The sequence below is a fragment of the Haematobia irritans genome, chromosome 4, assembly GCF_050003625.1.
Source record: "Haematobia irritans isolate KBUSLIRL chromosome 4, ASM5000362v1, whole genome shotgun sequence".
Lineage (NCBI taxonomy): Eukaryota > Metazoa > Arthropoda > Insecta > Diptera > Muscidae > Haematobia > Haematobia irritans.
Window position 1 is genome coordinate 210,623,569 of NC_134400.1, and position 121,373 is coordinate 210,744,941.

Genomic DNA, 121,373 nt, shown 5'->3' on the forward strand with positions numbered 1-121,373 from the left:
GAAATATTGCTCTAAGACCCCATAAAGTATATATATTCTGGGTCGTGGTGAAATTCTGTGTCGATCTGAGCATGTCCGTCCGTCTGTTGAAATCACGCTAACTTCCGAACGAAATAAGCTATCGACTTGTAACTTGGCACAAGTAGTTGTCTCTAACAACCATGCGAAAATTGGTTCATATCGGTCCATAATTATATATAGCCCCCATATAAACCGATCCCCCGATTTGGCTTTCGGAGCCTCTAAGAGAAGCAAAAGTCATCCGAACCCGTTGAAATTTGGAACATGGTGTTAGAATGTGGTCTCTAACAAACACCCAAGAATTTGTCTACATCGGTCCATAATTATATATAGCCCCCATATAAACCGTTCCCCATATTTGATCTCCGGAGCCTCTTGGAAGAGCAAAAGTCATCCAAACCCGTTGAAATTTGGAACATGGTGTTAGAATGTGGCCTCTAAGAAACACGCAAGAATTTGTCTATATCGGTCCATAATTATATATAGCCCCCATATAAATCGATCCCCAGATTTGTTCTCCGGAGCCTCTTGGAGGAGCAAAAGTCATCCGAACCCGTTGAAATTTGGAACATGGTGTTAGAATGTGGTCTCTAACAAACACCCAAGAATTTGTCTTCATCGGTCCATAATTATATATAGCCCCCATATAAATCGATCCCCAGATTTGTTCTCCGGAGCCTTTTGGAGGAGCAAAAGTCATCCGAACCCGTTGAAATTTGGAACATGGTGTTAGAATGTGGTCTCTAACAAACACCCAAGAATTTGTCTACATCGGTCCATAATTATATACAGCCCCCATATAAACCGTTCCCCATATTTGATCTCCGGAGCCTCTTGGAGGAGCAAAAGTCATCCAAACCCGTTGAAATTTGGAACATGGTGTTAGAATGTGGCCTCTAAGAAACACGCAAGAATTTGTCTATATCGGTCCATAATTATATATAGCCCCCATAGAAACCGTTCCCCATATTTGATCTCCGGAGCCTCTTGGAGGAGTAAAAGTCATCCGAACCCGTTGAAATTTGGAACATGGTGTTAGAATGTGGTCTCTAACAAACACGCACGAATTTGTCTATATCGGTCCATAATTATATATAGCCCCCATATAAACCGTTCCCCATATTTGATCTCCGGAGCCTCTTGGAGGAGTAAAATTCATCCGATCCGGTTGAAATGTTAGTATAAGGCCGCTAATAACCATGCCAAAATTGGTCCATATGGGTCTATAGTTATATATAGCTGATCCCATATCGGTTCATAATCATGGTTGCCACTCGAGCCAAAAATAAACTACCAAAATTTTATGTTTATAGAAAACATTATCAAAATGTTATTTCTTTAGAAATTTTTTTCCAAATTTTATTTCTGTAGAAAATTTTTTCCAAATTTTACTTCTATAGAAAATGTTGTCAAAATTTTATTTCTATACAAACTTTAAACTTAATTATATACGTATTTATCGGCCTTTTTATACCCACCACCATAGAATGGTGACGGGGGTATAATAAGTTTGTCATTCCGTTTGTAACACATCGAAATATCGATTTCCGACTATATAAAGTATATATATTCTTGATCAGGTAGAAATTCTAAGACGATATAACGATGTCCGTCTGTCCGTCTGTCTGTCTGTTGTAATCACGCTACAGTCTTCAATAATGAAGCAATCGTGCTGAAATTTTGCACAAGCTCGTCTTTTGTCTGCAGGCAGGTCAAGTTCAAAGATGGGCTATATCGGTCCAGGTTTTGATATAGTCCCCATATAAACCGACCTCCCGATTTGGGGTCTTGGGCTTATAGAAATCGTAGTTTTTATCCAATTTGCCTGAAATTTGAAATCTGGAGGTATTTTATGACCATAAAGAGGTGTGCTAAAAATGGTGAGTATCGGTCCACGTTTTGGTATAACCCCCATATAGACCGATCTCCCGATTTTACTTCTTGGGCTTATAGAAACCGCAGTTTTTATTCAATTTACCTGAAATTGGAAATCTAGAGGTATTGTAGGACAACTAATATGTGTGCCAAAAATTGTGAGTATCGGTCCATATTTTGGTATAGCCCCCATATAGACCGATCTCCCGATTTTACTTCTTGGGCTTATAGAAATCGCAGTTTTTATTCAATTTACCTGAAATTGGAAATCTAGAGGTATTGTAGGACAACTAATATGTGTGCCAAAAATTGTGAGTATCGGTCCATATTTTGGTATAGCCCCCATATAGACCGATCTCCCGATTTTACTTCTTGGGCTTATAGAAATCGCAGTTTTTATTCAATTTACCTGAAATTGGAAATATAGAGGTATTGCAGGACAACAAATACGTGTGCCAAAAATTGTGATTATCGGTCCATATTTTGGTATAGCCCCCATATAGACCGATCTCCCGATTTGGGGTCTTGGGCTTATAGAAACCGTCGTTTTTATCCAATTTGTCTGAAATTGGAAATCTAGAGGTATTTTAGGACCATAAAGAGGTGTGCCGAAAATGGTGAGTATCGGTCCATATTTTGGTATAGCCCCCAAATAGATCGATTTCCCAATTTTACTTCTTGGGCTTCTAGAATCCGAAGTTTTTATCCTATTTGCCTGAAATTGTAAATATTCTGGTATTTTAGGCTCACAAAAACGTGTATCGGATTAAGTTTTTATCGGTCCATTTGGTAATGCCTCCATATAGACCGACTTCACTTCTTGAGGGTGTAGAAGGCGCACTGATAATGAAAATTGCTTGAAACTCAATGTAAAATTTCCAGATTTTACTTCTACAGATTTAAGATTTCAAATCAAGACGTTATTTTATTTTCTTGCACACTTACAAGAGATGTTAATGATTCCTCTAAACCTCAAACAAAAATGGTTCTTATAAATCCAGAATCTAATATAGTCCTCATAGGTGAAATCTTTAAATTTATCTTCGGGAGGTGTCCTCAAGTCCTCAAGCCCTCCTGCAATTTCAAAGGAAACCCTAATATTTGGTTCATGGTGGTGGGTATTTAAGATTCGGCCTGGCCGAACTTACTGCTGTATATACTTGTTTTGTTTAATATATACCACGTATGGACTATGTGGTATATATTACGGTGTTAGGAAGTTTTAAGATACCTTGCCATCGGCAAGTGTTACCGAAACTCAAGTAATTCGATTGTGGATGACAGTCTTCATTAGAAGTTTCTACGCAATCCATGGTGGGGGTACATAAGCTTCGGCCTGGCCGAACTTACGGCCGTTTATACTTGTTTTAAATTAAAAACATCACTGATGGTGAAATAGATTGTTCTTTTTTTTGCTTTCCTCATTGTTATCATATACCCATCATGGTTTACGTCATTATAGTCTTGGGTGGCAACTAACCTGCATACAGTATGGCTAAATTTTGCATTAAAAAGTACAATGACTCTTGTCTAGATGAAAAGCACAAAGTTAATTTTCGGAGTAAGCTGTTAACCTCATTTAATTTTCTATAAATTTGGGAAAGATAAACACCCTACTTTGATATCCTATCATTTTAGTGTAAAACCACCAACTAACATCATTTTGCACAGAAAAAAATTCTGTAATGAAACTAATTCTAAATTTAACATATTGTCAATACAAAAAAAAACACTAGTCATTGACGGATCTTCATCTCCGAAAATTAAATTAAGTTCATTGTTGAGTTAATTTACGTCGAAAGTTGGAAAAAAATAATCGCACAAAAATGTTCAAGATTTAATTGCATTTTTGTGCGAGATGAATCTTTGTGTGTCAAAACGTTCTGATTACGTACAACCTCTAAAATGTCTAGCTTTATAATGGAGTTGTCAGATTGCAAATTTTGGTAGCTATTGCACAGTATAAATGAAGCGAGGAACCTCCTTTTTAAGTCATTCTTAACGTGTTCTTAGTACGATGGTGCTGAGTCCTGTTGGTGTGGCCTGCTGCCGAAATTTTTTATCTGACTTTTAACACATTTCCCGATAATAACATATTTGTAATTTATTTCGAACCTACGGTCGATGAATACAAGCGATAATTTTAACATGGGCCTGTCATAGGACACTTTAACAGACGTTGCATTGAATTTGCATCATTTCTTAAGGTGTGATGCGAATCCAGTGTTTTGGATGTGAATAAATAATTTTTAAAAATTTTTATGATTTGATAATGCATTATAACGCTTGTCTGGAACATTTGACATCAAATATTTTCAAAAATTCGCAATTTTTCTAGAAATGATTTAGCATTTGTTTTCGGCAAAATTTAAATAATTTGCACTATTTATTAATTTTTAATCTGTTTTTAACCCATTTGAAACAATAAAATTTTAAAAATATGAAAAAAGCGAGTTATAAAAAATTGACTCAAATGAACTTCCTGCACGGAAAAAAAGTAATTATTTCCTCCCAAACAAAATTTTATTTGCTTTTCGCTGTAAGGAAGTTTCTTTGGGAGAAAAGTATATACATTTTGTGATAAACGTTTATTCTTTTCAAGGATGTAAAGACCATTTCATAAAGACTAACTCAAAAAACAACGTTTTCTGGTTAATTGCATTTCCCTCACATTTTTCTCACTTCCACGAAGTTTTTTAGTTCTTAGCACCTTTTTCTGTAATACAAACAATGTAGAAGAAATTATTCGATTTTATAAATTTTTTAAATTTTAACTTTCGCCTGGACGGAGAATCGAACCGCGGACCATGCATTGCGACCAGCAAACATTTTATTTGTTATTATGCCTCAATTAAATAAATGTTCAGATTGTTTGGGAACATACAAGACACATTATTTATATATTGTTTATATTGGGTTACGACCAATAGACCAAATTAAAACCTGGTTCAATTTACTCGAGCAGACAATGTCTGCTATTTCAGCAAACAGTGATTGCTTTCCCTTTTTCAGCAGATTTTTTGCTGTTTTAGCGGACTTTGCTGCTGTGCCCACTAAAAAATGTGATTGAACTTCGCAAACACCCAATGAGTTTCCCCATTTATTTTCCTATCTAGAGCGGGTTCTATAGCATTTATTCCACACAACAACTGGATTTGCAAATGCCCATTTCATAAAAACGAAACACAAAGTGATTTGGATTTCCAATTAATTTTTTTTAATTTATTTAGTTTTTTATTTCTATATATTTTTTCAGTTTTTTCTTTATCACTATACGGTTGAATTGTTCACATTTTTTTAAAATTATTTTATGTTTTTCAACTTAAGAGTTTATATTACAAATTGGTAGATTTGTTTTGATGCCTTTTTCTAGGAAGACTTTTAAGATTTTATTGTTTAAGCATTCAGGTCATTTAAAGCCATTTGTTTACACAAAAAAAAAAAAATGTAAAAATATAGCAAAAAAAAATTAAAAACATATAAAATATCAATAATACCACCATGTGGTTATTGTTGTTGTTTTTTATTTCTATAATACTTGATTTCAATTAACATCTTCAAGTTGTTTGTTGTTTTTTGTGTTTCATATGAGGTAGTTGAGTTTCATGATTGACAATTCGCATGCGTGACAGCTCTATAATTTCCTTAAGCATGGTTGAGCTTCTCTCCTTCCCCGTTAAAGGTTGTAAAGGGAGGGAGGTGTTAATGACTCTGTTTTAGCAATATACCTTCATAGAGGGGGTATAGTAAAGAGGCATCTGAGTTTCTACAAAAAGATAATGCAGCTCATTTGCCATTTGATGACGATGACGATAGTTTAGCTTTTTTTATTAGCGAAGTTTCAATGGACATACACCTTTATCACATTTCCCTTTTTCTTTTAATTGGGAAAACATTGAAGTGTATAGTTTACGTAGATATGAGTAGAACAAGCGAGTGAATATGGGGTGAATTTGATTTACATTTCCCTAGGCTGGCCTTAAGAGGCTATGCCTCATGTAAATTGGGCCTTGGGCCTCTTGATTTGGGTTGATTATTTTTGCTGTGTTTTATTATGTTAACCCTCTTATGTGAGTTGTGATTACTCTGTGTGCTTTTTTGGTTTCAGTTCCTTTCCCAGTCGTAGCCCTGCTAGATAGGTTAACCTTTGCAAAGGCATTGGGATTTCCCTTTGTCTCAAACCGAAATGATGAGTGGCAGTTAGTTTACTTGGCTGGCTTGACTTTCATCATATGAGCTATAGTGTGCCTTCCTATGACGGTGTCGAATCACAAGGACACTTCAGTTTCGATTTCGAACGGTTCATTCCGTTACATTGCCCGGCCTTAATTCACTTCACCAGGGACGCCAGACGGGCTCTTCTTCTTTGATTTGTTTTTTGGTGACCAATGATAAGGGCTGTTGCATTTGATGGGCCGCTGGAGCGTGGTGTATTACCGAAGGTTTACAATCCATGGCTTCATGGGAATTGGCTGGACTAGGTGGGGCGAAATGCATCATAGCAGCAGCAGCTGCGGCTACAGCGGCAGCATTGGCGTTGCTATAAGCCAAATTCTCATAGGTAGATTGAGAGCTATGCGATGAAGCTGATCCAGTGGATGCTGTACGTGATGGAATGGGTACCAACATGGGAGGATGACCATTATTCATAACAACTTGTTGCTGTAATTGGGCTTGTTGATGTTGCTGCTGGGGCAAGACCAAAGCAATACTGCCATTGGGTAATTTGGTGGGTATCACCTGCATACCATTGGGCAGAAAGTAACCATGGGGCGTCTGTTGAATTTGGGAGCTCATTATATATTGATGTTGTTGCTGTTGCATGTGATGTTGATGATCTTGTTCTGGCGAGGAGGGGGGTGAAGGCAAGATTTGTCCATGTAGTTGTTGTACACTAGTTGTTGTGCTGGCAGCGGCAGCAGCATGACGTTGATGTTGATGCAATTCAGTTTTAACGCCGTTAATACAATTTTGCAAATGTTGTAAAAGGCGACGTTTAACTGAAGGTTCCAAACCGGGAAAACGACTAACCTCATTGGCACAATCGGTAAAACCAGCCTTGAATTTATTGATAATTTTTGGATCAGCTGCTTGTTGCATGGCAGCCTGTTGACGTTGTAATTCTTGTAAATGTTTTACAGTTTTCTCCAATATATCGGCTTTTTCCAATTTAGAATGACGAGCAGGCTAAAATGAAGAGAGAAAAAGAAAATTTGGAAATTAGTATGGTATATGACATGGGATGGTTTTAATAAAACTAAATAAAGCAAAAAGAAATTTAAAACTCAATATTTTAGAAATAGAAAACCAAGAATTTTCCTATTTTTAAGTTTTGTAAAAAAAAAATTCTTATTTATTATATTTAACTGAATTTAAATTACTATAATTATAAAAATTAAATTAAATTTACAATGCGATTTTAAATTTGAGGAATATTATGTTTTGTTATTAAGATTTTGTTTTTAATTGAATTTAGAAAATGTTGGAGATTAAAAAATGATTATAATAAAAATAAGTAAAAATTCATTTGCTTTTCAATATATTTATTTAACAATAACACCCAAATAGATTAATAAAACCGATAATTAATGAACAATATTTAATAATAAAATATCAAATTTAAGATATAACTTAAACAAAAAAAGGCTTTTTAGTTTAACAATTTTTGTCATTGTAATAAATTCTTTAAATTACAAAAGCATAACAAAATTTCAAATTATAATATAGCTAAAAAGATATATTACTGCGAATTTTCTAAATTTTTTTAGGAATTTCTCTATTTGTAATATGCTATACTATTTCCCTAAAACTTCTCTTTTGCTTCTTAATTTTCGTTTAATGTTTCGTTAAGAAAAAAATATCAATACTTACGTCTTTCTTGGTGGCATCCAATATCAGGGTTTTGAGTTCATTGAGACAATTATTGATACGGGCACGTCTTCTCTTTTCCATAATAGGTTTATTAGACTGTAAAGAAACCAAACAAAAAAGAAATAAAAAATAGTATTTTTAAAATTTTTATAATTTTTTTTTAAATATAAATTAAATTATTTAGAAAACTGGCACAGTCATAGCTTTGGTATTGTCTTCATTTTTCCCCTCTTTTATTACCATTTAAAAATTTTTAATTTTAGTTCTTTATTTATTTTTTTTTTGCGCTTATATTTTTCTTTATAACTAAATTAAGCATTGCAAATACCCAAATACCAATAAAAATATATACTAGGTGTTAAAAATAAACCAAAGGTGATGTTGGCGGCGGCAGTTGCCTAGATGCTTGGATGATTTTTTCCTATAGCCACATGAACAATATTTTTTGGGGGGCGGGAAGAATGAAAAGGCGGTTTGAGGGGAAGGTCTCATGTTGGCCAAGATGTACGTATTTTTTTCTGTCTTTTGCACGGCACACGCTATCACCACAATCGCTCTTTAATTGGTAAGCAAAACAATTATGGCAATGGGCCAATAAGCAAAATTTTCTTGATCGCGTGCGATATTTTTGGTACATTGTTGTACACGGTAAGAAATGAAACTACAAAAAGATACATCACACAAATCACAAGACAAAATTAAAAACAAAAAATCCCCAAAATACGCACAACAGCGCCTGTTTCTAATTTTAGGTAGACGGCGTGAGTTTACACCACCACCTCTAGCAGTAGCAGCAGCACTATTATGGGTATTCAAAATACTACCTTGCGCATTGAGGGCGTTGTATTTAGTGCAAGAAATGGGGATAGGGGTAATGTGGAAGGGGGGAGGGTTGATGGGGTTTAAAAATACCTTTGCATTTTTATTCTATTTTTAATCACCCACAGTCATTATTGGCATGTGACTTTTTCTAATTTGTTTGATTCTTACGCGGACACTGTAGTCTTTTCGCCTCTGCCACCTCGTCTATCTTTGCTTATGTTGTTCTCGTTTAAAGGTCTTTTTCCGTCTTGTGAGTGTGTGTGTGTGTCTTTTTTCTCATATAAATATACTACATGAAAAATCCCCACAAGGTCGTATGCCCCAACTGAGAACGTCGCCTTTGTTGTTTTGGCAAAAGTCTAAGGCAACCATATAGGGAGATTTTTGTGGATATCCCCTTAGACCACCACCGCAATGTAGCGACAACATACCACACATTTCTCTAGAGGTACAAGTGGAATGAGTAGGTTCCCATACTGTGTTTTTTTTTTTTTTTGCCAACAACCCAAAATGAAATGCACATGTGTGTAGTGCTTTTGACATGGGCGAATGGCCGTTTAGATGCTTGGACGGACAAACGGATGGACATGCATGGGGACGCATTGGCGTACTATGTAGCGTCGGCGTTACGCGAATCTATAGTGAAGTCATCATTAAAATGTTGGCGTATGTCATGCCACACATAAATGGTGTGCTGAGTGCTAGTGACTGACGGAATGACTGAGTGATATGGCCAAAAACGACATGCCAATTAACAATTACATTATTATAGCAACAAAAACAAAAAACAACAAACGGAATGCGTTGGCCATCGCCACCGACGACAATATCGACCACAATATGTGAAAGAGATAATTTATGGACAGTCAAGAAATCAGCTCCTCTACTCTAGTCTATTTTTTATGAATGAAACTTGGAATGAATGATTCAACCATTTCGATTGGATGGTTAAGGGAGGGTGATGGAGATTTGAATTTTATTCATTATGGAAGTGCGCCCCCCCACACACTTTGAGCGATCAATTCGCCAAACCATAATAAAAACAGATGTGACGCCAAAATTAGACCTAACTGGAGTGTGAGTGATTTGCTACAATTTCCCAATATGCACAGAACCCCAAAGACGGTATTGGCAAAGTGCGTTGGCTGGCTCACTGGCTTGCCGTTGTCTTTATCCGCCGCCTTTCATTCGAATACGATGGAAGCCAAGTTTGGGATCAACCACTTACAAAATAAAAAGCCCGCGCGTATTTTAAATGTGCTACACAGCAGTCATTAATGGTGTAAGATAAATAGAAAAGCTGTGGGAAAATGTAGGCAGCAGATAGTCATGCCAAAATCGGTCATACATCCGCAAAAATAAAAGGAAAACACCAATCGGAGCTATTAATTTCGTGGGAGCTTCCCTTGGATTATGTGAGGGGCAAAAGGTGTCAACTGAAAATACTTACACGACGATCACTTTTGGCTGGAGTTTCTTTGGTGGCATGGGGCACTGGAGCTCCAATAACATTGGCTGTCATGGTGGGTCCACAAACACCGGTAACCATTTTTGTAAAATTAAAAATGTATTTCTTTTGTTTTTTAAATCACTTGTTTAGTTATTGAAAAAAGTCTTTATACAACTTTTTTCTGAATTTTCAATTATATTTTTGTTTTCACTTTGTATTTTCTTCAAATCACTTTAGATTTTCTTGGATTTATCACAATTTTTGTTTTAGTTTTTCAATATAACAGTTAGTTTATAATTTTCTTTTGAAATTTCCGTTAAAATTTTTTTTCACAATTTCCGTTAATGGGCAAGCGACGGCAACGTTCCGCGTTGAGCTGTTGCTTCTTTGACGATCAACGAACGTATGAAACAAGTGTTCGGTTAGCAGTCTGATAAAAACCGTCTGGCTTTAAGTGTCTTGTTGACTAGGTTAGTTGGCCGAGCACAATCAGTGAGAGTAAAACCACAAACACATTAAGAGTAACTGAGTGTATACAACAAAAGTCTCAGAGAGCGTATGTGATGAGAGAGTATGGCGCATGTAAACAACCGTTGTTAAACACGACGTGTGATATTTTATCGGTTTTTCAATTTCCGTTCCTTTTTCTACTGATTATGTAGTGACTGATTTTGCAAGAGCAAATACTGTTCTTTATCGTTTGGCTTGTAGCAGACGACTGACGATTGATCGACAGGTTCCTCGGGTAAATCGTTTTAACGAGACGCGCTGCAAAAAAAGCCACACGACCATATAAAAATACCACACACAAAATGAATGCCGACATACATGTATGTATGTAGGTTTGTATGGTTTTGCATGCATGCTGGTTGGATGGTTAGTTAGTTGCGGTCCGTCTGTTATCGTTTCCGTCGCTGTTGCCTGTTGTTGGTGCTGCTGTTTTGTATGGCTGGCTACCTGGTTACCCCCACAAGGTACTTATGAGTCTACCACTACACCACCACATGTAAACAGCAGTTAAGCAAAAATACCAACAAATCTTACTGATAAAACAATTATGCATTCTTGTATCGTTGATGGCTGGCTTACACTTCAATGTCTGTTAAGGTTGTTGGACCAGGCAAACATTTGGTCTGCTCTTGTATGTAACGGTGCTAATTTGTCCTTAAACATTAGTATAACCGAAACACAGTGGGGACACTGGTTTATTTTCTTCCGCTTTCTTGTGGCCATACCTAAAGGAAGATAAATAAACTCCAACTTGTAAACTATGAAATCAGATTTATACACTTATAGACTTATGTTTCACAAATTGTTTATTAAAATTAAGCCAATGAGCCACTTAAAGAAATTGGCTCACTTAGGTTCAAAGAATTTGCTTAATGATTAAAAAATCGAAATTATGAACCAGATCGATGGAAACCAGCATACCCCACATCTATCATTTTAAAAATTAATAAAAAAAAAAACACTAGGACGATTGGTCTAAATCTGAATCTATTTGACCAAAATTTGGCATACTTAGCAAAAGTGTTTATCCCTCTTTCCTAAAAAATGTCAAGTAAATCTAAATGAATATGTAAACTTTGGGCGAACATCGGGCGAAACATATTATGGGAGTTTTATCTAAAATATATATGGATCGATCCTGACACTTGTCCCAAATATCAAATTGTTTAGAATAAAATTTCAATCTAGGCTTCAATTTTAAAATACAGACTGATCTCAAATATTTGCAGTTGTCCTGTCGACTTCATTCAGTACCCAGCAAAAAATCAATGCAAATGTTCCTTTTAGATCCGGAAGGGGTACAAAATTGGCTCGGAAGCAATGAATTTCACAAGGATTTGTCAGAGGACGAAAATAATCTTTATAAAGATCCCCAGCATTGAATTCGTATCAATTCTTCAGTTGGATGCTATTTCAGTATTTCGGATTTCTTTTTGAAAAACTAGGAAAAAAATTATTTTTTTTTTCTTAACTTGCTCGACATTCGTCTCTAAGTAAAGACGTCTTGATTAATATTAGCATTTACTTTATCGCAAATACCTGGTCTGCCGTGAAATGCATGCGTGCATTTTTCAAATATTTTCCATTATTTTATTTGTCCTTATTGCTTTATACACAAAATATTAATGATCTGTTTCTGCATATCGAAAGAAAGTTTTCTTTTGTATTTTAAACGAAAAAAATTTGATTTTGGTTCCTTTATGCCGAAAATCACTTCATATTTTGTGAAGTGAAAATTAAGTAATGTAAAATTAAATATACATAAAAAGTAATACCTGAGGAAGATGTTCTAAAATATTTTTTCGGGGAAGTTAATGCTACCAGAATATAATGACATTTTCTAATGTATTTAAGACACAATACTTTAACTAACAAGGTTTAGAAGTTACATCCCATTCATTATTTATTATCTCTTCGACATCTCTATAAAATCATTTCGAAGGGCGATTGCGAAAAACCCTTTCTTTTCGCATAATTTGCCCATCTGTTAAAAACTGCATTTTACATGTGTGGCTTCATTACTTAACATAGCTGTCAACAGAGCTTAAGAGGCGGTTGTTAGGGACCATTAACATGCCACTGTTACTTTCACCCGCTCCTCTTTGTAATTCATTCTACATTCGCACATGTTTTCGATACATAGCACAACCATATATCCCCACGCATACAGCCACCCATGCAGAGTATGCACTCATTTGGGTACTCACTCCACCGACACTAAATGTTACAGTTAAGAACAACAGCGCAGTCGACAGTACAATCAGAGGGACGGGTGTCTTAAAGCGCTGCTGCTGATGTGTCGTGTGTGATTCATGTCTCAAGAGACGGCGGGCGAACGTGACTATATGTGTACAAAACTTGTGCCCCCCCTTAGTCACTTAGTAATATACTTTGTGATGGCTGGCTGGCTGACTGGGTTCGTTAATCACACATACACATTCTCAATAGCACAAAACAAACAAACGCGCGATAAGGCAGACGACACACAAATAATGTGGAAACACGATCACGAAGCTACGACAACGGCATGGCACGCTCGCCTTTTCGTAAAAATGACAATCGTTCGAACAAATCAACATACGTATCACACAGTAAACAACGGGGTATGTCAAAAGACACCACTCTGTGCAAAGACGCAATAATAGAGATCGATTTATAAACAGACAAAATTATCACTTATATTTTTTCAATTAAAAAGAATATTCAATTTATTAATTAATATCCCTACGGTAAATTAGAGCAAATTGCCACTGACGGATATATCACAGGACTGGTACCGGTGATCCAGTTTGTCGCAGTTTTAAAATAGTCATAATTTAATGATTTCCATACTCGCTTGATATAAAATGATATAAAATTCTTATTGGATCTACACATTTAGTGAAGTAGAATTACCAGAATAACCTATTGTTCAACATATTTCAAAAGTTTTTCATTTCTGGTGCGATTCGGATAACCAAAATGAAACAGATTCCTAAGAGTTTGTTCGAGACTGGTTCATGAGGAACGAGTCCAAGATGTGTCCTAAAGTGCACATTTACCCCGTTAATGACAAGCCCATGTTAAATCGACCGGTCCCTTCCATACGTCTTGACCAGAACTAGAATTGGCCTATACACACCAGGGACTAGTCCTGTAACGGTCCTGTGGTTAATCCATTGGATCAATTTAAGTTTTAGCTGGGCCAATTAATTTTTTAATAGACGCTGGCGACTGATACTAATGATTCGAGCAGTTTCAAATAAAAATTATGTAATTTCCCGATTACATCCAAAAATATTTTGTTTTTGTGTTGTTTGGTTATCACCATCGGAGGATGAGTGTATTGACGTAGAATGTAATGAAACCGACCCATTTATGTCAGTGACTTAATTTGAGGACAATTTTTTTTCAATAAAGATAAAATTTTGTCATTTGATGTATCTATTATTGTTTTTATTTGTTTATTTACATTTTTTGTTTATTTCGAAGAAGGCGCATATTTGGGTCGGAATCAATACCATAATTCTCTTGTATAATAATTTGAATTATGGATAGATATATACAAATTTTCCTCATATCTAAGAATACATACGGATACAATAAGGTCTTAACTCTCAACCAGGACTCGTAAATGATATCTTGATAAATATTAATAAAAAATATAATTTATAATAGAAGATAACTTTTGCCTCACCTTGTATGTAGAAATCACTAAGATCTATTTTCCCCACCCTCTCAACAAAAACAAAACGAAGTCAATCTACGTGTGCTTAGTTGTGCGTGTTGTCTAATAATTTCATAATATTCTTAGTTATGATCACAAGATTGTTATTAATATTATTCGGGCTACTGTGGAATGTTTTGACAGTGGCTGGCTAGCTTTTTTACAGAGATAACAAAACACCTGTTAAGTAGAGAGACTTAAACCTCCAATGACATTTGACGTGAGAGAATCCCTAAAAATGTTTCGCCAAATGCACAATCGATAATTGATTCTTGTAGGTGTGTGCATAACTCATACAACACCGAGAACCAATCAATCAATGGTAGTTTACGTTTCGGGGAAAAACCAGACTAATTAATTCAGTCGAAATGTATCGGTGCAATCTGACAAATGTTAACCGATTTTAAATTCTATTTCCAAGAAAACTTGAAAAAAAGATAACACATTTTTATGATACGGATTGCAAACTTTTGAACTTTGGAAATGAAATTAGTGACGTTTTAATATTGAAATAAAGATATATAAAAAAGTTTTACCCCCTTTTAACATACAAAAAATTAAAGAAGCCTATTGAAATTCCTTCGATAAACTGTCAAAAAATTGTTTTGCATATGGGCAATAATATTTACGGAACTCAATTCAATTTAGGTTAAATTACAGTCTTTTTAAACTACCGATGAATATCAGTTCTAATGAAGAGAACTACCATAATCTACACTGACAAATAAAATATTATGGAAATTAAATTTTATTACATACAGTTTAAACAATGTTAAGGAAAAATTTCACTACAGTAAAGAAACTTTTGTTAAAAGACGTCCAAGATCTTAGTTTTAAAAATTTATTAATTAAATTTAGGACATTAATATTTGAAATTTGCCTTTTCCCATTTAACTTAACTATATTTGAAGTAAGACAAAATTTCCTTAACGCCAAGAAACCTATTTGGTTTAAAGAAATAACAATAAACAATAAACATAAAAGAGATTCAAAACTAGGCTAAAAATTATTTTGAAGATTTTGCTTTTTTTTGTCGATATTGATATCGACACTAAATTTAAACAGGATCGAATGAAATTGTTCATCTAGGAAGACCAAAACGTCAAATCTGTGGATCGTTTTATATTTAGACTAGAAAGAGGGTAGCAGATATATTCTGCAAACATTTTCAGGTTGTAATAAATTCGACTGATAGCTGAATCGATTTATACCAGTGACAGGTGTTGCTTCGCACAGAAATGGCCACACTGAAAAAAATATTGTCGTGAGGTCAAAGATTTCATGTCTTTAAAATACGAATGCAAATTTTGCTTAGCATAAAAGACGCATTTCTCTAATATAAAACTTTTTTCCTTGTCCAAAAGTCGATAAATTTTTCAATGAAGTCGTATTGTCTTTATAATTAAGTGATTTGACTTAAAAATGGGTATCATAACATGAAAGATAAAATTTTTGGACTAAGGTCAACTTGACTTTAATAATTCAGAAACATTCTTTAAAACAAGTAAGTAAAGTCTAAAGTCGGGTGGGGCCGACTATATTTTACCCTTCACCACTATGTACACCAAAATTTGTTTTACCATCTAAACTTCTTCAAATTAGTTTGGAGTTATTATGAAGGTTTATATTCCCATATTCAAATAGCTTATCTTAACCGATTTGAAGATATGTGTGTTCTATTGTGGGTTATTATATATTATTTGGCCAAGTCGGGCGATATTTCCACTAGCCGGAGCCTTATTTAAAATTTAAAACATTCTGTGGAAAGTTTGGCATTACAGTGTGTTGGATATGATTACGATATTGGGAAATCATCACAGAATTTTGTGTAAAATGTGGGTATTTTGGCCATATTTGTATAAACCGGAAGAACAACTATATTGAAGATTTATTTAAATCTGAACCAAAGTAGATCACACTTGACACACTTAAATAGCGAATTAAATATATTCTCTGTAGAAACTATCAAGTCAATTGGAGGAAAATGTCATTAAAAATGGTATTAAAATATGAAACATTCTACCATATTTCCCCAACTCTGGCGTACACATACATGGGAACTGTATCTAAATCTGAACCGATTTTGACCAAATTTGACATGCATAGTTAGAATAATAATTCTGCAATCTCTGCACAATTTCACGTAATTGGGAGTATAACTTTGGCCTCCGTGGTCATGTGCTATATCTAAATCTGAACCGATTTCAACCAAAGTTGGCACAATTAACGACACTATAAAACGTACTTCTTGTGCAAAATTTAAAGCATATCAGGGCAATACTCTGGCTTTTGAGGCCATATAAGTGCAAATCGGACGAAAGATATATATGGGAGCTATATCTAAATCTGAACCGATTTCAACCAAGTTTGGCACAATTAACGATACTATTAAACGTACTCCTTGTGCAAAATTTGAAGCATGTCAGGGCAATACTCTAGCTTTTGAGGTCATATAAGTTCAAATCAGACGAAAGATATATATGGGAGCTATATCTAAATCTGAACCGATTTCAACCAAATTTGGCACACATAACGATACCATCAAACGTACCTCTCGTGCAAAATTTGAAGCAAATCACGGCAAAACTCTGGCTTTTGAGGCCATATAAGTGCAAATCTGGCGAAATATATATATGAGAGCTATATCTAATTCTTAACCGATTTCAACCAAATTTAGTACACTTACCGATACTATTAAACATACTCTTGGTGCAAAATTTGAAGCAAGTCAGGGCAAAACTGTGGTTTTTGAGGCCATATAAGTGCAAATCGGACAAAGATATATATGGGAGCTATATCTAAATCTGAACCGATTTCAACCAAATTTGGCACAATTAACGATACTATTAAACATACTCATTGTGCAAAATTTGAAGCATGTTAGGGCAAAACTCTGGCTTTTGAGGTCATATAAGTTCAAATCGGACGAAAGATATATATGGGAGCTATATCTAAATCTGAACCGATTTCAACCAAATTTGGTGTACTTACCGATACTATTAAACGTACTCCTTGTGCAAAATTTAAAGCAAATCAGGGAAAAGCTCTGGCTTTTGATGCCATATAAGTGCAATCAGACGAAAGATATATATGGGAGCTATATCTAAATCTGAACCGACTTAAATCAAATTTACCAAGCGTTGGTAGAATATCAATACGGCTCTCTATGCAAAATTTCACGAAAATCGAAAGTAAACTTTGGCCTCTGTGGTCATATGAGTCTAAATCGGACGAAAGATATATATGGAAGCTATATCTAAATCTGAACCGATTTGTCTGATATTTTGAAGGTTTTTCGAGACTCATAAAATATTCGAATGTATGGAATTTGAAGAAAATCGGTTGATAAACACGCCAACTATGACCAGATCGGGGATAAATATATATGGCAGCTACATCTAAATCTGAACCGATTTTCCCCAAAATCAATAGCGATTGTCTCTGTTCCAAAAAACCACACTATGCCAAATTAGAGGACGATCGGACTTAAACTTCCATCTGTACTTTGCACACAAAAATACATTAACAGACAGACGGACGGACAGACAGACGGACATCGATAAATTGACTCGAATTTAATTCTAAGACCATCGGTATACTAAACGATAGGTCTCAGACTTTTCCTTCTTGGCGTTACATACAAATTCACAAACTTATTATACCCTGTACCACAGTAGTGGTGCACCGAAAAAAGTGAACTGTTTTATAGGAAGAATGAACTACCTCCCACGAAAATTGAACTAAATTTTATTCCACATTTTGAGATTTCAACAAAGCGTAGTTAAAACCAGGAAATTTTAATGCCCTGTTGTACTTTTTAACTGCAGTTCACGAAATTACATCATCTCATAGAAGAAAAAATTAACTAAAAGTAAAGGAGAAAATCATTGGCGCGAAATCATTTTAACCATTCATTCTTACTATTTTTGGGAATCGTACGAAAATCTTCTTTTGCTTTAGTTCATATTGAACTTATGTGTACGGTCATTGAACTTTATACTCACGTTTAGTTCATAAAATTTTTGAGACATAGTTAAAAAAAGTAAGATTTCATTAAGCTTTGGAAAATTTCGATAAAAATAATAAAATTTAACTACAAGCAAACAAATTTTTTCCAATAAAAATAAGTTAAATTTAGGTTAATTTAACTACGGAAATTTTTTTCTGTGTGAAGGGTATAATTAATGAAATTGTCTTTAAACTTGTTGTCTTTTTGCATCTTGACTACAAAGCAAAAATCGTTCAAATATAGGACATGTTTTTCAACACTTTATTTTAAAGAGGTTTTTTTACTTCAAACATAGCATAATTTCTACTAGAAGCGAGTCTGAATTTGGGAAATAAAGTTGTCGTTAACTCGTTTTTAAAGGACTTTAATAACATATGAAGAAAAAAAGCTGAAAAAAAAAAAACGAAAAAATAAAATTTGCTTCCTAGAAGCAAGTACACAAAACCAAAATTTAAAAGAGAATTGTGTCTTAAAAGTATCCTTATTTGTATTCTCCGCTTCTTTGGCTCGGAATCAATACGAAAATTTTTAAAGTAAAGACAAAATCTTTGGAACCGGGCATGCTTTTTTTCAGTGCAGTTACTGAAATTGGCTTTCTTCGATGAGAATCCATTCCAAATGGGGAAGTTTGTGCTCTCCGCTCGTATTCTTCGACCATGGGGTGAAAATAAATGCCAAATACTATCTGGAAAATGTCCTTGCTTCATTTCTACAGCACAATGGCCACCATAATCTCTGGATCTCAATCCTTTGGACTTTTGATCCTTGGGAATTTTGGAGAGTAAGGTTGGCAGTAAAAAATACCTAACTGCCGATCATCTCAAACCGGCGCTTACCCAGGAATGGGCAAAACTACCGTAGAGTCACTTTCGTGCAGCGTGTGATGGTTTTGTCAGACGTTTGAAGGGCAAACTTCGTGCCATAGGTTGCCAGTTCGGACAAATATAAATTGATTCTAAAATTTGATTTTATATCCAACATTTCTTGCGTTTACAATAAAATAATATAGGACTTTATAGGACTTTACTTTGTTTTATACAGAAAAAAAAAAGAAAAATATCAGCTCCACCGATATGGACAAAATTTTCCATGGTTATAAGAGGGCATATATACTGCCATCACATCGGGTGAAAATTGCGACCTCAAGAGGCTCAATAGGGAGATCGCTTTATATGGGTGCTATACTTTAAAATGGGTTCGATATGTCATATTTTCAATATCGCCAGACTTACATTCATCACAATTACTTGTGCCAAGTTTAAAGCCGATACCTTGTTTCGTTCGAAAGTTAGCGTCATCAGCTGAATGATAAGACATTGGTCCCCAGATCCCCAGAGAATTTCACCACGTCGAAGACTTTATATACATACCAGGGATGGAAAATACAATTTTTACGAAAGTACTAAAAAGGTATTTTTTTGAGCGAAAAAGTTCTTTTCACTAAATTTCAACAAAAATTCCATTGGAAGATTATTGTCAAGAGCTCCCTTGGACTGATTTTTAAATATAAATAAAATTTTGTTTGTCACTCCTCAATTTTAAATATTTTTGTAGTTTTATATCCGCTTACAAAGACTACTGTAGTATTGTAATCACGGTTGCCACAGTTAATAGAATTCTACTGTTTGGGTGATTAGTAGAAATCATGGTGCTTCATAAATTTTCTGTAAATATATAAATAAAAGAAAATCTATTGAAATAAAAATTTGACGAAATTTTCTATAGAAATAAAATTTTGACAAAATTTTACATTGAAATAAAATTTTGACAAAATATTCTATGGAAATAAAATTTTGACAATTTTTTCTATAGAAATAAACTATTGACAAAATTTTCTATAGAAATAAAATTTTGACAAAATTTTCCATAGAAATAAACTTTTGACAAAATATTCTATGGAAATAAACTTTTGACAATTTTTTCTATAGAAATAACATTTTGACAAAATATTCTATGGAAATGAAATTTTGACAAATTTTTCTATAGAATAAAATTTTCATCAGAAATAAAATGTGGACTAAATTTTCTATAGATATAAAATTTTTTACCAAATTTTCCATACAAATTAAATTTTGACCAAATTTCTCATAAAAATCAAATTTTGACCAAATTTTCCATAAAAATAAAATTTTGACCAAATTTTCTATAAAAATAAAATTTTGACAAAATTTTCTATAGAAATCAAATTTTGACAAAATATTCTATAGAAATAAAATTTTGATTAAGTTTTTGTCAGAAATAAAATTTTGAAAACATTTTTTATAAAAATAAAATTTGACAAAATTTTCTATGGAAATAAAATTTTGATAAAAATTTCTATACAAATAAAATTTTTCTGAAGAAAAAAAATTTTTGCATAATAATATTTTTTCGTAGTTTTTGGTAAGATTTGCTCCAAATGTTGGTAGATTTTTTTTGTCTCAAATTTCGACCGTGACTGTAATGGTTCGCATTATTTTAGTACGCGATCGATGACTTCTTATCTAGAAAGTGTTCGTGTAGAAGCGTAATATAGAATCACATGCTTTTTAAACTAAAACATTCTTTAAATTCAATAAAATCGTGTTTTTGACTATGGCTTTTACAAAATCGAAATTTTGTTTCCGCATGAACTTGTCTGTTTTGCCAAATTTGTAAAAGACTATTAGGAAATTTTGTTAAAGACCTTCTCAAAATATTAAAATATTTTGTCAAAACTATTGTACCATAAATCTGATATCGGCTAAAAAATGTCTAACAAAAGGTACTAAATCATTCGCGGGGATATTACGGTACTGACTAGGATGAAAAAGTATTGAAAAAAGTACTATAGTACTGCATTTTCCATCCCTGATACATACTGCGGTCTATTTTGATAAGTTACACATGCGATGACTAAGTTAATAAACCCATAAGCGTAGGAAGGCACCTGGGGAGGGGGCTTAGACCCCCCCAGAAAAATTTTAGCCCCCCCAGAAATTGAAAACCTATTTACGATTTTCCATTTTTATAAAAAATAAACAAGCCCAGCCAAAAAGTAATGAAAATGATCTTTTTCGAACCAGAAGTGGTGCAAAATTGGCGAAGAAGCGATGAATTTAACATGGGCTTGTCATAGGACGGAAGTCCTCCATTTCAACAGCCGTTGCACTGAATTTGCATCACTTCTTTAGGTGTGATCCGAATTCAATGTTTTGAATGTAAATTAAAAAATTCTGTTATATTTTGTTAAATAAATAATTTGTATAATTTTTAATGGATTCTAATACTTGTCTACTTTTACTTGCTTTATTATAAATTAATTTTCGAGTTATTTTGTCTAATTTTTTTATTCATTTTTATGAAATAAAACATTAATTGAAATATAAATAAATGAAATATAAATTTTTAGCTAGGGGGGCTATAGCCCCCCCTAGGAAAATTGTCTAGCTACGCTAATGAATAAACTCCCATTCATAATGAAGGTATTTTAAAAGTTCATGCTGAAAGAACATTTTTTCGCCATGTGGGGTCAGCATCGAATTGGTCCAAAATTTTTCGTATAGTTCACATATCAAAATCTATGAATGTTATGTGAACATGTCTATTAAAAAAAATTCAATAATTCGAGGAAATTAGAACCACATCTTTGGGACATTCCCAGAATTATATGAATTTCACATTTTCATGGAAACTCAAATTCCCAAAGCTATACTAACAGATGTTCAAAATCTATACGGAAATGGTCTCCAAAAATATCATTCGTCACCAAGAAGGTGATACAACACATTCCTTTATCAATGAAATTTCTTAATTGTGTGTAGAAATTTCATCAGCCAGCCGACAATTTGAAAATCATCAATAAAAGGATTTCTTCTTCCCCCTCCCTAGAGTTTATGACTTACCATAGTGGTTTGTCGAGTGCTTTCCATGACTACCTTAATCTCAATAGATATCATTTGAGTATTTAACAAAGTCTAAATAATAAAACAAAAGAAAAACAAATAATATTTATGAATTATTTATTATCGCAATATATAGCACACGTCATACACCCCAATGACCCTCATTGGGCATAGAGCACATATTAGTCATCCAACACCTGATTAGTGTTTTGCGGTGGTCTACAATATTCTCGGAATCCATAGACCTAAAGAAATCTGTTGCTAGTTTAGTATAATGTAGGCGAGGGCCTAGAACATGGGGGAGGGGGGACAGACTAGAGGACAAACGACCACATTTGCAATGGAGTGACATGATGTCGTATAAGCACTCGATTGTCTTCTATGGCAACAGATATCGCACGCGTGGAATTGATAAAAATTAAAACCAATATGAAATCAAGAAGGACAGATTGGGTTGTGAGGTTTTTTTTTCGATGCCTGGCTGTTCGCTTGTCATTGTGCTCCCTTAAAGCACACGGTAGTTACTAGCCTGACTATCTGCATGAATGTTTGGCTGGTTGACGTTCCATATGTTCTCTGAATTGTTAATGTTTCGTTGACAATTTTAAATTGTCGTCAAGTTCCAAAGAAAATGTGCGAAGGTCGTGTGACGTTAGAATGTCAACCGCCATATTAACTCGATGGGAGCGTGTGTGTTTTTGAGAAGTGATAACGGCGATAAGTTAATGAAATTTTGATCAATGCTAACATGTGAGGCTTTCATCACTTCTAGGGTTCTACAATATAGAAATGGAAGTAACTTTGAATTTTATAAATAAATGTCTATATTCCAAAGACACAATAATGCTGCTCTCGTTTTAAGTTTAAGTGACGGGCATACTAATTTTGAGTGACAGCATACTAAAGCCATGAGCATGGGATTACTATAAGGGCGGTGAGTATTCTTTTTTTGTTATCATAGGCTTTGTGAAGTAACAGGGTACGATACCAGGGTAATCTACCAACATTGTACAAAAAATCTACCAACTTTATTTATTTTGAAGATTTTAATAAATGTTTGGTGATTAGTTCCCATTCCCATTTTTTTCTGAAGAAATATTTTATAATTCTATTTCAATAATTTTAAAATTTATTTATAGGAGAAAACGATCACTTCGTAATAACGACTGATTTTTGCGTTTATAAATACCCCTTAAATTGTAAATGGCTCGAAATTAAAAAAAATGACGTTTTGAGCTTGCACCAACAACACTGAAAAAAAGCATACTCGGTTTCAACGATTTTGTCTTTACTTTAAAAAATTTGGTATTGATTCCGAGCCAAAGAAGCGGAGAATACAAGTAAGGATACTTTTAAGACACAATTCTCTTTTAAATTTAGGTTTTGTGTACTTGCTTCTAGGAAGCAAATTTAAATTTTTCGCTTTCTCAGCTTTTTTTTCTTCATATGCTATCAAAGTCCTTTAAAAACGAGTTAACGGCAACTTTGTTTTCCAAATTAGGACTCGACTTCCAGTAGAAATTAGGCTATGTTTCAAGTAAGAAACCCCTTTAAAATAAAGTTTTGAAAAACATGTCCTATATTTGAACGATTTTTTGCTTTGTAGTTAAGATGCAAAAAGACAACAAATTTAAAGGCAATTTTATTAAATTTAAAGAATTTTTCTGAATTATTAAAGTCAAGTTGACCTTAGCCTATACATTTTTTCTTTCATGTTAAGATACCCATTTTTAAGGACAATACGACTTCATTGAAAAGTTTATCGACTTTTGGACAAGGAAAATAACTTTTTTTTAGAGAAATTCGTCTTCTATGCTAAGCAAAATTTGTATTCGTATTTTAAAGACATGAAATCTTTGACCTAACGACAATATTTTTTTCAGTGAAGGGAAAGTTTCTAAAGGGTGATACGGTCAAAATTTGGTCAAGGGAAAACGCGTGTAAATCGGTGAAATCGTTTATTTAAAAAATCAAATTAAATTTCTTTTTCAAGTTCAATTAGTTTAAAATTCAGGAAAAATATTCAGTTGGGCTTTCGATTTTCCAAATCCGAATTACCGGGCCTCACGCTTGACACCTGCCATCAGATTTTGTACAGCCACCTTGTCCACCTTCTTCGCCGCAGAAAGCCAGTTTGCCTTGAACTGCTGCTCGTCCTTAGCAGTTTTTTTGGTCTTCTTTAGGTTCCGCTTGACAATAGCCCAGTATTTCTCAATTGGGCGGAGCACTGGCGTGTTGGGAGGGTTCTTGTCCTTGGGAACCACCTGCACGTTGTTGGCGGCGTACCACTCCATGGCCTTTTTACCGTAATGGCAAGATGCCAAATCCGGCCAAAACAGTACGGAACAACCGTGTTTCTTCAGGAAAGACAGCGGACGTTTATTCAAACACTCTTTCACGTAAATTTCTTGGTTGACAGTCCCGGAAGCTATGAAAATGCTGCTTTTCAAGCCACAGGTACAGATGGCTTGCCAAACCAGATATTTCTTTGCGAACTTTGACAGTTTTATGTGCTTGAAAATATCTGCTACCTTTCCCCTTCCTTTTGCCGTATAAAACTCCTGTCCCGGAAGCTGCTTGTGGTCGGCTTTGACGTAGGTTTCGTCGTCCATTACCACGCAGTCAAACTTCGTCAGCACCGGGGATCGCGCTTTGGCCGTCGTATTTTGTTTATCATTGCGATTTGGAGTCACTACCTTCTTGTAAGTCGATAGTCCAGCTCGTTTTTTGGCTCGATGCACGGATGTAGACGATACACCCAGCTTATTTGCGGCATCTCGGAGAGAGAGGTAAGGGTTTCGCTTGAAACTACCGGCAACTCTCTTTGTCGTCTCAGCGGCTTCCGGTTTTCGATTTCCCCCCGATCCAGACTTCCTGGCTGTCGACAAACGTTCCCCAAACACTTTAATTGCATTTGTAACGGTTGATTGGGCAACTTTTAGCGATTTTGCCAGCTTTGCGTGCGAGTAGCTCGGATTTCCGCGATGCGCGAGCAAAATTTTGATACGCTGCTCTTCTTGCTTGGACAGGCATTTTGACAACTGAAGAGTGAATTCCAAAATCAAAATAGGAGCAACATTCTACACACACACCTTCAAAATGAGGGGTGTTCAGGTTTTTAAATGCAAAATTGAAAGAAATACGTCAAGTTTATATTGACCAAATTTTGACCGTATCACCCTTTATTTCAACAAAAAGGAAGAACTTACGATGCGGTATCACAGTGGAAATTAATACGAGTGTTGCCTTTTATATTTCGGGATTACAGAAAGAAAAAAAAACAAATATAAATCATCGAAAATTGCTTTATTGTTATTCAAAATATTCCCCATTAAGATCTACAGGTTGGCTGATAAATCCCCGGTCTAACAAAGAAAAACACATTTTTTTTTGTCAAAATTCGTTTTTATTATTCAACATAGCTCCCTTCAAGAGCGATACAACGATTATAACGACCTTCCAATTTTTTGATACCATTTTGGTAGTACTCCTTCGGTTTTGCCTCAAAATAGGCCTCAGTTTCGGCGATCACCTCTTCATTGCAGCAAAATTTTTTCCCTGCGAGGTCTGAGAACAAGAAAAAGTTGCTGGGGGCCAGATCTGGAGAATACGGTGGGTGGGGGAAGCAATTCGAAACCCAATTCATGAATTTTTGCCATCGTTCTCAATGACTTGTGGCGCGGTGCGTTGTCTTGGTGGAACAACACGCGGCCGTTTTGCCGCGATTTCGAACGCTCCAATAACGCCATATAATAATCACTGCTGATGGTTTTTCCCTTCTCAAGATAATCGATAAAAATTATTCCATGCGCATCCCAAAAAAAAACAGAGGCCATTACTTTGCCAGCGGAATTTTGAGTCTTTCCACGCTTCGGTGACGGTTCACCGGTCGCTGTCCACTCAGCTGACTGTCGATTGGACTCAGGAGTGTAGTGATGGAGCCATGTTTCATCCATTGTCACATATCGACGGAAAAACTCGGGTGTATTACGAGTTAACAGCTGCAAACACCGCTCAGTATCATCAACACGTTATTGTTTTTGGTCAAATGTGAGCTCGCGCGGCACCCATTTTGCACAGAGCTTCCGCATATCAAAATATTGATGAATGATATGACCAACACGTTCCTTTGATATCTTTAAGGCCTCTACTATCAACTTCATTTTACGGTCATTCAAAATCATTTTGTAGATTTTTTCGATGTTTTCGTCGGTAACCACCTCTTTCGGGCGTCCACTGCGTTCACCGTCCTCCGTGCTCATTTCACCACGCTTGAATTTTGCATACCAATCAATTATTGTTAATTTCCCTGGGGCAGAGTTCGGAAGGTTAAGTTAGGTGGCAGCCCGATGTACCAGGCTCACTTAGACTATTCAGTCCATTGTGATACCACATTGGTGAACTTCTCTCTTATCACTGAGTGCTGCCCGATTCCATGTTAAGCTCAATGACAAGGGACCTCCTTTTTATAGCCGAGTCCGAACGGCGTTCCACATTGCAGTGAAACCACTTAGAAGAATCCTCAGAAATATCACCAGCATTACTGAGGTGGGATAATCCACCGCTGAACAACTTTTTGGTGTTCGGTCGAAGCAGGAATCGAACACACGACCTTGTGTATGCAAGGCAGGCATACTAACCATTGCACCACGGTGGCTCCCCCAGAGTCCGGAAACTCATTATCAAGCCAAGTTTTTGCTTCCACCGTATTTTTCCCTTCAGAAAACAGTATTTTTTCAAAACACGAAATTCCTTTTTTCCATTTTTTTTCCACAATAACAAAAGTTGCTTCACAAAAGACGCTCTATCTCACAAACTAATTGACTTACAGACGTCAAGTTTTGACACGAATCATTTGAAGGTTGGTACTATATAAAAATAATATGCATGCGGCGCCATCTATCTGTGTGAGACCGGGGACTTATCAGCCAACCTAATATACACTTTTGCATGCGTTTAAACCAATTGTTTAAACGCATGTCACTCTTATAAAGGTATCGCCAAAACATGCATTCTGAACGCATCAAGTACACGCTTGTCACTCGTACCAAAAATAATCTACCAAAATTTGAAAAAAAATATCACCATAAATCTACCAAAAACAAAAATATTATTTCTATAGAAAATATTGTCCAAATTTTATTTCTATAAAAAATTTTTGCATTAATTTATTTCTGTAGAAAATTTTTGCAAAATTTTATTTCAATAGAAAATTGAAGTACCTCTTAGTTGGAGAGGAATGTTTTACAATTCTATCAATAGTAAAAAAATCTACCATTTTTGGTAGATTTTGTTGTTAAGCTCAATGACAAGGGACCTCCTTTTTATAGCCGAGTCCGAACGGCGTTCCACATTGCAGTGAAACCACTTAGAGAAGCTTTGAAACCCTCAGAAATGTCACCAGCATTACTGAGGTGGGATAATACACCGCTGAAAAACTTTTTGGTGTTCGGTCGAAGCAGGAATCGAACCCACGACCTTGTGTATGCAAGGCGGGCATGCTAACCATTGCACCACGGTGGCAAAATACTTACTCCGAACATACCACTATTAGCTTATTGGACATAAAAATTAAGGAATTAATCCGAAAAAAATTCGATTTCTTGACGTTTTTTGATAGTGTATTTGATTTTGATGATTTTTGGTCAAAAGCATTTGGCAACACTGTACTCACTCCCCCGAAATCCTTGTAAATATCAAAATCTGGCTAATGGCCAAAGACTTTTTGACTTTCCGTCGCCTTCGTGTTTTGGATTTACTTGGCTTGTGAAATTAAGTCAGTCTTGGAAAGTCAAAGGCTTAAAAAGTCTTTACTATTTGTAAACATTTTCAAAATCCAGCAGGCGTGTTACTCTTAAAGCGATATTCTCACATGGACTAACCCTTTAACTTTTTGACTTTCCATCTGTTTAATATAATCCCAGGCATGTCTAATAGTTCCAATGAAATTAACAATGCTAAAGGAAGTGCCAGGATGCAGGATATAGTATGTTTTTCGCTAACCCTTTCAACAAGTAGCTGAAACAGTTAAGCTGCTCATACGCCCCCATTTGGATTAGACTTAAAGGGAGATTGATTCTAATCTCTTAACTCTTTCACTGTTAGTCGGTGGCTTAAGATCTATGTACATTCAATCATAAGATTCCTGATGCATTCATTTCGACATGCTTTCTAGCTAGCCCACATACCAGCAAAGTAATATCCGTGATAGTGGTGATGAGTGTCATATCAATGGCATCATTATCCAGAGGTTGTTTTTTTCATTGGTTAAGGAACAACACGAGACAACAAAGCCAAAGCCCATATTCCACCAATACTTATTGCAAAACCAAGAAACTACAACAACTATGTATGGTGGTGTTAAGAAGGGTTTTTCTTTTATTATCCTCCTAATCATCGGACATCAAAGGGCTAAACCACACACCCATAAAAAATCTCAACTCGTTCATGCCCGATTACACAGAAAACACAAACGGAACCCATGGCGTGACTACCCTTTACCATGCTCACGCCACAAGACTTAACGGTGGACGTTCGTTTTATTATCCCTTGAGAAAATCCTTTCTCTTGTCAACTCCTTGCTTTAACTCAATTTTCATTTCGTATAACTTAAACCCGTTCTTTACCTCTTTTTGTGTGAGGTGACTGTGTGACCGTCAGGCCATGCTCTTTGCTCTTACTTTCCTTTGGTTGAGTTGTCGTTTTTTGTTTTTGTTTAATGCAACTTTTAAAACCGAAATTTTAAGGCATCAGGTAAAAAATTATAGATCTTTTGTTTGTAAAAGTTTTGAGAAATTTCCAGAATGTTTTTTTTTTATAAAAATGAATTTTCCGTCATTCTATCAATAATAGAAAAATTCAAACCATGCAATAGATTTAAATTTTCAAATTACAACATTAATTGAATTTTGAAAAATTTGCAATAAAAAATTGAATTGTTTCAACTATGTTCATACACAAAAAAAAAATATAACCAAAACTGAGTTTTAATCAAAATATTAAATCAAACATCTAGTTGATTCAAATATTATTTTATTAACGACGGTTATTGATAATATAATTTCTATGATTGAAGAATTGTTGATTAACATTTTTCAATCATTTCGTTATTGAAAACAAAAATATTTTTGTTATACGTGCAAATTTCTTGATAAATTTCCAAAAAAATAAAAATAAAATTTCCATCGTTCTATTGTTTTTGATAAAAATCATCAATCGTAATATTTAATCCATACAATTGTTTTAAATCACAGAAAAATATAAGCACAATTTTCAAATTATAATTTGAATTTGGAAGAAAAAAAATTAATTTTATTCAACTAAGTTCTTACACAGAAAACAATATAACCAAAATTGAATTTTAATAAAAATAGTCAATTAAAAATTTAATTCATTAAAATATTATTTAATTAACACTGGTGATTGAAAATATCATTTTTAGGATTGAAGAATTTCAATTAAAAATTAATATCTTTATTGAAGGCAAAAATATTTTTTAATGGCAATTACAATAAAAAAACAAGTATATACGGCCGTAAGTTCGGCCAGGCTTATGTACCCTCCACCATGGATTGCGTAGAAACTTCTTCTAAACACTGCCATCCACAATCCAATTACTTGGGTTGCGGTAACGCTTGTCCACGGCAAGGTATCTTAAAACCTCCTAACACCGTCTTCTAAATTGTAAGTAAGTCCATACGTATTATATATTAAATTAAAAAAGTATATAAATCAGTTTGACAAAATTTTCCATAGAAATAAAATTTTGACAAAATTTTCTATAGAAACAAAATTTTGGTATATTATGTTTGACTCGAGTGGCAACCATGACTATGAACCGATATGGACCAATTTTTGTATGATAGGGGATTGGCTATATATAACTATAGACCGATATCGACCAATTTTGGTATGGTTGTTAGCGGCCATATACTAACACCACGTTGAGGCTCCGCAAGCCAAATCTGGGGATCGGTTTATATGGGGTCTATATATAATTATGGACCGATGTAGACCAATTTTTGCATGGTTGTTAGAGACCATATACCAAAACCGTGTACCCAATTTCAGCCGGATCGGATGAAATTTGCTTCTTTTTGAGGCTCCGCAAGCGAAATCTGGGGATCGGTTTATATGGGGCCTATTATAATTATATACCGATGTGGACCAATTTTGGCATGGTTGTTAGAGACTATATACCAACACCATGTACCAAATTTCAGCCGGATCGGATGGAATTTGCTTCTCTTTGAGGCTTCGCAAGCCAAATCTGGGGATCGGTTTATATGGGGGCTATATAAATTATGGACCGATGTGGACCAATTTTTGCATGGTTGTTAGAGACCATATACCAACACCGTGTACCAAATTTCAGCAGGATCGGATGAAATTTGCTTCTCTTTGAGGGTCCGCAAGCAAAATCTGACGATCGGTTTATATGGGGGCTATATATAATTATGGGCCGATGTGGACCAATTTTTGCATGATTGTTAGAGCCCATATACCAACACCATGTACCAAGTTTCAGCCGAATCGGATGAAATATGCTTCTCGTAGAGGCACCGCAAGTCAAATCTGGGTATCGGTTTATATGGGGGCTATATATAATTATGGACCGATGTGAACCAATTTTTTCATGGTTGTTAGAGACCATATACTAACATCATGTACCAAATTTCAGCCGGATCGGATAAAATTTGCTTTTCTTTGAGGCTCCGCAAGCCAAATCGAGCGATCGGTTTATATGGGGGCTATATATAATTATGGACCGATGTGGACCAATTTTTGCATGGTTGTTAGAGACCATATACCAACACCATGTACCAAATTTCAGCAAGATCGGGTGAAATTTGCTTTCTTTGAGGCTTCGCAAGACAAATCTGGGGATCGGTTTATAATTGGGGCTATATATAATTATGGACTGATGTGGACCAATTTTTGCATGGTTGTTAGAGACCATATACCGAGACCATGTACCAAATTTCATCCGAATCGGATAAAATATGCTTCTCGTAGAGGCTCCGCAAGCCAAATCTGAGGGTCCGTTTATATGGGGGCTATACGTAAAAGTGGACCGATATGGCCCATTTGCAATACCATCCGACCTACATTAATAACAACTACATGTGCCAAGTTTCAAGTCGATAGCATGCTAGCGTGATTTCAACAGACGGGCGGACGGACGGACGGACATTCCTAGATCGACTCAAGACGCAGAATATATATACTTTATGGGGTCTTAGAGCAATATTACGATGCTCTAACGGATTGACAAAGTTAATATATGACAAAGTTAATTAATTGACATTTACGACTGATACCATCTATTCTGTGATTGAAGAAACTTAAATTAAAAAATAATGGGATCAATTAATTTTGTGATTGAAGACAAAAAATATTTTGTTTTTCTACAATAGCATTGAATTGAGCTTGATTTAATTAAATTTTGTCGATTCGTTTGGATCGCATTAAATTAAATTGATATTAAAAATTCGAAATCGAATTTTCGACTAATAGGCCAAAAAAGTCGAAGTCGAATTTTTACAATATTCAAATTCTAATAATCGACTTTTGATTTTTTCAGAAATCGAACTTAGTTAATATTGGATCGACTTTTAACAACATAATTGAAAAGGAATTGTGATGTAGAAAAGTCAAAAGTCGACTTGTACAATACGTAAAAGTAGACAAAAAATGGAAATAGTTGACTTTAACAAATCCCGAATAGCCTAAGATAAGTTGGTAAAAGGAATGATTGTCGGCCTTTTTAAACTGAAAATCATCCACAAGTCGAAAGTCGCGAAATCAAATATCGACTTTTTACTAATCGCAAAAGTTGAAAGTTGCCTTCTTCATTATTTTATAACGTCAAAAAATCGACTTTTCCAATATTGGAAATATTCAATTTTTTTGTATTTTGAAATAGTAAGAAAACACGATATTTGAACGAATTAATCGAAAAGTGGAAAAGGAAACGGTTATCGGTCCTTTTATGCTGAAAATTTAAGTAAAAAAATCGAAAGTCGACTTTTTCAAAATATTGTAACGTAAATAAATCGACTGTCTTTTTAAGATGAAAATTCATCAACAAGTCGAAAGTTTTGCCGTCAAATGTCGACTTTTGTACTAATCGAAAGTTGACTTTTTTAAATCTATATTTCCAATGTTGGAAGAAGTCGAATTCTTTCACCCATGTTCCGATATCCACTTCAATTCCACTTCCACTATTCACGTCAAATCCACGAACGTGAAAATTTGGTGTTCTTAATTCCACGCTCTTTTTTGAACTTTTCTGTAACCAGCTGGGCTGCACAAATCACCCAAAAATTCACTAAGGCGGAAATCAAAATAAGTCGAATCAATAGACTTGCTATAATTAATTATTTTTTAATTAAAAATGACGCAGTTTTAATAAAACTCATGTATTAAATATAAAACATTTAAAATTTTTTAAGCGAGTACTTTTTTTAACCGGAAATACACCCACCTTGGACATAATTCAACTTTCACCAAGACTTTTGCAAGTGCATTGATTTCACGAAATTTCCGGTGAAAGTGGATTGTAGGACACGAAAATCGTGGAATTGATTCACATTCACCTGGAAGTGGATTTGAGAACATGGGCATTTATATTTTGAGATAGTAAACAAAACGAATTTTTGATAAGTTGCCGAGTCAACATAAAAGAATATATCAAATTTCCCTTTCAACTCAATATCGAGTTTTTAATGTTGTCGTTAAAATTCGATTAGCATATTTTGGCCAACATGCAATTAGTATTGGCCATTGGCCAATACCAAAAGTCGATTTTTATCAACATCAAACATTTTTTTTAAATTTCCTGAGTTAAGATATCCATTGACCAGTTTTAAAAAATCAAGAGGTCCAAATCAAATTTGAAAATGACAACAAATTTGTTTTCGATCTCAGTTTTATTTACTTTTTATAGAGTCAGAATAACCGTAATCCCATATTCCTTTCTACAATAGCAATAGTATACACCGAAAGAAATCTCTTCGTTAATTTTACGAAGAATTCGTTATTTACTATTCTTCGTGAATTCTTCATTAAAACAACGAAATTTTCATTCATTTTCGTAAATTTTAACTTTTCTTTGTAAAAAGTTCGTACTTTTAATAAAACTTTTTTCAAATTGTATGACGTTTGTGAAGAAGTTTTTACGAATTTATGAATATTTTACGAAATATTCTGCGTTAAAATTTCTTCATACAAATTACGAAACATTTTCGTTGAAACAACGAAGAAGTTTCATTGAAGTTGTAAAATTTCCGTTCGCGACATAAAATTTTCCTTGATATTGTGCTTGAGTGTATTCCTTTATTCAATTTCTGTCTATGCATGTCTATGCTACGTAACATACTTCTCATTTGTATGACAGCCTCCTATGCATAAAAGTGAAGCAATCAAACTAAAAGTTATTCAAAAAATTAGGATGTAAAGTAGTGATGACATTTTTCAAACTTGTTACTACAACCAAATGCAGTTTCGACTATAATTTTTTTTTAATAAAAGTTTGAACATTTTACACAAAACAAGAAGTTTTTCATAAAATGTACGAAATTGTTTCATTAGAAGTACGTAGGTTAGGTTAGGTCAGGTGGCAGCCCGATATATCAGGCTCACTTAGACTATTCAGTCCATTGTGATACCACATTGGTGAACTTCTCTCTTATCACTGAGTGCTGCCCGATTCCATGTTAAGCTCAATGACAAGGGAACTCCTTTTTATAGCCGAGTCCGAACGGCGTTCCACATTGCAGTGAAACCACTTAGAGAAGTTTTGAAATGTCACCAGCATTACTGAGGTGAGAAGTACGTAACAATTTCATAAAAATTACACTCATAGAAAAAAGTTTGCTAAAAATAGCAGTCGATGTCTGCTGTTATATTTTTGTATTTCAGGGCCTAATGAACAACAATTTATAAGATTTTTAGGTAATAAATTTTCCCCCAAAGCATATTTAAGAACCAAAAGTAGTTTTTGGTATATTTTTGCACTGTAATATACTTACAAGCTCCTAAATACGATCAGCAAACATTTTGTTTGCTGTTATGCCTCAATTCGATAAATATTCAGATTTTTGGTCAAATACTATAGATATTCATAAAATATTGTTTTAATTATGTTAGGATAGCTCCTAAGTTGACATTTTTATTTGTTTTAGCCAAAATATTTAAAACGTGTTTTAGAGTAATCGAGCTTCAAAAATAGCAGAAAATGTTTGCTATTTCAGCAAACAGTGACTGCTGTCCCTTTTTCAGAAGACTTTCTGCTGTTTTAGCAGACTTTTCTGCTGTCCCTACTAACAAATTTCTTTGGGTGTATGAAAAATTTTCGAAAATTTGAAGTTTGGAAGAACTTTTCTTCGTAAAAAGAACGAAATATTTCGTACTTTTAATGAAAAGTCTCTTTGATTGTGAAACAATGACGAATTTCGTACTTTTAACGAAATGGTTCGTTCTTTTTACGAAGAAAATTCTTTCGGTGTAGTTTTGAACTTCAAAGTCTAATTTAGATATTGAAAATCGATTTGGGTCAATATCAAAAGTCGCTTCGGCGAGTTTGAAAATTACAATAGCATACCTTTTCCTTTTTTTTTTTGTCAAAAACGACGAACTAAACAAATTTTCATATTAACCCTAAGGCTCGACAGCTATAGGCAAACATTCAGCGGGCGTTAAGAATTCATGGAATTTTGTTGCATAAAAAACAGCATGCTCCTTGACCGATTCCTACTAAAACATTAAAAAGTTGCGTAAAAATTAGCTAATGTCCTTCTAATGCTAGGAAAAACACCGCGTGCTGCACAATTTTGACGTAAAAAAATTGCCAACGATTGCATAAAAAACGTACGGCAGCAAACAAAATAAATATGTCCTTTTACAATTTCTTTGAATCCTTTGAAACGACATAAAAAAATAACATAACAAAAAAAAAACACTTTCACAACAAATATCCTTTAGTCATTGTTTATAAAAAAAAAACAACAACATTGACAAGAATACAAACAACAACTATGCAATACTGATTATGTCCTTTGTCGTATGTCAACGTAAAAATTGAAAGGTTTGCAAATGATCATTTATTATTTTTCCATTCTTGTGTACTTCTCTCTCACTTCGACTCTTTTACTCTTTCTTCTTTGGGCTAGACAACGTCGACCCTTAGCGAATCCTTTGCAAAAATAAAGGGGATTTTTATTGCTTTATGTAGGGTTATTTTCAATGCTGTTAATTTTTGCTACAGGTAGGCTGGTAGGCGATATATCCACCATACGTCCTTTACAAGGATTTTATGAGACATTACAAAGAAAGAGTTTCTCCTTTAACGTTAAAGATGACGAATGTCTCCTATGTTTACCCTTGACAAACAAACGTGTGCGCTGCCAAGGTTTTCTAGCTTGCAGCAACAACACCAACAACAATCACGCTGTATAAGTCCAGGGTTATTTACGAAGGATTTACAAGATGATTTTATGACTTGAGCCTATGACACAGTCAAAATGATCGCTAGAAAGTCAGCGACAAACAGCAGCAGCAACGAAGCGTGTTCAAAAGAGTTTGGCATTTCCCGGAAACTGAGATGAGTCGAGTAAACATAGAGTTAACGATTGAGTGGGAAAAAGGAAAGAGTTGTCATCACTATCCAACACTAGATGTCGTTAGTGAGAACTCAACGGATTAATTGGTAGCGAGAAGAGAAATAGATTTCCACGCAGAGTTGCCATCTCATTTCTTTGAACAGGAAATTATGACTTTGTTGACATAGACTACTATGTCTCTGCGTAAATGAAAATGAGAGTGACCATTGATGGCAATTAGGCCAATGTCACATAGTGATATTAAACTAGATTTAATTGACATTCAATGTTTAGCTCAGTGTGAAACCTCTTGGAAGAAAATGAGAGTGTCCATTGATCTCAATAAGGCCAATATCACATAGTGAAATTAAACTAGATTTAAATGACATTCAATGTTTTGCTCTGTGTGAAACCTCTAGATGGAATCGTATAAAATTTCTACCTCCAGGAGGGTCCAGGAATCAAATATGGTGGTCGGTTTATATGGGGGCTATATATATTTATGGGCCGATAACGACCAATTTTTGCATGGTTGTTTTAAGACATATACTAATATCACGTAGCAAATTTCAAACGGATCGGATGAAATTTTCCTCTGCAGAATTCAAATCGGGGGACCGGTTTATATGGGACCTATACCATATATGGTTCATTAGTAATACTTCCCGTCCTTCATCAATAACGATTTTTCCTTGACCCAGAATATAGTGGCTTATTGTAGGTCTTCAGGTTGCTATTATTTCTAAACCGTTCAACAGATAGCTGACAGATTTATTCCAGTGAAAGTTAATTCTTTAAAAGTTTATCAAATTAAGTTGGTCAATTGCATTCATAAATAAAGTTATCCGCGATGGAATTCAAGCTAACAACACCAGAATTGATCCGAAAACTGAAGGCCAAATTTGATCGAAATTCACGCCGCAGTGGTACAGAACTGTTATAACTGTGGTATATGGAGGGTATAAGAACGGACTGTCACTACACTCAAAGAAAAAAAACGTTTGGAAAACGTGTACTGAAAACGTTTTTCTTTTGTTAGTTTTTTGAATTTCTTCGAAAATTTTAAACTTTTATCACCAAAAAAATTCGTTTCTTACAAAATTTGTATTTTTTTTTTGAACCAACAACGCAGTTCATTTCGTTTATATCAAGCACTGTTATAACTTTAAGTCTTTAATAGGAGACATTTTACAGTTCATAGTAAAAATTTGATATAGTAGTATGTGAAGTTCGGATTTTTCCGAACATATCTGGAATATATGTAAAACAAAAGTTCGGTCGAAGCAGGGCTCGAACCCACGACCCTTGGCATGCAAGGTGGACGTAGCAACTACTGCTCCACGGTGCCCAACTAAATGTTTGTTTCTGTAAAATAAAGTTTGTTTAATCGGCTCGTGGGCGCCGCAAGCAATGCTATATAACAGCTACGTAGCTCTGTGGATAGTGTGTTGGCTTACAAACTGCATGGTCCGCGGTTCGATTCTCCGTCCAGGCGAAAGTTAAAATTAAAAAAATTATAAAATTGAATAATTTCTTCTACAATGTTTGTATTACAGAAAAAGGCGCCGTCTGTCCGTGAACACACAAATTTGGCACAAGTATGTGTTTTGGCTCAGAATATCGTTTGCCTGATTTACACTCATATGACCACAGAGGCCAAATTTTTTGCTCCGATTTAGTTGAAATTTTGCACAGGGAGTAGAATTAGGATTGTAGCTATGCGTGCCAAATTTGGTTGAAATCGGTTCAGATTTAGATATATCTCACATATATAGCTTTCGCCCGATTTACACTCATATGACCACAGAGGCCAATTTTTAACTCCGATTTAGTTGAAATTTTGCACAGGGAGTAGCATTAGCATTGTAGCTATGCGTGCCAAATTTGGTTCGGAAATCGGTTCAGATTTAGATATAGCTTCCATATCTCAAGCTTGACAAAATAAAGCATTTTTATTAAAACAGAAAAAGATCGAATAAGAAACAAAATAAATCAAATTCCATATATATGTTTTTCTGATTTCGACAAAAATGGTCAAAATACCAACATTTTCCTTGTTAAATCGCCACTGCTTAGTCGAAAAGTTGTAAAAATGACTCTAATTTTCCTAAACTTCTAATACATATATATCGAGCGATAAATCATAAATAAACTTTTGCGAAGTTTCCTTAAAATTGCTTCAGATTTAAATGTTTCCCATATTTTTTATACCCTGCGCCACACTGTGGAACAGGGTATTATAAGTTAGTGCATATGTTTGTAACACCCAGAAGGAGACGAGATAGACACATGGTGTCTTTGGCAATAATGCTCAGGGTGGGTCCCTTAGTCGATATAACCATGTCCGTCCGTCTGTCTGTGAAAACATTTTTGTGATCAAAGTCTAGGTCGCAATTTAATCCAATCGCCTTCAAATTTGGCACATGTTCCTAATTTGGGTCAGAGTAGAACCCTATTGATTTTGGAAGAAATCGGTTCAGATTTAGATATAGCTCCCATATATATCTTTCGCCCGATATGCACTAATATGGACCCAGCAGCCAGAGTTTTACACCGATTGGCTTGAAAATTTGTACAAACATAACACTTAGTCCTATAGTCAAGTTTGCAAAATTTGATTGAAATCGGTTCAGATTTAGATATAGCTCCCATATATATCTTTCGCCCGATATGGACTAATATAGTCCTAAAAGCCAGAGTTTTGGGCCAATTTGGTTGAAATTTTGCACAGTGAATAGATTTAGCATTGTTGCTATGCGTGCCAAATTGGGTTGAAATCGATCTAGATTTAGATATAGCTCCCATATATATCTTTCGCCCGATATACACTTATATGGACCCAGAAGCCAGAGTTTTATCCCGATTAGCTTGCAAAAGGAGTACAATTGGTAGTATAGTCATGTGTGCCAAATTTGATTGAAATCGGTTCAGATTTAGATATAGCTTCCATATATATTTTTCGCCCGATATGAACTTATATGGCCCCAGAAGCCAGAGTTTTGGCCCAATTTGGTTGAAATTTTGCACTAGGAGTACAATTAGTAATATAGTCATGTGTGCCAAATTTGGTAGAAATCGGTTCAAATTTAGATATAGCTCCCATATATATGTTTTTCTGATTTCGACAAAAATGGTCAAAATACCAACATTTTCCTTGTAAAATCGCCACTGCTTAGTCGAAAAGTTGTAAAAATGACTCTAATTTTCCTAAACTTGTAACACATATATATCGAGCGATAAATCATAAATAAACTTTTGCGAAGTTTCCTTAAAATTGCTTCAGATTTAAATGTTTCCCACATTTTTTTACTAACATTGTGTTCCACACTAGTACATTAGCCGACTTAAATTTTAAGTCTATAGATTTTGTAGAAGTCTATCAAATTCTGTCTAGATCGAGTGATATTTAAATGTATGTATTTGGGACAAACCTTAATATATAGCCCCCAACACATTTGACGGATGTGATATGGTATCGACAATTTAGATCTACAAAGTGGTGCAGGGTATAATATAGTCGGCCCCGCCCGACTTTAGACGTTCCTTACTTGTTTGAGTTAGTCTTTATGAAATTCTTTTTGCATCCTGGAAAAGAATAAACGTGTATCACAAAAAGTGTATACCTTAGGTTAGGTTAGGTTAGGTTATGTGGCAGCCTGATATCAGGCTCACTTAGACTATTCAGTCCATTGTGATACCACAGTGGTGAACTTCTCAAGGGACCTCCTTTTTATAGCCGAGTCCGAACGGCGTTTCACATTCCAGTGAAACCACTTAGAGAAGCTTCAAAACCCTCAGAAATGTCACCAGCATTACTGACGTGGGATAATCCGCCGCTGAAAAACTTTTTGGTGTTCGGTCGTAGCAGGAATCGAACCCACGACCTTGTGTATGCAAGGCGGGCATGCTAACCATTGCACCACGGTGCCTCTCTAAGTGTATACCTTTCTCCCACAGCGAAAAGCAAATGAAAACGAACTTTGTTTGCCTAAAGGAAAGAATTATTTTTTTGTGTGTATACCTTACATAACTTATCTTAGTCAAAGAAATTGTCTATAGCCGAGTTAACCTCATTTAACCTTTTTGAGAACATTTTATTTAAAATTTTAAAAATTTTTGACTCGCATTTTTTTTAATATACACTTTTTGTAAACGACAGAAAAAAATTATAATTTAAAAAAATTCTTAAATTTGACAAAAAGAAGTATCTTATTTGTATCATGTAATTAGTGAAATATTTTAGTTAGTTTTCTTTTAATAAACCTTAATTTCTTTCTCACCACGAAGTTTTGGGTGTAAAACCACCTTATTAAATATGCGATGATTTCTTTCCCCAGCCTCTCTCTCTCTCTCTCTCTCTCTCTTAGAGTTTGTAATTATTCGAAAGAAAATAATGAAACAACAATTCAATAAGCAGACCTTTATTCTTCTCATATTACCCAAAACTAGAGAAAATCATCTATTTTTCAATTTCGTAGAAACATTATGAACAATTTCTCGAATATTAAAAGGCCTTGGCCCTAAAACCAATTTAACTTTCTATTAACACTCACGAATTACAGGAAATTTGACATTTGTATATAACTTCTACGTCAGAGTAACTTTTCGTAAATTGTCAACTGACAGTAATTACTGGTTGGCATAGATTTTACAACAACAAAGCCTATAGACAAGTAATTCAAAGAAAATTGTTTCTCTCTCTCACACACACACTCTCTACCTCCCAATAAATATGAGTGGGTTACAGTTAATCCTTTCTGCTTAAGCCCTTCATTTTTACCCTTCTAATCCTTTTAAGCCATTGGAAGGAAGAACAAAAGTGGGCGTACTGTTGAAATTTCAAATCAAAATATTTACAAATATTACTTCAATATGTCTTCCGTTTATTAATAGAGAGGGAGAGAGACATTTTTTCTTCGAACTACTAAGTAACCTTGTGTAAATCTTTGCTCTCTTAGGCATTGCTAATCTTACACACCACCATTGCTATTGCGTTACCTTTGTTTATTTATTGAAAGGATTGTTTTTTTTTTTTTTTTTTTTTTTCAAACACTCAACCCTATGCAATCCTTTTTCTTTGTTAAGTTTTTACTTGCATCGTAAAGAGTTTTTTATGACACGTGTCCTTGCTGAGTATTTTTTTGTGGTAATGTTAAAAAAGGGTATAACCATGGCTTATGAGTAGTGTGTTTTTTAGTCATTCATCTTTTGAAATGATCTGAACTGCTTCGTATATTTGGAAGAAATTCAGTTTTAAGGATCAAAAAGGATTGATGTGAGTATTTATGGCTGAGTAACATCTAAGCCTTTTTTTAGGGTACATCATAAAAAATCTCTTTTTAGTTAGTAGGACGTCTTTTTATGGTTTTCTAGGAAATGGTTGGCAATTTTCATCGACTTTCTTGGAACTAAGGAAGGAGTTAAAAAAAATATTGATTTTAAAAAGAGTTAATTTGTTTTCGTTTTTTGTGATATTCCCAGAAGGGTTATTTGCCATTTACGATCGTTTGGCTGGAAGTTAACTGCTGTTGGTGACTTTTAGCCACATTATAATAGAATCGAATAATTAGAAACCCTGCTGATTTTTGGTCATTTTTAAAATGCTATGGATTTGTAAATTCCTTGAATTTTGTAAAAAAAGCAAAACTTATAAAGAAAAATGTTTATTTGAATTTTTCCTCAAAATATAAAAAACTCTTTAAATCTTATTTCAAGAAAGTTAAGTTAGCTATTTATTTCCAACTAAAAAGTATCAATTAGGATTTTAATTAAATTAAAATATATTTTTAATTTTCAATTGTTTGTTCAAATCCAAAAAAAAAAGAAAATAACGAACTATAATTATAATCAGAAAATTCATAAAAAAGTGTGAAATTGGTAAACTAATTATTAATAAATATATAATAATACAAAAAACAATTGACTAAATCATTTAAAATATTACTTGACAAATAATATTTTACGACAAAAACTAAAATTTATTTAAAAAATATAATACAAACATTATTTTTTAATCAAGAATATATTTAATATACAATTAATTATGATATTTTCATTTTAGTGATTAAAGCAATTTCAATAAAAATTTTTTATTAATAATTAGTTTAATTTTTTCTGTGTACTTAGTACCCTTTCTAGAGAGCCCTCTAATAAGTTATTTAATTAATGTAGGAGTTTTTTTATTCAATTTATTTAACATAAAATCAAGTTAATTGAATTTTAAATGTCTGGGATATTCGCCATGCTCCACTAAATATTTCATATTTTAAGTTTTAGAATCATTCGCAATAAAAAACAAGTAAGTAAAGTAGAAAGTCGGGCGGGGCCGACTATATCATACCCTAAACCACCCTAACTGAATTAGTAATCATAAGCATTTGTGGGGTAACATTGATATAGGTATGGGAGATAAACCGCAGTTGCATATTTAAGAAAATTAAGGGGTACATGTTTATGGGTGCGTTGTGTCAATCTGACTATAGCTCATAGTCAATGTTGCCAGGGAAAATGTTCGGTTTACCCTACAAGGACAAAAAAAAAGTTCCCTACTTTCCCATACATTCCCGAACAATTTTCCCTACTATATTTTGCGTTAAATTTAAAAAAATTTACAAAACAAAAATTGTACTTTATTATCTTAAAACATGAATATGCAACGTATATAACTTAGAATATAAATTTGTATTACCACTACGATTGCCACAGTTGGTAGAATTTTGAGAAAATTTTTTATAGAAATAATATTTTGAAAAAAATGTCTAAAGAAGTACAATTTTGACAAAATGTTCTATAGAACTAAAATGTTGACAAAATTCTCTACAGGAATAAAGTTTACCACACATTGTTAAAGATCAAGCCTTGCCGGCTTCTACTTTCCTCCTCTAGAGCCACCAAAATGTAAAAATTATTACAAATTGTGTTGAGTGAAAATGTCCTACATTATGGCCCTACGTCCCTACAAGACGCTAAATATTAGAAAAACCATACATATAGGGAATTTCCCCTACTTCTAGCAACACTGGCTGTGTTGATATTGCACCTACGGAGTTAGTATGCCACTAATATTGAGCCCATTATTAAAAAAGAGAAAATCGTTAAATTAGTGTGAGTAATAATACAAATTAATAAATACAAATTTGTAAAAATCGAGCAATATTCTTATGTAAGAGCTACAAGTACGTATAAGTACGATCGGCTAGTACATCAAAATTTGAAATTTGAGTAACATTGGTTAATAAATAAGAGTACTATGGCCAAATTTGGGAAAATCGAACGATGCATATATATGAAAGCTATACCTAAATCTCAACCAATTTGCATAATATTTTGCGGGTTTGATTAATACCACAAAAGGTTACCTTGTGCAAGATTTGAGTAAGATCAGTTAAGAAATGAGGTCTGTATGGTCAAACATAAGGTTATTAGGGGCGAATTTTTCAAAATCGAGTGATACATATATGGGAGCTATATCGATGAAATTTTGCACATATAGTTAGTACTATAGAGGACTGGATCTAGCCAACTTTGAGTAAGATCGGTTAATAAATAAGGGTTCTATGGCCAAATTTGGGAAAATCGGGCTATACATATATATGGGAGCTATACCTAAATCTGAACCGATTTCGATGATTTTTTGCACATATAGTTAGTGCTATAGAAGATTATATTTAGCCAAATTTGAGTAAGATCGGTAGATAAATAAGTGTTTTGTGGCCAAATTGTGGAAAATCGGGCTATACATATATATGGGAGCTATATCTAAATCTGAACCGATTTCGATGATTTTTTGCACATATAGTTAATGCTATAGAAGACTACATTTAGCCAAATTTGAGTAAGATCGGTTGATAAATAAGGGTTTTATGGCCAAATTTAGAAAAATCGGGCGATACATATATATGGGAGCTATAGCTAAATCTGAACCGATTTCGATGATTTTTTGCACATATAGTAAGTGCTATAGAAGATTATATTTAGCCAAATTTGAGTAAGATCGCTTGATAAATAAAGGTATTGTGGCCAAATTTGGGAAAATCGGACAATACATATATATAAGAGCTATATCTAAATCTGAACCGATTTGGATGAAATTTTGCAGACTTGAAGGGCGATAGAAAAGATTACCTTTTGCCAAATTTGGTGACGATCCGTTTGAAAAAAAGCGCAACATGACCCCATTTGTCGAAATCGGGCGATACATATATATGGGAGCTATATCTAAATTTGATCCGATTTCTTCCAAATTCAATAGCGTTTGTCCTGTGCCCAAAAAACTCCCTGTACCAAATTTCATCAAAATCGGTTAATAATTGCGACCGGAATCCTGTGATCAACAAATACATGGACAGACGGACGGACGGACGGACGGACGGACACCAAGCGCTAGATCGACTCAGGAGGTGATTCTGAGTCGATCGGTATATATTTTATGGGGTCTAAAATCAATATTTCTGGTAGGCACATTTTTTGGCCGATCAAACTTATTATACCCTGACCACTATGTGGTATAGGGTATAATGACACATACATTTCAGAAGACTGAAACATTTTTTTCATGGGGAAAATATTATCGTTGTTTGAATCTTATTTGTTTGTTTTTGAAATGTTTATTTTTGAAATGTTATTTTAATGAATCTGCCAATTATTTTTTTATTGTCATTTTATCAAGGAGTTATAACTCCTTGAAATTGGTAGATCAGCAGAGCAACACATTTAGAAGATTTTCTTTGCGTTATTTTAGGCGGGACTTGGTTATAATTTGGAATTCATTTTTAGAAATAATATTGCAGTATATAAGAAATGTATTAAGTAGTGGCATAATATTATAAAAAAAGAAGCACAAATATGAAAAATGTATGTATTCGCTTGAAATAAGTAGCAAAGTTGCGCAACGGTAACACTGGCAGGTTCTTAAAAATAAATTCTTCACTTATATGGACTTTCTTATGAACGACCAATTTAAATTAATTTACGAATTAAGCTTAAGTTCTCCATTTGCTTCCAATTTGGCTCTGTTTCAACTAAAAACCAATGGGATACCTATTTTTTAGTTTTAAGAACCATAAAGCAGAAAAATCCTTGCCATTAAAACACTCCTAAACATTTTTTTGCATTCCGGGAATTAACAGAAAAGACACTAAGTTAGTAAAAAAGCAAATTTCTTCAAAAGACAATATAATCCTTTTCCAAACTCTTTCTTTGACTACAAAATGCTTCAGAGAATTTATTTTTCCATAGAAACCTTAAAAAATAACAATATTAAAAAAAAAAAACTATCATAAAAAACTAGTCCTTCATTTTAGAAGAACAAAATATAATCCTTTTTGGCCTCTAAAACTGATTCGCTTCTAAAAAAAAGAACAAGAGAAGCAGTTCAACAGCAGCAAGTAATAAATATGAAACTACACACCAGCTTAAATAAGACAACCCTTGTACTCATAGACGTGAAAGGATTGTTGAAGGTCATCGTACATCATAAAAATGAACTAAAAAGTGAGTGAAACATTAGTGAGCATGTTCAGAAAATTCAAAAACACAACAAGGTCATTGGTGTAAATGATTTACTCCGATGGAAGAATCAAGCATTAAGCCTGGCTTACCATGGGGTCTAGAGATAAAACAGCAAAAATCATTTTTGCAAGAGAAATGGAAGTCGACATTTCGGTTAAAAAGTCTTTGGAACCGGGAATGCTTTTTTCGATTTATACAGATTTCAAAAGTTGATGTTCGAACTTTGCGATTATTGAAAAGTCGGCTCAGATTCAAATCTGATTCGTAGCAGTTGTACCAAATATTTTTTCAAAGATTGTTTGTTTTTTATTTTATACAAAAAAACTTATTTTGTTATTTTCACAATAGAGTTTTTTTATATATAGTTTTTCCATCAGTACTCAAAAATGACAATTTTCTCAAAAGAACTTCCATGGAATTGAAAAAGCCATACGACACAGGTTCATATCCCCGCCGGAGGAAAAATTTAATTTTATTTTCTTTGTTCTGTTTTTATACCCTCCACCATAGGATGGGGGTATATTAACTTTGTCATTCCGTTTGTAACACATCGAAATATTGCTCTAAGACCCCATAAAGTATATATATTCTAGGTCGTGGTGAAATTTTGAGTCAATCTGAGCATGTCCGTCCGTCCGTTTGTTGATATCACGCTAACTTCCGAAGAAACAAGCTATCGACTTGAAACTTGGCACAAGTAGTTGTTATTGATGTAGGTCGGATGGTATTGAAAATGGGTCATATCGCTCCACTTTTACGTATAGTCCCCATATAAACGGACCCCCAAATTTGGCTTGCGATTGCTCTAAGAGAAGCAAATTTCATCCGATCCGGCTGAAATTTGGTACATGGTGTAAGTATATGGTCTCTAACAGGGAGCCACCGTGGTGCAATGGTTAGCATGCCCGCCTTGCATACACAAGGTCGTGGGTTCGATTCCTGCTTCGACCGCACACCAAAAAGTTTTTTCAGCGGTGGATTATCCCACCTCAGTAATGCTGGTGACATTTCTGAGGGTTTCAAAGCTTCTCTAAGTGGTTTCACTGCAATGTGGAACGCCGTTCGGACTCGGCTATAAAAAGGAGGTCCCTTGTCATTGAGCTTAACATGGAATCGGGCAGCACTCAGTGATAAGAGAGAAGTTCACCAATGTGGTATCACAATGGACTGAATAGTCTAAGTGAGCCTGATACACCGGGCTGCCACCTAACCTAACCTAACCTAATGGTCTCTAACAACCATGCAAAAATTGGTCCACATCGGTCAATACTTATATATAGCCCCCATATAAACGACCCCCAAAATTGGCTTGCGAGGCCTCTAAGAGAAGCAAATTTCATCCGATCCGGCTGAAAATTGGTACGTGGTGTAAGTATATGGTATCCAACAACCATGCAAAAATTGGTCCACATCGGTCCATAATTATATATAGCCCCCATATAAACCGATCCCCCGATTTGGCTTGCAGAGCCTCTAAAAGAAACAATTTTCATCCGATCTGGCTGAAATTTGGTACATGGTGTTAGTATATGGTCTTTACCAGCCATGCAAAAATTGGTCCATATCGGTCCATAATTATATATAGCCCCCATATAAACCGATCCCCCCGATTTGGCTTGCGGAGCCTCTAAGAGAAGCACATTTCATCCGATCCGGCAGAAATTTGGTACATGGTGTTAGTATATGATCTCTAACAACCATGCAAAAATTGGTTCACATCGGTCCATAATTATATATAGCCCCCATATAAACCGATCCGCAGATGTGGCTTGCAGAGCCTCTAAAAGAAACAATTTTCATCCGATCCGGCTGAAATTTGGTACATGGTGTTAGTATATGGTCTCTAACAACTATGCAAAAATTGGTCCATATCGGTCCATAATTATATAGAGCCCCCATATAAACCGATCCGCAGATTTGACCTCCGGATCACCTTGGAAGACCAAAATTCATCTGATTCAGTTGAAATTTGGTACGTGATGTTAGTATATGGTATCCAACAACCATGCAAAAATTGGTCGATATCGGTCCATAATTATATATAGGCGCCATATAAACCGATCCGCAGATTTGACCTCCGGAGCACCTTGGAAGAGCAAAATTCTTCCCATTCGGTTGAAATTTGGTACGTGATGTTAGTATAGGGTATCCAACAACCATGCAGGAATTGGTTCCTATCAGTCCATAATAATATATAGCTCCCATATAAACCGATCCACAGATTTGACCTCCGGTGCCTTTTGGAGAAGCAAAATTCACCCGATCTGGTTGAAATTTGGTACGTGGTGGTAGTATATTATATTTGACAACCATGTGAGTTGAAATTTGTGGATGACAGTCTTTCGAAGAAGTTTCTACGCAATCCATGGTGGAGGGTACATAAGATTCAGCCTGGCCGAACTTACGGCCGTATATACTTGTTTTTATATATATAGTTTTTCCATTTTTTTATATATATAGTTTTTCCATCAGTATTCAAAAATGATAATTTTCTCAAAAGAACTTCCATGGAATTTAAAAAGCCATACGACACAGGTTCAAATCCCCGCCGGGGGGAAAAAATTAATTTTATTTTCTTTGTTCTGTTTTTGTACTTCTTATTGGTGACATTTATTTGTACAAAATTTAATTGTTAACTTAAACGTCCAATTAGCGTATTTTCTAAGGCTAAATCAAAAGAACTTCATTGGAAGTGGAAACAATGGATTTAGGATTTCGTGAAGCACTAAAAAGAAATTATTGTGAAATAATTTCCAATTGTTTTGCTGTGTTAATTTAAGAATTTAAGAAATTTTTCGTTGAGATCCTAATTTTTTCGTAATGATCATTTCATTGAGCTTTATGTTCATTGGTTAAACATAATGTGGTATGTGATATGCTCGACATAATTCTCATCGGCATGTAGGAATATTTGTATTTATTGGTTTTATCAAAAAATGTCCACAAGCAATTTTAAAATAAATACATTTTGCTACAAATAACCGAATGACTCATTCATAAGAAATTTGGTTGTAATGTTTCCCCTTGGACACATTTAGATTAGTCAACCCAGTATAGAACAAAACACCTTTTGAAAGTGTTTTCCTAAAATATTTATTTTGCATTGACCAACATTTAATGGTACCATGGACCGTCATTATCATAATCACTATAAAAATTTGTAGTTTTTTTTTGAGAAAATTTCATATTTTTAGAAATATTTTCACCTTAAGTTTTAAAAATAAATATTACAGACAAAACTGCCGAAAAAAACTACAACATACATAGCACACATACAACCTGCTCACAATTTATACGCATCAGTCACAGCCGCCATAAGTTTAATTTCTTGGCCAGTATTGAAGACTATTTTGAGAAATACCCACGGGGCAAATGGCTCGCCAAAAACAAAAAAACACCAAACAAATTTTTAAGCTTCCCAGAGCTATAACGGTAGCAAAAGCCAAAAAAAAATCCGCACAAACAAACATTTCTCATTGACGTCACGGAAGAGTGTTGTTTAGTTAAGACAGGCGAAATATTTTTGCCCACGTTCCAAAAAATAATTATAAAAATAAACCAAAAATATCTGTGTATGCGCGGTTTTCATTGGCCGTTGTTTTTTTTTTTTGTGTTCCAAAAAACAATCATTTCTCTCACCCACCCATCGCCCATTCGCATATCTAGCCTGTCAGTAGTCTGGATCGTCGATATTCTATGATTATGAATGGAATAATATTTTTTGGTATAACGTCATTAAATCTATGAAAGTGTTATGAATCTCCATATGTATACCCTACATTAAGAAATATTTCAAAAATGTTTTACTTTGGAATATATAGATGGTATGGCAACACTGGATAAATATTTCTCAGAAATCAAAAACTACTGTGACGAGAATCAAACCAACAAATTATTCTAACTGATATTGCATATAAAACAAGTATATACGGCCGTAAGTTCGGCCAGGCCGAAGCTTATGTACCCTCCACCATGGATTGCGTAGAAACTTCTTCTAAACGTAGCAAGCGGCTCCAAAACCAAATCTCGGGATCAGTTTATATGGGGGCTATATATGATTATGGACTGATATGGACCACCACGTACCAAATTTCAACCAGATCGGATGAAGTTTACTTCTCCAAAAGGCACCGGAGGTCAAATCTGGGGATCGGTTTATATGGGGGTTATATATAATTATGGACTGATATGAACCAATTCCTGCATGGTTGTTGGATACCATATACTAACATCACGTACCAAATTTCAACCGAATGGGATGAATTTTGCTCTTCCAAGGGGCTCCAGAGGTCAAATCTGGGGATCGGTTTATATGGGGGCTATATATAATTATAGACCGATGTGGACCAATTTTTGCATGGTTGTTAAATACCATATACTAACACGATGTACCAAATTTCAGCCGGATCGGATGAAATTTGCTTCTCTTAGAGGCTCCGCAAGTCAAATCTGGGGATCGGTTTATATGGGGGCTATATATAATTATGGACCGATGTGGACCAATTTTTGCATGGTCATTAGAGACCATATACTAACACCATGTACCAAATTTCACCCGGATCGGATGAAATTTGTCTCTCTTAGAGGCTCCGCAAGCCAAAAATGGGGATCGGTTTATATGGGGGCTATATATAATTATGGACCGATTTCGACCAATTTTTGCATGGGTGTTTGAGGCCATATATTAACACCACGTACCAAATAACAACTGAATCAGATGAATTTTTGACTTCCAAGAGGCTCCGGATGTCAAATCTGGTGATCGGTTTATATGGGGGCTATATATAATTATAGACCGATGTGGACCAATTTTCGCATGGTTGTTAAAGACCATATACTAACACCATGCACCAAATTTCAGCCGGATCGGATGAAATTTGGTTCTCTTAGAGGCTCCGCAAGCCAAATCGGGGGATCGGTTTATATGGGGGCTATATGTAATAATGGACCGATATGGACCAATTTTTGCATGGTTGTTAGAGTTCATATACTAACACCATGTACCAAATTTCAGCCGGATCGGATGAAATTTGCTTCTCTTAGAGCAATCGCAAGCCAAATTTGGGGGTCCGTTTATATGGGGGCTATACGTAAAAGTGGACCGATATGGCCCATTTGCAATACCATCCGACCTACATCAATAAAAACTACTTGTGCCAAGTTTCAAGTCGATAGCTTGTTTCGTTCGGAAGTTAGCGTGATTTCAACAGACGGACATGCTCACATCGACTCAGAATTTCACCAAGACCCAGAATATATATACTTTATGGGGCCTTAGAGCGATATTTCGATGTGTTACAAACGGAAAGGCAAAGTTAATATACCCCCATCCTATGGTGGAGGGTATAAAAATCATGCTAGAAGTATGGACGAGCTGTACAAGCAGTTTGGGGAAAAATATTGGATCGTTCAAAAATTTTAGAAGCTCCAATTTGTATGTTCTTCCGATGGCGTAGTTTCTTCGGGTCCGGAATCTTCGAAGATATCTAAAGCCCTAGCGATGTTAGGTTAGGTATACAGGCAGCCATTTCTTAGGCCTACTAGACAATTTAGTCCATTTTGGTACCTCAAATGGTGAACTTATCTTGTTGAAGTTCAGACTTCTTTCTATAGCCGAGTCCGCGTGGCGTGTCACCGCTTAGAGAAGCTTTAAAATGTCAGCAGCAGGGGTTAATCCGTTACTGAACAATATGTTGGTGTTCGATCGGAACTGGGATTGAACTCATGATTCTTCGTATACAAAACGGCAAATGTCCGTTTTTCCAAATAACTAGATTTGATTTTGTCTGCTTGCTGGTCATTTTCCAATGGTCCCTTTGTTTTCAATACAATTCGAGTAGGAGTTAGTGGATGCTAATAACTTGCTTAAGATGTAAGCATATATAAAAAAAAAAAAAAAAACTTAATATAGAATTGTTGTTGATTTCTTCTCAGATTCTCTTGGAATGTTGCTGTTATCAAACCAGTTTTTTTTTAATACCGATTATACTTCATTGAAACCAATCAGCTTCTTAAAATCGAGAACTTGAGTCTGGAATATTTTTCAGACGTTCTCCGTCTAACCTAAAGTCCAGACGGCAACCGAGTATAATATATTCGTACAATATTTTATTTCTCTTAGGTCTTGTAATTTCATACGGAAATTGTCCTTGCTAAAACTTCAATAAGATGCCCTATTTGATCAGCAAAATCCTTGACGATAGATCCTATATTGAGAATATTTAAAGTCTTTCGGCCATACTCAAACCTCTTCCTCGAGGTTTAGGTTGACTCTTATAGGATAACTCTAGGTGTCGCCTGTTCCACAAAGTGTATGGCGTCGTACTTCTATGATATAACGAAGTTGGTTCTTAATTATCTATATCATCAGTAAAAACTCATTCCTGAGCACAAAAACGAATTGATAATGAAAAACTACGTAAACACTTTTGTTTGTGTTTTAAGGATTTAATTTTCCAAAAAATAATAGTCTCTATGTGTGCACTCACTTTGTATCTATTACAATATTTTTTTTTTAGATTTTATTTTATTGTTAATGGCCTAAATAACAATCTAGAATATGCATAATAAATTATATCTGCAGGTGATGAGTAATTCAAAAGGGCATATGGATGGTCACTTCAAGTATTTTTATGGTGGTATAATTTCAAAAGCAAAAATTGGTCCATATTGGTACATAATTAACTATAGCATTACTACAGAGTTCATTCCTGGGCAATATAGCGAATTGATAATGAAAAACTATGTAAACGCTTTAGGTTGCGCTTAGATTTAGTTTTCCACAAATTTTATACACTTCATGTGTGCATCCACTCATTAAAAATATACAGCTATTCCTACTTGCATAACTACATTCCAGCCTATAAGAATTCCATGGGCAAGCACACGTTTTTATCAATGGCATAAAGAGCAATCCAGAATCTGCGTATTCACTGCGTAATAAATGCTATCTGAAGGTGATGAGCTCAGCAATACAGACGGACATATGGTCAAATGGATAGTCATTGCAAGTATTTTTGCGGTGGTGGTGTCATAATTTTAAATATTTTCGCCTGGATTTCAATGAGGGAATGCATAAACAATTTTGGATACTGCTATATAAACAAAGAGCCCACACACTTACTTTTCTCCTTCTCTGCATCAATACGGTGGAAAAGTGATGGCGTAAATCTCTCCTCTGCTGGAGCAAAACAACAAACAAATAAGTCATCAGTATCATGATCAATAACATCACCATCATCGTCGGACATTGCTGAGGTCATCATAAAAACCATGATGATGGGAATATGGAACGTGTGTTATAAATATTGACGTGATCCCTCGGTTTCCTGGAGAAAGCAGAACACATAGATACTGAATAATTATGGTGGCCACAAAAATAAAATTGGCTCAATAATTTAGTTTTTCGGGAAACAATACAAAAAATTTGCATAAAACTCCAGCTAAGTTTGTGGGTAATAAGGTTGGCCAGCTAGCAAGGTGAGAGTATTGAAACTATCTAAGGAAATTCAAACAAACAAAAAAAAAACACAAAAGCATTTTACCAAAAATTCTTAATAATCTTCCAATTCCAAGAATTAGTTCATATTGACTAATATTGTTGCGTAAAAATAGTCCTAAAACGACATGAAGGACATGAAAAATAAATGTCCTTGTTTTTTGCCAGGAATTTAAGTAACATTTATGAAGCATACATCAGCGATTTTCCATGATGCAATGCCAATGTTATGTTCTTCCAATGACCATAAATTTGTCGTTATTTTTTTTTTTTTTTGGGAACAATGAGACCATATTCCCAACCATTGACCTGGTTGTCCTGAATGTCCTGAATTTTTTAACTGCCTGTCATAAAATTAATCTCTTAATTGTGTCGTAAGTTCTATGCTAATCCCCTATGCCGTTTATTTAGGTAGTCTTCGTAGAGCCATAAAAATGTTGCATAACATTGCGTTACATTATTCTTCGGCAATGTGACCTAAATGTCGTTGCAAATGCGTGCATAATATTGCGTTTTAGGTAATATTCTGTCATGATCTTATATTCAATCTATCTATGCCGGACATGCCTTATAATTCAAGGAACTTACGTCACTTGGTATATCAGTGAAAACAACAATCACAAGGGGATTATAATCGCGGTGGTCGCACTTATTGCATAACTATGAATTACTGTCCGCAGGATACTCTATTTGACCTTGCGTCATATTTTTCGCAAGACTATAATAAATCGGTCGTTCTTTGCCTCGTTTTACTTTCATTGTGTTTATAGGTCAGATATTTTTTGGAAGATAATAAATTTTGAAAAATTTCGTTACAAGCCATTTAAAGAAGTTACCCAAAGTAATGTCGGACATAATTCTACGCAAAAGGTGGTTTGCCTTTTTACACACCCAAAAAATTCTTTCATCCCAAACGAAATTTTAGACCGATGAACATCGTTTGGGATTTTTATTTTCGCGATTAAAAAGTTTATTTGAAAGAAAAGTATATTATTTTTGTGATAGACGGTTATGTAAAAACAATTTGATAAAGACTAGCTCAATATATTTTTTTAATTTTCAAAATGCGCATTGAAAAAAATATTGACCTAATACACTGAAAAAACTGTGAAGAAAACTTTTGGTTAATTTTAGAAAATTTTGAATAATTTTAGAAAATTTTAACTAAACAATATTACAAACGCTGGCAACACGCCGATATCACAAAAAAATAAGTAAATATTTTTCGACAGATTCAAGAAAATTTATTAGGCATAATTAATTTTTATACCCACCACCATAGAATGGTGACGGGGGTATAATAAGTTTGTCATTCCGTTTGTAACGCATCGAAATATCGATTTCCGACTATATAAAGTATATATATTCTTGATCAAGGAGAAATTCTAAAATGATATAGCCATGTCCGTCTGTCCGTCTGTTTGTCTGTCTGGCTGTCTGTTGTAATCACGCTACAGTCTTCAATAATAAAGCAATCGTGCTGAAATTTCGCACAAACTCGTCTTTTGTCTGCAGGCAGGTTAAGTTCGAAGATGGGCTATATCGGTCCAAGTTTTGATATAGTCCCCATATAAACCGACCTCCCGATTTGGGGTCTTGGGCTTGTAAAAACCTTAGTTTCTATCCAATTTGCCTGAAATTGTAAATCTAGTGGTATTTTAGGACCACAAAAAGGTGTGCCAAAAATGGTGAGTATCGGTCCATGTTTTGGTATAGCCCCCATATAGACCGATTTGCCGATTATATTTTTAGGGCTTCTAGAATCGGTAGATCCAATTCGCCTGAAATTGGAAATCTAGAGGTATTTTAACACCATAAAGAGGTGTGCCAAAAATGGTGACTATCGGTTGATGTTTAGGTATAGTCATATAGACCCATATATACCGATTTCCCGATTTTACTTCTTGGGCTTCTAGAATCCGTAGTTATTATCCAATTTGGTTGAAATTTTAAATCTAGAGGTATTTTAGGACCATAAAGAGGTGTGTTAAAAATGGTGAGTATCGGCCCAAGTTTTGGTATATCCCCCATATAGGCCGATCTCCCGATATGGGGTCTTGGGCTTATAGAATCCGTAGTTTTTAGCCAATTTACCTTAAATTTGAAATCTAGAGGTATTTTTGAACAATAAAGAGGTGTGCCGAAAATGGTGAGTATTAGTCCGTGTATTGGTATAGCCCCCATATAGACCGATCTCCAGATTTTATTCTTGGGCTTATAGAAACCGTAGTTTTTATCCAACTTGCCTCAAATTGGAAATCTAGAGGTATTTTAGGACCATAAAAAGGTATGCCGAAAATGGTGAGTATAGGTCCATGTTTTGATATAGCCATCAAATAGACCGATCTCCCGATATTACTTTTTGGGCTTCTAGAAACCGTAATTGTTGTCCACTTTACCTGAAATCGAAAATCTGGAGGTTTTTATGAATATAAATAGGTGTGCAAGGAATGATTTTATTTTTTAGGCTTCTAGAATCCGTACACGCAAAGAAAAAAAACGTTTGGAAAACGTGTACCGAAAACGTTTTTCTTTTGTTAGAGTTTTTTGAATTGCTTCGAAAATTTTAAACTTTTATCACCAAAAAAATTCGTTTGTTACAAAATTTTTATTATTTCAATAAAAAAAGTTATTTTTGAAGCAACAACACAGTCCATTTCGTTTATATCAAACACTGTTCTTTTCCGACTTTAGGTCTTTAATAAGACACAGTTTACAGTTCAAAATTTAATATACTACAATGTAATGTTGAACATTTTTTCGGAATCTTCCGAACATATCTGGAATATATGTAAAAAAAAACTTTGGTCGAAGCGGGGATCGAACCCACGACCCTTGGCATGCAAGTCGGACGTAGCAACCACTGCTCCACGGTGCCAAACTAAATGTTTGTTTCTGTTAAATAAACTTTGTTTATTCGGTTCGTGGGCGCCGCAAGCTATGCTATATAAATATAACTTATATGGATATTTATCTATTGATGACAATAACAGGTACATAGCTCAGTGGTTAGTGTGTTGGCTTACAAAGTGCATGGTCCGCGGTTCGATTCTCCGTCCAGGCGAAAGGTAAAAAAATTTTAAAAATTTATAAAATCGTATAATTTCTTCTACATTGTTGGTATTACAGAAAAAGGTGCTAAGAACTAAAAAACTTCGTGGAAGTGAGAAAGATGTGAGGGAAAATGCAATTAGCCAGAAAAAAAATTTTTTGAGTTAGTCTTTATGAAATTGTTTTTACATCCTGGAAAAGAATAAACGTTTATCACAAAAAGTATATACTTTTCTTCCAAATGTACTTCCTTTCAACGAAAAGCAAATGAGAAACGAACTTTGTTTGTCTAAAATTTCGTTTGGGAGGAAAGAATTATTTTTTTGCGTGTAGTTTTTATCTAATTTGCCAGAAATCTAGAGGTATTTTAGGACCTTAAATATGAGAGCCGAAAATGGTCTATTTGTCCAAAACATGGTTTATCTCCCAAATAGACCGATCTCCCGATTTTACTTCTTGGGCTTTTAGAAACCATAGTTTTTTTTTATCAAATTTACATGAAATTTTAAATCTAGAAGTATTTTAGGAACATAAAGAGGTGTGCCGAAAATGGTGAATATCGGTCCATGTGCACTGATAATGAAACTTGCTTGAAACTGAATTATAGTTTCCAGATTTTACTTCTGGTATTCATTTAAATAATGGGGGTAAAAATCTACAGATGTTAGATTTTAAATCAAGGCGTTATTTCAGCGTTTTCTTGCACACTTGCACACGAAGTTTATGATTCCTCTAAAACTCAAACAAATATGGTTCTTATAAATCTAGAATCTGATCTAGTCTTCATAGGTAAAACCTTTGAACTTATCTTCGGGATGTGTACTGGTTGAACTGATCTGCTTGTCATCAAATGCCCCTGAAATTTTCACAGGAAACTATAATATTTGATTCATGGTGGTGGGTATTTAAGATTCGGCCAGGCCGAACTTACTGCTTTATATACTTGTTTTTTTTTTCACTTGTTAAAGAAAATTTTGTAGTTTGAAGGAAAAAATTTGAGTTCAAAATTGCAAGAATGTCTTTAGTGACATACGAAGTTCAAGGTGGGCCCATTTATAGTAAAATTTACAAATTTAAAGACATAATGAACTATTTTGTGATAAGTACGAATTTAGTAAATCTTTATGCTTCATTTGTGTATAATTTGTTCACCATTTTTAGTTAATTTAACTAATGTACGCAAACAATTATTAGAGCAATGGAAACTTTCTCCATACATAATAATTCCATGAACTAAAATAAAGTTAAATTGGCTTTAGTGACATAGAGGGTTCACTTTTTTGTATGAACAATTATGCAACCCAAATAATAGAATATGTATTTTACACAAAATTAACGACACATTTCTTTAAAATAAAGAAACAATAAATAAACGAATAATCGTTGCTTTAAACATTGTTTCCATTTGATAGAAGATACGACATTTTAAAATGTGCGAATTTATTATACACAGAAAAAAGTCCGTAGTCCGCAGTAACGGGGCTATACCAAAACGTAGACCGATATGCACCATATTCGACGTACTTATGTGTGGACCCAAAATACCTCCAGATTTTGAAGTTCAACAAATCAGTAAAAAATTGCGGTGTCTAGAAGCCAAAGAAGTGAAATCAGGAGATCGGACTATATGGTGGCTATATCAACATGTTAACTAAAACACACCATATTCGGCGCACTTATTTATGCACCTTCAAATTTTCAAATTCAGACAAAACGGATAAAAATTAGGGTCTTGAGGGTCTAAAGACCCGAAATCGGGGGTTGGTTAGTATCGGGGCTATATCGAAATATATACCTTAATATAACCCATTATCGAACTTGATCTGCCTGCAGGCAAAAGACGAGTTTATGCAAAATTTCAGAATGATAGTTTCATTATTGAAGACTGTAGCGTAATTACAACATACAGACAATATATTTCTTCCTGATCAAAAATATGTACTTTATGTAGTAGGAAATCAATATTTCGATGTGTTGCAAACGGAATGACAAACTTATTATACCCCCATTTCCATTCTATGGTGGTGGGTATAAAAAGGCGATATGGGTGGTCCAAGAGTTTAAGCCAAATCGTTTTTTTTAACATCTCTATTTTCAAGAGGAGGCATCTCTTTATCGGATTTAATACCAAGTAAACTTTTTCCATCTTCTCTAAAGCTGAGTACTATGTTCAGTTTTCAAACTGAATACCAGCTTGTTTTCACTGCTACTTTTTATACCCTCCACCATAGGATGGGGGTATATTAACTTTGTCATTCCGTTTGTAACACATCGTGGTGAAATTCTGAGTCGATCTGAGCATGTTCGTCCGTCCGTCTGTTAAAATCACGCTAACTTCCGAACGAAACAAGCTATCGACTTGAAACTTGACACAAGTAGTTGTTATTGATGTAGGTCGGACGGTATTGCAAATGGGTCATATCGGTCCAGTTTTACGTATAGCCCCCATATAAACGGACCCCCAAATTTAGCTTGCGGGTCCTCTAAGAGAAGCAAATTTCATCCCATCTGGCTGAAATTTAGTACATGGTGTTAGTATATGGTCTCTAACAACCATGCAAAAATTGGTCCACATCGATCCATAATTATATATAGCCCCCATATAAACCGATCCCCAGATTTGGCTTGCGGAGCCTCTAAGAGAAGCGAATTTCATCCGGTCCGGCTGAAATTTGGTACATGGTGTTAGTATATGGTCTCTAATGACCATGCAAAAATTGGTCCACATCGGTCCATAATTATATATAACCCCAATATAAACCGATCACCAAATTTGATCCCCAGATTTGGCTTGCGGAGCCTCTAAGAGAAGCAAATTTCATCCGATACGGCTGAAAATTGGTACATGGTGTCAGCATATGATCTTTAACAACCATGCAAAAATTGGTCTACATCGGTCAATAATTATATATAGCCCCTATATAAACCGATCACCAGATTTGGCTTGCGGAGCCTCTAAGAGAGACAAATTTCATCCGATCCAGCTGAAATTTGGTACATGGTGTTAGTATATGGTCTCTAATGACCATGCAAAAATTTGTCCACATCGGACCAATCACCAGATTTGACCGCCGGAACCTCTTGGAAGACCAAAATTTATCTGATTCAGTTGAAATTTGGTACGTGGTGTTAGTATATGGTATTCAACAACCATGCAGGAATTGGTTCATATTAGTCCATAATTATATACAGCCCCCATATAAACCGATCCCCTGATTTGACCCCCGGTGCCTTTTGGAGAAGCAAAATTCATCCGATCTCGTTGAAATTTGGTTAACAACCATGCCAAAAGTGGTCCATATCATTCCATAATCATATATAGCCCCCATATAAACCGATCCCGATGTTTGGCAAATTTCATCCGAGTCAGTTGAAATTGGTACATTGTGTTAGTATATGGCCGTTAACAACCATGCCTAACTAGGTCCATATACACTGAAAAAAATTTTGACGTGATATTAAAGATTACGCAACCTAAATTTTAGGATGCGAAATTTACAAAATATTAAGGACAAATTTCTTTAAAATAATGAAATTTTAATTAAAATGAAGTTTGTAATCTTTGCTTCAAAAATTGTTTGCATTAAATTTAGGACACAAATTTTGTAAATGTGCATCCCTCCGTTAAAGTCGCATGTCTTTGAACTAAGGCTAATTTTCCTTAAAGTAAAGAAACACATTTTTGATTTAAAGAAATTGTCTTTAAATTAACTGAAATATTGAAACTTTAGATTTAAGATAAAAACGCTTCAAATATAGGCTAAGACTTATTTTGAGGATTTAGCGTCTTTGGTTTAAAGTTTTTTTTTTGGAATTAAGAGAACATTTTTTACTTTGAAGCATCCGTTATCATTTGGATTTTTAAACTGGCATTTATTTGTATGTGAGTACCTTTATTAATAAACCTCGAAAAGAGAATGAAAATTTGATAAATGAGATCTGTACCCTAATTTTAATTTTATTGATCCTAGATTTAAAGCCAGATAGGTCGCTAAAAAAAATTTCTTTATTTTAAAGAAGCCGCATCTTTGGCTCGGAATCAATACCAGAATCCTTAAGGGAAGGTCAAAATCTTTGGATCCAAGTAAACTTTTTTTTTGAATGTAGTTATATAGCCCTCAGATAAATCGATCCCCAATCAAACAAAAATTGATCCATATCAAATTCATAATTGTATATAGCCCCCATATAAGCGACCCCCCATATTTCAATGCTGGCTCTCTACGTACCGTGCAAAGTCCATATCGATTCGTAATTATTTGTAGATGTACCTATACATACCTTTTTGTCTAATATATACCACGTATGGACTAACTCACAATTTAGAAAACGATGTTAAGAAGTTTTAAGATACCACAATCCAAATAATTCGATTGTGGATGACAGTCTTTCGTAGAAGTTTCTACACAATCCATGGTGGAGGGTACATAAGGTTCGGCCTGGCCGAATTTACGGCCGTATATACTTGTTTTAATTAATTAATTTAGAAATATAAAATTATTTTCAATAAATTCCTTGGATCTTTTCCATCCATAATTTGGCAAGATTTGAACAAAATATAATCGTCTTCATAAATATATTTGTACTTTTAATTTAGTGTTTTGATGAAAAACCGATCACTTTAACACAAAAAAAACAGTAAGGAAAGTCTAAAGTCGGGCGGGGCTGACTATATAATACCCTGCACCACTTTGTAGATCTAAATTTTCGATACCATATCACATCCGTCAAATGTGTTGGGGGCTATATATAAAGGTTTGTCCCAAATACATACATTTAAATATCACTTGATTTGGACAGAATTTGATAGACTTTTACAAAATTTATAGGCTCAAAATTTAAGTTGGCTAATGGACTAGGGTGGAACACAATTTTAGTAAAAAAATATGGGAAACATTTAAATCTGAAGCAATTTTAAGGAAACTTCGCAAAAGTTTATTTATGATTTATCGCTCGATATATATGTATTAGAAGTTTAAGAAAATTAGAGTCATTTTTTTAACTATTCGACTAAGCAGTGGCGATTTTACAAGGAAAATGTTGCTATTTTGACCATTTTTGTCGAAATCAGAAAAACATATATATGGGAGCTATATCTAAATCTGAACCGATTTCAACTAAATTTGGCACGCATAGCAACAATGCTAATTCTACTCCCTGTGCAAAATTTCAACTAAATCGGAGCAAAAAATTAGCCTCTGTGGTCATATGAGTGTAAATCGGGCGAAAGCTATATATGGGAGCTGTATCTAAATCTGAACCGATTTCAACCAAATTTGGCACGCATATCTACAGTACTCATTCTACTCCCTGTGCAAAATTTCAATTAAATCGGAGTAAAAGATTGGACTCTGTGGTCATATGAGTGTAAATCGGGCGAAAGCTATATATGGGAGCTATATCTAAATCTGAACCGATTTCCACCAAATTTGACACTAATAGCTATAATGCTAATTCTACTCCCTGTGCAAAATTTCAACTAAATCGGAGCAAAAAATTGGCCTCTGTGGACAAAGGAGTGTAAATCGGGTGAAAGCTATATATGGGAGCTATATCTAAATCTGAACCGATTTGGATGATATTTTGCAAGTTTTTCGAGACTCATAAAATATTGGGATGTACGGAATTTGAGGAAGATCGTTTGATATACACGCCAATTATGACCAGATCGGTGAAAAATATATATGGCAGCTATATCTAAATCTGAACCGATTTTTACCAAAATCAATAGGGATCGTCTTTGAGCCGAAACAGGACCCTATACCAAATTTTAGGACAATCGGACTAAAACGGCGAGCTGTACTTTGCACACAAAAATACATCAACAGACAGACAGACATACGGACAGACAGACAGACAGACAAACAGACGGACATCGCTAAATCGACTCAGAATTTAATTCTAAGACGATCGGTATACTAAACGATGGGTCTCAGACTTTTCCTTCTTGGCGTTACATACAAATGCACAAACTTATTATACCCTGTACCACAGTAGTGGTGAAGGGTATAAACAGTTACTTTCCTCCGGAACGAAATTGTAGACAAACGAAATTCTATTTTTTACAATGAAAAATCTTAAAGTTGGCCACTCTCAAAAATGGACAATTTTCTTTTGCTTATATGGTCACAATAAAATGAACTTCTCATTAGAGGTCACCTCCCAAATGTGGAAAAATTTGGGCGACCGTGTCCACTTTTAAGAGGTTTAAATGTATATTTTTTCAGAGAAACTAAATTCCGATTTATGACAATCGATTTTCTATTTTTATTTGTTATTTATTTTGTATAGGTGTTCAGCCATTTGTTCTACAGAAAAAACAGCGCTTGATATAAACGGATTCATCTGTGGTTACAGAATAAAAATGTCCATAAGAATTTAGCATATAAGACCCAAAATTAATCATTTCCCGCCAAATCTATACTGAAGGTTATGGAAATTCGCTTTAGCCACCGATGAATCGTATAGATAGGGTTGCGTAGATTGATAAAGGGTGATTCTTTTGAGGTTAGGATTTTCATGCATTAGTATTTGACAGATCACGTGGGATTTCAGACATGGTGTCAAAGAGAAAGATGCTCAGTATGCTTTGACATTTCATCATGAATAGACGAACGATCTGCCACAACGTCGAATTTTCAGTGAATGGGCCCTAGAAAAGTTGGCAGAAAATCCGCTTTTTTATCGACAAATTTTGTTCAGCGATGAGGCTCATTTCTGGTTGAATGGCTACGTAAATAAGCAAAATTGCCGCATTTGGAGTGAAGAGCAACCAGAAGCCGTTCAAGAACTGCCCATGCATCCCGAAAAATGCACTGTTTGGTGTGGTTTGTACGCTGGTGGAATCATTGGACCGTATTTTTTCAAAGATGCTGTTGGACGCAACGTTACGGTGAATGGCGATCGCTATCGTTCGATGCTAACAAACTTTTTGTTGCCAAAAATGGAAGAACTGAACTTGGTTGACATGTGGTTTCAACAAGATGGCGCTACATGCCACACAGCTCGCGATTCTATGGCCATATTGAGGGAAAACTTCGGAGAACAATTCATCTCAAGAAATGGACCGGTAAGTTGGCCACCAAGATCATGCGATTTGACGCCTTTAGACTATTTTTTGTGGGGCTACGTCAAGTCTAAAGTCTACAGAAATAAGCCAGCAACTATTCCAGCTTTGGAAGACAACATTTCCGAAGAAATTCGGGCTATTCCGGCCGAAATGCTCGAAAAAGTTGCCCAAAATTGGACTTTCCGAATGGACCACCTAAGACGCAGCCGCGGTCAACATTTAAATGAAATTATCTTCAAAAAGTAAATGTCATGGACCAATCTAACGTTTCAAATAAAGAACCGATGAGATTTTGCAAATTTTATGCGTTTTTTTTAAAAAAAAAGTTATCAAGCTCTTAACAAATCACCCTTTATATGGCATTTTTGTTTTCAATAACTCATCTTCCCTTATATATATTGTTCAATAAGCGGTATGAAAATTGTAATAATATGTAGAATAATTATTTTGGATATAGAAACCAGCCTGCAGGCTAACTTAAAAATCGAAATGTTTTTATTTACACCAAAAATAAAAATTTTGTAATAAAAAATTAATTTGGTGATAAAAATTTGCTGCGTTTTATGTCTTTTTGCATGCATAGGTAATAAGCATATTTCGTACATATTTTATAGTATATTATATTATTTTTACTTTTTTTTATTTCAAATGTAGTACCGTATTTATCAAGGAAATAATTATAGAAATTGAAAACAATTATTTCACAGAAATTCCCTAAAATTTGCATTTGCACATACGAGTATTCTCTCCATAGGCATTAGCAACATGTGTATGTATGAGTGAATACCTTACAGATATGCCTAACACACATCTGTGATATGTAAACGAGATCTCTAACAAAAACACAAACACAGAGAAAATTTTCACTCTTCATGGATCATAAAAATAAACAGCATGTTAATTTTTTTTCGCTATGACGCAATGTTACAAGAGGAAAATGAATTCACCATTAAAACAAAAGGTAAAAATTTGAAGGATATTTTTGCATGTCATAAAACTTCATTTACATAAATCCTCATTTCAGGGAAATGCATGTTTATGTGATGGGCACATCATTTTTGGTTTGTGGAAATTACTCACAAGGATTTCTAATGTCACACAGGCGTACGCAACTGACCTCATTTTTTGTTCTAATTATTGATAATGAGTGCAGCAGACATAGACTAAGAGCAGACGGCAGCATTGAATTGTTTGGCAAATTTTCTTAGGAATTTAGAAAATTTTTTATTGTGTTTTTGCTCGAATTTGGTTTTTGTTGAACAAAAAGTGACCACGCTTTTTGGTGGAAATTTTTGCATACCTCCTCATCATTATGGAGTGTTGTGTTACATATTTTTTTTCTCCGCAAGAATTTTTCACACAAAACAATCTTTTGTTCAAATAATGATGGCGGTATTTTGGTCACCTTCTGTTCTTATGGTCTATTTTCCTTAAAAATTAGTTCATTATTTTGAAAGCCTCGTGAGAATTTTTTTTAATTGCGTTGCGGGTTTTGTACGTACCTGAAACAAAATGACTTTTTTGTTTTCTTAAAAATTATTGTAACAATTGGCACGTGGAGGAATTTTTGCAATTTACAAAAATGGAATGTGTCATTAAATTGTTGAGTATAAACAAAGCACTTGAATGAAAAAAAATCGTGTTTTCGAGATAGGCGGAAATGGGGTTCAAATTTCTAAACTAAAAAAAACATGATGGAAAATTAAAATTATTTATACTCATGTATCCACTATAAACCCAAAGACACAAATTTGAGAATGGAAATATTTGGATGATTTTAATAAAGGCACTTTAGGACAGACAGATTCAAGAGGTAATGAAATGAATTTTGGCCAAACTAATGACAACAGGCATACGAGTATTAATCGCAATGTTCACTAAAATTCAAATGAAAATTACATACATTTCCTCTACCTTTATTCAATACATTTAACGAGACAAGCAATAACAAAATTTTCTAAAAATCGTGCACGATCGTGAAAGTATATCGTTCTTAACCCATTGACAACCGATACACTATGGGCGGAAATTGAAAACTTGCGGCAAAAATTATTTACAATCAATCTAGTATCGCCAAACATGGTATATCGATATATCTTATCAAAATCAAATGTTACCAACAAAAAGGCAGTCAATCCCCCTTATTCCAGGTGCGTTACTATAGAGGGGTCGAAATTGTAATTCCACTTGGAATACTATAGAATACATTTATTTTAGTATGGGCAAGTTTGGGCAGACAAACTTTACAGCACGTAAAAGTATACTTCCTCACGAACAATAATAAGCAAAAATTTTCATTAACAATCGTTAACATTTCTAGTTCTATTCCTCCCAAATATACGTATGTGTTACAATTTTCACATATAAACCGCACTTTTGAATCCATAAATTCAAGTTCAAAAACAAAAATATTTTGTAAAGTCTTTACAACATTTTGAACTACTAAACCTCCTCTTAGAATCAACATTTAAAAGTTTTCTTTATTCACTTTTATTGCGAAAAAAATTAAGCACGAAATTTGTCAATTTTTGTTCGCCTTGATTAAACGCAACTGGCATAAATTTTGGTAAAAATTGGCAGCCTTTTTCTCCTGAACAGGGTTGCCAAGTTTTAAATTAACTTTCGATTTTTACTATCCAAGATGTTCTATAGTAATTTCAATTGGAATATCCAATAATTTTTCATTTTGAAAATTTGACTTTTTACCGCTGTTTTGCGATTTCCGCCCATAGTGCAATGTGGTATCACAATGGACTGAATAGTCTAAGTGAGCCTGACACATCGGGCTGTCACCTAAACTTCACCTAAAATTTATACCATGTTTCAAGTAAAATTGGCCATTAGAATAAAATTCTAAAATCGTCTCCCATTTTTAAAATTCATTTTATCTTCATAATCGTTATAAAAATCATTGAGTTGAAGGACGGTTTCTGTAATTTATAAGAATTGGTTCAGATCTATTTGTTGTAAACATACACATCTTGTAGTCAAATCATCATCTCTTGACTCTAAGAACAATAAGCCCTTATAGAAAATTTTATCAACCTTTGGTAAAATAAAACCTAGTACCAGAGAAATACGTCTAAGCAAAACTCGGATGCATAGTTGAATGAAATTAAATATTTGTGATCCCCCCAATATTTATAAATATACAAATTTTTGTACATACGTTAGGAAATCCCGAACACACTCAAAAAAAGTGAACTCCCTATTTCACTAAAGCCAAATTAAATTTATTTTAGTCCATGTAATTATTATGTTTGGAGAAAGTTTCCTTTACTCTAAAAATTTTTTGTGTATGTTAGTTAAATTAACTAAGTTAAATTAACTAAATTCGTGTCTTCCACAAAATAGTTCAGAACTTCTTAAAATTTGTACATTTTACCAAAAATACGTCCATCATGAACTTCGTATGTCACAAAAAGACTTTCATACAATTTTGAACTTAATTTTATGAAATCGGCGTGATGCCAACGTTTGTAATACTCTTTATTTAAAATGTTCTAGAAATATTCAAAATTTTTTTTAAACTAACCGAAAGTGTTCTTCCTGGTGGGTTCAATGTTTTTTCAGTGCAAGATTGGTCAGAAGTTTTGGTCGTATTTATTTATTTTTTTTTTTATGGGTACATCTTTTTTGTATCGCCTCGATGTTGGAAAATTTCATGTTAAAAAAACAAATCCGAAAAGGATATTTCCTTTATTTTCAACAATTTCTGTGAAAATGGGATTTTTCCCAAATCCACACAAATTCTGCGAAAAAAGGTTAACTAAACTAATTGTTTTAGTTTTTTGTTATTAACACTAGTTCAGTTTAGTCCTTTTTATCAGTATTCTGTAGACAATTTTGTTCTATTTGCTCTGCTCTAATATCCGATTTTGGTTATTGCTTTATGACCCAAAACAACACAAAAACCAGAGCGTATCTAAAAAACAAATATACCAATATAGGCTAAAATTCCAAGGAATACACCGAAGTAGATTAGTAGAGCAGTGCTAGAGTAAACATCAGTCACTTTAAGGTTAATAGTAAATGGTACATTTTATAATTTTCGCTTAACGTTTAAAAGCCATAAAGTCGGGCAAATTGTTTATTGCAACAAATATATCGAAGACAAGAAAAACAAAAAAAAAAACAGACAAAAGAATGGGATAATAAACACGTGAAAATATGAAAAAGGGTTGATGGTGAATCTTTTATAACCCTAGACCTTGGAAAAATGTAAATAAACTAAATATATGAAAATTCCCTATTCACATGCCCTAGACATATGTGTATGCGGTTGTACTGCACAGTGGGGACTATATGAAGATATTAACATGATCATTTATAATTGAATAATAATAAAAATAAATTGAAAAATGTATTGATCCATTATCACAGTAAAAACTGAAATTAACTTAGAAAAGAATTGAAAATGTTTAAGATTTTAATTAAATATTAATTAACTCAATTAATATTTTAATTTATTTATCTATTTATTTGAATATTTATGATAATTAAAATTACAATAAATAAAAAAAAAAGATTTAAGTATTAGCAACTAAAACTATACGCTTAAGATATTTTAATTAAAAAAAAACAAAGATATGTCCAATTAAAATGTAATTGAAAATTCGATGCGTTCTATTTCTTCGTCCATTAAATTATCAACTATAAATATAATCGGAAAATTCATAAGTAATTACTACAATTTTCCGATCATAGTTATAGTTGGATTTTTCTTTGGATTCAAGTCAATAATACACACTTTTGAAAAATTTCAAAAAAATTATTTCATCTAAAGGTGAAATAATATTTTGTTAGTGAATCAAACAAACATATTAATTAAAAAAGGAAATGAGTTCTATAAATAATTGATTGCCCTAATTAAAATATTAATTGAAAATGCTACAGATATTTTACCAAGTTTATTTATACCCTAAACCACACACTAATAGAAAAAATTACGTTCCCTATTCGTGAACAGACGGTGACAAAATGAAACGGAAACGTTCACAAAAAATCCAAACGGAATGTTCACAATTTCGTCCACAGGCGTTCACGATTTCATGCACGGCATTCGTTTTTCTGTGGCCATGAAGAGTCTTAAAATAATCGTTAGACGTTATTATAGCAACTCCCTTGGTGGTGCAATTTGCTAAGGCGACTGTTAACGCGTATGATGCAGAAAACACAGTTTCGAGTCACGGTAGCGGAAATCTTTTTTTTTTTAATTTTGTTTATAAATTCGTAACCATAACGTTTTCCGATCGTGAACGCTGGTTGTTATTTCGACAACGTATGGTGTCATTTTATCGTTGTCAGATTGACACCGACTGTTCTCCGTTCGACACCACATGTGTGTTGATTCACTTTCATGAACGAATCGTTTTGAAATGAGCACGCCGTGCATGATTTTTTCTATGAGTGCATAGTGGTCAGGGTATAATAAGTTTGATCGGCCAAAAAATGTGCCTACCAGAAATATTGATTTTAGATCCCATAAAATATATACCGATCGACTCAGACTCACCTCCTGAGTCGATCTAGCGCTTGGTGTCCGTCCGTCCGTCCGTCTGTCCATATATTTGTTGTTCACAGGATTCCGGTCGCAATTATTAACCGAATTTGAATGAAATTTGGTACAGGGTGTTTTTTGGGCACAAGGACGAACACTATTGAATTTGGAAGAAATCGAATCAAAGATAGATATAGCTTCCATATATATGTATCGCCCGATTTCGACAAATGGTGTCACGTTGCGCTTTTTTTACAAACCGATCGTCATCAAATTTTTCATCACCCTTTAAGCCTGCAAAATTTCATCGAAATCGGTTCAGATTTAGATATAGCTCCCATATATATGTATCGCCCGATTTGCTCAAATTTGGTCGTAAAACCCTTATTTATTAAGCGATCTTACTCAAACTTGGCTTACTCTAATATTTTATGGTACTGACAATATGTGTCAAAAATAATCGAAATCGGTTCAGATTTAGATATAGCTCCCATATATATGTATCGCCCGATTTTGCCAAATTTGGCCGTAAAACCCTTATTTATCAACCGATAGTACTCAAATTTGGCTAAATATAATCTTTTATAGATCTAACTGTATGTGCGCAATTTCATCGAAATCGGTTCAGATTTAGATATAGCTCCCATATATATGTAGCGCCCGATTTTGCCAAATTTGGCCGTAAAACCCTTATTTATCAACCGATAGTACTCAAATTTGGCTAAATATAATCTTTTACAGCTCTAACTGTATGTGCGCAATTTCATCGAAATCGGTTCAGATTTAGATATAGCTCCCATATATATGTATCGCCCGATTTTGCCAAATTTGGCCGTAAAAACCTTATTTATCAACCGATCGTACTCAAAGTTGGCTAAATGTAACCTTCTATAGCACTAACTGTATGTGCGAAATTTCATCGAAATCGGTTCAGATTTAGATATAGCTCCCATATATATGTACCGCCCGATTTTGCCAAATTTGGCCGTAAAACCCTTATTTATCAACCGATCGTAACCAAGGTTGGCTAAATGTAATATTCTATAGCACTAACTGTATGTGCAAAATTTCATCGAAATCGGTTCAGATTTAGATATAGCTCCCATATATATGTATCGCCCGATTTTGAAAAATTTACCCCTAATAACCTTATTTTTGACCATAGGGGCCTCATTTATTAACTGATCGTAATCAAATTTTACACAAAGTGACCTTCTGTGGTATCAATCATACCTGCAAAATATTATACAAATTGGTTAAGATTTAGATATAGGTCCCATATATATGCATCGCTCGATTTTATCATATTTGGCCATAATACTCTTATTTATTAACCTATGTTATTCAAATTTAAAATTTTGATGTACTAGCTGATCGTATTTATACTTACTTGTAGCTCTTACATAAATCTATTGCCCTATTTGCAGAAATTTGGATTTATTACCCACAACTAATTGACCGATTTCCTCTCTTTTAATAAGGGATATTAGTGGCATAGTGGCAATATTAGTGGCATACTAACTCTTTTGGTGCAAAATAAACTATAGCTCCTAATATTAGACATTTCTGCTCAGATTGTGACAATACACCCATAAACATGTACCCCCCTTTATGTTCTCCAAAACCTATATCAATGATACTCCAAAACCTATACCAGTGATACCCCACAAATGCTTATGTTTACTAATTCAGTAGGGGTGATTTAGGGTATGATATAGTCGGCTCCGCCCGACTTTCTACTTTACTCACTTGTTTTTATTTCTAATTAATTCTGTGATTAATAATATCATTTTTATCGAAACAATTTTGTTTAAAAAATTAACTCGATCAATGAATTTCCCGATTGAATCAGAAAAAATAGTTCTCTGTATATGGGATATATAGTGAGGGGCATAATCGAGCGCATGTTTTCACTTTTTGCACTCATTATTAAGAAGAAAATGTCCAGTTAGGCTCCCAAAGATTGGACCATTGATGAAGGGAAATTTATTATATGGCCAGATGAAACACAAATAAACCGTTTGCCATCCGTTGCAAAAGAACATTACTGGTAACGGCCTCGGAATATTACTGGTAACGACCTGGTAATGACAAAGTTTCGAAAACACCACGGCAAGCAAACCCGTAAAAATGGAGGGGGAACTTCATGGTCTGGGGATGGAGACAAACTTGGCCGATGGATAAAATTAAAGAATATTTTCAAAACGACTTTTGATTTCGCTACACGATTTATTCATCTGATCAAAAGTTAGATTAGAGAGAAACCCTCAGAAATATCACCAACATTATTGAGGTGGGATAATCCACCGCTGAAAACTTTTTGGTGTTCGGTCGAAGGAGGAATCGAACACACAAAAAAATTTTTTTCTGATTCAATCACCAAATTAATTGATCCAATTAATTTTTTAATTGAAATGTCTTCAATCACAAAAATGATAGTATCAATCACGGTTTTAATTGGGCATAGAAAAAATTCTTGATTAAAAAATTAATTGATTTTTTCAGCAAATTTCAATTAATTTTTTAATTGATTCAATTAAAAATTTAATTGATGTTGATTGCAAAACTCAATTAATTTATTAATTAAAAAAGGTAACTATTTTTAATTACTTTCTGAATTGGCTGAGAGTTTTTATTTGGATTAACAAATGATTGTTTGAAATACATTTTTAATTAGTCTTCCGAATTAGATTAAAAAGTTAATTGTATCAATTAATTTTTTAATTACAAATTTTAAAAATTTCAATCATTGACTTAATTAACTTAATGTTTCTATCATGATTAAAAAGCTAATTGTATCAATTAATTTATTAATTGAAAAACATTTCAACTTCAATTAACTTTTTAATTGGAAATATTTTGGTGATATTTTTTTCTGTGAACTCACGACCTTGTGTATGCAAGGCGGGCACACGCAAAGAAGGAATATGATCACTTCAAACATGTCACCACCCAAAAATAACATTTTGCTCTTAAAACATGTTTGAGGTGATCATATTCCTTCTCTGGGTGCATGCCAACCATTACTCCACGGTGGCTCCCAAAATACAAGTCAGATACAGCTGAGATTTCAATAGTACTCGTTTATGGGAATCAACGCCTAGTAGGGTAAGGATAATAATATTGATAGCAAGTCCTGGTGGCTGGCAAAATTAAATTCTTATCATATGAGCGTAATCCTATTAGGAACAGTTGTGAGGATCCAAGTCCAAGGTAAAAGGTACACAAGTTTCGCCCAAGGACGTCTACTGGGGATAAAAAAGACGAAAATTCAAATTCGACTAATCGACTTCTCAACCGTTTAAAATAGAGTCAAATCGACAATTCGAATATTGATAAAATTCGACTTTTGTACTAACCAAAATTAATAGATCGAACTTTGAAGAAAAAGTCGAACTTAAATTGAAAGGTTGTGTAGCCCCATTTGAGTTGAAACTTCATCAAAAAGTAGAAAATCACTACGCCGATCGGTTAATCAGAAGTCGACTTTTGTAAAAGCTGATTAGTAAACTTTTTCGATTATCAAAAAAAAATCGAATAGTCGACTTAACATTGGGAAAAAGTTGAAAAGATAACTTTTGTAAATGTACACGCAAAGAAAAAAAACGTTTGGAAAACGTGTACCGAAAACGTTTTTCTTTTGTTACAGTTTTTTGAATTGCTTCGAAAATTTTAAACTTTTATCACCAAAAAAATTCGTTTGTTACAAAATTTTTATTTTTTCAATAAAAAAAGTTATTTTTGAAACAACAACACAGTCCATTTCGTTTATATCAAACACTCTTTTTTTCTGACTTTAGGTCTTTAATAAGACACATTTTACAGTTCAAAATTTAATATACTACAATGTAATGTTGAACATTTTTTTCGGAATCTTCCGAACATATCTGGAATACATGTAAAAAAAAAAACTTTCGTCGAAGCAGGGATCGAACCCATGACCCTTGGCATGCAAGTCGGACGTAGCAACCACTGCCCCACGGTGCCAAACTAAGTGTTTGTTTCTGTTAAATAAACTTTGTTTATTCGTTTCGTGGGCGCCACAAGCTATGCTATATAAATATAACTTATATGGATAATTATCTATTGATGACCATAACAGGTACATAGCTCAGTGGTTAGTGTGTTGGCTTATAAAGTGCATGGTCCGCGGTTCGATTCTCCGTCCAGGCGAAAGGTAAAAAAAAATTTAAAAATTTATAAAATCGTATAATCTCTTCTACATTGTTGGTATTACAGGAAAAGGTGTTAACAACTAAAAAACTTCGTGGATGTGAGAAAGATGTGAGGGAAAATGCAATTAGCAAGAAAACAATGTTTTTTTTTTGAGTTAGTCTTTATGAAATTGTTTTTACATCCTGGAAAAGAATAAACGTTTATCACAAAAAGTATATACTTTTCTTCCAAATACACTTCCTTACAGCGAAAAGCAAATGAGAAACGAACTTTGTTTGTCTAAAATTTCGTTTGGGAGGAAAGAATTATTTTTTTGCGTGTAGATTAGTCGAAGTCGACTTTTTCACAAATTAAACAAAAATCGAAAAGTCGTTTGGAAAATAAAGAAAGTCTACTTCTTGATACAAGGAGTAATCTATAAGGTCTAGTATAAAATTCAAATATGTCATAAAAAGTCGAAAAATGGTATGTGGCAAAGGTTAACATTTCAAAGTCGAAATGTGCCGAAAAGTCGACTTTTAACTATTTAGAAAATGTTTTAGATTTTTTTTTTTGTTTTTTGTAATATTTGAATATCAATTTTTCTTTTTGAGAAAGTCGACCCTTTTAATTCTGAATAAATCAATCAACTGATATTTTCCAGTTTTATTTAATTTCTGATTACAGCCCTCATTTGTTTACAGATTTATGAGGACGACCTAAACTCCTGTTCCGATCAAAGCCAATTTGTATATTTTAGTTTTGCTTCATGTTTTTTGTCTGATTTCATCCCACTGTGTTTTATATTTAGAGGAAATTTCTTTCGGATATTTGTTTACAGGCCATGAAAAAGTCATCACTTGGTTCATGGAAATATAGGCATGTCGTCAATTATGGCCACAAAGGTAAGGTTATATAGACGACACGTATACGTAGTATGTGCATACATTCCAATCATCATTTGGTGAAAAGGGCAAGAGTTGATGCGGGAATTTAACTTTTGTCGTTGACAAATTATGGTCAACATTAGGAAGAGTTGTCACCATATACCCTTGCCTTTTTTGAAATGGTCTAAATAATATTTGATGGCATTTACATATACCTTTCAATTGATTCGAACAAAGTGTGACCTTCACAATGTATTTCAATGACCTTGCCATAAATTGCTCTAATAAAATAGAGTAGGCGTGTACGTTTGCTAGTACACAAAAGCAAATCACACACACACATGTGCTCTCAGACAATCACATGGTTCACTTGGTTGACTAATTGATGCGAAGCGGATATGCTTAGTCCTGTATGTTAATCCTTTTTTGAAGGAGGTGGTACGTCGACAAACATTGTTGGCGATTAGAAACGACTTAATCTCTCCACCACTCACTGAGATGGTAGTGCCATTGTAAAACGCTTACTAAATACGCATGCCCAACTCTGAAATCTGTAATATCATATTTGCATTTAATCCAAAAACATAGGCGTATTGTTTAGCTGCAAAATCAAAACATTCGCAACAAATCTCTTAGGATTTCCAAAAGCCGCCTACTTTTCACTTAATCCTTCCCAATTTGTTTGGGAAAATGGTGGAATTGTTGTGCTTGCTTTTGAAGTAAATCCTTTCACAAAATTCTAGAGAATTTCTGATGTATATTTAACTTCCAGTTATTTCACAACATTACTTAGTGCCCAGCAAAAAATACTTCAGCAGTAAGAGTTTAGTTACGCTTTTTGGTATACAGGTTGGCTAACAAAGAAAAACACATTTTTTTTGTCAAAATTCGTTTTTATTATTCAACATAGTTCCCTTCAAGAGCGATACAACGATTATAACGACCTTCCAATTTTTTGATACCATTTTGGTAGTACTCCTTCGGTTTTGCCTCAAAATAGGCCTCAGTTTCGGCGATCACCTCTTCATTGCAGCCAAATTTTTTCCCTGCGAGCATCCTTTTGAGGTCTGACAACAAGAAAGAGTCGCTGGGGCCAGATCTGGAGAATACGGTGGGTGGGGAAGCAATTCGAAGCCAAATTCATGCATTTTTGCCATCGTTCTCAATGACTTGTGGCACGGTGCGTTGTCTTGGTGGAACAACACATTTTTCTTCTTCATGTGGGGCCGTTTTGCCGCGATTTCGACCTTCAAACGCTCAAATAACGCCATATAATAGTTACTGTTGATGTTTTTTCCCTTCTCAAAATAATCAATAAAAATTATTCCATGCGCATCCCAAAAAAATAGAGGCCATGACAAGGGACTTCCTTTTTATAGCCAAGTCCGAACGGCGTTCCACATTGCAGTGAAACCCTCAGAAATATCACCAGCATTACTGAGATCGGATAATCCACCTCTGAAAAACTTTTTGGTGTTCGGTCGAAGCAGGAATCGAACCCACGACCTTGTGTATTCAAGTCGGGCATGGTAACCATTGCACCACAGTGGAAAGGAAAACTTGTCCTACTCAAAAACATACGAATCCAACCGAGGGGCTTAAACTTCACAGATTCGTGTCCTAAATTTAAAGAAATCCTAGTTAGAGCAAATATTATGAACTTTATTTTAATTAAAATTTTATTATTTTAAAGGAATTTTCCTTTAGTATTGTTTAAATTGCGTGTCCTAAATTTTTGGTTCATAAGCTTTCATATTAGGACAATATCTTTTTCAGTGTAGGTCTCTCTATAGCGAAAACTAAAAAAAGTTTACTTGAATCCAAATATTTTGACCTTTCCTTAAGGATTTTGGTATTGATTCAAAAGATGAGGCTTCTTTAAAAAAATTCAGTTTCAGGGAACTACGCAATTCACACAATTTTAAGGACAAATGTCTGTAAAACAAAAAAAAAAAATTAAAAAATTTATATTTAAATTTCTTGAAATTGGCATCCCACTTCTAAAGCCGCATGTCTTTAGGCAAGAATACCTTATAGAAAGGAAATCGTTTCTTATTTAAATAAATAATATTCAAACTAACTAGGATATTGAATCCATGAATTGAAGATAAAAAAGCCAATATAGCTAAGATTTATTTTGAAAATGCAAAATTCATTTTTGATTTAATTTTTTTTTTTTCTAAGAAAAAAATTTTATTAACAAATATTTTTACCACGATGGTTTTTTTCAATATGTGTTACATCCGTTCTCCTCATATGTTCAGCCCACAGACAAGTTTTCTACCACTGTGGCGTGGATTTCGATCAAATCTGGCATTCGCTTTTCGGATCATTTTCGTAAAATGCAACAGCAAACCGAAATGGGTTAAGAAACATTGCATAAATAAATGTAATTTATAATCTAAATAAATCATCTCTTAATATAGGTGTTCTTTTCGCATTTAAAATCAAACGAGTAATTTACATAAATATTTTCAGATCCATCGAACATTGTTGGTTACAAGCGTCCTAACTTTGGAACAAAGTTCATTGAAACACTTTTACTTAATTTAGGTTAAATTGGTACAAGACGGAAATATTCTGAGATCAAGCGACCTTCCTCACAAATGATCCATATCGCTGGACATATTATTTTTACAACAAAATATGGCACACCTGATGGGCTTTGTCAATATTTAATAATTCGTTAATATTCTCCTCCCAGTAAGATAAAAATAAGATTGTTCTCCTTCTCTTCGCCATCATTAATCTGGATGACAGCAATACTGCATGCATCGAGTGTAAGACTTAAGCGATGAAACGGCGATGATGCTGATGCATTACGAAAATATTTTTGAAAATCTATTTTTAAATAATTTCACACGTACACACACACCCACACAATTTGAGAGGTATGTGTTTGCGATTTTTTTCTTTTTTTTTTTTGAGAAAATTAAATCAATCAACTACTCCCCCACAAATGTCCATACTTACAATTGTTTACATGGGGGTCTTTCCGATCTTATGGCAGATGGAAATGAATGTACTTTGCATTGTTCCAATGCAACCAACGGACCAACGGACCAACCCATCATGTGAATGGTCAATTGAGTTTTAAAAATAAGTCCTCATCGTTTTTCAATCCAAATGAAAAACAATGGAATTTTCAAAATTATTCGTGTGCCAGTCAAATGCTCAGTATATACGCTGATGGAAACAAAAGGAAACAGACAATTTAATCCACCTCCACCTCTACCCTTTCACTGTGTGAGCCATTCATCATTGGGTTGTTTGCTTCGATCATCAAAAAAATACAAATTAATTTCTACTGTGGAACCTTCCTAAGAGATATTTTATGAAAAATCAAAATAGTTTGTAATACTCTACCAATAAGGTGTAAAAATAGAAGTGACTATACCTACACTACCAGCAAAAAAATTGGAAGTTCTTCTAAAGGCACAACTTAAAAAGCACTTCCAAAAATGTCCTCCCAAAGATGTTCTTTATTTTAACTGCACAGGAGCAAGTTTATTTGAGTAAATTTTTTTATAACTCACTTTTTTCAAATTTAATGAGAAATTTAACATTTTATTGTTTTAAATAGTCTAAAAACAGGTTAATAATTAAAACAAGTAAGTAAAGTAGAAAGTCGGGCGGGGCCGACTATACCATACCCTAAACCACCATTACAGAATTAGTAATCATAAGCATTTGCGGGGTAACATATAGGTCTGGGAGATAAACCGCAGTTGCATCTATAAGAAAATTAAGGGGTACATGTCCATGGGTGCTTTGTGTCAATCTGACTATAGCTCATAGTCAATGTTGGCAGGGAATATGTTCGGTTTACCCTACAAGGACAAAAAAGTTCCCTACTTTCCCATACATTCCCAAACAATTTTCCCTATTATATTTTTCGTTATATTTAAAAAATTTTACAAAACAAAAATGGTTCTAAGAACTTTATTATCTTAAAACATGAATATGCAACGTATATAACTTAGAATATAAATTTGTATTACCACCACGGTTGCCACAATTGGTAGAATTCTACCCAAATTAGTAACCTTTTTGGTTAAATCTCTATAAAAATAAAATTTTGAAAAAAGTTTCTATAAACAAATGTTTGTGAGAAATTTTTCTATAGAAATAAAATTTTGACAATAAATTCTATAGAAATAAAATTTTGAGAAAAAATTCCACAGAAATAAAATTTTGAGAAAATTTTTTATAGAAATAATATTTTGAAAAAAAAATCTATAGAAATACAATTTTGACAAAATGTTCTATAGAAATAAAATGTTGACAAAATTTTCTACGGGAATAAAGTTTACCACACATTATTACACTGTTAGAAAAATATGTTTTTCATATGTTCCGATATAAACAAAATGTGTTTCGGGCACAATTTTTAAACACAATATATTTAAGTGCAAACATATAATGTTCCTAAACTAACACTAAATGTTTGGGACACATATGTTAATATGTTAGAACATATTATGTTTGGCTCATGAATGTTTCATAAAAATAATATGTGTGAATGTAAACATATATACATTTACAAATTTCGAGTAAACATATATATGTTGTAATATTTTATTTAGAGAGCAACAGAGAGAGTATAGAGAAAGAAATAGAGATGGAAACCGGGAGGGTTGACGAAAGAAATCAACATAACACATCGAGATAATCAAAAGGCCAAAAATTTGATATGCTTAAGTCTAAATATTATTTAATTTGAATATCAGAATGACTATTCGCAGTAAAGAGAAAATTGTAAATGTATTTAAAATAGTGTTAAATGCTAGTAAAAAATTGTTCACTCCTAAATAAATTTATGTGTATGTTTATTATAAAATTATTTATATATTTATGTTTGTGCTCGACTCCACGTTCTTCTTTCGTTAGAGTTTTTGAATTCCTTTCAAAATTTCAAACTTTTTTATAAAACAGTTTTTTGTTACAAAATTGTTATTTATGCAATAAAAAATAATATTTTATCCAAAAGCTCAGTCCATTTCGTTTATATCAAGCACTGTTTCTGACTGTAAATCTTTAATAACCCATATTTCGAAGTTTCATTATAAAAATTTAATATAGTATAAATATAAATGTGTAAATTAAAAAAAAAATTGGTTCGGTCGGAGCAGGGATTGAACCCACGACCCTTTGCATGCAAGTCAGACATGCGAACCACTGTTCCACGTGGCCAACAAATGTATGTTTCTTGTAAATAATGTTATGTTTGCATGGTCTCGTGGGCGCTGCAAACTATGCTATATAAATGTAACTCATAACGATAATTGTCTACTGGTGACTGTAACAGCCACGTAGCCCAGTGGTAGTGTGTTGGCTTACAAATTCCATGGTTCCCGGTTGTTATTTATGCAATAAAAAATAATATTTTATCCAAAAGCTCAGTCCATTTCGTTTATATCAAGCACTGTTTCTGACAGTAAATCTTTAATAACCCACATTTCGAAGTTTCATTATAAAAATTTAATATAGTATAAATATAAATGTGTAAATTAAAAAAAGTGTTCGGTCGGAGCAGGGATTGAACCCACGACCCTTGGCATGCAAGGCGGATATGCTAACCACTGCTCCTCGTGGCCAACAAATATATGTTTCTGTTGAATAATGTTTTGTTTGCTTCGGCTCGTGGGCCCTGTAAACTATGCTATACAAATATAACTTATAACGATAATTGTCTTTTGATGGCAATAACAGCTACGTAGCCCAGTGGATAGTGTGTTGGCTTACAAATTGCATGGTCGGCGGTTCGATTCTCCGTCAAGGCGAAAGGTAAAATTTTAAAAAATTATAAAATTGAATAATTTCTTCAACATTATTTGTATCACAGAAAAAGGTGCCAAGAACTAAAAAATTTCGTGGAAGTGAAAATTATGTGAGAGAATGACCACAATATTCTTGGGGAGAAAATTCTTCCAAGTATATAATATTTTTGGGCTCAAAACGCTTCCAAACATATAATATGTTCACATGAAACAAACATATTAATGTTTCGGCAGTATCCAATAATATATGTGCTTCCTGCAAAATATGTTTGGAACACATGTTAGAGAAGCGATTTTTTTTGAGGGTGTAAAGATCAAGCCTTGCCGGCTTCTAATTTCCTCCTCTAGAGCCACCAAAATGTAAAAATTATTACAAATTGTGTTGAGTGAAAATGTCCTACATTGTGGCCCTACGTCCCTACAAGACGCTAAATATTAGAAAACCCCTACATATAGGGAATTTCCCCTACTTCTGGCAACACTGGCTGTGTTGATATTGCACCTACGGAGTTAGTATGCCACTAATATTGAGCCCATTATTAAAAAAGAAAAAATCGCTCAATTAGTGTGGGTAATAAATCCAAATTTGTAAAAATCGAGCAATATTCTTATGTAAGAGCTAGAATATCAAAATTTGAAATTTGAGTAACATTGGTTAATAAATAAGAGTACTATGGTCAAATTTGGGAAAATCGAGCGATGCATATATATGGAAGCTATATCTAAATCTGAACCAATTTGCATAATATTTTGCGGGTTTGATTAATACCACAAAAGGTTACCTTGTGCAATATTTGAGTAAGATCAGTTATAAAAAAAATGAGGCCTGTATGGTCAAACATAAGGTTATTAGGGGCGAATTTTTCAAAATCGGGTGATACATATATGGGAGCTATATCTACATCTGAACCGATTTCGATGAAATTTTGCATATATAATTAGTACTATAGAGGACTGGATCTAGCCAACTTTTAGTAAGATCGGTTAATAAATAAGAGTTTTATGGCCAAATTTAGAATAATCGGGCGGTACATATATATGGGAGCTATAGCTAAATCTGAACCGATTTCGATGATTTTTTGCACATATAGTTAGTGCTATAGAAGATTATATTTAGCCAGTTTTGAGTAAGATCGGTTGATAAATAAAGGTTTTGTGGCCAAATTTGGGAAAATCGGGTAATACATATATATAAGAGCTATATTTAAATCTGAACCGATTTGGATGAAATTGAAGGGCGATGGAAAAGATAACCTTTTGCCAAATTTGGTGACGATCCGTTTAAAAAAACGCGCAACGTGACCCCATTTGTCGAAATCGGGCGATACATATATATGGAAGCTATATCTAAATTTGATCCGATTTCTTCCAAATTCAATAGCGTTCGTCCTTGTGCCCAAAAAGCTCCCTGTACCAAATTTCATCAAAATCGGTTAATAATTGCGACCGGAATCCTGTGAACAACAAATACATGGACAGACGGACGGACACCAAGCGCTAGATCGACTCAGGAGGTGATTCTGAGTCGATCGGTATATATTTTATGGGGTCTAAATTCAATATTTCTGGTAGGCACATTTTTTGGTCGATCAAACTTATTATACCGTGACCACTATGTGGTTTAGGGTATAAAAAACATTTTTGTGAGTCACGCACGCGCGCATATAAGTATATATTTATTGTAAAATAACAAAAAACTTTGAAAGAAATCCAATAAAATGTAATACGTCTATCATTACAAAACAAACTATTTTGTAGTCACAATTGCCCAAAGGCAACATTCGCTACCACCTAAACGAATGGGCGTGGCGACCCGAAATTTTGGCTAGACGCTTCTTAAATGACTTCAACATGATTGAAAGTAAAAAAAAAATTAGCGATACCTATAAAAATTCGGGGTCAAAAGGGTTAAAAAGTGATGCAAATTCAGTGCAACGGCTCTTGATATGGTGGACATCCGTCCTATGACAATCCCATGTTAAAATCATCACTTCTGCGTCAATTTTGTACCACTGCCGGATCCAAAAAGAATATTTTCACTACTTTTTTGGCCACGTTTTTTTGCTGGGCTATTGATGCAATTAACTATCAAAAGGGGAACAGGAGATCCTGGAATTGCGTAACACTTTTCTATGGAACGGTTACATTTGTCCTTCGGAGTGTCCAAAAAGCAGCACGTCATCATTTTGTAAATGTTTTTTTTTTAATAGCAAAAATATCGGAAATTTTTTATATGATTACTTTTTTAACCACAAATACATTCATCGCAGACTTTTTTTACCTTTCACCTTGACATGAATACCATTCGGATGAATATGGAGAGTAGATAACCAAGTTGTGGAATTGATTCACATTCACCTGGTAGTGAATATGCGAAAATGGGCAGTACTATTATTAATTTTACAACTACCTCGCACGGTGGCAAATTAAGGGCATTTTAAGAACTGCCAACTAACGACTCTCAGATCGATAGCGCTATTATTGAGGGCGGTAGCGTGATTACAACAGACAGACAGGCGGACATGCTTCTATCGTCTTAAAATTTCTCCCTGATCAAGAATACATATATACTTTATATAATTGGAAATCGATATTTCGATTTGTTACAAACGGTAAACTTATTTTACCTCCAAACCCATAGAATAAATCATGAACGGCGTGGTCATTTCAAAACGATCCGTTCATGAAAGTGAATCAACACACATGTGTTGTCAAACTGAGAACATACGGGGTCAATCTGACAACGTTAAAATGACACCATGCGTTGTCACAACAACAACCAGCGTTCATGATAGTTACGAATTTAAAAACAAAATTAAAAACGATTTCCGCTACCGTGACTCGAACCTGTGTCGTCTGCACCATACGCGTTAACAGCCGCCTTAGCACAGTTGCCATAACAACGTCTAAGGATTATTTTAAGAATTTTTATAGGCAAACCAGGAGCCACCGTGGTGCAATGGTTAGTATGCCCGCCTTGCATACACAAGGTCTTGGGTTCGATTCCTGCTTCGACCGAACACCAAAAAGTTTTTCAGCGGTGGATTATCCCACCCCAGTAATACTGGTGACATTTCTGAGGGTTTCAAAGCTTCTCTAAGTGGTTTCATTGCAATGTGGAACGCCGTTCGGACTCGGCTATAAAAAGGAGGTCCCTTGTCATTGAGCTTAACATGGAATCGGGCAGCACTCAGTGATAAGAGAGAAGTTCACCAATGTGGTATCACAATGGACTGAACAGTCTAAGTGAGCCTGATTCATCGGGCAGCCACCCAACCTAACCTAACCTAACCTAGGCAAAGAAAAACGAATGCCGTTCATGAAATCGTGAACTCCCGTGGACGAAATCGTGAACATTCCGTTTTGATTTTTTTGTCAACGTTTCTGTTTCATTTTGCCACCGTTCGTTCACGATTGCGGAACACAATTTTTTCTATTAGTGCATAACCAATTTATGGTGGTGAGTATAATGAAGACAATTAATTTGTTGCAGAAAATAAAACACCATAAGACAGGCTAATATAAGGGGCAGCCACTATACCTAACCTAACTAATCCAGTAGTTCAAAATGACATTTTTTAAATAATTCTAAAACTTTTGAACGGATAAAGATATAAACATAATTTTTTCTATGCTTGAAAGCTGTGGTGCTTTCCTCTAAATTTGCAAGATCGTGTATCTCTTGTTGGTCCAGGGCTGCCCCCGCGACTCATGCGTGGTCACGACAATTTCGTGTCATCTCTAGAGAGCGAGATATGTCTCTTTCCTAGACAGCGAGATATGTCCACTAACTACACTGAAAAATGATGTTAACGATTATGCAACCTTAATTTTAGGATGCGAAATTTACAAAATATTAAGGACAAATTTCTTAAAATAATGAAATTTTAATTTCATTATTTTTTTTTTAAAGTTTATAATCTTTGCTTTAAAAATTTTTTCTCATTAAATTTAGGACACAAATTTTGATAATTTGCGTCCCTCCGTTAAAGTAGCATGTCTTTGAACTAAGGAAAATTTTCCTTAATATAAAGAAACACATTTTTGATTTAAAGAAATTGTCCTTAAATTAACTGAAATATTGACATTTTAGATTTAAGATAAAAACGCTTCAAATATAGGCTAAGACTTATTTTGAGGATTTAGCGTCTTTGGTTTAAAGCTTTTTTTTGGAATTAAGAAAACATTTTGTACTTTGAACTATCTGTTATAATTTGGATTTTTAAACTGGCTTTTATTTGTACCTGAGTACCTTTATTAATAAACCTCGAAGAGAGAATGAAAATTTGATAAATAAGATCTGTATCCCAATTTTAATTTAATTGGTCCTAGATTTAAAGCCAGATAGATCGCTAAAAAATTTCTTTATTTTAAAGAAGCCGCATCTTTGGCTCGGAATCAATACCAAAATCCTTAAGGGAAGGTCAAAATCTTTGGATCCAAGTAAACTTTTTTTTGAGTGTAAGTGCTACTTACACTCAGTGTGCAAAAATTCCACTTAGGGGATTTTTTTATACGAGTTTTGAGAATGATATTTTCAGCGAAATATTTTCGAACATTTGTTTTATAAAACGCAATAAAAATCATATTGATATCATAATCACTTCTAAAGTTCTAAAGATTTCAATTCACATATTTATTTCACAAAAAATTATATTTTTAAAATGAAATGGTCCTTACTCTACCAATTTTCGCTATTATGTTGATATCGTTATTCGTTCAAAAGTTGCAGATGGTGGTGGGTATAGTGTAATTTATTAAAAGATGTACACAATCTGTTTTTAATTCATAGATGCAATGTTATTATTTGGAAGGGATTTTTATAATATTTTATTAATACACACGGGACTAAATGCTTACAATTGGCATTGAATTGGGAAATTTACATTGAAAACACAACACATCGTAGGCCTTAAACTGACAATGGGCGAAATGACATAAACCGGTTCACCAGTTCTAATCTGTCTTATATTGGATATAAAAGTATTCAATTAAATTATATCATATACAAGTTCCACTGTATATCCTCTAAACATTTTTGTTCTTTTGCCAAAATAATGTTAACCATAAGTGAGACGCAAGGAATGATTAGTGTGCTGCCTGAGTGTGGGTGTTTTTTTGGACTCTGGTGGGTGATATATATTTATATATAGAGAGAGAGCGACTATTTGTTCTACTATCTGGCATATTTATAACACCTCGTATAACGAAAAATCACGCGCCTCTAACGTAACAACTAGCGAAAAATAAAAGTGTTCACATGTTTTATTTCGATTGCAGGTTCATGATGCTGCTACACCATCACCATTGTAAAGCTATTTGGTATTGTCTGTCTGTCTGTTGGTCGGGTGGATGGATGGATGTTTGAGGCATAGGCTATATCTTTACTGTGGAAGTGGAAGGTGGTCTTATTTTTAACGGTTGACGTCGTACACTGCATGTGATCATTGGAATTCATTGAATTTATTTTTAAAATAAATACTAAGGCAAACATCTAAACAAAAACAAAAAACAATAAATGCTGCAAAAGGAACACCGGTTAGTCAGGCGACGATGACCCCTTTTAATCACATGTCAATATAGATAGTGGCCCTAATATCGTTGATTAAGATCACAAATCGATTCATCACCATCCCAGCAAAACCCTGGGTTGAGAACACTGAAAAATAAGAATGCCCAAAGTTTTTGACTGTACACTAATGATTTTGGCATTGATTCCGAGCCAAAGAAGAAATTATGACACAATTCTCTTTTAAATATTAGTTTTGTATACTTGATTTTACACTGAAAGAAGAATTTTCTTTATTGAGAAACGAAATTTCAGACAAGCAAAGTTTTCTTTTGACGATAAAAACATTTTCTTTAAAAACAAATAAAATAGTTTACAGATAATCATTGAATCATTTATCATGAATTCAAGTTATGTGTTCCACATGAAAATATGTTACTTGATAAGAAAAGGGAATTTCGTTTGTCTAAAATATCATTCCTGAGGAAAGTATTTTTTTCTTTGGGTGTATATTTATTTGCCTTTTTAGCTTATTCTTCCTTCATGTGCTATCAAAGTCTTGTAAAAACAACTTTAATTTCAAAATCAGAATTGACTTCAAGTAGAAATTAGGCTATGCTATAATTAAACAAGTAAGTAAAATAAAGTAGAAAGTCGGGCGGGGCCGACTATATCATACCCTAAACCACCCCTACTGAATTAGTAAACATAAGCATTTGTGGGGTATCATTGGTATAGGTTTTGGAGAACATAAAGGGGGGTACATGTTTATGGGTGTCTTGTTACAATCTGAGCAGTAATGTCTAATATTAGGAGCTATAGTTTATTTTGCACCAAAAGAGTTAGTATGCCACTAATATTGTGTCCATTATTAAAAAAGAGGAAATCGGTCAATTAGTTGTGGGTAATAAATTCAAACTTCTGCAAATAGGACAATAGATTTATGTAAGAGCTACATGTAAGTCTAAATACGATCAAATATGACAAAATCGAGCGATGCATATATATGGGACCTATACCTAAATCTGAACCAATTTGTATAATATTTTGCAGGTATGATTGATACCACAGAAGGTCACTTTGTGTAAAGTTTGAGTACGATCAGTTAATAAATGAGACCCCTATGGTCAAAAATAAGGTTATTAGGGGTAAATTTTTCCAAATCGGGCGATACATATATATGGGAGCTACATCTAAATTTGAACCGATTTCGATGAAATTTTGCACATACAGTTAGTGCTATAGAAGATTACATTTAGCCAACCTTGGTTACGATCGGTTAATAAATAAGGGTTTTACGGCCAAATTTGGCAAAATCGGGTGATACATATATATGGGAGCTATATCTAAATCTGAACCGATTTCGATGAAATTTTGCACATACAGTAAGAGCTATAGAAGATTACATTTAGCCAACTTTGAGTACAATCGGTTAATAAATAAGGGTTTTACGGCCAAATTTGGCAAAATCGGGTGATACATATATATGGGAGCTATATCTAAATCTGAACAGATTTCGTTGAAATTGCGCACATACAGTTAGAGGTCTAGAAGATTATATTTAGCCAACTTTGAGCACTATCGGTTGATAAATATGTGTTTTACGGCCAAATTTGGCAAAATCGGGCGATACATATATATGGGAGCTATATCTAAATCTGAACCGATTTCGATTATTTTTGGCACATATTGTCAGTACCATAAAAGATTAGAGTAAGCCAAGTTTGAGTAAGATCGCTTAATAAATAAGGTTTTTATGGCCAAATTTGGGAAAAATCGGGTGATACATATATATGGGAGCTATATCTAAATCTGAACCGATTTCGATGAAATTTTGTAGACTTAAAGGGTGATGAAAAAGTTTACTATGTGCAAAATTTGATGACGATCGGTTTGTAAAAAAGCGCAACGTGACTCCATTTGTCGAAATCGGGCGATACATATATATGGGAGCTGTATCTAAATTTGATCCGATTCCAAATTCAATAGCGTTCGTCCTTGTGCCTAAAAAACACCCTGTACCAAATTTCATCCAAATCGGTTAATAATTGCGATCGGAATCCTGTGAACAACAAATACATGGACAGACGAACGGACGGACGGACGGACGGACACCAAGCGCTAGATCGACTCAGGAGGTGATTCTGAGTCGATCGGTATATATTTTATGTGGTCTAAAATCAATATTTCTGGTAGGCACATTTTTTGGCCGATCAAACTTATTATACCCTGATCACTATGTGGTTTAGGGTATAAACTTTTTTATACCCACCACCATAGAATGGTGACGGGGGTATAATAAGTTTGTCATTCCGTTTGTAACACATCGAAATATCGATTTCCGACTATATAAAGTATATATATATATTCTTGATCAGGGAGAAATTCTAAGACGATATAACCATGTCCGTCTGTCTGTCTGGCTGTCTGTCTGTTGTAATCACGCTACAGTCTTCAATAATGAAGCAATCGTGCTGAAATTTTGCACAAACTCGTATTTTGCCTGCAGGCAGGTCAAGTTCGAAGATGGGCTATATCGGTCCAGGTTTTGGTATAGTCCCCATATAAACCGACCTCCCGACTTGGGATCTTGAGCTTATAGAAACCATATCTAGAGGTAATCTAGAGGTATTTTAGAACCATAAAGAGTTGTGCCAAAAATGGTGAGTATCGGTCCATGTTTTGGTATAGCCCCCATATAGACCGAACTCCAGATTTTACTTCTCGTGCTTATAGAAACCGTAGTTATTATCCAATTTGCCGGAAATTGGAAATCTAGAGGTATTTTAGGGCTATAAACAGGTGTGCCGAAAATGGTGAGTATCGCTCCATGTTTTGGTATAGCCCCCATATAGACCGATCTCCAGATTTTACTTCTCGTGCTTATAGAAACCGTAGTTTTAATCCAATTTGCCTGAAATTTGAAATCTAGAGGTATTTTATGACCATAAAGAGGTGTGCCGAAAATGGGATGTATCGGTCCACGTTTTGCTATAGCCCTCATATAGACCGATCTCCCAATATTACTTCTTGGGCGTCTAGAAACTGTATTTTCTATCCGATTTGCATGAAATTTGAAATCTAGAGGTATTTTATGACCATAAATAGGGGTGTCGAAAATGGGGAGTATCGGTTCATGTTTTGGTATAGCCCCCATATAGACCCATCCCCCGATTTTACTTCTTGGGCGTCTAGAAACTGTATTTTCTATCCGATTTGCTTGAAATTGAAAATCTCTAGATATTTTAAGACCGCAAATACACAGAAAAAAAAGTGTCTCGTAAATTTAAGAAGATTTTTACAATAAATTATTACAAGAATTTTCCAGAATTTTAGTTCATTTTTCGTATCTTCAACGAAAATTAACTACTCGAAAGGAAATTTTACAAATTCTAAGTAGCGATCGTTTAGTTCATGGCCTACAAAATACGATGGAAATTTCCTTAAAAAATTTCTTAACTGATAGTTAAAAATTCGTTTGTCATGCTATAAAACTACTTGTGAAATGTAAAGTATTTTCTAAATAATAAGTGCAATTTACTATAAGATTTTTTTGTATGAGAAAATATTTTTTTACGAAAAATGAACTTGAAAGTGGATAAGGATTTCTTACTGACAATTCCTATGGTTAATAATTGTTTGTAAAAAATTACCCAATGAAATATTTTTAGTTCACATGTAATTAAATTTATAGACATTTTCGTCAAAAATGGTAGAAAACATTTCATGAAAATTTTGCAAATTTTAAGTTAAACGTTTCATCGTTCATAAACTGGTGTGCCTTTACGAATATTATTCTTAGAGTAAATTGTCAGCAGATGCGATGAACTAATGCATAGTACAGAGATCTTTATCGGCATAGTGGAATGTGATTAATGTAAAGATGATGTTACTTGAGTTTTGTTGTGTATACATGAGAGTGGGGTTGTTTTTATTTTTGTCCATTTAGTGGTTTGTGTGTGTGTGTTTGTTATTCGCGGATGGTTTATTTGGCTGGATGAGGTGTTGTTTTCAATAAAGGCACATGTGTTTTTGTTGTTGTAGGAATGTTTTGGATTTGCTTGGTTTTGTTTGGCATGCTTCAGTTGTATAGTTGGCGTTGGCGTGGGCTGTTGCATCTTTTTAGCTGGTATGCAACAAGGGAATATAAAGACATGGAATATTTTGGATTTTTGAGACATATATTGGTGTTTGTTTATTAAAGCTTTTAAATGAAAGTTATTAATATTTTATCGGTAGTTTAGAAAAAGTTATTAAGAATATTTAGGAAAATATGTTGAAAGTGTATTGAAATTTTTATTATTCTATGTAAAAAAATAATATTCAATTCAAGATGAATTTGGAAAATTTTTGTTATATCTCAGCGTATAGTTTATTCATAAATTGGTAAGTATTTTTTTTAATATGACTTTCTTTTAAAAAGAATATTTTTTATGTATATTATTATTTGTTAATTAATTTTTTTGGAAACCAGTTCAATGTTTTTCTTTGTTGTAAAAACAATATTTAATTTCAGAGCAACTCCAGATGGATTCGAACAAATTTAAAAAATAGAGAATTGGTAAGTTTTCTTTTAAAAATTGCCTTTTTTTCGACTAGAATATTTACGTTTTTATGACATTTTTATCATCAAAATTACAGGTTTTTAATACTTTATTTTAGTATTTCTTTAATAAAATATTTTGGAAACCAATGTAATATTTTTAATGTAAAAACAAATATTTAATTTCAGAATAACCCCTTAAAAATTTGGACAAATTTTTAGTACTCCTTTGCCTGTAATTAATAGTGAATTGGTAAGGATTCTTTAACTTTCTTTTAACAAGAATATTTGGTTTTTTATGCATATTATTATTTGTTTCATTAGATTTTTTGAAAACCTATTTAATAATTTTATTTAATGTAAAAAATAAATATTTAATTTCAGAGTAACCCAAATAAATTTGGACAACTTTTTATATTTCCCCTCAGCGTACAATTTAATAGAGAATTGGTAAGTTTTATATTAAAACTTTGGCTTTCTTTCAACTAGAATATTTATTTTATTATATCTTTCACATCGTTAACAACACAGTTTTATGAGTTTATTTAGAATACTTCATTATTTCTCTAATTGTTTCAAGTACAAATTTTATGAGATACGTTTTCCAAAGGAAAGTTAAATTCCTTGATAAACTGCCCCAAATATTGTAAGTTGCAAGCTAAAATGAAGAATTAAAAATTATATTTCATTACATGGTGTTAATTTTTAACAATTTTCATTATTGTTTCCATTTTTTTCCAGCAAGATATGTGAAAAAATTACCTACGATGAATAAAAAAAGGATAAGTCAAAATGTCCAAACAGCGAGTTCAAATGAACTACTCTCTGTTCCACGTGGTCATAATTTTTATTCACAAAAAACATTGTATTAAGAACTTTCATCATAAGTTTTTATAATAAAGTACTTTTGCTTAAAGAAAGTTAAATTTTAATGTATGAAAATTTTCATAATAGTAAAACGGTTTGTTGTTCCTTTAATTATTTAATTTCTCTGTACTGTGGAATGATTGATTTAAAAATAGTTTAGTCGTCGACATTTTAAAGAAACTGTTAACCAATTTTTATTATCGGGTTTCTCACAAAATAAGCAAGTAAACCAAAATAATACTGACTTTTTAACTTGGTAGGGGTATATAAATCTTATGGTGTTGTAAAAATGAACTAAACTACAATGTTATAGATGAACTAATATTTAAGAAAATTATAAACTAGACAAGTAGAAAAAAATCTTAAGGGCTAAATCATGGTCAATATTACTACAGTTTAGTTCATTTTGCAATGGAAAAGGGTTCACTGTTTTTTCAGTGTAGGGGTATCGAAAATGGGGAGTATCGATTCATGGTTTGGTATAGCACCCATATAGACCGATCTCCCGATTTTACTTTCTGGGCATCTAGAAACTGTATTTTCTATCCGATTTGCTTGAAATTGAAAATCTATCTAGAGGTGTGTCGAAAGTGGGGAGCACCGGTCCCAGTTTTGATATATCTCCCATATAAAGCGATCCCCCGATTTGTGGTCTTGAGCTTCTAGAAACCGTAGTTTTTATTCGATTTGCCTAAAATTGGAAATCGAGATGTATTCTAGGACCACAAATAGGTGTGCAGGCTGATCGCCCGATTTTAGATTTCGTAGTTTTTACCCAATTTGTCTGAAATTCGAATTTTAGAGGTATTTGAGGAACATTAAGAGGTGTGAAGAAGATTTTGAGTATTGGTCCATGCTTTGGTAAAGCCCCCATATAGACCTAACTCTTGGATTTAGTTCGTAGGCTGCAAGAATCTGTATTTTTTATCCACTTTGCCTGAAAATATAAATATACTGGTATTTTTGACCCTCAAAAATGTGTATCCCATTTCTACCGGTCCATTATGTAAGACATTTATCGATCGATCGATTTCCCTTCTTGAGGGTATAGAAGGATCATATCAATTGCTTGAAACTAAAAGTAATACTTCCAGATTTTACTCCTCGTTATCATTTAAATAATGACGGTAAAAATCTACGAATTTAAGATTTCAAATCAAGGCTCATTTAAACGATATGTTTATGATTTCTCTAAAATTCAAACAAAATTGGTTCTTATAAATCCAGAATCTGATCTGGTATTCATAGGTAGAATCTTTAAATTTATCTTCGGGAAGTGTACTGGTTGAATTGATCTGCTTGGGACAATATCTGTCATCAAACCCCCTTAAATCCTACATGTATTATCAAGATACCCGCACCGACGAAGAGTTTTCAAAGGAAACTATTATATTTGATTCGTGGTGGTGGGTACTTAAGATTCGGCCCGGCCGAACTTACTACTGTATATACTTGTTTTGTTTTAAATAAATAAATATCAGAGAAATGCATCTTTTAATCTAAATTGGCATTCGTACTTTAGGACATGAAATATTTAGACAATATTGTAATAGGGTACCCACACGCTCACAAAAAATCGCTTCTGTAACATATACTCCCAAACATATTTTGCTTCAAGCATATACATTTTTGGGTATTGCCCAAACATTTATATGTTTGATCTCTTCCAATATATAATATGTTCGAAAGCATATTGGTCTAAACAATATATGTTTGGGTAGTCTAAGTTCCAAACATTTTGTATTTTTGCATCCAAATTCAATAATGTTGTCTTCCAAAAAACAATATGTTATTATGTGAACATATAATATGTTTGGAAGCATTTTGCACCCAAAAATATTATATGCTTAAAAAAAATTCTCCCAAACAATATTGTGCTCAAAATTTTATTTATTTATTTATATATTTACAATCATAATGAATTATGAAAATAAACAGGTAATATAGGTGCTAACAACATAGGTTTTCGACCTGAATGCTCAAAATTTTGTTTCTGCCCAATTGTATATTCCCCGACATCTTTCTCACTTCCACGAGATTTTTTAGTTCTTAGCACCTTTTTCTGTAATACAAACATTGTAGAAGAAATTATTCAATTGTATGATTTTTTTATTTTAATTTTACCTTTTGCCGGACGGGGATTCGAACAGCGGACCACACAGTTTGTAAGGATCAAAGAAGTAGCTGATCAATTGCCCAAGGAAAAATAAAATGTTAATTTTGTAATAACAAGCAACAACCACCAACTTAATTCAATATCGCTCCCTGTTAAATAGCGCTCCAAGCTACTAAACACATATATGTTTATAGGCTATTTCTAAATTAATATATGTTTGCATTCAAGCATATTATATTTACAAACATTTTATGTCCCAAACATAATATGTTCGAACATAATAACATATATGTCCCAAACATGTTATGCTAGTTTATGAACATTATATGCTTGCACTCAAAAATATTGTGTTTAAAAATTTGTGTTCCAAACATATAATGTTTATAGCCAAACATATGAAAAACAGTCTTTTTCATCCGTGCAGTAAAACAAATGTGCTTTCTGTTCTAAAGGCACAACTTTAGAAGCACTTTCAAGAAGATGCTCCCCAAAATGATCTATATTTTAAAACCGCTGGAAGTTCTTTTAATTCATGTTTTATATCACCCTTTTTTATATTTTTATACCCTAAACCAGATAGTGGTCAGGGTATAATAAGTTTGATCGGCCAAAAAATGTGCCTACCAGAAATATTGATTTTAGACCCCATAAAATATATACCGATCGACTCAGAATCACCTCCTGAGTCGATCTAGCGCTTGGTGTCCGTCCGTCCGTCCGTCCGTCTGTCCATGTATTTGTTGTTCACAGGATTCCGGTCGCAATTATTAACCGATGTTGATGAAATTTGGTACAGGGAGTTTTTTGGGCACAAGGAACGCTATTGAATTTGGATGAAATCGGATCAAATTTAGATATAGCTCCCATATATATGTATCGCCCGATTGCGACAAATGGGGTCAAGTTGCGCGTTTTTTCAAACGGATCGTCACCAAATTTCGCAAAAGGTAATATTTCCATCGCCCTTCAAGTATATATATATATATATATATATATATATATATATATATATATATATATATATATATATATATATATATATATATATATATATATATATATATATATATATATATATATATATATATATATATATATATATATATATATATATATATATATATATATATATATATATATATATATATATATATATATATATATATATATATAACTGTATGTGCGAAATTTCATCGAAATCGGTTCAGATTTATATATAGCTCCCATATATATGTATCGCGCGATTTTGAAAAATTTGCCCCTAATAACCTTATTTTTGACCATAGGGGCCTCATTTATTAACTGATCGTACTCAAATTTTACACAAAGTGACCTTCTGAGGTATCAATCATACCTGCAAAATATTATACAAATTGGTTCAGATTTAGATATAGGTCCCATATTTATTAACCTACGTTATTCAAATTTCAAATTTTGATGTACTAGCTGATCGTATTTAGACTTACATGTAGCTCTTACATAAATCTATTGCACTTTTTGCAGAAATTTGGATTTGTTACTCACAACTAATTGACCGATTTTCTCTTTTTTAATAATGGACTCAATATAAGTGGCATACTAACTCTTTTTGGTGCAAAATAAACTATCGCTCCTAATATTAGACATTTCTGCTCAGATTGTGACAAGACACCCATAAACATATACCCCCCTTTATGTTCTCCAAAACCTATACCAATGATACTCGAAAACCTATACCAATGGTACCCCACAAATGCTTATGTTTACTCAAGGCCGTATTCAGGGGGGGGATGAGGGGGATCAAAACCCCCCCCCCCCGAAATGAATGAATATTTTTATATAAATAAATATATATTTTTAGCTGCATAGAAAAATCTTATCGAAGATGTTAAAGAAAAGCTGGAGGTTTTATTTTGAAAAACTTGCACAAATCATAGAATACTAGTTGAAAAGCCCGTCAAACGATGGTCGAAAAAAAGAGATTGTTTTTGTTCTCGCACCACAAATTTCATTTTTGGAAAATGTATTTCTGCTTTTTATTTGTGTTTGTTGTTCTTTTTGACAAAAGTTTCTATAAAAATAAAATTTTGCAAAAAAAATCTGTAGAAAAAAATGTTGCAAATTTGTTTCTATAGAAACAAAATTTTGCAAAAATTTACTATAGAAATAAAATTTGTACAAAATTTTCAATTGAAATAAATATTTGACAAAATTTTCTATAAAAATAAAATTTTGCAAAAATTCTATATAGAAATAAAATTTTGACATTTGACATTTTCTACCGAAATAAAAAATCGATTATATAGAATCGCATTCTTTTTTCGACTAAAACATTCTTGAAGTTCAATAAAATCCTGTTTTTGACTATGTCTTTTACAAAATCGAGATTTTCTTCCCACATGAACATGTCTGTTTTGACATATTTGTGAAAGACTATTAGCAAATAAGGTTGATAAAGACTTTCTCAAAATATTAAAATATTTTGTCAAAGCTATTGTACCATAAATCTGATATCGACTCAAAAATGTCTATACAAATGGTACTAAATCACTCGCGGGGGTACTACGGTACTGACCGGGGTGAAATAGTATTGAAAAAAGTACTATAGTACTGCATTTTCCATCCCTGCAGTTACTACGTACTCATCCGAACTTTCATTTTCAACAATGAAGAGATTAAAGACGTATCTTAGAAATTCGACTACCCTGCCAACATTTTTTGAATTTGGGGGCGCTTCTGAGAATCCCCACTACGTCGAAAACAATCATATACGACATCAAAAACTCGTCGGAAAAGCGCCGTCACTATTGAGAAGTTGTACCACGCCAATCAAAATTATAAATTAAAACCAAAATATTCCTGTAAAGTCTTGCGAAATCTAGGGGAACAAGAAACTGCGCATCAATTGAATTAATTTATCTGCTTCATATTGAACTGTTTTATTAAAGTAACCGCGAAAATTTCAACTCGAAAAGCGAACATAGTACTTACCTTTACTACGAAAAAGTTTCTCATCAGTGCAATTATTAGGTGCCTATTTAGATCAATTTCGAAGGACGCCAATAAGAACCCCTGCAAACTATCAGAAAAAGTGCATTTTAAGGTATTTGTAGAAGAATCATTGTGGTCAAGTAAAACACGATTGTGTAGATGTTTATTGATTTGATTAAACATTTATAATTTCTTATAAATAAAATATTTTTCGGTTTATCTCATCACATTTAACATAATTTTTTGCATTAATAAAAGAATGATGTTGAGTTTTAAGTAGCATGTTACATATTGCAGAGTCTATCAGCCAGTTTGTTTATTTTCGATGGAGACAGCGTGCCTGGAAAATTATTTGAAAAACGATCACTTTATTCTATTTGGAAAGTCGAAAATTGTTCACCATATATCTTTCACAATTTTAAGCGTAATGTCTATGTCTTCAATACTTTATTTTCGTTTTTATTTAAATAAAATATAACAAGCTGGTTGCGCTTGGCGTTTCACAAAAAATAAAATGGCTCTTCTAACAGTAGTGATGGCAAAATACTTCATGTACTTTTTGATATGCTTCCCCCATCACAGTTCGCGATGGTTGTGGTGACATTTACGAGTCTGTGGTAGCGATGAGGATGAAATGGAACTTTGAAATGCTGGCAGGGTAGCGAGAGTAGACTCAATGGATTGGTTCATCACCGAATAAATGTGCCGACTGAAGAAGTAATTGATTTATTTGCTGCCCAAAAAGCCCGTTTGCTCAATTTAATATTATAAAAATATTGTATACATACCTATGCATAAATAAAATTTTCTACACATGAGATTATATGAATATTTTTTTTTTAAGTTGAACCCCCCCCCCCCGAATTAAAATCCTGGCTACGGCGTTGTGTTTACTAATTCAGTAGGGGTGGTTTAGGGTATGATATAGTCGGCCCCGCCCGACTTTCTACTTTACTCACTTGTTGAGTATTAATTTTAACTTTATTGTATCAAATACACAGTAAGAATTAACAAAATGTTACAAATATTAATATTTTGTCGTAAAAAGGAATTCTAGGAAAGATGTGAATATTTCAAAGTATTTTAATTCAAACGTTTTTGTAGCAAACGATTTTTTTGGTGATAAAAGTTTAAAATTTTCGAAGAAATTCAAAAAACTCTAACAAAAGAAAAACGTTTTCAGTACACGTTTTCCAAAAGTTTTCTTTCTTTGTGTGTACTACATTGTTTTTCATATCGACATCCTGGTAATGCCAAGAAGATTACCACTTAATAGTAGGTTAGTTTATGTGTAGTAGTCCACTAATTCAGCCTAACTTAGACTATTCAGTTCATAGTGATACCACATCGGTGAACTTCTCTCTTATCCCTGTTTAGCTCAATGACCTCTCTTTTATAACCGAGTCCGAACGGCGTTTCATATTGCGGTGAAACCTCTTAGAGAAGCTTTAAAATACTCAAAACTTTCACTATCTAAGTTATTGCTTACCAAATTTAAACTAAACTGTCGCCAATATTAATTGGAATTGAGAGTTTTTTTTTTGGGTGTTGCTAAAAATTTTAATATTAACTTTTTATAGTTATTCAAATTATTTCCGTTATGAAAAAAATCTAATCCAAATTCGAGATTATTTTAGTACACTTAAAAAATATTGACATTCCCATTTTTTTAATATTTTATAAACGAAATAAAATTTTTGTTAATTAAAAAATATGTTAATTTATTATCACTATAACGACGAAATTATTTTCTGTGTACACTTAAGTATGTTAAATATAATTATTAATAAATTAAGATTTTTTAGATGTTTTTTTTTAATATTTTAATTTTGTGTTTTTACATGGTGTCCATAATTTTTTTTGTTCATGATATTTTTCTCTATGTATGAATTATTATTTTTTCTTAATATCACATTAAATTTTCTTGTTTCTCTGTTTGATATTTAGCTTAGCTATATCCTTTTTTTCGTATCCTATACGTTATATCAGGGCTGTGGCTGTTGCATTTTCATTTCTTCCAAATTTTATGGATTGAACCTTTTTGACATATTAATCACTGTTACTGCATCTTCATCATTGGTTTCCCATGCAAGATGTTGGTTCTATCTTTTTAAGGCCTTCTCTGGTATAGATTGTCATTGGTTCATTTTGTTATATTGTCCCTTTAGTCCGTTTCATTGATTTTTCATATTCATACTTGAAGGCTTTTGGGTGTGAAAACATTGGTAACACTATCCCATCCACAATCAGCTAATTCATGCGGTTTATTGGCATTCCAGTCAAGGCCACAAACAAACTCGGTATGGTGTTCATGTATTTCAACAGCATCGGCTGAAACACTGAGATCCCAGATTCTGTAATTATAAAATTTAAATTTAAAAATTAATTGATTGAAAACAAAAGAAAACAAAAAACAGCAAATTAAAATGTTGGTAAGTTGTGTAGAAAATGAAGTTAATATAATATTTATTGTGACTATCAGAGGTAATTGTAATATTTGGATCTTAATATATTCGATGTTCACATGAATATATTTTATATCTCATAAAAGTATAGACCAATTAGGTTTGACTTCATTATTTGTATTTTCAATATCAATTATTTAATGCTATCACGAGAACTGTTTATTTAGGAGATTTCAGAAATACAAAACAAATCAAATAAAACTTAGGGCCTCAAACAATTACGTATATCTAAAGCTTTGATCAAGTGAAAGCTTTATTGTAACTTCACTTCGCTTGCCGAAACTGGGGTAAAATATTTAATTTGGGATAATTAATGCACACATTAATTTAATACACACATTAAAATTACTTATATTCTCTAAAACTGCAAGTCACATGAACACTATCCAATCGTTCATATTTTCAATATCAATTGTCTGATGGCTTTAGAAAACTATAAAAAAATATGGCTTTAAAAAACTGTAATGAAATATTCATACAATTACAAAAAGCAATAAAGAATTATAGATGAAAAAACGGAAGATCGCATGAAAAATATTAAATAGTCGGATAATGAAAAATTAGAGGGTTTTTGCCACTAGCAAATTTACTCGTTTGGTTTAGAATATGACATGATGCACACATATAAATTTCTTGTATTATATGAAATTATAGACCAAGACAAACGTTTTCAATATTTCATATTTTCAATATCAATTATATAATGTTTTAAGGAAACTGATATAGAATAGTTTCTTTCCAAAGCTAAACATAAAAAAAACAAGTACATACGGCCAGGCCGAAGCTTATGTACCCTCCACCATGGATTGCGTAGAAACTTTTACTGAAGACTGTCATCCACAATCGAATTACTTGGGTTGCGGTAACACTTGCCGATGGCAAGGTATCTTAAAACTTCCTAACACCGTAATATATACCACATAGTTCATACATGGTATATATTAAACTAAAAAAGGCCGATTAAATACGTATATAATTAAGTTTAAAGTTTCTATAGAAATAAAATTTTGACAAAATAAAATTTTGACAACATTTTTTATAGAAGTAAAATTTGGGAAAAATTTTCTATAGAAATAAAATTTTGACAAAATTATCTATTGAAATAAAATTTTGGTAGAATATTTTGGCTCGAGTAGCAACCATGATTATGAACCGATATGGACCAAGTTTTGTGTGATTGAGGATCGGATATATATAATTATAGACCGATACGGACCAATTTTGGCATGGTTATTAGCGGCCTTATACTAACACCACGTTGCAAATTTCAACCGGATCGGATGAATTTTGCTCCTCCAAGAGGCTCCGGAGATCAAATCTGGGGAACGGTTTATATGGGGGCTATATATAATTATGGACCGATATGGACCAATTCTTGAGTGTTTGGTAGAGACCATACACTAACACCACGTACCAAATTTCAATCGGATGGGATGACTTTTGTTCCTCTAAGAGGCTCCGGAGGTCAAATCTGGGGATCGGTTTATATGGGGGCTATATATAATTATGGACCGATATGGACCAATTCTTGAGTGTTTGGTAGAGACATACACTAACACCACGTCCCAAATTTCAATCGGATGGGATGACTTTTGTTCCTCTAAGAGGCTCCGGAGGTCAAATCTGGGTTTATATGGGGGCTATATATAATTATGGGCCGATGTGGACCAATTTTTGCATGGTCATTAGAGAACATATACCAACATCATGTACCAAATTTCAGCCGGATCGGATGAAATTTGCTTCTCTTAGAGGCTCTGCAAGCCAAATCGGGGGATCGGTTTATATGGGGGCTATATAATTATGGACCGATGTGCACCAATTTTTGCATGGTTTTTAGAGACCATATACTAACACCATGTACCAAATTTCAGCCGGATCGGATGAAATTTGGTTCTCTTAGAGGTTCCGCAAGCCAAATCGGGGGATCGGTTTATATGGGGGCTATATGTAATTATGGACCGATATGGACCAATTTCTGCACGGTTGTTAGAGACCGTACACTAACACCATGTACCAAATTTCAGCCGGATCGGATGAAATTTTCTTCTCTTAGAGCAATCGCAAGCCAAATTTGGGGGTCCGTTTCTATGGGGGCTATACGTAAAAGTGGACCGATATGGACCAATTTTTGCATGGTGATTAGAGACCACATACTCACACCATGTACCACATTTCAGCCAGATCGGACTCTTTTAAATTTGAGTGCCGGAGCACACACGAACTCTTTTAAATTTGAGTGCCGGAGCACACATGAAGCCCGGCACTTTTTAAAAAGAGGGGGTCGACATGACAACTCCGCTCACAAGTGCCAATGAAATGAGCAGCCCTTTTTAAAAGTTCGTAGAACTGTTCTATAAAATGAGGGTTGTTTTGAATTTTGTATACATAGCTGAGATGCCATCTTGTAAATTTTAAACATTTTTCTAGGGAAACAATTGGAAATAAAAATATGCAAATGTGTGGATAACAAAAAAAAAAGAAAGTGTGTGGAAAAGTTTAACAAAACACAGAATAGCCCTCATATTCATGAAAGTAACGTAAACGTTAAATCTACTGCTAACAAACAAATTCCTTCGATAAACTGTCAGTATATTATTATTGTGTATATGAACATAAATGTAGAACGTCCCGGAAGGCGGTAATCAGTCCAGTGTAGAACCAACTAAGACCCATTAAAAGAAAAAGGTTTAAAACACAAACGGTTTGAAAAACATCTTTGTAACCTTAACAACTGATTCTTGATGTTGTTGAAATATGCGGAATTGACACTGAAATTTTGCCTGCAAAGAAATTTTTGAAAATCAGCAATTTGCCGTACAAAAATGGATATTGATAATTCGCCGTGGACATATTTTCAAACCAATGAAGAGACTGTTTGCAAAAAATGTAATCGATCAATCAAATCATTACAACTGACTTACTATCGTGGTTTAAAATTTAGAGGGTTATATACAAATTATAAATGACAACATGTTTGTCCGTATCCATTCATTTCATTTGTATTTCAAATTAAAAAAAAAAATCACATATGGTATCACCAATTTCAATTTGTGTCACACATAACATACTGCTACATATTTTTTGTGTCATATATGAAAGAGGTGTGTGAGCAAGAGTTTTTCGTTTAAATTAGCTCGAAAAGAGCTTATTTTTCAGTGCCGCTCATTCGTATTGGCACTTTATTCATAGGGCTCTGAGAGCAAGAGCTAAAAAACTGAACAGTTTTTTTTAAGTGCTGAGCCGGAGGTTCGGAGAAATTTCGAACACTATTTGTGAATATCAAATTATCGAAGAAAATACAATTTTAAAAGTAATGAATTTTGTTTCTACCTCAAAAGTTTCTTGATCTTTTGTATACATAAAAAAATAATTTTCTAAAGTTATTATTAAACTAATATTCATATTTATATAATATTTCCACCCGTAAATTTTATGGTATATAAAAATTCTCACTTACCTTGTGGTAAAATCATAATTAGCCGAAGCCAATACCGTAGCCTTGTGCGGTGAAAAGGCCAATCTTCGTACAGCAAAATCTCCCGAATATAATTCGAAAACATGTTCTCGCATATTTCGTAAATCCCATGCTCTAACCAGACCATCTGAACCACCAGTTACCAAGATATTACGATCCAACTTACTCCAATCCATGGAAAGTATTTCACTATTATGAGCCTCGGGTACCGACATCAAAGGTTTACCTGAAAAATCAAAAGAATTCCATAAATTCAATAAACCATCCGTACCTACACTAGCAAAAATATTCGCTATAAATGGTGAAAATTTTGCACTATATATTAAATCGGTATGACCACTATAGGTGGCCACCGATTTTTGGCGATTACAATCCCACAATTTGATCGCGCCGTCCCAACTGGCCGATAGTATTTGATGATAATTCCATTTTTCACTCCAGTCTACGCTGTATACCTCATTTTTGTGCTCACGCAAACACATCACAGGCGTTTGGGGAATTTTCTGGGCAGACTCACAATCAACATCAAGACCAGACCATATCTGTAGGGAGCCATCACCCGATGAGGTGACAGCTATATTATTGGCATATGGACACCATGAAACATCAAAAAGACCATCTGACCATTCGAGACGACCAATCTCGGTGAGACCCTTTGTTGGTAAATCCTGTAAAAGAAATAAAGAACCACCGCCGGCCAGGCCATAAAGTTGACTGTAATCGAAGAAAAAGAAATAAAAAAAATATATATTTTTAATATTTTGAAACAATTTTTAGGTATCTTTTTATAATTTGTTTTACGAAAATGTTTTGCCATATATCTTACCTTGTGGCCAGCAGTAGGCGATCTGTTTCAAATGTTGAATATTTTACACTGTAACCATGGCGATCAGCTGTGGTATATGTAGTATACATTATGAAATGTTTATGCAATCAACTGTAATAAAAAAATGAAAAATATAAAATGTATTATAAAATAAATTAAAACAACATTAATATACGTATACAAATTCCCAAAGAAGTAATTTTTTAAACTACGTAGCGAGCTAGCAAGAGGTTAATTTGTACACATATCGTAATCTCACGGAATCTTATTGAAGGCAACTTTCTTAGCTAAGACAACACCTTGTTGGGGGATTTTTATCGTATATCAAAATATACGATTAAATATTTTTATATAACATTGGCATACTTTCAGGCGCTTTTAAAATTACACTTTATATTATCGTATGTAGACAAAGCCGGGTAAGAACATATTAACGGCGTGTATATATGGTGAGTGTATTTGCTAAGTAGACTACGTCCTTGTTCTAGATGGCGCTAGTGAATATAAAGTGCAATTCATTATTGAGCAGAGTTGCCGTTTTGATCAAATCGGACAAAAATTGGTCCAAAAAATTATAAATTTGGTCCGATGGTCGGACCAAATGGAATTTTGTTGATTTTGGTTTTTTGATTTCTATAGAAATAAAATTTTGCCAAAATTTTCTATAGAAATACAATTTTGCCAAAATTTTCTATAGAAATAAATAGAAGAAAAAAATGAATAGAAATAAAAATTTGACAAAAATTTTAACTCTTTAATTAATATTAATTTAATTTGGAAAAATGGTCCGCTGGGGGGAATTTAAAAAAAAAAATTTGGTCGAAAATAAAATTTTGTTGTGGCAACTCTGTTATCGAGTAGCGCACACTCACGAAGAAATTATTTTCGTGACTCACGCTCGACATTTGGTTGGTTAATAACGTCTTTGTCATCAGTGTGACTCACGAATCCCGCGCGAGTCACGAAATTTTTGATTTTTTACATAAAAAATTAGAATGGATAAGGTCTCCCAATTAAAATTTAAATAAATAAAATATTATCGCGTTTAAATTAAGCAAATCTAACATAAAATTGGGGAAGATATGCATATAGATTATTTTTAGTCACCTCTTAAGAACTTGTACAGATTAGTCCATAGCAAATTCAACAATTGAGTAATCGAAAAGGGAATTTGAACAACTGAAAAGAAACGATATAGATCTCTTTACGCCGGATGAGTTTAGATTACATTTCAAAATTTTAGGAGTTTCCATACACCTCGAGATTGTTGTTCACATAACTCATTAAAAGTAGGCGTATCCAAAATTGCAGAAAAGTACACGCAAAGAAAAAAAACGTTTGGAAAACGTGTACCGAAAACGTTTTTCTTTTGTTAGAGTTTTTTGAATTGCTTCGAAAATTTTAAACTTTTATCACCAAAAAAATTCGTTTGTTACAAAGTTTTTATTTTTTCAATAAAAAAAGTTATTTTTGAAACAACAACAGAGTCCATTTCGTTTATATCAAACACTCTTCTTTTCTGACTTTTGGTCTTTAATAAAACACATTTTACAGTTCAAAATTTAATATAGTACAATGTAATGTTGAACATTTTTTTCGGAATCTTCCGAACATATGTAGAATGTATGTAAAAAAAAAAAAAAAAAAAAACTTTGGTCGGAGCAGGGATCGAACCCACGACCCTTGGCATGAGAGTCAGACGTAGCAACCACTGCTCCACGGTGCCAAACTAAATGTTTGTTTCTGTTAAATAAACTTTGTTTATTCGGTTCGTGGGCGCCGCAAGCTATGCTATATAAATATAACTTATATGGATATTTATCTCTTGATGACCATAACAGGTACATAGCTCAGTGGTTAGTGCGTTGGCTTACAAAGTGCATGGTCCGCGGTTCGATTCTCCGTCCAGGCGAAAGGTAAAAAAATTTTAAAAATTTATAAAATCGTATAATTTCTTCTACATTGTTTGTATTACAGAAAAAGGTGCTAAGAACTAAAAATCTTCGCGGAAGTGAGAAAGATGTGAGGGAAAATGCAATTAGCCAGAAAAAATTTTTTTTTGAGTTAGTCTTTATGAAATTGTTTTTACATCCTGGAAAAGAATAAACGTTTAACACAAAAAGTATATACTTTTCTTCCAAATACACTTCCTTACAGCGAAAAGCAAATAAGAAATGAACTTTGTTTGTCTAAAATTTCGTTTGGGAGGAAAGAATTATTTTTTTGCGTGTAGTTTTTTGCACATTTTGAAAAAATCGTAAACTCGAAAATATGCCTTTTGCCAATTTTCAAAGAGGCGAACATGGAAATGTCGACTTTTCAAAAAGAAGAAAACTTGAAATGTCAACTATTCCCAAGTCGAAATTCGACATTTTGATTCTGATTATAATATCTATGTGGGTGGCCCAATAAGTACTTAGTTTTACAGTCAAGAGCAATTGAGCTTCTGTGTCGCATCACTCTCGTAAATGTCTATTGTCAAATCTTGAAAATAATAAGGAAGGTAATCGAAATTGCGGGGTGGGACAAGAAAACTAGAGAGAGATTAATTTTTGAATAAAACTTTTTTAACATTTAAGGTGGGTATTAAGTTCGAGTTTTTTCACTAAAGTGAAAACTAAATCAGTAAAAAAAGGAATAAAATTATACATATATGTTGCAGATTTTATTATAACTTAATGGGGAATAGCCCAAAGTAAGTTTTCACAAAGTTTGTATTCCTTAAAATGGATTATTAAAGAAAAGTATTCGTGAAAAAATCATGTTTTTAGCGGCTAAACTCGAACTTAATACTCACCTTTAATTATGAATATTTCAACAAAAAGTAAGACATTCTATAAAAAAAACATACAAAACAAACAAAATGTGATGTTTTCATTGAATTTCACCTTTTCCTAATTCTACCTCAAAAACATTTATTGTTTTTTTTTTACTAATATCCTTGACATTGTTCACTGCGTTCAAAGCGGAATACTTCCTAGTGTTTGTTTTGCCTTAATAGATCGAAGACAAGGTCAATGCTTTAAAATGAGGATAAAATAAATACTACTACCCTGACATTAGTGGTTGTTAACCACTGAAAAGCAGGTGACTATGTGTCTAAATTGATGAGCGAACCTAAGTAGTGGTGACCTACAGTACCCACATTTCCTTAACATTAGAAGTGTTTTATTTTCGTATTAAATGCAATCGCCTGAAAGCATGCAATTGGGAATTTTTGAAGGAGAAAAATAGATTGGAAACTAAATTTATTATACCCTGCTCCACACTGTGGAACAGGGTATTATAAGTTAGTGCATATGTTTGCAACACCCAGAAGGAGACGAGATAGACACATGGTGTCTTTGGCAAAAATGCTCAGGGTGGGCTCTTGAGTCGATATAGCGATGTCCGTCTGTCCGTCTGTCCGTGAACACATTTTTGTCCGTGAACACATTTCGCAGTTTTAGTCCAATCGACTTGAAATTTGGCACAAGTATGTGTTTTGGCTCAGAATAGATCCCTATTGATTTTGGAAGAAATCGGTTCAGATTTAGATATAGCTCCCATATATATATTTCGCCCGATATAGACTTATATGGCCCCAGAAGCCAGAGTTTTACACCAATTTGGTTGAAATTTTGCACAGGGAGTAGAATTAGCATTGTAGCTATGCGTGCTAAATTTGGTTGAAATCGGTTCAGATTTAGATATAGCTCCCATATATATCTTTCGCCCGATATGGACTAATACGGTCCCAGAAGTCAAAGTTTTACCCCGATTTGGTTGAAATTTTGCACAGGGAGTAGAATTAACATTGTAGCTATGCGTGCCAAATTTGGTTGAAATCGGTTCAGATTTAGATATAGCTTTCGCCCGATTTACACTCATATGACCACAGAGGCCAATTTTTTGCTCCGATTTAGTTGAAATTTTGCACAGGGAGTAGAATTAGCATTGTAGCTATGTGTGCCAAATTTGGTTGAAATCGGTTCAGATTTAGATATAGCTCCAATATATAGCTTTCGGCCGATTTACACTCCCATGACCACAGAGGCCAATTTTTTGTTCCGATTTCGTTGAAATTTTGCACAGGGAGTAGAATTAGCATTGTAGCTATGCGTGCCAAATTTGGTTGAAATCGGTTCAGATTCAGATATAGCTCCCATATATATGTTTTTCAGATTTCGACAAAAATGGTCAAAATATCAACATTTTCCTTGTAAAAACGCATTTTCCTTGTAAAGTTGTAAAAATGACTCTAATTTTCCTAAACTTCTAATACATATATATCGAGCGATAAATCATAAATAAACTTTTGCGAAGTTTCCTTAAAATTGCTTCAGATTTAAATGTTTCCCATATTTTTTACTAAAACTGTGTTCCACCTTAGTGCATTAGCCGACTTAAATTTTGAGTCTATAGATTTTGTAGAAGTCTATCAAATTCTGTCCAGATCGAGTGATATTTAAATGTATGTATTTGTGACAAACATTTATATATAGCCCCCAACAAATTTGACGGATGTGATATGGTATCGAAAATGTAGATCTACAAAGTGGTGCAGGGTATAATATAGTCGCCCCCGCCCGACTTTAGACTTTCCTTACTTGTTTTTCTTTGGATTTGCAAATTTTATTATAACATTATAATAAGACATTTTGTGATGTGACGTAACTTTAAATATATTCAAAATATTTGTTTATTTAAAAACTCCCAAAGGTAGGCTATAGCAAATGTAAAAATGTCATACATCCTACAAATAGTCTCTATAAAATGAAAATGAAAATTACTTTTTAAAAAAATGTGCCTTTTATATTTTTCGCTACCAAAACCGAAAAATATTATTCAAGGAAAAAAATGAAAGGCAAGTGAAAGCGCAATTACAACGACATTTCCATTCTCACTATTATCGAATTACAAAAAGTTACATCAAGCTAAAACAATAGCGTTGTAAAATTCCAAAAAGAAAACATAATCATTAAATCCACTTAGGAATAACCACAGAAACCCTTAAAATGCCCAGTCACTAATTGAAGGTATAAAAGCAGGTGCTTACCATCATTTGACCGCATTTTTTGCAATACGTTTGACTTTAGAACATCACAAATACGAAACATAAAACATTAGAATCCGGGTGATTGTGAAATATTTTGTGTAAATTTTTTTATTAAAAAAAAAAAACTCAACTCCGACCGATATGGTGGTATCCGTTAAAGTTTACAAGAAGGCAACGCCTAATGGCAAAGTCACCTTCTATTTGGGTAGGCGTGACTTCATTGATCACTTGGATTACTGTGATCCCGTCGATGGTGTGGTTGTGGTAGATGATGAATATCTAAAGAGGCGTAAGGTATTTGGTCAATTGGTCACCACATATCGTTATGGCCGCGAAGAAGATGAGGTCATGGGAGTCAAATTCTCCAAGGAACTTATTCTGTGTCGTGAAGTGATTGTGCCCATGAACAACCCCAATATGGAAATGACCCCAGTACAGGAGAAATTGGTACGCAAGCTCGGTTCTAATGCCCATCCATTCACCTTTCATTTCCCCCCTAACTCACCCAGCTCGGTAACTCTACAACAAGAGGGTGATGACAATGGCAAACCCTTGGGTGTGGAGTATACAATTCGTGCCTATGTGGCCGATAACGAGGATGAGCGCCAACATAAACGCAGCATGGTCAGTTTGGTGATTAAGAAACTTCAATATGCTCCACCCACTCGTGGCCAACGCTTACCAAGTTCCTTGGTAAGCAAAGGCTTTACGTTTTCCAATGGCAAAATTAGTTTGGAGGTAACATTGGATCGTGAAATCTACTATCATGGTGAAAAGGTGGCAGCCACTGTACAAATCAATAATAGTTCCAAGAAATCTGTGAAAAATATTAAAGTCTTTGTGGTCCAACATACAGAGATCACAATGGTGAATGCTCAATTTAGCAAACATGTGGCTCAATTGGAAACCAAAGAAGGCTGTCCTATTACACCGGGTGCAAATCTAACAAAGACATTCTATTTGATCCCATTGGCATCGAATAATAAAGATCGTCATGGTAAGTTTTGCTAAATTACAGAAAATCATGGCATAATTTTAGGATCGTAAAATATATGAACATAATACAAGGTAGCAAAACGAAAACTTATATTAGCATAATTCTCAATAAAATGAATAGGGTTATAAAAGTAAAAACTATATAGGCGATAGATATTTGTTTAATTTTTGGTTTTGCCAATTTCTAACCACTAAAATATTTGCAGCATAATTAGAGGATCAAAAATTTAGGAATGTATTTGCCTAGCATTTTTACTTTTCATTAAAAATTTCCCAAAAACTATAGGTAATGGACATTGTACTGTGAGAAGTACGAGTCATCGAAAACTTTGTTGATATTTTACTTTCATATAACATAAATGTAATTCCTTAAAATAATTGTTGCATACCCTTCGGAGTCCAAAATATGAATATATTAAAGCATAGCTTATATAACTGATAGAAAGTAGAAGAAATTAAAAAAAAAACGAAATCTTAGAAATGACTTTACACCAATAATGATGAAACAGACGTAGATTACGTATTTGATAATTTTATAGAAAGTTCACGCAAAAAAATAATTCTTTCCTCCCAAACGAAATTTTAGACAAACAAAGTTCGTTTCTCATTTGCTTTTCCTTGAAAGGAAGTGTATTTGGAAGAAAAGTATATACTTTTTGTGATAAACGTTTATTCTTTTCCAGGATGTAAAATTCAAATTCATATAGACTAGGTTAGGTTAGGCTAGGTGGCAGCCCGATGTATCAGGCTCACTTAGACTATTCAGTCCATTGTGATACCACATTGGTGAACTTCTCTCTTATCATTGAGTGCTGCCCGATTCCATGTTAAGCTTAATGACAAGGGACCTCCTTTTTATAGCCGAATCCGAACGGCGTTCCACATTGCAGTGAAACCACTTAGAGAAACTTTGAAACCCTCAGAAATGTCACCAGTATTACTGAGGTGGGATAATCCACCGCTGAAAAAATTTTTGGTTTTCGGTCGAAGCAGGAATCGAACCCACGACCTTGTGTATGCAAGGCGGGCATTCTAACCATTGCACCACGGTGGCTTCATAAAGACTAACTCAAAAACATTTTTTTCTGGCTAATGACATTTTCCCTCACATCTTTCTCACTTCCACGAAGTTTTTTTAGTTCTTAGCACCTTTTTCTGTAACACAAACAATGTAGAAGAAATTCTACAATTTTATAAATTTTTAAAATTTTTTTTACCTTTCGCCTGGACGGAGAATGGAACCGCGGACCATGCAATTTGTAAGCCAACACACTATCCACTGAGCTATGTAGCCGTTATTGTCATCAATAGACAATTACCCATATAAGTTATATTTATATAGCATAGCTTACGGCGCCCACGAGCCGATTAAACAAAGTTTATTTAACAGAAAAATACATTTAGGTGGACACCGTGGAGCAGTGGTTGCAACGTCCGACTTGCATGCCAAGGGTCGTGGGTTCGATCCCTGCTTCTACCAAAGTTTTTTTTTACATATATTCCAGATATGGTCGGAAGATTCCGAAAAAAATGTTCAACATTACATTCTACTATATTAAATTTTTGCTATGAACTGTAAAATGTGTCTTATAAAGTCAGAAAAGAACAATGTTTGATATAAACGAAATGAACTGTGTTGTTGGTTCAATAATAACTTTTTTTATTGAAAAAATAAAAATTTTGTAAGAAACGAATTTTTTTTGGTGATAAAAGTGTATACTTTTCGAAGCAATTCAAAAAACTCTAACAAAAGAAAAACGTTTTCGGTACACGTTTTCCAATCGTTTTTGTTCTTTGCGTGTATTTATAGGAAAAAACTCCATCCGAAATTATATTTCAGAGAAACCATCTACAAAAGTTTTCATAAACAATCTTTTCCGATTTTTTTCTTATTCTCAATTCTAATTTTTTTAAAATTTAGTTTGTTATTTCATCTCAATATAAATTATCATATCACCATTATTTTATTTTTATATTGTTTTTTTTTCCTAAACCTAGGTATTGCTTTGGATGGTCATCTAAAGGATGAAGATGTTAATCTAGCCTCCTCGACTATGGTGCAAGAAGGCAAATCAACGGGTGATGCTTGCGGTATTGTGATCTCATATTCATTGCGTGTAAAACTTAATTGTGGAACATTGGGTGGAGAAATACAAACTGATGTACCCTTCAAGTTGGCGCAACCAGCTCCAGGTAAATTAAAAACAAAAATTTGAGAAGAATAATTCTCGTATGTAAATTTCATAAGAAATTAAATTGAATCATCTCACCCGGCCAGATCTCGCTAAACACTATGGAAATGTGTAGTGGCCAACACTGAAACATATATGTATAGTCAGGCTTGCGAGATGGGTATCTGACATTTTCTTTTCAGTAACTTAATAATGTCAATTCCCTTAATCGTCCTGTCCCAATAAGCTGGAATAAATATTGTAATAATTTCTACACTCATAGAAAAAAATCTGCTAAAAACAGCAGTCGATGTCTGCTGTTATATTTTTGTACTTCAGGGCCTAATGAACAACAATTTATAAAATATTTAGGTTATACATTTTTCGCCAAAGCATATTTAAGAACCAAAAGTAGTTTTTGGTATATTTTTGCCCTGTAATATACTTAGCTCCTAAATACGATCATAACAGCAAACATTTTGTTTGCTGTTATGCCTCAATTCGATAAATATTCAGATTTTTGGTTAAATACTATAGATATTCATAAAATATTGTTTTAATTATGTTTTAGCCAAAACATGTTTTAGTGTAATCGAGCTTAAAAAAATAGCAGGAAATGTTTGCTATTTCAGCAAACAGTGACTGCTGTCCCCTTTTCAGCAGACTTTTTGCTGTTTCAGCAGACTTTTCTGCTGTCCCTACTAACAAATTTCTTTGGGTGTAGTAAAAATTAATTGTACTGAATAATATTTATAATAAAATTTAAAGGGGGATTTAAACAAAAATAGAAGAAGACGTCATTTGATAAATAGTTCTATTCTTAATCCATATTGATTTACGAACGTTCTAAAAGCCTATGTGTGATTTTTATAACTTCTATCTCTCCGTTGTTTAAAGGTCATTTAATTAAAAAAAAAAGAAAATAACAAATTGATAGACCCAGGGACGGACTGGCTGTGAGGTGTTCTGAACCGATCAGTATTATAATGTGGTACAGATGAAATCTATTATAATCTATCTACATATTAATGTAGGGCTTGATATTCAACTTTAATTCCAATTTCCAATCGTGTAAAAAATCAATAAAAAAAATTCATTGCAACTAATTCATCCAATGTTAATATTCTCGTCAGCAATACTTTAAAAATGAATGTCTTATGTTTTTTTAGAATTTTATATAGAATTTTTTCCTGCTTTGACCCATACACATAATTTTTATTATGATTCAACCGATAAATGAATAATTGATTCAATTATTTTTTTTTAATTGAAATGTCTTCAGTCAACAAAATAATATTATCAATCACAATAGATTCAATTAAAAATTGTATTAATGTTGTTTGGAAATTCAATTAATTTTTCTAATTGATTATATTAAAAATTTATGGTAAATGATGTTGATTGCGATATTCAATAATTTTATTTTATATTATCAAAAACTTAACTATTTTCAACCACTTTCTTAACTGACTTACCGCAGTTTTCACATAGCTCCGCTAGTGCTACATACACTCAAAAAAAGTGAACCCCATAAAGGCAATTTCTATTCTATTTTAGTTCATGGAATTATTATATTTTCACTTTAATAATTTGTTAATGTACGTCCGTTAAGTGAACTACAAAAAGGAGGGAAAATGAAGCATAAAGATTTACTAAATTCGTGTCTCCCACAAATTAGTTCAGAATTTCTTAAATTTTGCAAATTTTACCAAAGGTAAAAGGCAGTTATGCTTTTTTGAACTCCAATTTTTTCCTTCAAACTTCGAAATGTTCTTTAACAAGTGAAAAATAATAATAATAATTTTCTAGAATTTATTGAAAAATATTTACTTATTTTTGTGAAATCCGCGCAACATTTGCGTTTTGAATACACTTTATTTAATATTTTCTAAAATTAACCATAATCTCACTTCCTGGTGGATTCACTGTTTTTATACCATGCGCCACACTGTGGAACAGGGTATTATAAGTTAGTGCATATGTTTGCAACACCCAGAAGGAGACGAGATAGACACATGGTGTCTTTGGCAAAAATGCTCAGGGTGGGCTCCTGAGTCGATATAGCGATGTCCGTCTGTCCGTCTGTCTGCGAACACATTTTTGTAATCAAAGTCTAGGTCGCAGTTTTAGTCCAATCGACTCCAAATTTGGCACAAGTATGTGTTTTGGCTCAGAATAGATCCCTATTGATTTTGGAAGAAATCGGTTCAGATTTAGATATAGCTCCCATATATATATTTCGCCCGATATGGACTTATATGGCCCCAGAAGCCAGAGTTTTATCCTAATTTACTTAAAATTTTGCACAAGAAGAACAATTAGTACTATAGTCAAGTGTGCCAAATTTTATTGAAATCGGTTCAGATTTAGATATAGCTCCCATATATATGTTTCCCCCGATATGGACTAATACGGTCCCAGAAGCCAGAGTTTTACCCCAATTTGGTTGAAATTTCGCACTAGGAGTACAATTGGTAGTGTAGTCAAGTGTGCCAAATTTTATTGAAATCGGTTCAGATTTAGATATAGCTCCCATATATACATTTCGCCCGATATGGACTTATATGGCCCCAGAAGCCAGAGTTTTACCCTAATTTGCTTAAAATTTTGCACAAGAAGAACAATTAGTACTATAATCAAGTGTGCCAAATTTTATTGAAATCGGTTCAGATTTAGATATAGCTCCCATATATATGTTTCCCCCGATATGGACTAATACGGTCCCAGAAGCCAGAGTTTTACCCCAATTTGGTTGAAACTTCGCACTAGGAGTATAATTAACACTGTTGCTATGCGTGCCAAATTTGGTTGAAATCGGTTCAGATTTAGATATAGCTCCCATATATAGCTTTCGCCCGATTTACATTCATATGACCACAGAGGCCAATTTTTTGCTCCGATTTAGTTGAAATTTTGCACAGGGAGTAGAATTAGCATTATAGCTATGCGTGCCAAATTTGGTTGAAATCGGTTCAGATTTAGATATAGCTGCCATATATAGCTTTTGCCCGATTTACACTCATTGAAATCGGTTCAGATTTAGATATAGCACCCATATATAGCTTTCGCCCGATTTACATTCATATGACCACAGAGGCCAATTTTTAACTCCGATTTAGTTGAAATTTTGCACAGGGAGTAGAATTAGCATTGCAGCTATGCGTGCCAAATTTGGTTGAAATCGGTTCAGATTTAGATATAGCTGCCATATATAGCTTTCGCCCGATTTACATTCATATGACCACAGAGGCCAATTTTTTGCTCCGATTTAGTTGAAATTTTGCACAGGGAGTAGAATTAGCATTATAGCTATGCGTGCCAAATTTGGTTCAAATCGGTTCAGATTTAGATATAGCTCCCATATATATGTTTTTCTGATTTCGACAAAAATACCAACATTTTCCTTGTAAAATCGCCACTGCTTAGTCGAAAAGTTGTAAAAATGACTCTAATTTTCCTAAACTTCTAATACATATATATCGAGCGATAAATCATAAATAAACTTTTGCGAAGTTTCCTTAAAATTTCTTCAGATTTAAATGTTTCCCATATTTTTTTACTAACATTGTGTTCCACCCTAGTGCATTAGCCGACTTAAATTTTGAGTCTATAGATTTTGTTGAAGTCCATCAAATTCTGTCCAGATCGAGTGATATTTAAATGTTTGTATTTGGTACAAACCTTTATATATAGCCCCCAACTCATTTGACGGATGTGATATGGTATCGAGAATTTAGATCTACAAAGTGGTGCAAAGTGTAATATAGTCGGCCCCGTCCGACTTTAGACTTTCCTTACTTGCTTGAGTGTAAGTTAACCGGAGACAACATCTTTGCATTTTTTTTTTTGTTTGTTTAACTGGTAGTTAAAGCCTAACGGAGCTACATGAAAATGACAGTTATTGTTTTTAGTTTAAAATTAAAATTGATTGTTATCGTTTTTTTTTTTATTACAAATTAAAAAAATCAATCATGTTTTTAACTGACTTAGTCTTCCGAGATTGATTAAAAAGTTAATTGTATCAATTAATTTTTAAATTGAAAAACTTTAAGAATCACAAGGAATATTTTTCTTTGAAAGAAATCAAAATTCTCGCTATTGTTAATAAAACTTTTCTTTTTCTCCTTTTTTTAGGAACCATTGAAAAGAAACGCTCGAATGCTATGAAGAAAATGAAATCCATTGAACAACATCGCAATGTCAAGGGTTACTATCAAGACGATGATGATAACATTGTCTTTGAGGACTTTGCCAAAATGCGTATGAATAATGCCGAAATGGTAGATCAATAAAAAAGACACCACATAGTTTTTGTTTTATATATGGGACAGTTGATATAATCCTTGAGGTCATCCTTTTTTAATTTTTTTTTTGTTTATTTGTTGATATATTTTTTTTTTCAAACACTTTGTATTAATAAATAATGTTAACGAAAACCAACACATTCACATATAATATTAACAACAATACAATATATGATAAACAATTAAGGGTAATATTTGCTTCTCAGATTCAATTTGTTTAAGAAAGCAAGAAGTATGTTGCGGCACTTTTTATTAATTAAAAATATATTTATATTAAAAAAAAAACATATTTAAGAAACCACTCTGTCTATTGAAAACAATCTCATATTCTGATATTATATTATGTATGAACCAATTTAAATGAAAAATTAAATTACAAAAAGAAAAAAATAAAAGTATAACGAAAAGTTATTACAAGCAGAAAGAAAAACACTGATCACTTTTGTTTTAATCACTTCCAAGGGAATTTGAGATAACAAAAAATCCAACTCACCAATTTTGAATTTTAAAAATGAGATAAATATTTAGAATATTTATTTTTGTTATTATTTATTATTATTTTTTTTTCACAAAAACAAAATTTTAATGAAAAAATTTTATTATGTTTTCTTTAAGAAAATTCGTTTGTGCTGTGTATGCGTTTGCTTTCAACTTCAGAAGTTGAATGTTACACTTATACGGTTATCTAATGTTTAAATGTTCTTCTTGAGAAGACTTAATGTTATCCTTTAAGAAATCCTTATTTAAGGGTTGAGGGTTAAGTCTATGCCAGCATACATTTCAAATCATCCCCCTTTTATTTAGGGAAGTTTCAGCCAATCACATATCAGAATTTGGTTTCCAATTAAACCACCCAAGGATTTCATGCAAAAAACAAAAAGAAAAAAAAAAAATTGCCAAGACCATCCTGTTTTCTGTTTGTGGGATTGTATGTGTATTTGTGTGTATGTTTAGGAAACTAGATCTTATGGTTGATTTATGCAACTGGTGGATATGCCAATCCCGATACACACACAACTATGATTCTTTGTATGTGTATTCTATTTAAAAATGTCGTTATATTATATTTAATCATCTGCCAAAGTTTTTACGCATATATGAAATAATATTATACGTGGTTGACCTTGAATATTTGCTTCTAGATTCCTATACTGAACTTTATTTGACCGTTAAACATTTCTCTTGTATTACAATTTTAATTATGCATTGTTCTGGTTATAAATGGGTGAACCATTTTATTTGTTTGTGTAACATTTATTATTCCTACATTTCAACAGGATCTTATTATAATGGACAGAGGATAACAAATACGAAAAATTTAACGGATTCCAGTTGAATAGAATTGTTGGGTGACCCGATGATTTCAGTTGTTTTTAATATGGAAGTCTATTCAAACGAAATTGTTAGAGTGCAAATGAAATATATAAAAAGTAGCTGTCTTTACCAAGGACTTTTGGCAAAAATGTGTGTAGGTAATCAAAATTTCAGAATCCATTAAACTTTGCTTGAAGTTTGTCAAAAATGATGTTGCTACCACGGTTGCCACAGTTGGTGGAATTCTACCAAAAATGGTAGATTTTTTACTGTGATGTACAGTGTTACCATTGAAATTTTTGAAGTCGCATACTCAACAAAACGTCGCACAAAAAGTCGCATAATGATAAAACAAAGTTGCATACATTTGTGAAGTCTTTTTATTGCAAAAAATATTCTATAAATCAACACAAAAACAGTAAAGGAACAGTCCCTTTAACATAAAGAGATATTTTAGCAACATATTGTATCATAAAATCCAGTAAAACGTAAACTTGCAATTACTGCCGTAGCCAGGATTTTAATCAACTTAAAAAAAATATTTCAACTTAAAAAAAATATTCACATAATCTCATGTGTAGAAAATTTTATTTATGCATAGGTATGTATACAATATTTTTATACCCTCCACCATAGGATGGGGGGTATATTAACTTTGTCATTCCGTTTGTAACACATCGAAATATTGCTCTAAGACCCCATAAAGTATATATATATATTCTGGGTCGTGGTGAAATTCTGAGTCGATCTGAGCATGTCCGTCCGTCCGTCCGTCTGTTGAAATCACGCTAACTTCCGAACGAAACAAGCTATCGACTTGAAACTTGGCACAAGTAGTTGTTATTGATGTAGGTCGGATGGTATTGCAAATGGGCCATATCGGTCCACTTTTACGTATAGCCCCCATATAAACGGACCCCCAAATTTGGCTTGCGAGGCCTCTAAGAGAAGCAAATTTCATCCGATCCGGCTGAAATTTCGTACATGGTGTTAATATATGGTCTCTAACAACCATGCAAAAATTGGTCCACATCGGTCAATAATTATATATAGCCCCCATATAAACCGATCCCCCGATTTGGTTTGCGAGGCCTCTAAGTGAAGCAAATTTCATCCAATACGGCTGAAATTTGGTAAATGGTGTTAGTATATGGTCTCTAACAACCATGCAAAAATTGGTCCACATCGGTCCATAATTATATATAGCCCCCACATAAACCGATCCCGCGATTTGGCTTGCGAGTCCTCTAAAAGAAACAAATTTCATCCGATCCGGCTGAAATTTGGTACATGGTGTTAGTATAGTCTCTAACAACCACGCAAAAATTGGTCCACATCGGTCCATAATTATATATAGCCCCCATATAAACCGATCACCAGATTTGACCTCTGGAGCCTCTTGGAAGACCAAAATTCATCTGATTCAGTTGAAATGTGGTAAGTGTTGTTAATATATGGCCTCAAACTCCCATGCGAAAATTGGTCGAAATCGGTCCATAATTATATATAGCCCCCATATAAACCGATCCCCAGATTTGACCTCCGGAGCCACTTGGAAGAGAAAAATTCATCCGATTCGGTTGAAATTTGGTACATGATGTTAGTATATGGTATCCAACAACCATGCAGGAATTGGTTCATATCAGTTCATAATTATATATAGCACCCATAGAAACCGATCCCCAGATTTGGCCCCCGGTGCCTTTTGGAGAAGCAAAATTCATCCTATCTGATTGAAATTTGGTACGCGGTTTTACTATATGATATTTAACAACCATGCCAAAAGTGGTCCATATCAGTCCATAATCACATATAGCCCCCATATAAACCGATCCCGAGATTTGGAGGAGCAAATTTCATCCGAGTCTGTTGAAATTTGGTACATTGTGCTAGTATATGGCCGCTAACAACCATGCCTAACTAGGTCCATATCGGTCTATAATTATATATAGACCTCAGATCCATATCAATAATTGTATATAGCCCCCATATAAGCGACCCCCATATTTCAATTCTGGCTCCCTACGTACCGTGCAAAAGTCTAACTAACAATTCAGAAAACGATTTAAGATACCACAACCCATGTAATTCGATTGTGGATGACAGTCTTTCGTAGAAGTTTCTACGCAATCCATGGTGGAGGGTACATAAGATTCGGCCTGGCCAAACTTACGGCCGTTTATACTTGTTATAATATTAAATTGAGCCGACGGGCTTTTTGGGCAGCAAATAAACCAATTACTTCTTCAGTCGGCACATTTATTCTGCGATGAACCGACATTAATGCCAATCCATTGAGTCTACTCTCGCTAGTCGAATTTCTAAGATACGTCTTTAATCTCTTCATTGTTGAAAATGAAAGTTCGAATGAGTACGTAGTAACTGCAAGGATGGAAAATGCAGTACTATATTACTTTTTTCAATACTTTTTCACCACGGTCAGTACCGTAGTACCCCCGCGAATGATTTAGTACCTTTTGTGTAGACATTTTTGAGTCGATATCAGATTTATGGTACAATAGCTTTGACAAAATATTTTAATATTTTGGGAAAGTCTTTATCAACCTTATTTGCTAATAGTGTTTTACAAATATGGCAAAACAAACATGCTCATGTGGGAAGAAAATCTCGATTTTGTAAAAGACATATTCAAAAACAGGATTTTATTGAACTTCAAGAATGTTTTAGTTGAAACAAGAATGCGATTCTATATTATCGATTTTTTATTACGGTAGAAAATGTTGTCAAAATTTTATTTCTATATAGAATTTTTGCAAAATTTTATTTTTATAGAAAATTTTGTCAAAATTTTATTTCAATTGAAAATTTTGTAAAAATTTTATTTCTATAGGAAATTTTTGCAAAATTTTATTTCTATAGAAAAAATTTTGCAACATTTTTTTTCTACAGATTTTTTTTTGCAAAAATTTATTTCTATAGAAACTTTTTGCAAAATTTTATTTATATAGAAAATTTTGTCAAAATTTTATTTTTTTTTAAATTTAGTCTCTTGACAATAATTTTCCAGTGAAAATTTTTGAAATTTAGTAAAAAGTACCTTTCCGCTCAAAAAATACCTTTTTTGTACTTTCTTAAAAATTGTATTTTCCATCCCTGAGTAACTGGCAAAGTGACCAAAATTTTTAAAAGAATATGCACGTTTGGAAATATCTCTTTATTGCACTCTCCAAGTGCTTCCATCGCTGAATTAGGCAGGTTCTTTTCGCAGGTTTTGCGCCATTTCATTTACACATGTGTGTTTGGCTGTTTCGTTGTTATTGCTATGGCCAAACAAAACGAGTCATGTTCACAAAAAGAACAACAAACACAAGTAAAAAGCAGAAAGACATTTTCCAAAAATGAAATTTGTGGTGCGAGAACAAAAACAATTTGTTTTTTTTTACCGTCATTTGACGGGCTTTTCAACTAGTATTCTATGATTTGTGCAAGTTTTATAGGTAAGCGTTTTTCAAAATAAAACCTTACAATGAAAAAACAGTGAACCCACCAGGAAGAAAACTTTCGGTTAATTTTTGAAAATTTTTAATATTTGTAGAAAATTTTAACTAAACAGTATTACAAAGGTAATACTGTTTAGTTATGTCATAAAAAATGTCATAAAAAATAAGTAAATATTTTTCGACAAATTCAAGAAAATTTATTAGACATAACTAAGTTTTTTCACTTGTTCGAGACAGCAGAGGCCTTAAAGATATCAAAGGAACGTGTTGGTCATATCATTCATCAATATTTGGATATGCGGAAGCTCTGTGAAAAATGGGTTCCGCGCGAGCTCACATTTGACCAAAAAGAACAACGTTTTGATGATTCTGAGCGGTGTTTGCAGCTGTCAACTCGTAATACACCCGAGTTTTTCCGTCGATATGTGACAATGGATGAAATATGGCTCCATCACTACACTCCTGAGTCCAATCGACAGTCGGCTGAGTGGACAGCGACCGGTGAACCGTCTCCGAAGCGTGGAAAGACTCAAAAGTCCGCTGGCAAAGTAATGGCCTCTTTTTTTTGGGATGCGCATGGAATAATTTTTATCGATTATCTTGAGAAGGGAAAAACAATCAACAGTGTCTATTATATGGCGTTATAGGAGCGTTTGAAGGTCGAAATCGCGGCAAAACGGCCCCATATGAAGAAGAAAAAAGTGTTGTTCCACCAAGACAACGCACCGTGCCACTAGTCATTGAGAACGATGGCAAAAATTCATGAATTGGACTTCGAATTGCTTCCCCAAACACCGTACTCTCCAAATCTGGCCCCCAGCGACATTTTCTTGTCCTCAGACCTCAAAAGAATGCTCGCAGGGAAAAAATTTGGCTGCAATGAAGAGGTGATCGCCGAAACTGAGGCCTATTTTGAGGCAAAACCGAAGGAGTACTACCAAAATGGTATCAAAAAATTGGAAGGTCGTCATAATCGTTGTATCGCTCTTGAAGGGAACTGTGTTGAATAATAAAAACGAATTTTGACAAAAAAAAATGTGTTTTTCTTTGTTAGACCGGAGACTTATCAGACAACCTGTTATTATCTACATTTGAAATGCTTATTTGCCTACTTTTAGGCGGATCACTGAGAACACTATGACGCAAAAGTAGTATTCCACTGGTAAGGTTAGGTTAGGTTAGGTGGCAGCCCGATGTATCAGGCTCACTTAGACTATTCAGTCCATTGTGATACCACATTGGTGAACTTCTCTCTTATCACTGAGTGCTGCCCGATTCCATGTTAAGCTCAATGACAAGGGACCTCCTTTTTATAGCCGAGTCCGAACGGTGTTCCACATTGGAGTGAAACCACTTAGAGAAGCTTTGAAACCCTCAGAAATGTCACCGGCATTACTGAGGTGGGATAATCCACCGTTGAAAAACTTTTTGGTGTTCGGTCGAAGCAGGAATCGAACCCACGACCTTGTGTATGCAAGGCGGGCATGCTAACCATTGCACCACGGTGGCTCCCATTCCACTGTTAAACTCGATTAGTTGTTGAGACACCGATCCATAATCTTAACGGTATTTGCAACAAGTCTTACAATATAAATAAATGTAATTGAAAAGTGGCACAGTACGACGAGGATGTGGCACAAAAATGTAAAAAAGTATCACATTTAGTGGCATTAGTAGAATTTAGAGCTTGAAATAGTGGCACAACGATAACACTGAAGCCAATTTAAGTATATTTTAATTTATCGAACGTATTACATTTTAGTTAAAATTTCTCCAATATGAGAAAGTTTTCTTGACTTTAATAATTAAACACATAAGTATCACCGCTTGAAAAAAGTGACAAATTTGCCACTAAAGGAAAACAATGATAACACCGCAGGAAATTTAACTCTATTTTATTTCAAGGAATTTATGATATTTTAGTAAAAATTTCTCTAATATGGGAATGTTTTCTTGACTTTAATAATTTTTTATGTATGTTATTTAAATGAACCAAAAAGGCAAAATGAATACACAAATGAAGTATAAAAATTCGATTCGTTTTTCCCACAAAATAATTCAGAATTTCTTAACATTTGTAAATTTTACCACAAATGCGTCCATATTGAATTTCGTATGGCAATTTTGAACTCCATTT

At 33.7% G+C, this 121,373-nt stretch overlaps 3 protein-coding genes and 2 long non-coding RNA genes across 6 annotated transcripts; 2 read left to right on the forward strand and 3 right to left on the reverse strand.

Moving 5' to 3' along the window:
- Positions 1-5,381: 5,381 nt before the first annotated feature.
- Positions 5,382-10,758, reverse strand: hry (bHLH transcriptional repressor hairy). Of its 2 annotated transcripts, none has more exons than XM_075303870.1 (3): positions 10,040-10,758; positions 7,768-7,863; positions 5,382-7,083 (listed from the first exon to the last, which is right to left on the reverse strand). In XM_075303870.1, the coding sequence occupies exons 1-3, from the start codon at positions 10,136-10,138 to the stop codon at positions 6,232-6,234; spliced, it is 1,047 nt and encodes a 348-aa protein (XP_075159985.1). In that variant the 5' UTR covers positions 10,139-10,758; the 3' UTR covers positions 5,382-6,231. The 2 variants fall into 2 exon arrangements, with proteins under 2 accessions (XP_075159985.1, XP_075159986.1); XM_075303871.1 differs by lacking the exon at positions 10,040-10,758 and adding an exon at positions 8,120-8,138.
- On the forward strand, positions 10,744-84,711 carry LOC142233093 (uncharacterized). The gene is made up of 2 exons (XR_012721314.1): positions 10,744-11,013; positions 84,459-84,711. It is a non-coding gene; the product is annotated as an uncharacterized LOC142233093 (long non-coding RNA).
- A 7,256-nt stretch (positions 84,712-91,967) lies between these two features.
- Positions 91,968-92,411, reverse strand: LOC142237247 (uncharacterized). The gene is made up of 2 exons (XR_012722410.1): positions 92,222-92,411; positions 91,968-92,159 (listed from the first exon to the last, which is right to left on the reverse strand). It is a non-coding gene; the product is annotated as an uncharacterized LOC142237247 (long non-coding RNA).
- A 4,461-nt stretch (positions 92,412-96,872) lies between these two features.
- Positions 96,873-102,059, reverse strand: Pex7 (peroxisomal biogenesis factor 7). Its single transcript, XM_075305122.1, has 3 exons — positions 101,953-102,059; positions 101,109-101,840; positions 96,873-97,537 (listed from the first exon to the last, which is right to left on the reverse strand). Exons 1-3 carry the CDS (start codon positions 102,039-102,041, stop codon positions 97,375-97,377), a joined length of 984 nt encoding a protein of 327 aa, XP_075161237.1. The 5' UTR covers positions 102,042-102,059; the 3' UTR covers positions 96,873-97,374.
- A 4,938-nt stretch (positions 102,060-106,997) lies between these two features.
- Arr2 (arrestin 2) lies at positions 106,998-114,897 on the forward strand. The gene is made up of 3 exons (XM_075305184.1): positions 106,998-107,987; positions 109,985-110,179; positions 114,292-114,897. The coding sequence occupies exons 1-3, from the start codon at positions 107,132-107,134 to the stop codon at positions 114,447-114,449; spliced, it is 1,209 nt and encodes a 402-aa protein (XP_075161299.1). The 5' UTR covers positions 106,998-107,131; the 3' UTR covers positions 114,450-114,897.
- The last annotated feature ends 6,476 nt before the right edge of the window (positions 114,898-121,373 follow it).

Coding starts and splice junctions, on each gene's coding strand:
- hry (XM_075303870.1), bottom strand. CDS start 10,138: ATGGTTACCGGTGTTTGTGGACCCACCATGACAGCCAATGTTATTGGA. Junction 7,864..10,039: donor CAGCCAAAAGTGATCGTCGT/GTAAGTATTTTC, acceptor GTTTCTTTACAG/TCTAATAAACCTATTATGGA. Junction 7,084..7,767: donor TGGATGCCACCAAGAAAGAC/GTAAGTATTGAT, acceptor TCTTCATTTTAG/CCTGCTCGTCATTCTAAATT.
- Pex7 (XM_075305122.1), bottom strand. CDS start 102,041: ATGTATACTACATATACCACAGCTGATCGCCATGGTTACAGTGTAAAA. Junction 101,841..101,952: donor CGCCTACTGCTGGCCACAAG/GTAAGATATATG, acceptor CTTCGATTACAG/TCAACTTTATGGCCTGGCCG. Junction 97,538..101,108: donor AATTATGATTTTACCACAAG/GTAAGTGAGAAT, acceptor TTATAATTACAG/AATCTGGGATCTCAGTGTTT.
- Arr2 (XM_075305184.1), top strand. CDS start 107,132: ATGGTGGTATCCGTTAAAGTTTACAAGAAGGCAACGCCTAATGGCAAA. Junction 107,988..109,984: donor GAATAATAAAGATCGTCATG/GTAAGTTTTGCT, acceptor TCCTAAACCTAG/GTATTGCTTTGGATGGTCAT. Junction 110,180..114,291: donor GTTGGCGCAACCAGCTCCAG/GTAAATTAAAAA, acceptor TCCTTTTTTTAG/GAACCATTGAAAAGAAACGC.